The sequence below is a fragment of the Myotis yumanensis genome, unplaced genomic scaffold (assembly GCF_028538775.1).
Source record: "Myotis yumanensis isolate MYYU_CA2020_CCGP unplaced genomic scaffold, mMyoYum1.0.hap1 SCAF_4, whole genome shotgun sequence".
In the NCBI taxonomy this organism is placed as follows: Eukaryota; Metazoa; Chordata; class Mammalia; order Chiroptera; family Vespertilionidae; genus Myotis; species Myotis yumanensis.
Window position 1 is genome coordinate 37,538,207 of NW_027223755.1, and position 144,179 is coordinate 37,682,385.

The 144,179-nt window shown below is 43.0% G+C and overlaps 1 protein-coding gene across 6 annotated transcripts; it reads right to left on the reverse strand.

Moving 5' to 3' along the window:
* Positions 1 to 2,898: 2,898 nt before the first annotated feature.
* Positions 2,899 to 66,393, reverse strand: ZNF366 (zinc finger protein 366). 6 transcript variants are annotated; one of them, XM_070412154.1, is made up of 6 exons: positions 66,310 to 66,393; positions 59,333 to 59,503; positions 21,896 to 23,241; positions 18,220 to 18,411; positions 9,658 to 9,832; positions 2,899 to 6,893 (listed from the first exon to the last, which is right to left on the reverse strand). In XM_070412154.1, the coding sequence occupies exons 2-6, from the start codon at positions 59,478 to 59,480 to the stop codon at positions 6,331 to 6,333; spliced, it is 2,424 nt and encodes an 807-aa protein (XP_070268255.1). In that variant the 5' UTR covers positions 59,481 to 59,503; positions 66,310 to 66,393; the 3' UTR covers positions 2,899 to 6,330. The 6 variants fall into 6 exon arrangements, with proteins under 6 accessions (XP_070268255.1, XP_070268254.1, XP_070268259.1 ...); XM_070412153.1 differs by lacking the exon at positions 66,310 to 66,393 and adding an exon at positions 65,493 to 65,569; XM_070412158.1 differs by lacking the exon at positions 59,333 to 59,503 and having other exon boundaries at positions 66,310 to 66,352.
* Between the last annotated feature and the right edge of the window lie 77,786 nt (positions 66,394 to 144,179).

The window sequence follows — 144,179 nt, forward strand, 5'->3', positions numbered from 1 at the left end:
CTCATTTATTCTGCCTCGTTACAAGATAATGTGCGCACTGGATAAAATTTTCCAGATCACTGGACTGCCACCCTCTGAGCACTGAACAGTTTCAAGTGAAAATGTATTTAGTTAATAAATATGGTAGAGATGAACCGTCCTTTGACCATGCAAGTTCATTATCATGAACATGTATTAGTTCACTGGCTGGACCAGAGATGCCCTTGGCCCTTAGAGATGACAAGGGCTCTGCAGCCTCACCTTAAGGTCTTGGAGTTCTAGCCTCTTTCCATCAGTTTTCTGGTCTCTAAATCTGTGCCCCTTTGTCTTCACTTCTGCCATTTATTCCCAGGACTTGTGTCTTCTTCAGTCTCTACTGTTTACTTCTCTACCAGTTGTACCCCAGGACAAAACTGAGGGACACCAGAGGGACTGAATTATGCTTATATTCCGCCCTTGGTAAATATGCTCTCCTGACAACCGAGTGAAGACTGTGAGTTTTATGGCAGCTATAAAAATCTAATTCGTCCTTTCTGTCATATGAGGAGATAAACCTTATATTATCATTTTCTTTTTGTAGAAAAATATCCATTTATCTTCTTATTAAAATTTGCCTTTGGTAGAACAAGTCAATTGGACCTCCCAAACAGATTTTAAACTGTCCACTTCTAAATTCTTCTATGCTACCTCCTTCCTCCAGGCCAATATTATCTCTCATAGACTCAGAGATAATGGTCCCCCAGCATCATCCTTCCAATCCACCCTCCACACTACAGACAGAACGAGCTTTAGAAAATGTCAATCTATTTCACCCTCTTGCTCAGGGACTCTCCATGCCAGCCTCACCTACATCACTCTCTCCCTCCTGCTGTTCAGCTGATCATGAGGAAGGGGTAGGGCTGTTGTTACAGTGGGTCAGGGAGGAATATGTGAGAACCCAGGTCACTCACTTGGGTTTCTTTTGGTCCTTCTTTCCTCACTTGTGACTGTAGGTGATCAGGAACAACAACCCCATTCTGACAAGGCCATGTGTCTGTTTGGGCTGCTATAACCAAATACCAGAGACTGGATAGCTAAGACAGCACACAGTTATGTCTCAAACAACAAACATTTAGTTCTGGAGGCTGGGAAGTCCAAGATCAAGGTACCAGCAGGTTCTGTGTCCTTCAAGGACCTGCTTCCTGTTTTCAGGTGGATGCCTTCTTGTTGTGTCCTCACGTGGTGGAGAGAGAGGGCGGGGGGGGGGGGGGGGCTTGGTCTCTCTTTTCTTATAAGGACATTGATCCCATTATAAGAGCCTTACCCTCATGATTTCATCTAAACCTAATTACCTCCCAAAGGCCCCACCTCTAAATACTGCCATACTAGGGGTCAGGGCTTCAACCCCTAATTGTTTTTTTGGGGGGGGGGGGCGGGGCGTGGGACAAACATTGAGTCCATAGCAGCGTGATGATCGAGGCTCAGACCACTTGGTGATGAGGTTCTGGTCATGCCACCTGGAAAGGTGAGAGGTGTCTACACAGGCAAGGAAGGAGACAATGAGTATCCGTCTGTCTCTTACACTGATTGCCGCAGTGGGGGCTGAAGTTTGTCCCACTAACTCTGGTCTTTTAAGTTTTCCCTCAGGAAGAGAGGTCTCCTGGAACCCTGGAGGAGACGCTCCATGTGTGTACATGACATGGATGGGCGTGGTGCAAGGGGTGGACTGTGCTAGACACAGAGATGAGTCACTAGTCTCTCTTCAAGGAAGGACTCGCACTGACCTGTGAGGACTGCAATCAGCACACAGCCTCCAGCCACCGGCTCCTGGAGAGCTGGCCCAGCTGAAGTCACACCTGCCTGAGGTCATGCCCTTCTGGTGGAGGTGCAAAGGCCTGGACTCCTGATGGGCAGTCCTTCCCCAGAGCTGCCTGCTGGGGCTTGGTTGGGCCTACCTCACAGTTTGGCTTCTCTCTTTGCTCATCTTCTTTCTTCCCCTTCCTTTTAACTAATGCCAATTCCTAATTAGCACTTTGCACTCACATTTGTCTCAGCATCTACTTCAGAAACTTCAACTGGCTACAGCCTAAATGCTTTGAAGGCAAAGGAGGCACTTACCAGCTAGGTAATTTGAAGCAAGCTGTTTCTGCATCCGTGAAATGGAGATAACTCTTCTCAGAGTTGTGTGAGGCTTGAGATCAAGTGTGTAAATGCTTGGCACAGTGGTCGGCATGTAACTGCTTGTAGTGTTTAAAAAGGGAGCGCCCATAGAAACTGACAGTTTCCCCTGCCCACACTGCTTGGTGAGTTCTCTGATGAGGAGGGAGAGCTGAGTATTCTGTTTTCTGGCCACTTTGTTGGTGATAATAATACCTAATATTATGTAGAATGAACTGTGAGCCAGGCACATAAGTGTCTCACATATATTAACAAACCCACACAACAGCCTGATGAGGAAGGTGCTGTTTTTTTAGTCCCATTTTATAGATGAAGAAACTGAGGCACAGAGCAGTTCACAAATTGGTGTCAGTTCCCAAAGATTGAAAGTGGGAGAGCTGGGCTTTGAACCCAGGTACCTGGCACCAGAAGCTGTGCTCTTGCCCACTAAAGTACATTTCCTCTTGGTTGAACTTTATTCTACAAAGAGCCTGATGCAGAATGGGCAACACAGTCTCTAACCTCTCACTTCCCCATGACACCCTTCCAGAACTAGTTTTTTTGAATAGGAAAGATGGAGAGGATAGGAAGATGTCACCTGCCAGCAGGTGGGCCGAGGGTCAGTAATCCTTTCTGAAGGAGTGAGGGAGAATCCAGCATCTGTGTCCCTGGGCTGAGGTTCCAGCAAAGAGGAGTCCCCCTGGCAGAGGGTATAGGATAGGCATTGACAATGGCAGCTTCCTTGCAAAATGTGGGTGTTTGCAAATAACTAACTCAGCGTTTTCAACATGTCTTTATTTGCTTAAATTAACAAAATATAGGCTACATGCTCTTTTCAGGTAAACTGCTTTTTCACTGAAGCAGAAAGCAATATTCACAACCTGATGCTACTACATACTTGGAGTTTCCATTTTTAAATAGCAAGCCAGAATTCTGTACAAAATCAACATTTGGCGTAATGTTGTCCAAATATGTGAAGGATTTTAAATGTTAGCTCCGTTACATTTTGTTCCAGCAAAGCAGACAAAGATCATGATTCAAAACACGATGTTAATATTTTATTAGATGCCTCAGGGCTTAATAAATACAGTATGCACATTGGGCTTTCTCACGTAGCTACTCAAATGCAAATATACCAGTTATCCTTGCGGGGTTATGAAAGGTCAGCCTCAGTCTCATGGCCAGTGGGGAGTCAAATTTTTTTTAAAAAGAAAGAATAAAAGATTTAAAAGGCAATAAGAGGAGGTAGTGATAGGCCTGAATGGAAAGGATAAAGAAAAATATGCCACTTGGCTGGTCAGTCGTTTGGTTCAGAGTGACAGTGGTCAAAAGCCTGGAAAGCATCTGGCAGTGACCTATTTTCAGAGTGCCGCAATGTGATGAATGTCATGCTGTCCTGGCCCTGGAGTGCTGGTCACCCTGGATGATGTCATCCCTGAGGTTCTCTGAGGATGGACTCTGAGGCTCTCCTACGGGTTTTCATTCTGATTAATTAGCTCCGTTAGGCAGGGTTGGCTAACTCTCTCCTGAGCTCTGCACTAGGCATTGGTGTCCATGGAATTTATTACCCAAACTGGGACAATGTTCAGAGTTTAGGCCACACTACTGGTAATTACCCTGGAACAATAGGTATAAACCAGGGCTGTCTGAGGCAAACCAGGTGCTGGTCACTCAAAAACATACAAAACCAACATTTTAACCTTGGTTCTCAGAAGGTCATTGTATACTAACCATGGGGTTAGATCTAATTAAATATCTATACTCAGAGTCAAGAACTATAACAGGCCTTAGAATACTCTCCATTACAACTTTATACTACTTTCCTTAGACCTCTTTCTCCCTTCAAATGAAATTTTACTGAGAAGTCTAATGTATACAACAGATGAAATCTGAACCACTCTGAGTGACATGGGCCTGAGGGCTGAGAGCCTCTTCTCCCTAGCAGCCCTGGAGGGGCTCCTCAATAGACCACATGAAAACCACTCTCCTGGACCTTACTCTCTCCATCTCAACATTACCTTGTTCCTCAAACATTCCCACGTGACCCATTTTGGTCAGAGAGGACTAGAGCTTGCTATTCTAGATTCCCTGGTTCCTTTTCCAGCTAGCCAGACCCAGAACAAACTGAAAGTCTGCAGCCCTCATAGTAGCTCCTCCACACACAACTGCTGAAAGAGTAAGTATGGACCGGGACCCTAAGAGCTAGGCACCTCACAGACCTCATGGTCCGCCTCCTGGGTGAGTTCATCAGGGCATCGATGAGCCATATTAATAATGAGTGGAAAGCAAGTTGCCCCTCTGAGGACTTGGGACAGGTTCTTGGCCCAGAGTTGTGTTTGTCACTGCAGAAACCACACCATCCGTCAGCATCCCTTTGCAGGTGCTCTGACCTAAGGACATGGGTGGCAGCAGGAAACCTAAGCAGCTTTGGCACTGGGTGGTGGTGGGGCTGAAGGGAGGAGCTTTAGGCACAGTGGCAGGAGAAATGTATCAGGAATTGACAAAGCACCCGGGTAAGTGATGAGAATGAGATGAGGCTGATGGGGAAGCACCGTGGCCAAGAGGAAAAGCTAGCACCCAGCAGTCAGAGATGGGCCAGGTCTTCTAAGGAAATGTATCGGGAACTTTGAGAGGAGAGGAAGCAAAATAATAAACAGTACCTAGCTCTACAAATAAGAGTTGAAACTACCAACCTAGAGGCAGTTTTTACATAAACACAGACACAGTACCAGCAGGTTCCTGCGTATGGTCAGTCACATGTAAGTGACATCCTGTCTGCACTGCGTTACTCGGTGCCGTGCCTAAGGGAAGCCTACCTACGGGCTCAGCCCACACATTCTAATCATGGGCAGTCACTGGAATCATGATTCAAGCATCTAGGAAGACGTGATTAGTCACTATAAGCTGGCTATGTACTTTAAAACATATTAAGTGACCATAAACATCTCAGGCATCATCTTGAAATATAGAAAGTATGTGTTCATACTGTGTGTGTCCCTACTGAACAGGTGAAAAGCCTAAGTCAGCAGTATGATTTCGAGGTCTCCTGCTCTCTCTCTCCTAATGAGTCTGAAGCCAGACACAGAAATATTTATGGAGTCCCTGGGAGGGGGTCCTGGGAGTCACTATTTTAGCCCAGTCAGTGTTTCTCAACCCTGGCTGCACGGAAGAATCATGGGGCAATTTAGAAAATAACCGAAGCAGGGGCTCCACTCAAGCCAATTCAATCAGAGTCTCAGAGGCTGAGGACCCACATGAGGTATTGTTAAAAGGGCTCCCCGAGCTGATTCTAATGTGCAGGCGCATTGAGAACACAGCCCGGACTCTCCCCTACTGGTGATTAGCTGCTGTTTATTCTAATTCTCCAAACAAGTCAGACCTTGGGTTTCACAGAGAAGCCTTCTCCTACTGCCCCGATCTAGGCGCAAGGAGCAGCCAGCTGCTCACAGGGTGACAACTCCTCTTGCAGCTGCCTTAGCAAGGGCTCCAGGAGGGAGCTCCAATCCGGACGCAGGCGTGAGCACTGGGCGTTATCTGCAAATCTGTTCCTAAGGCCGCACCAATGAAGGGGGCTGGAGCCCAGCAAGGCGAACCCAGGCAGGAACCTAAGCATGGCTGGGCTTTCCTTAGTCAAAATTATTCATTTTCTCTTGAAACTTTGTCTTATTTCTGCAATGACTATATGAGAACACTCCTTTTCAATAACTCCTGTGTCATTTCTAGTATTTTTGTTTGTTTTTTTTCTTTAATAAAGGCAACTTTTATATATACAACTACTCATATTTTCATCTATCTGAAAAAATATTGTAACTTTCACACATTCAACTAAACAGTCATTAATTAGGAAACATGTCAAGCACCATAGTTTTGCCACTTGAAAGAAATTTACCTTGTATTGTATATTGGTCAAAGAAAAGTAGGATTTCTATAAGCACCTCAGCATCGGCCTACAATCAGATGCCTAGAAGAATGTGCACAGCGTCTTGCATTGGAGAGGCAGAAATAACACCGGAGAGACGTTAAAAATCAAGGGCCCGGAATGACCCGAGAAGCATTTCCCTGGCTGAGGACGCCCCTGCTCATGGAGTCTGAGCCATCTGTGAAGATGCGAGCCAGTCGCCAGTTGCCAGTCGCCAGCGAATGACAGCTCATGCAGAAAGCTATATTTGAACTGCCTGCTTCTCATTTTCCAAGTGTAATTCTAAAGCTCTCCACTTAGATACCTAAAAGCACTGCTTGTTTTTCCATTTTCCTCTCCAGTAATTCTTTTAAACTCTCATCTCTGTGCTTGAAGTACAAGTAATCGGAAAAGGAGGCCCCCCGCCGCGCGCTCTGCAGCGCCCTGAGGCTGGGACATTCCTCTCTGCGGGCGCCATCTCTCTCCTGGCCGCCCTCTGCCCCATGGCTGTCCTTGCTCTTCTCCTGGCGTCCTTCCTTCTGCACGGCCTCCTCCTCCTCTTCTTCCTCTTCCTCTTCCTCCTCCTCCTCCTTCTCTTCTTCCTCGCAGGCTTCCTGGGGCGCCCGGGGGGCCTGCTCGGGCTTGGTGGAGAGATCCTGGGGCACGCAGCGCTGCCTGCTCCGCGGGGCCGGGCCTGGGCTGTCCCGCTCCACCTCGCAGCAGTGGTCCTCATCCTCCTCTTCCTGGCAGGAGCTGCCCCTGGCGCTCTCCCCGTCAGACTGGAAGGCCCGGCGCTTCTGGGACAGGTCGAAGGGCTCCTCCTGCTCCAGACTCCTCAGGACCCCCGCCTGCGCCAGGGCGAGTCTCCCCCTTCCAAAACCTGTGAGAGCAAAGGCAGCCTTCAGGCCCTGGAAAAGCCTTTGAAAAGAGGTGGCTGGTGGTACCCAGGGCCGTTCAGTGTAGCTTGATTTTACAGTTTAAGAATAGATAAACTCCCAGAAAGAATCTACATGGGGGTGACCCCTCTAAGGTGAATTTGGCAACATGCGCCAAAAGCTAAAAACAAGCCTGGCTCACACTTAGCAATTACTGAGAATTTAAACTATGCAAATTTGCAGGTGAACAAGTCTGTGTGTGAGTGTGCTCATCACCACATTTTAAATAATGAAACTGTGAAGACAATGTATCTATTTAATGGTGGAGGTTTGTTTAAATAAATAATAGTGCATCCACACAATGAACTGTGTGTGGGAGATATAGAGACCTAATAACATAAAGAGGTATTCTCTATATATTTTAAGTATAAAACATATATACTTATTATGTATATTTATAGCGTAGACCCAGTTCACTCATTCCCTCTTCCTGTCTCTGTCTCTTAAATAAAGGATGTCAACAATCTAAAAAATAAGGTGATTTTTGACATTTTTTCTTTTTATTTCTAATGTTTTTATTTTATTATTTTCAGCGAGCATTTATTTTACTATAAGAAAAAATATAAAACAATAATAAAGATATTTCCACCATGAAAAAAAAAAGATATCCCATAAAGAAGTCCCCTGGGGACCCCAGAGCCCTTGTGTCCAACTACAAGTGTCCCTGCTACCAGGTACAGTGATGTGAGAGGGTCTCACTGTTAGTTTAGTTTGAGGACTCTAGACACACACTTTCCAGGAGCCAACAGGCCCGTGGCAGGGCTCCACCTGATTTGATCTTGGCCGTAGTAAGGTCCCGAGGAATAGGTGTGGGTGGCTGGAGAGGTGAACTGGGAGGGATGGGCCTGGGCTGCAGCCAGAGCCTGCGGCACCGCAGGAGGACCAGGCTTCTGGGTGAGGAGACACAAAGGAAGCTGATGTTCAGCGCTGCCAGCCTCGAGATGCCGTCAGGCAAGGAAGCTGTCTATAGCTTTAATCTTGTCGGGGGCAAAGGGAGGGTCTTTTTGATCTGGGCCTTGGTTTTTGAGCCATTTCAAAAACTGGAATGAAAAATTACTGACCCCTTTTGTAGATGAAAACATTAAAATAGTTGCAAGTCTGTTAAAAGTTTTCAAAGCAGCTCTGTGATATATAGTGATGTTCTTTATTTTTCCAGAATGATAGAGTTGTCAGGTGCCTGCTAGGCTTTTGAGTGTCCATAGGGGCAAGCTGTGATGAGCAGGTTGGGTGTTCAGGTGCAGGCCTGTCTCATCATGGCCTTCTATGTCTCCAGCCCCGGCAATTGAACACACTTCACCTGTTCTGGAAAAATCCAGGCCTAACTTGGGAAGCTGCTCAGGCAACTAGAGATGTGAAGAATAATTCAGGTGAAAAACATGGTTAGGGTGGAAAAATTGCTTTTGTTTTTTAACCAGAATTTTTCAGGGCTTTTGCACCAACTCTAGGCCTTGCTTTATGACCACAGTTCCCTGTCGCCCAAGAGTCAGGGCGACATTGTAAAAATCTGAAAACCACAATCATTGTGGTTTATGAATATAAACCTTTGTGTGCTCCTTGTTTATGAATATGTGTGCCTATCTGACCATCTCTTTTGAAAAAGGGTGGGAGGAAGAGCAAACACAAATGAGTCACCTGTGTTTTCATCTAGTGTGGTGAGCACTGGCTTGACTCAGAAATTCTTTAATTGAAACCCCAGTTCTGCCTTCAGACTTGCTGTTTGACCTTGAGCAATTTATATCACACCTCCCGGCCTTGGTCTCCTCTTGTATAACATGAGAACAACACAGTCTACTTTGTGGAATTGTGGGAATGAGCTCTAACATGTCTAGCCCTGTGCTTTGATCATACTAGTGACCAGAAAAGAGTGGCCAGCTAATACGATGTAAGTTACCTCTATGTATGTCTTCTTTCCCTACACGCAGACCTCCCAGAGGACAAAGCTGGTCTCTGTCCCTCACTGCTGCCACGGCTCAGAGCACACACCTAGGACGGACTGCACTTACTGCCTATTGAAAGACTGCCTGGGTAGGTGACGAAGGAGCAACCTGCCAAGTTCAGTAGATCTGGAACATGAACTCTGGGGGCCCTGGGACTGACAAATAAGGCGAGAACTTTCTATCCATTCAGTCAGGACTCCGGGAGGGTGACATAGCTCCCACTGAGCAGGAGAACTGCCCTTGAACCTGTCTGGTCCTGAACAGGTAAGAGGAGGCCTGCCTGCTACAGACACACCTCTGCTGACAACAGAGCTTGCAGACCTGTTTTCCCAAAAGTGCGGGGAAACCGCATGCCCTTTAACAGCCGTTTGGTGAAGTGTACAAAGGACGGCTTTAGAGTCAGAAAGGTCCGTGTTCAAATCCTGGCTCTGCCAGTTTTCAGTTGACCAATTTCTGCCAAATTAATGTTGGGAAGCCTCAGTTCCCCCATCTGTAAAATGGGGATAACAGAAGTCCTTCCAGCCTGAAGCTGGCATCATTACAATGTTCCAGTTGTCTTTCTAGACTTCATTTGTACTTGCTGCCTTCAGATCTTAGCATTTTATTTGTTATCATAACATTGTCAGCTTGCTCCTGCTACCCTGCTGTAGTCTTGAAAGTTACATTCCCTTTTTCGACCATAAGAATAAAGAGAAGTCCCTGTAAACAAGGTCTCCGCCCATTTGTTACTCACTGGCCTCGCAGGCATGGGGGCTTCTTGGGAGATTAATACCTTGAGAATGGAGGCCCCGCTCCATGACACCGTGCTTGACTTTCATGTGGCGCGTCAGGTTCCCCTTCAGCGTGAATTTGCTGGGGCAGTAGAGGCACTTGAAGGGTTTGCTGTCAGAGTGCAGGTGCATGTGGCCCATCAGGTTGTGCATCCGGTTGAACTCCTTCCCGCACAGCTGTCGGAGACAGTGACAAGGAGAACACAGGTTACTTGCAGGCAGGGGACCCCGCCCTGGTGAACCCACAGCCAGGCCGGTGTGAGGCCCTTTGCTTGGATCTGGGCATTTCAAGTGGCTTGCAAATGCCCCCGTGGAAGTCAAGGAGAGGGTGGATTGTGCCCAGGCGCAGAGGTGCAGCAGGTAGGGATGGACTCTTGAGATTTTGTTCCTGTGGTAAAGGATTTAAAACTCAAGGTAAAAATCACAAAGCTATTAAAGCTTCTTTTGCACCTTTTGAAAAGGAGAAAAGCTGATCTGAAAAGCAATTGCTCAAAGCGTGCTTCACTTGAATAATAACGATACAGTTACTTGCTTAATATTTATGGAGCATTTGCAATATGGAAGGCACTATCCCCAGTCTGCCATGGAATGTCACACTTAATTTTCACATCAGTCCTTTGAGGTGCGTACTGTTGTCACCCCCATTTTACAGATGGACAAACTGAGGGATTAAGATTGGCCAAGGCACACAGCTAGTGGGTGCTGGAGTTGGGATAATGAACTCAGGCCATTGGACACCAGAGGCCACGTGGTCAGCCACCACACCATACTTTTCTAATTTTTAAATGTGCTAACTATTGGAATGAATTTCAAAGTCAAAAGGAAGATGGAGACATGTTAAGGAAGGATTGTCTTTTCTCTGGGTAGAGGTTTGAAAATATTATCTCAGGTATTCAAGAAGTAAACAGGTTTTATTCATTTTTTTCTTTGTCATTTCTCTTTATTTCTATTAAAGTGCAAATGCATGATGGACCACAACAGTGGTTCTCCAACTTCTTTCAGAAGAGACACTGTCTCTTCCAAGGCACTGTTTGCAGGTGGGGAGAGTGTGCTTTGCTCGCTCTTGTTGTCCCCAAGCCTGAGCAAGGCAGGGTTTGGAGACTCCAGCCCTTCCTTGGCTGTGCTTGGACACAGTGTCAAGGGAGGAACAGTCCCCGTCCCACCCCAACCTCAGAAGCCAGTACGGAGTGAGAGATGCCGCGGAGAGAGGACTGGGACTACAACGTCCTCTAAAGCTGACATCAGTTTTCCTCTCTTGCTGAGAGGGATTTTCAGGGCCATTGTCGGGGATTCTGGATTCACTTCTTGTTAATGAAGGCAACGTTTTCCTCATGTGGCTATGGAGGTGAGAGTTGAGCTAGCCTTGGCAGAATGGGCAGACCTAACAAATGGTGACCTTGAGAGATTAGCTCAAAAGAATGCTGGATGGTAGGAGGAAGCCAGCCTGGGGTTATAAATTTGTCACAGATAATCCACACATGGATAATGAATGGTTGGTTCTGTATTTTTAAATGATTCATATTTGGGAGTTTTAAGTACTTTTTTCCCTTTTTACTTCCTTACTAGCAAAGATGAATTCCCACACTCAGTACTCAGTGTATGTGCACACCACATTCATTTGGAAATGGTGACCCAAGAAGGGAAAGGCTGAGCGAGTTGGTCTAATTTCAACATCTTCAGGAGCCCTACATGTGGGATGGATATTTGCTTTCTTTTATTTTCAATAGAGACAATGTATTAAGATATTATCAACCTAAGTTTTGCACATGTGTGCAGGTTCTGGAAACCTTTTGTGATCTATTTATTAGCTTAGTTTATGCAGTTCTCCGCTCTGGCTACAGAAAAACAAAAGCTTTGAATCTAAAGATTCTGCATTAGATATTCAAGTCATGGTCATTTTAGAAAAAGTATATTTCATTTGGTTGCTAATTATTTGGCATGATGCTGCAGCAGAAGACTCATAAACAACAAAATTAGCTCTACCTCCTTCCCCCTCCCCCCTGGCCAACAAGAAGACATGCAGGGAGAGAGGAGCTGGAGGCTGGAGGATCAGTTGGGCTACTGCGCTAGTCCAAGCTCGGTCCTACAGGCCAACCGAGAAAACTGAAAGGACACGATGGGTGCCTTCTGCACTTGGATCCCATGAAGGGCGAAATTCCACTGTTAGTTATTATCTATGGTTGCCGAGATATTAGAAGCTGGACTTCTGAAAGGGTCTTATAGAAGAGATGGGATTTTAGCCTAACCTTGAAGAATGTGTAGAGTACCCTTTTGGGGGGTTTGTTTTGCCACAAGAATAGTCTTTTCATTAAACATTTTTAGATACCGCCCTCAATCTTAGGCACAGGCAAGGTCACTGTCACTGTTGTGATAATGATTAATCGCTGTTGCTGCCACAACTGCTATAACTTTGGGGTCAGAGAAGACCCTGCACTTCACCTGCCCCAAGGTCCCACCTCCCTTCCCCTCACCCCTCTCCCCCCACACACAGAGGTGTGCATACATCACAGTGGCTACCACGGGGCATTTCCTAGAATCTTCCTCGGCCTTAGACAAGCAACATTTTATGATCCTTTATCAAAGCCCAGTGTGTGTTTTTCTATTCCAATGTTTCTTTTCTGACTTAATTCATTCACGACTAAACTTCCTGGGACATTTCAATGCTACGTGGGGACACTGGGACATTGGTATTGTCCCCTGAAGTCAAGGCCTATGGCCTCAGGGAAGGTCCACTGTGGGACATGACCGGGAAGCTATATTTTCTGATGTGTGATTGGTAAAGGAGACTGCTTGCTGTGCTATTGGTAAAAATTAATTTTTATTTACCAGAGTTATCCTTCATGGTTTACGTAGCTTACTGGGCCGCCAATGGAGAGCTCTCCCAGGCTGAGTGGAGGTATGTGAACTCTGAAAGATGCTGAAAGCACCTTCAGAAGTGCTAGGGCTACCTTCCTTGTCTTTGTGGCTAACCTCAGTATCCAGCAAAGGGGGACCAGAGAAAGAAGCCTGGGTCCATTAAAGATGGTGCTGTGGTTTAAGATATGAGCTCCAAGCATAGTCCCTGTAGCAGAGGAAGGGAGTTAGACTAGAAGGAAGAAGTCAGGGTGAGAGGGAGCACCATAATCCTAGTTTCTTCTTCTGAGAAAAGCAGCCATCAATGTCAATGCCCCCTTTCATCACAACTGGTGAGGCTAAGAGTCTGCTCAAGGCAATACTTGCTGCATCATCGTCAATACTTGCTGCATCATCTCCCGCCCAGGTCTGCAAAGATTCAGATACGGGCAGGTATTGGTGGGGGACGCTGCTGGAGTGGAGAGGACAGCGGTCCTCTTGCAGGTGGTCATCTCAACCGCCCACCCCTCTTAAACTCCCAGTTCTCTAATGAGGGATATTAGTGAGCCTGATATGAAGTCTCAGCTTTCCCATCGATGCCCACATTTATACCTACTTGTCAAGAAGTAGGTGGACCTCAACATTTAACAGAAAATTGGAACAAATGTTTTGAACTGTCCTTTAATAGTGGGTTGCATGGGTCATTAGGCTTTGAGAGGGCAGAGCAGAGAGGTGATGGTGATACCTCAGAGGGAGAGAGAACGAGCTCTCCATTTTCTCTTCCCTAAAATGTCGACGATAATAACAGTTTTTTTATAAAGATCAAATGAGACAATTCATGTAAAGGGTTTGGCAAATAGAGGTCAATAAATATGAGTTTTTATTACTCTCATTATTGTGTACTATGCTCTGACATTCCAGAAATAGGAAGATCTTTGAAGATGGGGGTGCTGTATTTTTAAACCAAATTATTTGCAGGGAATACTGAAGGAAGTGAGGGATCCTTTGTGTAAATACCTGTCAGGTTACCTGAAGCATAATAGAGAGGGAGGCAGTTGTGCCTGACCCAGCACTGGGAAACGTGGATGGAAAGAGAAGATTCCTCTAAGACTGCAGGTTTTGGGAGAACCCAGTATCTGGCTTCCTGATCCTCAGCCCGCTAAACAGCTGACAGGCGCCCTGTTCCTCATCTTCATAGGAGTTCCGAATTCCAGCTCCCTGGTGCCTCTTCCCTCCCTGATCCAGGGCCTGGAGATGCCTCAGGCAACTTCCCATGAGTCCTAGCGATGATGCTGACAACCAGAGCCACGGAGAAGCCCAGGCGGCTGTGTGCAGCGGGTTAGCAGCTGGGCTGGGGCCAGAGGTCCACGAAGCCAAGAAGGGCCACACTGCTTTGTGCCAACCAGCCTGTGTGAGCCTAGGACTGGGATGCGCCAGGAAGCCTGTGTTTTCCTATTCTGGGAGAAAAGGTCAAAGAGCTGCAGCCTGCAGCCCAGGAGAATGGCCTCCGCTAAGCTGCCCTTCCCTTACATTCTTTTCTCTCTCTCTCTTTTAATAAGAAGGGTGTTCCTTTCCTCAAAGGGAGAGAGAGGGAGGGAGGGAGAGAGAGAGACTGTAAACTGTCCAAAAGGGCCGTGAGAAAACAGGAAGCTTTGAAAAGTACAAGAGAAAGCAAGATGAAATCTATTTGCAGGCGGGCCCCTGGGGACATGTGAGGCATTGTTAAGCAGGCAGTTCATACAGCTATATCCTTCCTTCTGCCGAGGAGGGCTTTGCTGCCAAAAGGCTGCTATCTGGTCACTGCCTTAACCCCCTCAATGCCAGCCTGAGAGCCTTGGTTCCAAGTACTGAGCCCCTAAAAGTCCCCACATGGTTTCTCCCCCACGAGGCATCCAAGAGCTGGAAGGGAAGACGGGGCCTGTTTGGCAGAGGCGGTGGGGACCCTTTTCAAGGAGACCTCATCCTCTTCTAGCGGCTCTGCCCTTGGCCTTCAGGCCTCTGCATCAGACCCGGCTGCAGATGACCTGGTGATTCATAACTTAGGCAGCTCCCGGCTTCACCCATCTCAAAGGAGAATGTGTCCCGGAAATTCTGGATGGCTGCTTTTCCTGGACAGGTTTCCCAAAGACGGCAGCTGGTTCTCTGCTTTTATGGAGTGTGGCCGCTACAAGGATAGCATCCAAGTCGACCCCCGCATGCTTACGCAGAATCTGGGAAGCATCTTTCTGAAACAAGCTTAAGTGCACAGGCGCAGGTCTCTGGACCAGCTCCAGCTGGCTCCAAGAGCTAGGAGTCCAGGAGCCGAGCCAATAGCAAAAGAGCCCAGAAGGGCAGTAATTTCTTTTTATAAGGAAAGAAAAAGAAACAGAATGGAAACCTTTCTTCTCCTCTAATTTTCCATTCTATTGTTACTGCTTAATCCCACCGTGAGCGAACTTTGCTGCTTGCTGAGGACAGCTGTTTCCACTGAGCACAGACTGAAGAGAACCAGTTCATATTGCAACAGGGGGAGGGGTTTATTTTAGGAAGGATTTTTAGTGGGGAGAGTCCCAAGAAATTAGAATCTATTACTTAAAGAATCTCCTTTTTTTTTTTTTGCAAGGTTGGGGTAAAGGAGACAGAGCTACCTCTCAGAATATGGCAGGAGCAAGGCCTGCCCTTCTCCTCCCCTGACCCCCACCCCAGCCATGTAAATCCTGTGAAGGGAATGTCTGCCCTGTTACCATGATCAAGCCTTGGTTTAGTTGTCTGGCCCTGTTCTCCACCATCACTATGTAGCCTGCCAGCCACTCCTCTCTGAAGGCTCTGGATTACACAGCAATGAGCAAATGGCCCTCCATTCCTTTCCCAACTCTCAAATCCCCAACAAGCTCCACCCAGGGCCAGACTTCCAAGAATCCAGCACAACATGGATGGGAATCAAAGTCCGCAGGACACTCTCTCAAGGTGACCCGTTTCACCGTGGCATCTAGAGCTAGTTTTCCAACACACAGAGGCCCGTTACATAGCCTGTGAACTCAGACCGGCTCTGAAATGCCTTTGAAGTGAGGAGGGTGATAGTAGGAAGGGGACACTGAGCAGGGTGGCACTTTGCAGGGAGATGGCAACAAATAGAGGAAGAACCTGTGGTATGTTTCTGGCACTTTCCAGGAGACAGAGAGCTCTTATTCAAGGTGACTGATACCTGTTCTTATTTTAGAAAAGTCTAAGAATGGAGAAGGGCCACCTGCGTTTGATTTTTTTAAAAATTCCCCTTTAACATCCAATTCTTTTTGTTTTAATGATACTAGTATATGCACTCTTCTAGGCCTCCTGACCTACAGCTGCTGAGAGACCTAGGTCCCAGGAAGAAGTGACCCTGAAGATACCATCCCAGTTCCTGCTCCAGGCCCATCTCCCCTTGGAGAGTATAAACTGTGTTTCAGAGCTGGCATTTTAGGCTACAAGTCCCTCTCTCATGGTGTGACCAGATACCCAGAGCCTAATGCACACTCAAGGAGAAGTTGAGTTGAGTTTCTGGACCATAATGTTAGCCATCAGACACCCATGTGTGGTGCCCTATCACTGGGGAAGAGGGAGCAGTTGTTTATGAAGGGAGGCCTGAAACATCAAGCCAGGCTGGCTCACTGCGTCACTGGGCCCTTCTTGTACTTGCATTGTACAGTCTTCTATGAACTGGTACCAGAGAGAACCCTCTAAATCCTCAGATACCACCAGGGCCATGAAATCCTCCAGGTCCCTCTGAGGCCCCTGATATAAAGAAATAGGACTGTCTCTGTGGCCCCAAATCACACAGCCTGCAAGCCCTTCTCCTGTATTGGCTCTGCCCCCTGACATATCCCTCTGTTTCAGAGACGTTTTCTTCCTGGTTTAACCACTACTTCTGGACCTGAATTGATGAGGCAGAGGTAGGAGTTGGGTGGACTGGACAGGTGTGAAATTTTAGGGAACTATGCAATGGCTAACTATGCAATGGCTCCCTTCATATTTTAACAACTTTATGTGCTCTCTACCACCAGTTGATAAGATGAAAAATATAGAGTGTGCTTGAAGTCCAAGAGTAAATTCAACACAGGAATGAAGCGTGGAAAAGAGTTCCTGTTTGCACCTCCATTGTAGGAGACAGGAAACCCTGGCAGGCAGAAACAGCTCTATTAAAAGTGCAGGGGTCAAAGGGCTTAGTGAAGTGGGTAGGAAATCAAAGAAGTGCCTAGAGAGAGAGGAGTTGGTCTATGGTGTCCACTGGCTCACGCAGGAAGGCGTGCAGCCTAGGCTGTCACACAGGACCCCAAACTCAGAAGGGTCCTGAGTTCTGCATAATACTCTGTTTTTACTATCTTAAATTCTTCCTAACATTTGAACAAAGGGCCTCACATGTTCCTTTTGTACCAGGTCCTACATGCAGCTTCCTCCCTGTTCAGCTCAGATGACTCAAGATGGACATAAATTGACTTTCAAACTACTAGAACTTGAAGGAAAGGAGGGGAAACACAAGTGGGTGGCAGGAAAAGGGCTGGAGGGAGAAATCTCCCTCCCCCACCTCCGGAGAATGCCCACACAGGTCTAGGGAAGCTCTGGTTCCTGACCCCTCTCACCCTGTCCAGGAGTGGCCAACACAGGAAAGAAGTTGGCTTCACAGGGGGTTCCTTCAAGTGGGGAGACATGCGGCAGGGGCATGAACGCATGAACAGCCCCTGCAAGCAGAACACCCTACTTCAGAAATAGGAATCGACTGAGAATATCATTTGGACCGCATCAGACATGCAGTAACACAGAAAAGAGAAACTTCCATTTCCAACAGAAACGCTTAGTGTTAGCTGAACGTGGTGATTTCCCTCTTCTTCCCCTCAGCTCCCTCCTCAAGACGTGCATTTAATGACACTTGCCGGTACATTCCTTGGATGAAACTACCCAATCCTGAGCAAGACTCCTTTTCCTCTTAGAAGTGAAGAGCAACAATGTTGGGAGGGGACAGCCTGGGAAGCCCAAGCATTTCTGAGTGACACCACCAGTGCCTTGGGTTTTACAAATCTTCAGCTCACACATTATCTCAACTGATGAAATAAAAATCCAAGCAAGTTAATGTGACACGGAGACTTTAACAAAGGCTCCAGGTCCTTAGAAATAAGTAAGAAATGCTTCAGATGACTGTGCTCACACTCATTCCTCTGCCCAAGCAAGCATTTCTGAGGTCATCTGAGGGCTAGCCTCAGAATACCTGTCATCCTCTCTGGAAGACCTGCCTTCAAGTTATGCCACTTAGCCCAAGTATCAGGAGGGCAGAAGGGGAGGGGTGAGATGGGAGTGGGGGCAGTGCTAGAAGCTTCTCTGACTCCTTTCTGTATTCTACTCATTGGCTTGTACAGGGAAGAGGGCCACACTGGATTGCTCCTTTCTAGAACAGGAGCTCTCCACATCCCTTCATCCTTGAACCACCTCATTCTCCCAGCGGTCCTTCCACCCTCAGATCTTCCTCTACTGGTGCCTCTACCCCCAGGAACTGATTCCGCAGTGAGACAAACAGGGCCCAGCTGAGGGTTGGTGTGAGCAAAGGTGTGGTGGAAAGAGAGAAAGAGCAGCAGATGAGCCTGGGGTTGGCCGTTGACTTACTCTGAGCTTCTGTGGCCCTGATGAAATGGAATAGAGGGTTCCCTGGAGACTCTTCCCCATTGGGCGTTCACACAACCCTCAGAGTCCCCCCTTTCCGCACTCTCCCAGGGCCCCCTGCCCACCTTGCATTTGAAAGGCTTCACGTCAGAGTGGACGATCATGTGTGCCTTGAGGGTCTGTTTCTGCACAAAGCTCTTGTAACAGAGGTGACACTGGTAGGCGCGGATGTTGGTGTGGATCAGCACGTGTCTCTTCATGTTGGCCAACAGAGTGAACTCCCGCCCGCAAATCCCACACTTGTGCTCCTTCACACCCTGCAGGGAGGCAAGAGTCAAAACAACTGTGGTTAGCAGGTAACCTGCTTTCATCTGGGTTGTAGTCTTTGTTTTTCTTTCTGCTGCATAAATCCATGATGAGCTTGTTGGTAGATATTTAGTTCCAAATGGTGTGGCTTTAGCCTTGTTAAATTGCTATTTTCCTGAAAAATGTTGATTACATAATCTTTGTTTTTCTCTCCAAAAACCATAAACTACATAAAATTAGAGAAAAGGAAAGCTAATACTTTTGTTGTTCCTGCTGCTGCTGGGGTTAATTCTACAGTAACAGTTCTTGGGGATTAACGGGATTTTGGCAAGAGCACTGTGGAATGATATTCGAAATGAATCTATAATCCTGCTTTCATGATAATGAGAAAAATACCTCCCAAACTGATATCATTTCCCATATCTTGAGTTCTTATTAATGGACTTGAAAATCCCAGAAGAACAACTTATATCCACACTTCCATAAAGTACAACTTGATAATCACCTCTTGAGATGGTCCCCTGAGTTCCTATAGGCCACAGTGACCTCTGTTTGATTTGGGTATAGAACAGGGGTGGGCAAACTTTTTGATTTGAGGGCCACAATGGGTTCTTAAACTGGACCAGAGGGCCAGAACAAAAGCATGGATGGAGTGTTTGTGTGAACTAATATAAATTCAAAGTAAACATCATTACATAAAAGGGTACGGTCTTTTTTTTTTTTAGTTTTATTCATTTCAAACGAGCCAGATTCGGCCCGCGGGCTGTAGTTTGCCCACGGCTGGTATAGAACCTCCTCTAAACCAGCTTCTGTCCTATAGAGAAATGTGACAGATGATAGCTTTCCGAATTAGAAAAAGAGATTTTCTAGTTTCCTTGCTGTTTGTGGAGAAATGTTTGAAAAACTTAAGCATCAATGCCCTTAGTTGAAAGCATTTCCAGAGACTCATAGCAGGAATAGAATATTAGCTGATCCTGACTAACCAGTGCTTCCCTGAAAAGGCCTTTGCAAGGAATCTTGGTCCAGAATGACTTTTTGGAAGGAAAACTTAGAGAACTCTAGCATTAAAATTAAGGTTAATACAGGTTTAGATCAAGTTGCCTAGTTAACAATTGTACTTTATAAATCCCTTACTGGCTGGTATTTATAGTGACTTATGGAGGAAGGGGTTCCATGCTTAGCTCTGCCTCTCTCTGCCTGTATTTTCAGTTCTTTAATTTGGGACACGGTAAGAAAGTACCATTCCTCCATTTTGATGAGCCCATGGTACTAAAGGATGAGTTCAGATCTCTGCCCAGCCACTTACTGGCTGCATGGCCTAAGGCAAGTCTTGTGGCCTTTCCTGGTGAAGGCTTCCTCATCTCAAGATGAAGAGGTAAGCCATGAGAACCTGGAATGCTCTCTAGTCTAATTATTGCAGAGGAGTATGGACTGATGCTAATGAAGTATCTCAATTTAAAACATGTGTTGCATATTCAAACAGTGAGTTTAGAATTATGAAATTAATGAAAACTATTTTCTTGATGGCTTGTAAAATTTACTTAGGATCTTTCTCCTCGAGATTGTCTCTATACTGGCTATGATCCAGTCGTGCTGGGACCAAGAAGTATCTACTTATCACTGTTTTGGAATTTTCTAAAGAGAAATCTGTGTCCAAAGTAAAATTCACATGTGGGGTGGCCTAGAACCCAAGTGAATGGGTTCTAGAACCCAACTTTGGTGGACACAGGAAGCTACTGTGTCTCTAAAAGGATCAGTAGAATCACAGAGGGGAAGTTTGTGGAGTTGTTAGGGTAAGGGAGGGAAGTGGGTGAAGAAAGGGAAGTCTTGGCAATAGGGTTCAAGAGCTCAGGTACTGGAGTCAGAGATTCTGGGTGGCCGCCCCATGCCTCAGCGTCCAATTGCAATTTTGGAATAATGATACCGACAAGTAGCTCTTAGAATTGCTGAAGCGGATTACATGCAAAGTAAAGCAGCTGCCACACAGACGCATTCAATAAATACTACCCCTCGCTGTTTGCTGACACCCTTTATTAAAATGCATTCTGTTTCTTAATTTAAATGAGACTTATTTCAGATACCAGGCTGTTTTCCCATTTTGACCTACAGAATTTTTATGTTTCAAAATGCACCTTTGATTCCTTATCCACACACGTAGGAGCCCCATAAAATTATCCCTTTGGTGGCTGAAGTGTAGTTTCTTTGTTGATGGTCCCTGCACTCGGCAGGCCCCTCTTCTCCGGATGCTCTCTACCAGTGCCTTGTGTGGGGCAGGAGCTGTCTGCACAGAGTTCATAAGGCAGCCACACATCTCATCACTGCAGTGGAGCTAGAAATGCCCTGTGCTATGTCCTAATGGTAACCTATCAGATAAAACCCATCATGGCAGAATATAAAGGGCATCTTGACTGGGAAGAGTCCTCCATGGACCTTTCAGAACTGAAGAATGTTTTAGGAACTCTGCCTTTCTGGAAGTCTCTCTTGCCAAGAAAAACACTTGAGGTCAAAGGTGTGAGGTAAAGGTCAGTGGAGCAAACCTTCCCTCTCAGAAGCTCAAAGGCCCCAAGTCTGCTCAGCTGGGGAAGATTTTGGGACACCACTGGGGCCTTGTTTTAGTTCACCCTGGATGACTCCAGGGCTCTGGTTACAAACTCGGCTGAACTGAGACCTGTGGGCCTGTATTTCTCCTTGAAGACCCTGCTCAGGGAAGATAAAATCTAATCAGAGAAGGATGCTCTCTCACACCTCCTCCATACAAACCACGGGGCACCACAGTCAACTGCGCAGGTTCTCCACCAGGGAAGCACAGACCCCGCTGGACGCAGCCTCTGTTCCCCCAGAGCCACCTGCACATGAAGCAGGTGTCACAGTTGAGGGAGAAGACGGGGAAAGGAAACCACTGCTTCAGCAGCAAGGAACCAAGAGAGTTCTCTAGAAAAAGGCGCTGATGAATGTACTCAGGCACAGCACTGGTCTCCAGTAGATAAAGCCTGATGACACACTCATGCTGGCACCCTGAATGATGTTTCCAGAAACAGAATTTTAGAAATTCTAGGAAACGAAGAAGCCAGAGCACACAGACCTGCTGTTTCCTTCCTCCTTCCCACCCTCTTCTCCGAACAGTCCACATTATTTATTTCTAGGCCCATCTCAGAGCCTAGAGGAAAGGACTTGATTGCTAGTCTCATCATTCTCCCCTTTGGCAGGTGAGGGAGGACATCAGGCCTCAGGGGAGGGGGGCCTGCTGCCCAGGGCTGCACAGCTCCTCCTGGCAGAGGTGGGGAGCAGCGCGGTGCTAGAATGCTTTTTTATGGGGGTATTATGTTTCTTTTTAACTGTGGTTCCAAACAATTATTTTTGAAATTTTCTAATTCTGTAATAAAATATAATAAAGTCTTTCCACAGCTTTAAACTAAAAAAAAAAGACTTCCAGGACTCCTGGCCCCTGATCCCAGGCGCAGCCAGGTGGCCCGCCCCAAGCTGGGGTCCCGCTACCTTGTGGGTGAGCGAGTGTTGCTTCAGGTGGTGGGGCTGCACGAACTCCATGCCGCACTCGGAGCAGATGTAGGGCCGGATGTCCTTGTGCTTCATCATGTGGTTCTGCAGCTGGCTCGGGTACTGGAAGGTCTTGTCGCACTCGGAGCAGTTGTACTGGATGGGCCCGCGGTGCGTGGTGAGGTGCCGCTTCAGCTGCGCCAGGGTGGGGAAGTCGAGGCCGCACTCCACGCAGATGTTCTCGCGCCCGTTGGCGTGCTTGGCCTCGTGGGCCTTGAGCTCGCTGGGGTAGGCGAAGCCCCGGCCGCACACGCGGCAGTTGTGCGGCTTCACCTCGCTGTGCTGCATCATGTGGCGCTTCAGGTGGCTGGTCTGGGTGAAGGCCTTGTGGCACACCTGGCACTTGTGGGGCCGCGTGCCCTGGTGCGTGAGCATGTGCGTGTGCAGGTGGCTGAGCTGCTTGAAGAGCTTCCCGCAGCGGGTGCACGCGTGCGGCTTGATCCCGCTGTGGCCCAGGATGTGCGTGACCAGGTTGTACTTGGACGTGTAGGACTTCTCGCAGGTGGGGCACTGCCAGCGCTTCTGCGCCCCGCCCACGTCCACGTAGTAGCTGTCGTCGATCTGCACGTTCACGTCCATCCGCTCCACCTTCTGCTTGGCCTCCTCGCCCTCCGGGGGCTCCGCCTTGCGGGGCAGCAGAGGGTCGGGGGGCTGCTTGGGCAGGAAGGCGTGCCGGCTGAAGGGGAATGGGGAGGCTGCGGGCACGAAGAAGGGGAACAGGAGGCCCGGGGGCACCTTGGGGTAGTAGGGGTAGGGCGTGGGCAGGAAGGGCGCGGGCGCGGGCTGGGGCCACACCGCGCTGGGCTTCACCGGCTCCTGCTTGACGCGCTTGCCGCCCAGGGGCTCCAGGCTGCGGTAGAACTGGAAGCCCACGTTGCACAGGTCGATCATCTGCGAGTCGTATTTGGGGCGCTGGGGCTGCGGGAACAGCAGAGGGAAGTTCGGGTGGCCATGGAGTTTGCTCTCCTCGGAGTGGAGGCCCAGGGCGGCTTCCTCGGAGGGGTGGGTGTAGGGCATCTTGGTGGGCACGCTCTTGCGTTTCCGGGACCCTCCTCCTTCAAAGACCCCCGGGAAGCCATCCAGGTCTCCGGGAGGAGGTTCGTACCGGAACTGGGAGAAAGGCCCCCTGAGAGCTTCTGGGAAGGGGTGTCTTTGGGGAGCTTTGCCCCGGGAAACCACTGGCTGCAGGCAGTGGGGGAAAGGGGGGGCCCTCTTCACACCCAGGTTGAAATGCGCATCCTCATCTTTGATCATCTTCATTTCCTTCTGCATCCTTGGCAATGTTCCTTAAAGATAAAGAAAGTTATTGTTTAAAGAACCTTTTTTCCATTAAGGCTTTTGGCTAGATGTCAGTACTAGTTTATGAAGAGTAATGCTTGCTTAATACTGACCCTCATTTATGCTAGGACTGTTCAAAAGATCACTGCCCCCTGCCCCTGGACCCTGCCCCCCCCCCCCCCCGCAACCCCTCCCAAACCTGGTCACAAATGTGGAGAGCACGGGCCTGCTGGAGGGGAACCCTAGGGCTCCAGGACCCCTCAGCCACAGAGCCATGGCTGGGAGGGGGCTGCAGGTGGGCTGGGGCTGTGGGAGTGGACTTCATGGGAAAGAAGAAACCTGACAACTCACTGGGCTATTGGCCCCACTTAAGCTGAGGGTTCAAGGCCCACAGAGATGCAGTGGCATGCTCAAGTCCCACAGTTCCTCCCTGGAGCAGTCAGAGCTGGGACTTTTCAGCCTGAGATGGAATTACGTTCGCTAATGGTGTCTTAAATGTGTTTAAGTTTAGGGTTGTTTTTTCTCTAAAGGAACCACTGCCTCTCTCTCTCTGGGGACCTTTGCTGTTGAGGATGGGATATTCAAGACCACGTGGGAGAGGGGACTTGAACGATTCGCTCAGATCTCAGATTTTCTGAGTATCCACCCTGAGCCAGGTGAGCTGCTGGGGTGTATGGAGTGAATGAGGTCAGTGTGATTAAGAAAAGCATATAACCCAGTGTTACAAAGTCATCTTAGCACGTGTGCATTCTAATCCAACACCTGAAACAACGTCAGCTGGACAATTCCAGGACTGAGAGTCTCTAAAACTGCACTGGCATCTCCCCCTTCACACAGGTGTCAGAGTGAAAAATGCCCTTTGGTGACTCCTGCAGTACCTGACATTCCTCTGCTGAGCCAGTTACTGCGGCCTGGTTGACTGCGTCATGCATGTTGAGGACAGGCCGTGCTAACCAGGGGCCGTGCTCTCTTTCACATCTCCTTGCCATTTTTCCATCCTCCTCATGGACACTGGTGGGATGTTCTAAGTGGCTGATTCCACAATTCCACTGAGAGCCATTTCTACCTAAATCTCTTAAGTTTTAATAGGATTGGTCGTTTTTGCTCCTCAGAGGTTCCCTCAGAGCCAGTCACCCTGGCCAGGTGTAAGGTCTGGCCTCGGGTCACTGGAGACAGGGCTGGGATAGGGTCCTGGACTAACTCAGGGCCCTGGCCCTTGGGAATGGCTGCCTGCCGAGCAGTACAGGTTGAGGGTCCCAGGGGTGAGAAGGCCAACAACTTCGAGTGGTTTTCTGTAGCCCTTGGTAAGACAAATACAGTTTTTACAATACCTAGGTATCCCCATGTCGCATGTGTGCTTATGAGAGGTTTGAGAACTGTAGCACGGTTTTTTAAAAATAGACCTTTTTATATTGTATTCCCATTCCATGTACAGACAATCCAACTGAAGGAAAAATTATGTGCCCTATTAAATGAACATCTGGGCATTATTTACGTTTGTGTTGTGAAAGTGTCAGTGAACTAAAACAATATCCATTAGTCTCTATGTTTGTGTGAGTGGGAAGATAGCCCTGTATTGTCTTCTTTCCATGGGTTCTGGGCTTAGTAATTAAGACGGAGAACTGGCATGTCCAGCGAAAAGAGGCCCACTCCTGTGTCCCACCCTCCTGCTTTTTTCTAAAATTATTAGCTAAATGCTAGGTCTTCTACCACTGCTGCCTCCAGCACCAGGCACTTGTAGGAAGTGATCAGCCTAGCAGAGGATGAGATGGAGAGCTTTATGGGGCTGGGACGGGTGTGGGAAGGGCGGCAAAATGAGGGGAGTGGTGCTGTCACTGTCAAAAGCACCAGGACAGGATGCAGAGGGCAGGGGCTCTCCGGTGGTTTTTCATGTTGACTGGGTTGCTTCTTGGCTTGCAATTCAGTAAGTTCTGAGCCCTAAACTCACATAGAATTATAGAGGTGGTGGCCTGACCCAAGAATTTGTTGCATCAATAGAAATAATTGGCTTTTAAACTAGGCTTATGTGTCCTATTGAAATGGAGGGAAAATGGCAGCTCTTTTCGCTGGAATTTCATTTTGGCCGCTGTTTTATACCTTCTTTGGAAATGAGGTCTTATTTGCAAATGGGCTGCTCAGACCGGAGAGAACTCTTCCACGTTACAAGTGACTATGGCAAACCACAGCAGAGCCCACCCACACTCACAATGGCTCTGTCTGTTTTATTCTGACCTGGTTAAAAGAGTCAGTTGATTCTTACTTTATAATCCAGAGCTTGACTGGAAAACTAAGCTCTCCGATATAAATGTCAGAACACGGGCCAGAACTTATTGAACTTTTTTTTGGTGTATTTTATTGTTACAAAGGTATTTGAAAATGCATGGCTAATGATGTCTAGTATCTTTATATTATATTTTATATCTTATACTGGAAAGCTTCTTAATTGGCAAGTAATATTATTGCTAATTTTGAAACTGAAGATATTTTAGTTTATACACATTATTGTTACCTTTGTTTAATATTTTTGTTTCTAGTTATGACATAGTCTACTAATTGACTCATCTTAATATATTAAGAGTGACATTTATAATATAATGTTCTTTTCAAAAGCATACTGATTTTCAGTATCTGCATTTTTATTTTATCACCACTGACCTAGTTAAAGCAAATAAACATTGTTGAACAGAAGTATGTGTTTTTTAACTTAAAAGGCAGAATTACATTCCCCAAACCCTGAGACTTTACATAGGTACATTTTAATTTCAGTATAATAAAAAATTTTCCCCCAGTTTCTGACTTATGCATATATACACCTCACCCCCCAAATAGTAGTTATTAACTTAGGAGGTTTAAAAAGGCACTGGGATCCATCCATGGACATTTTTCCAGGACTTTGAAAACAGCAGTTCCTTTCTGCATAAAGGTCTTAAGGAGCACTGCCAATTCCTACAGAGGCCAAGGAGGGCTAGATCTGTTTCCCTAAGCCTTCTTTTTAAAAAATATTTTTTATTAATTTCAGAGAGGAGGGGAGAAAGAGAGATAGAAACATCAATGATCTGAAAGAATCATTGATTGGCTGCTCCCCACTCATGGATCGAGCCTGCAACCCAGGCATGTGCCCCAACCAGAACCGAACCATGACCTCCTGGTTTATAGGTCAACGCTCAACCACTGAGCCACGCCAGTTCCTCAGCCTTCTTGGTAGATAATGCTTCTACCTCTTAATATCCCTGTCTTCTGAGCACAGGGTGTAAGGCCAAGCCATAGGGGGTAAAAGAAAAGCACCCGAAAATCAAATCCATATTAAGGACGAGAAGTGTTGAAGGGAAGAGCAGGGGAAAATGTCTTTCTCAGGAGGTAATTTATCTTGAAATCAGTCAATTTAAAATTCTGAGCAGCCTCTGCAAAACTATTAATAGATTCCTAGAAAACCTCATTGTGTGCCACCACGTGCTCCCCACTATTTCTAAAAGCAGGTCCACCGACATCCATGATAGATATGGGATTCCTATGGGAAGCAAAAGAGGTTTGGGTGCAGCAATAATCTGCTTGGACAAGACAGGTCAGGGAGCAGGGGAGTGATCTGGCTGCTCCCAGAAAACTGGCAGGTTGTAGGATAGTTGCCCATCAGGACATGCTGAAACATGTGCAAAAAGAAAGAAGACCTAAAATGATTAGAGTAGACAGCTACAGGATAGTGGAAAGCACGTTGGTTTGGAGCCTGAGGATCTGGGTCTGAGCATTGGCTTTGCATTACAGCTGTGGGGAACTGAACATGTTTTCTGGGAGGTTTGATTTTCTCATCTATGAAATGAGGGTTGAAATATCCCCCAATGGGTTGTTGGAGACTTTAAAATAGAGCGTGTGTGTGAAAGTGTATTTAACACTAGACAATATGGTGTCCTTGAGGGGTAAGAGAGAGTGGACAGGAGAGGGTTGCGCTGATGATCACTGGATTGACGCTGACTGACATCTGTTTCCCAAGCTGTAGCTCTTTTCACCATCGACTGACATCTGGGCCTCTGCTTTGCAAGTTCAAAACCAAGGCTTTGCCCATTTACCCTGAGTTGGTACTATCACAGCAGTGAATGTGAACCACACTCAAAGAGGCCAGTGTGTAAGTTAAAGAATACCTCTCATTCCTTCTCTATGGCTTTCTTTCTTATTAGGGAGATATTTCTGGCCTTCATTAATAACAGATAGCTTTGGTGAGTGGGGACAAAAGGGATGGGGTGGTCTTGTGTGCTATTTTATGGGAAGTGGAAGAATTGCCCCTACTGTAATATTAAAGGTCACCTTCTAGGGACAGGAGGCCCTATTTGTCAAACCCAAAGTCTCAGACACTAGGACAGTGCTGGGTCAACACTAGCTTTTGCAATTCCTGCTAGACCATGGGGACAGGGTCTGTTTTATTCACTGCAGTGTTCCAGTCCTCAGCATGGTGCCTGGCACATAGGATAGATGCTCAGTAAACTGCTTGTGGGAAGAGCAAAATTCCATATGGAGCTTTAAAATGTATAATTTTATCTTACACTTTTTAGACTGCAGATGACTTTTGGGGATATCCCTAATTAGATCATGAGCTCACTCAAATTCTCAGGTAGTTATTATGGGAAGACCTCAATATACACACTTTGTGTGTGCCGCTGCTCACCTTCCTCAGTTTCTAAGGGCATCATTCTTTGAACGGACCCTCAGATTTGGGGTAAGCCCCAGTTTCTGGCTTCACTAATGCTAGGGAGCCATCCTTAAAGTGCCGCAAGGTTCTGCAACCCAGTCATAAAACAGATGCCCAGAAAGTCCAATGGGCAGTAAGAGGTAGAAAGACCCCTGGACTGAGAATGTGAAACATAAACCAAGAGTGGGTAGTCACCCTGCACCCTTCCACCCTTTGTGACATTAGTAGCAGTTTACCCTTTGCACTGACGTGGGGGTGGGGAGGGAGAGGCCTTAGAATAATCAGACATTTTTATTGCCATTGTCAGAGAATGTTCTAAATTCCTGACTTTCTTCCATGTATACTCAATCACCAAACCCAATAGGCTCTACATCAGGAACAAATTGTTGGAGGAGGAAAATATTGGGTTGGTCTGTGTTAGAGACATCTAGGGCTCAGGATGTCTTCTTTAACAGGTATTATCCATGAGAGTTAGTTATGAGGAAATGGGGAATGAATGGATTTTAAAAACAAAAACAAAATCTTCTCTTTGAACCAAAACAACCAATTAAAAATGCAAGGCCTAACCAATATGAAACTACATTTGGGGGAAAAATGCTTCTAATAATGCCCTTTAATTGGGAATTCACCTACTGCACCAAAATATAAATATTCCCCAGATAAAATTACTGGTATTTTGTGGTTCTCATTTGAATTGAAGGTCATTCCAGTAAATGCTAGAAGAGTCACGTGAGTCAGCATGACAGGGGCAGACCTATTTCTCTCCTTTCCGTTCATCCTGAAATTCATGGAACAATATTCTCTCACATTCCTTATTCCTTGACCATTTCCAGTGTTTCATTGGAAAACTTTACAATGAGAGAGAATGGCACTTTAATCATGTGGTCTACTCTCAAGAAAAATGGAAGCAGGAGGAGGTAAAAGTGGAGGAAAAGTTTAAGAATGAGAAACAGTGCTAAGAGAAGCAAAGGGTGGGGAGTTGTGGGAGGATAAGAGGAAGACAGATGGGAAATACATGGATGACTGCCAACCTCTCTGCTCAGACAAAGGGATCCTGTTATAAGACTCCTCTGATGTGGGATTTTATTAGACCACCTGGTTATTTCTGAATTTGTGATAACAGGAGACTTTGAGTCTTAGAATTAAATTTTCTAATGATTCAACATAATTGTCTTAATATATATCTAACTATGCTGCTGAGTTCTTCAGCTGCAGGTGTTTGGCAAATAATCATTTGGTCTTGTATTCCTGCACTGGCAGGAATACAAGGTCTCTGAGTATCTGGATGATAGAGCAATAAATTCTCAAAGAAAAGAAAGGTCTGCCTTGTCACTCCCTGGGTTAGAGGTAGAGCCAAGGAGAGGTGACCAGATCTCAGGGCCCCTCAGGATACCCCTGTGGCTACCATTTAATTTATAAACCAAAATTCCTCCTATTTTATTATAAAAGTAATTTGTCAGCCTATGGCATGGACTGAGTCCCCTAGGTGGTCAGAAATATTAACAAGACCTGTTCATATGTGAAATAATTAATTGAACTCACATAATTTATTTTTTTAAGTTCCTAAATACCATTAAGATATAATATAGTTGAAATCAAGTTTAGTTTTCCATTCTTTAAACTGTCCATAATGAGCATGCATATATACCATTTATCCTATATAATAAAAGCATAGTATGCAAATTGTCCCCTCGACCAGAGTTCTTCTGGGAGTTCGACCAGTGGGTGGGCCAGCCAGGGGAAGGGAGGGAGTACCCAGCCGGCAGCCACTAGGGACACTACCAGTGCACAAATTTCATGCACTGGGCCTCTAGTATATGCATACTTTTAAAGAGCCTTTATTAAAACAACAGCAATAAATTCAGTTACTAACTTGCATAAGTTAAATGGATGCATGTTTTACTTAGGAAAGTTCTTAATGCCTAGACCTAGTTTCTGGAAAGCAGGAGTAGGTATAATTACTTGAGCACTGGAGCAGCTGCTAGTGTGTTGGGGTTATCTCTGTCCTCGTGACTCATTTAAAGGAAGGAAACGAATTGGTGATATGACTTAGCAGTTCTCTTTCCCAACCCTCAGAGCTATTATAGTTCTTGTGGATAGAGTTCCAACTGGAATGTTAGAGTTTTTCTCTTACTTTCTTTGGGGGAAATGTCCTTAGAATATATGTCAATTTTTGTGTGTGTGGTTTTTTTTTTGTAAGTTCACAGATCAAGTAAACTTGATATACCCACTGCTAGCTAAGCAGATATTCATACACATATTAGAAAACCTCATTTTATCCATCTCTGGGAATGACAGCATATTTGTCTGATGGGCTTCATAACTGGTAGATAATGCCAGAAAATTGATCCTCTGCAAACAAAAATGTTAGAACACATAATAGAGGTTAGCCATCTGCAGAAGGAATCTATTTTGAAAATGTAACTCAAGGCAGTATTTTTTTGTGGGGGGGGGGGGGAAGTGAAGAACTGTTTTATATCTTGATTGTGGTGGTAGTTACACAACTCTCTATTTGTCAAAGCTCCTAAAATTCAAAGGGTGAATATTATTATATGTGTATTAAAAATAAGTTGAAAATATAAAGGAAACATACAAAAATGCTACTTTGCACATTACTATAAAAAGAGTAATAGAGGATATTTGGGAAACATACAACAACAGTTAAGGTGACCAGACTCCACCCTCTAATCAGTTCATATCTATGTAATACATCCAATAATATGCATATGGCCTATAAAGAGAGGACCTGGGTTATATGAATTGATAACAAAAGAAGAAACTTTAAATGGCAGAAAACAGCTTTGTTTTGTTTTTCTTGTATATATTCTATTCAGCAAGAATATCATGAGATAAGGATGGTGCATTAAGTTATCTTTCCAGGTTTTCTAATCTTTGGTCCTGATTGCATTCAGTAAACAGTCTTCTATAATTGGTGCAACATTATTTAATGTGTAAAGTAGCGAACAAGATCATTCTGGTCGTTAGAATATATACTCCTACCCATTGTAATAAATAGATTGGCATTGACATTCAGGTTCACAGATCACTCTTGGAATCATTTTCCCTAAGCCCAATTAATCGAGTGCTCTTACAAAAATGGAACTCATGAATCTCCAAACCCACAAGCCAAATTCTGAGTTATGGCAACCATACCAGGCACTGCCTTCCCATGAAGTCTACCTGAGCAGCCAACTGCCTTCTTTCTTTGATACTTTTCATTAGGTATATCAACCAGACTGTCCCAGGAGTCTACAGGGCAGGGAGTGGAGAGAACCTCACCTACTGGAGGCTTTACGGAGACCTAGAGGTGAAACTTTCCTTTCCACCAGAGCTGGAAGAAAATGCCTTACTTCTCTGAAGTCTATCACATTTGTTTGATGTTCCACTCATTGATAGGATCCCATGCTGTTCATCATCTTTCCTTGTGAGTTCGTATCATATATTTCTAACAGGATCTGGTTAGAACATCAGGAACTTGCCTGGCACCTTATACGTTCTTGGAATCCAATCATTACTTGGGAATTTCTTTGACAAATAATCATTTTCTAGCTTGCTCTTGCTCCCTGGTCCCAAGCAGAATTTTGGTATTACAGGGGGGAAACAGTAACTGGTTGACTTGGACTTTTCCAATCTACTTCAAGCGAACTTTACATCAATAAACTGCCAAGAACATCTCCAGTGAGGAAGACAGTTTAGCTAAATTAAGGCATAGCAATGAGTAGGGTAGTGCTCTTTAGAAAGCATCCCCCCATCCCCACCCCTTTGCTTCATCCTGGCTCAGGATCCTTGCCTAGTGTGTGCCATATTCCTTTGACCTGAGAGGTAGAATGTCTTAGTACACTGAAATAATATGAATATATATGGGAGGGTTTTGGGGATCAGATGCCACTAATTCACTGAGGAAGTGTGTCACCATAGGGTAGAACATGCCCACATTATAGCAAACACCACCATTTCTCTCACTCAACAACTGCAAGTTCTCCAATGACCCTCCAGGCAATGTCCATTGGCTTCATGGAAATGCCCACCCTAATGAGCAGATGGATCTATGATCTCACCTTTTTTTTAAAAAATGTAGATAGAATTCCTGCTCTATTTCTGCCTTCTGATGAGTAATCGCTCTTCATCTTGGATACTTTTTCTCCCTTGCACTTTATAGTTTAAGATCTTGATTGACCTACTTTATGTTGATTTTTTTCTATTGATTCTGTTCACTAAAATCATTCTTGGAAAGTACATATACTTATAAAATATATGTACTGAGCTCCTCATGTACATGGGCACATAGCCTATCTCTGGAAAAACAAACACATACAAGAATCTGGTAATATTGGTTGTCTCTGGGCTGGAACACGGTATGACTGAGAGAGGAAGTCTGGGAGCCCAGCAGCCGAGTTACTAACTTCATACTCTATAGGAGGGTGTCCAGTTGCCTGGATGGAGACTTGTAATTTTATACCCTTTCAACTTAGACTTTTGTACACTGGCTGACTTAACTATTCAAATACTTGTGTTTAAAAAAATCTATATTGGCTTTCAAACAGCAAACATTTAGACAAAATTAGTTTAGGTTCTCTTTTTTAAAAGAATTCTCTTGAAGCATTTCTTTGCCAAAGGTCTTTGGTGTCCCTGGCAGAGTTCACTCTAGTGTGTACATTGGGCATGCAGCCTTATGACCCATGCTTATATCATCAGGGGAAAAAGTATAAGTACCTGAAAAGACTCTGACTAGGAGGAGCCTCCACAAAGGCATTCACCTGCCTCCACTTCAGCTGCCTCCTCTGTGCCTACACTGTGCTGGGCATCAGGAAGACAATGTTTAATAAGCCATACATTGGCCTCAAGGAACCCACCAATTGGAAGAAGAAGTGACAAGCAGGTGTGCAGAAAAAGTCCTAAGAGCTGTACTAGAGGAATCTTGAATGGGTATGTTGATTTGCTGAATATGAGAGAACAAGAAGAATGACATTTCTTTCACATAAAATATTTTCTTTCAAGATACTATTTTCCCCCATTTTGTCATTAAAACCTAGATTAGAACAACATAAAACAGGTGAAGCCATAGCTGTGAAAGTGAGACAAGCAAGGGAAACGTCCCCCTCCCCCTACCAGTGTGTTCTGTAGAACAGAGGGAGACTTCGGTGACTTGACAACTGAGTAAACTGAATTAGGAAAGCCAGGTGTGTGTAAGTCAAAAATAAATGACTTTCAACCTTGAAAATTCAGACAATCATGAATCTGATCTGAAGATTCACAGTAATTACAAATTACAGAACACACATGGCAAATACAACTAATCCAGTTTCTCTGTTCTACCCATCCCTGAACTTTTCCTTGACTCCTTCCCCAGTGTTGATGAGAAACTCTGGGATGCTAAGAATGAAACTGTTGGATTTGAGACCATGTCAGGTCTTCCCCTAGGGTCCTAAGGTAGTTGGGTTTTTAAAGGTTTCTTTCTAAAATAAAAGTCCAAACCTACTTGTGACACTGCAGAGTCATAAAATGTCAAAGCACAAAGCCTAAACTTTTCTGTGTCTTTAATGCCATGTACAATGACTTGACACTTCCATTTTTAAGAAGAGTTTTCAAATTATAGTAATTTTTTAGTGTTAAAATGATTTTCTGTTCTTTAACAATAACTAGCAAATAAAACTCCTCCCTTTCTGCTTTCCTTCTAACAAATAGGCAGAATGCTTTTTTGTTTGTTTAGGATTAGTCATCAAAAGGAACATAATTTGTTTTCAGATCCGGTCCATCTTGCTTTTAAACATAGATGTAGTCTACAGGCTATCCTATGTGTTGTGTTTAGAGAATGGCCCTGGAAAGCAATGCTCACATTCCCAAGAAGGAGCATATTCATATTAGTACCCCTAACTTTGCACCTAACTCATCCCTTTTTTGTACCTCAGATGCCTATTATGTTAAAATATAATTATACTCTAGGATTCATTATTGCTTCAATATGTCTCTGATTCTTAGATTGTCCTTTATCAATTTCTTTTTCTAGTATGTTCTCTTCCATTCACTCCAAATGTTAACGTTATGCATAGAAAAACAAAAAAGGACCAGAGTCACTTTGCCAACACCTTCCACCTTGACCATTCATTCTTGGCTGGTTTTTACAAAATCTTGTTCATTGTTTCTTGGAAATGACTATTAGCTTCTCTCCTTCTTCCCATTCCCATATCCAGGTCGCTCATTCAAGTGGCTACTACTTCAGCCCTAGATTATTTTCACCAGTTTCCATCCACTCTTCCAGATCTTTCTTCTCCTTCCTTCCAAATCCCTCAAATACCAATGCCAAGTCCATTTTCTAAAAATTCACCACTCTTTCTAAGACAACTCTATTCAGGAACCTGCAATAATAGTGTGTAGAGACTGCTGCTCCACATAGTGTTAATATTGCTAATTGCTGTTTCAATATTTGTTTCCCCTTCTCCCTTAAGAAACAGAACCCTGATTTATTTGTGGTGAGAATGTCCCAGCAAAAACACTAGCTTTCCCAGACATCCTTTCAGTTAGGGGTTGCACTTTGCCACAGTTCTGGCCAGTGAGGTGCAAGCAGAAGACTGTTAGGGCTTTCTGAGAAAGCTTTTGCATTCCTAATGCAGAAACCACCTGCTTTTCCTTTCCTGTCTTTCTTCTTTCTGCTTGGAATGTGGATATGAGGCTGGGGGTGGCACCATCATATTGGGGCTGGGAAGCAGCACAGTTACTGACAATGCCTCCCACAAGGTATGGTAGAAGGGAAGAGGGAACGTGTCAACATGGAGCTACTGTACCCCCTTGGTACTGTTTTTCTTATTTAAGAAAATGAATCTTTTACTTAAGAATTTGGTTAAGAAAATGTATTCAGAGTTCTGGGGCTTGTAGCTAAACACAAAATCCACCTGAAACACAAAGCAAATCAAGTGTAAACTCCTCGCCCTGACCTTCAAAGTCCCCTTCTCTCTAAAGTCTTCTTAACCCCAAGCTTTCATTATTCAGTTCATGCCTCTTTGCCTCTGTCTAGATTGGCCTACTTTTAGGAATATTCTTTCCATTGATCCATCCCATTCTTTCAAGATGAACTCAAATTCAGCTTCTTCCTGGAAGCCTTCCCTCCCTAGTCTTATGCCCAATTATCTCTCCTTTCTCTCGAATCCTATTGCAGCATCTCACAGAATCCTGGTAAAACACAGTGTTTTCCTCTGTATGCCACTCTGGTTATTTCATGGTTAGGTTGTTTTTCCAACCAGCACATAAGCTCCCTCCATCGTGAGATCCACACTCTTCGATCTCCCATTGCATCTTGCATGATACTGATCACCATCAAGATATTCAGTACAGAGCTGTTGCCTGGTTGGGATTCGGTTGGTATGCACTGCTATATTTGCTTTTAAAAACAGATTTGTCTGTGGCTTTAAGAGCACATGTGAATTTAGGCTGCATTTCCATCTGGTAAGTTAATATAATCATTGGTTGGCAGTTCAGAATCAGTATGAATTAATTTTCCACGGGAAGAAACTTGCAGTAGCAAACACGATCGCTGTGGTTTCTTTATCTCTATGAGCATTATGTTGGATTCACATGTTAATAGAGCATTTCCTGGGATTGGAGATCAACCTCCAACCCATGAGATCTGGGTTTTCAGCATTAAGAGGTTATGAGATTAGGACTCCTTGGTGCCCATTGCTCCCTGTCTCAGAAGGGAGCAAAGGCCAGTGAAAAGGCTCGGCTTTGGCAAGGGGCCACCCATCTGCTGTCAAGCTCCTGCACTGAGCCGGGCAGGACAGCTGCAGAGGCAGATCAGCCCAAAAGCCTCTTTGGAGGGCAGGTTTCTCCTTGGAAGGCAAAGGAAGAAAGGAGAAGGAAGAGGAGAAAATGCCAGTGAGGATTAAACCTCTGAGGTTTTGACTAAAATGGAAGTAATCACAGGACTTTTGTTTAGACAGTTTTATGTTCTTCCATAGGCACTTAACTGAAAATCAACAAGAACATCAGGCAGGGAAGGGATATCCAAATTCATAAATGAAGGTTATGTAACATCTCAATTTCTACATTAACTTCCTTCAGGGGGGTATAACTACATTCATATCCTTGCTTTCTTCCTCTCTGTCTCAAACATAAACACACATACATGCACACACACACTCACAAGTGTTGCTATATTCTTTGTGTGTGTGTGTTATAGTAACAAAATAGAATTACAGACACTCTGGAAAACAGTACAGAGTAGTGATGGCGAACCTATGACACCCGTGTCAGAGGTGACACGTGAACTCATTTTTTTGGTTGATTTTTCTTTGTTAAATGGCATTTAAATATGTAAAATAAATATCAAAAATATAAGTCTTTGTTTTACTGTGGTTGCAAATATCAAAAAATTTCTATATGTGACACGGCACCAGAGTTAAGTTAGGGTTTTTCAAAATGCTGACACGCCGAGCTCAAAAGGTTCGCCATCACTGGTGTAGAGGTTTCTCAAGAAATTGAAAGTAGAACTACCATATGATCTGGTAATCCCACTCTGGGTATACATCCAAAGGAAAAGAAATCATTATCTCAAAGAGATATCTGTGCTCTCATGCTCATTGTAGCATTATTCCACCATAGCCAAGGTATAGAAACAACCTAAGTGTCCATCAATGGATGACTAGATAAAGAAAAGGTGATGGTCTGTGTGTGTGTGTGTGTGTGTGTGTGTGTGTGAATAATATAATAGAATAATATAATGGAATATTATTCAGCCTTAAAAAAGAAGGAAATCCTGTTACTTGCAACAAGATGGATGGACCTTGAGGGCATTTTACTAAGTGAAACAAGCCAAACAGAGAAAGACAAATAATGCATGTATCACTTATATGTGGAATTTTTTCAAAAGTCAAACTCATAGAAACAGAGAGAAGAGAAGTGGTTACCGGGGCGGGGGTGGGGGGGGGGGGGGGAGATAAGAAGGTCGATAAAAGGGTACAAACTCAGTTTAATATGAATAAGGTCTGAGGACCTAATGTATAACATGGTGACTATAGTTGATAACACTACATTGTATAATTGAAATTTGCTAAGATAGAAAAACTTAAATGTTCTCACCAAAAACATGGAGGGGGAATATGTGAGGTGATGGATGTGTTAACTAGATGGGGGCATATTTTCATAATGCATATGTGTATCAAAACATCATGTTGTACACTTTAAATATCTTACAATTTTATTTGTCAATTATACCTCAATAACCCTGAAGAAAAGGGAATTATCTTCAAAGATATAGCCCCTCCTAATACCATAAGTAGCACAACTCTGCCTTATGGAATAATGATCCTTAATCTAGGAATTGCAATGATTTCTTTATTTGCTGTTTTAATCTCAGTTTTTTAAAAAAAGTTAATTAGCAAAACAACCTAACAAAAAGAAGTAACGTGTAAAATAATTGTTCCTTTTGGATTTTCAGTGGGACAGGACTTGGGGCAAATGCCCACAGGAACCATTTATAAATGTCTGTGAGTTACTTTGGGGCCCCTTAGTGGTAAGGACCCCACTGGGCAGTCTTGAATGTGAAGGAAAGGGTGTCCAAGCCTATGAGCAACAACACTGAGGCCTGTGGGCCTTGAAGGCTTCCTTGAAGCCTCAGGTACTCAGGAGTGACAGCCAGGCTGCCTCCACAGCACAGGTGGCTCTCTGATTGGCTTATTACCCATCACAAACAAGGCTTAGGCGGGTGAGGAGAGAAGAGACTCCTGCAAAGATGTATAAGATACAATACCTTTCCTCAGGGAGCTTGCCACCTAGTTGAGGAAATGAGCTAGAGACCACAAAATAACAGATTCTCTGAGTTGGAGAGAACCTAGAAGGTCTAAAAAGGTAAGCCATGTCATAACTCTCTTAACCTTCAGAGGCTTGGTTTCCAATTGATGGGGCTGATAATTCCCCCTTTGCAGTGGATTAAATGAGACAAGGTATCTTGAAGAGTGCCTGTACATATTAAGTATAGTTCAATCCGCTTTTACTATTATCATTATGACAAGTCAGCAAATTGTGTTCAATACACGATGCTGACAATAGGATATCACTTTAGAGTGAGGTGGTCACTGTGGTCAAAGGGAAAGAGGATGGGGGCATTCTTGAATTAGAGCACTGAGGGTAAGGCACGCCATGTGAGGTGGCTTCTGGTTACAGTGGTAATCTGGGCTATCCAATCAGGGAGGGTCTGCCATGTTTCATTAGCCTGTAGAAACTTGGTTTAGGGAACAGTGAACAAAGAGCAGGCATCTGATCACAGCCTGTTGCTAGATCTGAGTGCTAACAGAGCTCATGAGCAAAGAAGGAAAGTATGACCCCACAAAAACGATGGCCTGACCACTCTGTCTGAAGTTATGCAATCTAAAGTTACTAATCTCCCCATCTTCCAGCTCTTTCTTTTACAGCCCCAAGTTTTATTTTCCTGGTAGCACTATCACAACATATCTTGGCCATTCATTTATTTATTCTCTGTCTTGCTCTGCTAGACCATGAACTCTATGTGACCAAGTACCTTGCCTATGCTATTCACTGTTGTACCCACCTAGAAGAATGACACAAATATAGTAGGTCAGTACATTAGAATCACTGGAGAAGTTTTCAACATACCACACTGCCCCACCCTCGACACACACACACACACACACACACACACACACACTGTGATGCCTAGGTGCCTCCCCAGATGTAAATTTCATCAGGATCTCTGGGGATGGAGGCCTAGGAATTGGTGCATTTTAAAAGCTCTGTAGGTGATTATCATGGCCACCCAAGGTTAAGAACTACTTTAGAAAGGTGCTCAGTAAAGCTCTGTTGAATGTAAATGACAGGACCTATACACTAAGGGGAGCATGAATGGGCACGAGATGGAAGAGAAGGGATTCTGATGGAAAAAAAGCCCTGTGACCTGCACTCGCCCCTGCCTTACCCACCAGGCTACTAGTGAGGGGTGTGGGGGTGAGAAGATTCTCCTCCATGCCAAGGCTGAGTTGATGAAGCACAGCCCATGGAAATGGCTATTTTGGGGTCCAGGCAATCCACAAAGGGAAGGTTCCTGGACAGGTCATGCTGTACTCTGGTAGTGGTGGGGGTACCACTGGTGCATCATTTGTGTGCATATGAGTCTTAGACTGGAGACCCTTCCCCCCGCTTTTCCTCCTCCCAAGCCTCCACCCCCCCCACCCAAGACCCTGCCTACAATGCTTAACAATGAGGAAGAGGGTCAAGATGGTTTTCTTCCTGCATGACTATGATACTTCTGAAAGGTTGAGCTGTGGGATTTTTTTTTCTTTTCACTTCTCTCTTGGAAATCACCTCCATATGCTGATTGCACGGTCGTACAAGACTTCTTCTTTACATTGAGAAAGCATTCCCCACTATATTTAGGAGGCAAAGTGGAGCTGCTGTAATTTCAGCTTCCTCAATAGCTTTCAATGCCATCTATCAAGGTTGGTTTTCTTGAAAAAGTTTTTTTTTCCCCAAATAAACAACTAAATGTAAAATCTTCCCTTATACTTTGATTGAAGGTTCACAACTTTTGGAATATCTAGCTCATACTTTTAGAAAGAAGCAGCTGGTTCTTTTCACATTTAATTCCAACACCACGCCGCATTCAATTTTCCACTCTCCCAGACAGGCTACACAAACTATTGGAAAATATTCGATGACACTAATCCAAATGTCTACATTAAGTGTGGGAGAAAGGCAGAGTATACTTATAAAATCCTGGACTCTGAGCCAACGGCATTGAAGTGGCTGACCCTAAGAAAACATGATTGTGGCAGAAAAGGATCTAGCTACTATTGCTATCCACAGGGAGGAACCTTTGAAACTGGGGTTGAACAATCAGGTTTTTGTTCCTGGTTCAGGGTGAGTGTTTTGCCCAAAGGGCTTTGTTAAAAATCAATGGTATTAGTAGTAATTGTGACAGCTATCATTAACTGAGGATTCACCATATGCACGGCTTTTACATGGATTCTCTCTTTCCACTGCTATCATCCCTATTTTATAGATAAGGAATTTGAGGAACAATGGGTATAAATGATTTGTCTAAAGTCACATAGCCTGGAAGTGCCAGCTCTTAGCCAGGGTTTAGCAATCTTTAACTGTGAAGGATCAGAGAGTAAGTATTTTTTGGCTTTGTGAGGCCTACAGTCCCTGCTGCAACGACTCAACCCTGCGATGGAAATGAAAGCAGTCGTAGTAGCCATGTAAACAATGGGAGTGCCTGTGTTTCAATAAAACTTTACTTACAAAAACAGGCTATGGACTGGATTTGGCCTTGTGCCTCTAGTTTGCTAACTCTTAGCCATGACACTAAGCTCTCTTTTGAGGCCTTCTTTCAAGATCTTTTATATTTACATATGAGTTATTGCAAACACTCATTGAGCCTGCGAATACAATAGCCTACTGAGTAAATAACTGAGGTTTTAAAATAACCATATCCCTCAGTGCTAGCAACACTCTGAATGTTGTGATGGGAAAGGGCTTTTGAATGAGTGGGATTATAAACCGCCCAAGGATCCTTCCGAGGAAAGCTTACAGGTGCAGCTCAGCCCTCAGGAGTTTGTAGGTTGGCGGGGTGGAAAAGGAGTTACATTTTTTGCAGTATCTGCTCTGTGCCAGGTCCTGTGCAGGACTCACCATGCTCTCGTATTTCTTCTTTGCCACTCCTTCCACGCACATTTCAAGGAGGCGCTCAAAAGCACACCAACAAAATCAAAGAAGTCAAGAAAATGGAGCATTATCTTCAATCCTTACATCAATCTTGTAAGAAAGGTGCCATTATTCCATTTTAGAGATGAAAAAGAGAAGCTCAGAGGGGAAGTTACTTGCTTGAGGTCAAAGAGCAAATGAGTGGCTGAAGTGGCATTTCACCCCAGATGTGCCCAATTTCTCAGCCTGTACACCTAGAGGACTGCACACCTCACCTTGCTTCATAACTCACTACTAAGTGAGCTTGGAAAGTCAGTTAAATTTGAAATTCTATTTAATTCTACCCTGTAAAAAGGAGAATAAGAAACCTTGGCATATCCTACTTGCTTCACATAGTTGCTGTTAAAAAAAAAAAAAAAGGAAGATGGAGCATGCGAAAGATCCTTGTACTTCCAGGCATGTATGATGGTGGCATCTGTCAGGAACTGGTCATAGCTGTGGCATCTCATTGCCACACTGCTGGCACCTAAAAGGGTTCCCCTGCTCCAGGGGACCCCAGTCACTGAATCATTCAGACTGACCAAGTCTGGGAAGGAATTGACCCCCAGAAATCCCCTGAAATCAGCCCAAAGCTCAGGAACTTGGAAAAGGTTATAGAATAGTCATCCAATTTCTAGTCACATAAATGACTCTTATAAACACACACATAAGTGTCATCGCCATCCCTCTGCACACCACCTTCCTCCCAAGAGACTCTCCTCCTGCTTCTATTCTTCTAGTTTCAGATGGGCTTTTTCTTGTTGGGATGAGTGTGAGTCCTTTCTCCCTGACCTAACCCCAGCCCAGTAGTTTCAACAGTGTGGTGGGGAGCATGGTATCAGCTTCATTCAAAGCCCACAGCTCCAGCTCACTGGCTGTGAGGGCTTTCGTGTAGCTTTGCCTTAAATATGCGACCTTTCAAAACGCTTGGCTAAAAATGAGAAAGTATCAAAGTTGAATAGCTTGATTATATAAGGAAAAAAATCCCCGTGTTTAAAAATTACATAAAATTAAAAATGAAATGGCAAACTGGAGAAATGTTTGCAACATACAGCAAAGAGATAGTATTATTTGATATCTGTGAGCTTCTACAAATCAATCACAAAAGTGACTACTCAAAGTGGAAAAACAGAGCAAAAGCCATCAGAAGGCAAGGCACAAGAACAATTCTAAAGACAAATTTTTAAAAATCCTTTTGGATAGTTTCAAGTAACACCTGACACCCAATTCTCATGTCATTACCAGTAATGGAAATGTTTTGACAAAACATGCAGAATTATATCTGGCATATTTAAGATGTGCATATGTGTGTGGGTGTGTGTAATCTCTCTCTATAAACCTGCACCTGCCTAAGACATTTCAGATGACTGGAGAGAATGATAATGGAGAAAAGGATTGGATTGAATTTCAAATTTAAAGTGTATGAAAACAGCATATACAAATAGAACCAAGATTTCAACTCTGAGAATTTGGACAAAGGGAGAAAGAAATATTTTCAGTTAACCCTCTAACAGCAGACTTGAACTGTAGTGGTCCACTTATAGGTGGATTTTTTTCAATAAATATAGTAAATGTATTTCTTTTCCTTAAGATTTTTTCCATAACATTTTCTCTCCTTTAATTTTCTTTTAATGTAAGAATACAGTATATAATACATATAACATACAAAATATGTGTTGATAGTTTATGTCATTGATAAGGCTTCCAGTCCACAGTAGGCTCTTCGTAGTCAAGTTTTTTGGGGAGTCAAAAGTTATATGAGGGTTTTCAACTGCACAGGGCCAGGGTGCTGGCACCCTTAACCCCCACATCGTTCAAAAGTCAGCTGTATATATATTTAGGGGAAAAGATGGAAGCAGCCTCACAAACTCTTCTTTTGCAACAATGTCCTGAGTGAAGTATACAAGATCTGAGGCTCATCAAAGGCAAATCACGCTGGGGAAAAATCCATTTGATAAACTAAATCATCCTAAGCAAATGACATTTCAGGAATAGAGACCAAAACCAAAGTGTGAGGGACATTTTCCAAATCAATGTAAAAGTGTGCAGAAATAGCAGGCTCTACATTGAATTAGTGTTGTGTGACAAATTGATGAGGTGATAAGGAAAAGCCAATTAAGATATCCATGGGCCTGTTCTGAGAGTCTGAATGCTACAATACTATATCTAGAGGATTCTGAGTAAAGAATATTTCCTTGGAAGGGTTAGAAAAAGTGCTTTTCAATAGCCTATTTTCTACTCCTTTCTCCTTCTCCTTTTCCTTCTCCCCCTCCCCTTCCTTCTCGTCCTCCTCCTCCTCTTCCTCCTCCTCCTCCTCTAACCAGCAACAGGCTGATTGTGTTACATTATTAACTTTCTCTGAGTTTCTTATAAAAGGATACATTTAATAATATTATTTAATGGGGTATTTGGGAAATGGCCTCTTCAAGTTTTCATGTTAATTTGTGCTGAGTGAAGAAATGGTGAGGCTAATTTAAAATGGCTCTAATTAAAATGAGTGAAAAATGGAGTGAATAAATAACAAAACACCTTTCTACTGAGGGTATCACCTGGTAAGAGGTAACTCAGATCCATTTGATAGTAAAAAAAATATGAGATAATTCAATCTAGAGTTTAGGGAATTGTTTATAATTTCTAAAAGTTTTAGGTTTTCAGAGTAAAAAGTTATTCTCTATGGATTAATGGAAAATTCAATGTGAGTAGAGAATGTTCCTGCCCAAGAACTTCTTAGGGAGAATCAAGCAAGTCACACTTTAAGAATGTTGCTTGATATATCTTGTTCTAGAAGTATCAATTCCTGGACCAATTCATGTGAACTTCATGTGAAGAAAGAATGTGTGGGATCACTAAGGAAGGAATGAGCACCATATGTAGACACCCTAAAACTGACAGGTGACTCAGCTCTTTGGGTGCTATCTAGGCTGCTGGCAAATGACAGATGCAATATAAAGCTCACATGGTGTCATGGTTAGCAGAAGAACAAGAAGAAAATCATGAAAGCAGTTGAGAAAAGCTGACTGTTATTGATCAAGAAGTAATTAAAAAGACAAAATTAGTTGGCACCAGGATTAGATTAAGGGGACCTACTCTACACAATTTATTTTTAATGACTTTTAGATAATATAAACATATTACCCTTGAAAATTTAATTCTAAAATGTTTTAAAAAGAAAATGAAAATACTCAATAAAACCCCCAAGAGCAACTGTTAATATTTTGGTTTGTTTCTTTCAAGTGTTTTACATTCATGAATATGTTTTTTTTCATAATACTATTTACCGTACATCTCTATGCAATACACAAATAATATTGCAGTAAACAACTTTATACATAAAACTTGGTTGAGTATTTCCTTAGGTAAGGAAATAGAATTACTAAATCAAAGGATATAAAATTTCAGGTCTTAATACATATTGCTAAATTTATTTCCAGAAAGGTCACCTTAGTTTAGACGTAAACTACTTATTTCTTTAAGTGTATTTTGACCTACTTTTTCCGCCTGAAATTAAATAAGCTCCTAGAGTTGAGCCAACATTTTTGTAATAGGGATAAAAAACAATCCCAGATTTATTGAGAGATTATTTTATGATAGCTGTGGTAACTTACACTGAGATAATTTTCAACGTTTTCAAAAACGTTCATACCCGTTATTACATTTAGTCCCCACACAAACCTCATGAGATGAAGAGAATTAATTGTAAACTGTTTGGAGCATGGGAGAGGATTTCAGACATCACCTTGTTCAGATTTTATTAATGTTTCAATCAGAGAATATGAGAGTTTTAAAGTTCTAGATCTAGACAGTGGTTCTCAACCTTCTGGCCCTTTAAATACAGTTCCTCATGTTGTGACCCAACCATAAAATTATTTTCGTTGCTACTTCATAACTGTAATTTTGCTACTGCTATGAATCGTAATGAAAATATCTGATATGCAGGATGGTCTGAGGCGACTCCTGTGGAAGGGTCGTTCGACCGCCAAAGGGGTCACAACCCACAGGTTGAGAACCACTGTTAGAGGCTAAGTGTCTGGAATCTTATTTCATATATTACTTTCCCACCGGTTACCTTGACTCTATACTGGTCCCTGTATGTGTCATTCACAATTTCCTCCTCCCCCTGCACTGTTTTATCAACCCATTGGAAAGTACACCATTCAATCTCTCCCTGTCATGAGAATTTGCAATAACTAGAAATCTGAACTCAGACCATAAGCAGAGACAGAGTAATCTTGAAACAAGCACTTTATCTGTGATGTGTATGATGACCCAGAAAAGAAACCCAAGAGCATGTGGACAATAATGAGCCAATGAAGTTGAGAGTCAAGTTCAAACTTGGGGTGAACTTGATAAACTGAAGTGGTCAAAGGAAACTTAGTAAGAACAATTCTAGAGCTCCAAGGTCAACATATTTTACTACCGGTGTATTTTGATCATGAAGATGGTAGAAGACTGTAGTATGCTGAGACACAGGGGGAATTGTTTTTGCTAGATAATTCTCACCTGTTCATGTGACTTAGGTAGCAGAGGTGAGTTCTATCAACAAACAGGAAGAGTCCTCAAGGAGAATTGTCAAGTCTTTTGAATATTCTTTGCAGATAATCTAATTAATGCACTATGGAATTACAATATGTTGCCTAGAAATTAAAATAGCATTCTATTGATTTTTGAACATCAACCAACAGTCTACCATGGCCTCTGGTCAGCTATTGCCTCATTTCCCCCCAGGGGTCAAATTTATTTTATTCAGAAACACCTCAGTAGCATTTCCATTTATTTTTTGTGTGTATAATTTTAAATTCAGAGAAATCATTTCTTAAAATGCCTGACATTAAAGAAAACCTGGCACTGTATTGCCACTACTATAGCCAAGTAATATGTATGGAAAGAAGCATGGTTTAACGTGTTGAGTGTGCCAAATTTTCCTTAAAATTAACATTTGTGCCATATGTTGGTACCGCAAACCCAGTACTCCTTACGCAGATGAAAATGCAAAAGGAAAACATTCTCAGGCTGAGCCCTGTTCTCTCTCTTTGTAGACACTATTTTATCTGGATATTAACAATGATCTTCCTTTGGGAGTGAGAATGAGTACCTACTCTCTAATTCTTGGTTAGAGGTCAAACATTCTGATTTAAGAGGTTCTATTTAAAGTATACTTATCTTTTAAATATAGAAGGACCTATATTTCCAGTGCTTTGTACATGGCTACTTTGATGGTTAAGTGGTGTGCTGTCCAATTTAGTACTCACTAGCCACATGTAGCTTTGAGCACCTCAGATATGGCTGATCTGAATTGAGACATGCTGTGCATGTAAAAGGCACACTGGATTTTAAAAAGTTATTTAAAAAGTAAAATACCCCATTAACAATTATTGTATTGATTACACGTTTAAACAATCTTTTTACTTATTGGGTTACATAAAATGGATTATTCAAATTAAGTTCACCAGTTTCTTTTTACGTTTTACTTTTGTAACATAACTACTGGACAACATAAAATTACATTGGTGGCTTGCATTATATTATATTTCTATTGAACAACGCTGGTGTAGAGATTGTTTTTGATGAAGGATTCCATCAATTTATTATACAACCAGGCCATGAGGCTGGAGAGGACTGGGGGAGGTCATCTATCCCACCTCCTGTTTTCAGTAAGGCTGGACTCCAACTAAATAATCCAAGAGTAAATCTTATTTTAAAGATTTGTTGAAAAATAAATTGTCTAACTTCTGTGGCTTGATTGAATATAAATAGTATAAACAAAACCAAGCAATTATTCTTGAACTCATTAACCCTCATGGCCAATCCCAAACCAACTTATAAAGTCCTTTCTCAGAATCTCTACATTCATCCTCACCAACTCTACGGTCCAAGCAACCATGCTCTCACCTGTGCTGCTGTATTTGTCTCATCAGCGGTCTTCCTCATCGCACTCTTACTGCACTGCTGCAATCTTTTCTCTTCAAAGCAGCGTAGTGAGCTTCTCAACAAGCACATGTGACCATGTCATTCCCCTGCCTGAAGGCCTCCAATATTTTCTCAGTGGTGTCAGGGTGAAGTTCAAAATTTAAACATGGCCCACAAGCCCGGCACAGTCTGACTCTCATTCATTTCTCCAGCTGCATCTTGCCAATGTTCCCCAAGCTTTCTGCATTTTACTCATACGGCCTTCTTTCAGTTCCTCATCCATAGTATGCTCCCCCTCCCTTAAGAACCTCCAGACATGCCATTCCCATCCCCTAGAACACTACTCCTGTCCCTCTGCCTTCTGTGCCTGGTTGACACCTATTTATTCAGATCCCTGAGCTCAAGTGTCCCTTCCTCAGCACCGCCTGACCAGGGCAGATATACCAATTTTGACACTCAGTGTGTATTAGAGTGCTCACTTTACATTTATTTGTGTGATTATTTACTGAATGCCTGGCTCCCTTTGTAGACTGTTTGCTCCATGAGGGCAGCAAGTCTGTTAGTTCACATTCACTATTGTCTCCCAGCACAGTGCTTGGCACATAATAGGCCCTCAATTAACAGAAAGGACAAGGGATGAAGTACCAACAAGAATCCTGGCTCTTTTTCCTTTACTACTCTTGAATGGAGAGGGAACACCCCTCAGCACCAGTCCTTCACAGCTCACTTACGTATTCAGCAGAGCACCTGAGTACTCCAGTATATCCACTAGCAATGGGTTCTGTTTCCATTGTCTATCTAGAATCCAACCATTTCTTACCACCTCATTGCCCCTACCTTGGTCCAAGCCACAACAATCTTCTTCCAGGAATTTTGGCTTTTCCTCTGAAATAGGTAGAAAATCACTTCCTAATAGCCTCCTAATTCTTCTCCTTGCTTCCACCCTTGGCTCCTCTTAGCCTACTCAACAGAATAGTCAAATCGATTTCATTAAAATGTAAGTCGCATCTTGTCACTCCCCTGCCTAAAACCCTCCAACAATTTTCTATTTTTGAGTAAAACCAAAGTCCACCCACTAGCCTACAAGGCTTTCCGTGAGATAGTTACCTCTCTGACCTCATACCTGACCACAATCTCCCTTGCTTACTCTACTCCAACCCCTCTGGCCTTTCGTGGTTTCATACACACACCAGGCATTGGGCTCCTCAGGTCCTTTACACCCGCTGTTCTTTCTGCTTGCATAGCTCTTCCCCGAGATACTTACATGGCTCTCTTCTTTGCTTCCTTCAAGTTTTTGCTCAATATCACCTTTTCAGTGGGGCTACCCTAACCCTGCTTCCCCCCACCCTCTCTCCTTCCTACATTGTCTTTTGTTCCCTGATATATTCCCAGTGCTTAACACAGCGCCTGCCAGGAAGTGGTTGCTCGATAACTGTAGAAATATTGAGGCTCAGCTTATGCACCTGAAAAATAGGTGTGCTTGAACCCAGCCATCAAGCGTGAACATGCAGAGTTGGCCTGCGTCCATAGGGGGACAGACTTGGCACCACCTTGGAGCCAGTTCAGGAGACTTGGAGGCTCCCTAAGCCCTGACCAACTGCTTAACCAGGGGTCCTCAAACTACGGCCCGCGGGCCACATGCAAATACAAATATTGTATTTGTTCCCGTTTTGTTTTTTTACTTCAAAATAAGATATGTGCAGTGTGCATAGGAATTTGTTCATAGTTTTTTTTTAAACTATAGTCTGGCCCTCCAACGGTCTGAGGGATGTGAACTGGCCCCCTGTTTAAAAAGTTTGAGGACCACTGGCTTAACCTCTCAGCTCATTTCTGCAACTGTCTGTGAGGCCCCAGGAAGCAGTTCGGTTCCAGAGAGCATCTAAATACTCCTTCCAACATCCTCCCTTTACTCCCTCTTCCATCCCCACCACACACAATATACTACGCAACCCTCTCCCTTTCCAAGGACACAACTCAGGCTATTTCTAAAACTGAGATTCGGATCCAAAACAGTAGCTGACACACAGTGCTTCTGAATGGGCACAGGAAAAGACTGAAGACCTCTGAGCAATTTCCTGGCCCTATATTTTTCCATTCCAGTAAAAGAGGTCTTCTTTAGCTCAGGAATCTCTCTCGGAACCAAGCCAGTGCCTTAATGGTGCATGCCATTTTTTACTGCCTAGGCTTGTTTCTTTGTTCTTTTATTTTCTATTTTAAGTGATCAACACCTGGGTCTCTTCTGTCAAAAACATTTTGACAACCGACTCTACCAGGTGTTGACTGCTAGTTCAGGTACATATAATGCTAATGGAGAGTTCCCATCCTAAGCAGGCATTTTATTTGATGATACATAATACTTAAATCGCACTCTCTACCTTCAAGGAGTTTTGCAGATTTTACCCTCCATTAGGCGGAGCAGGACTTGAGTTCATGTCTGATGGCTGGGAAACAAGCAAGGTTAAACAATTTGCCTAAGGCTATAGCTAGCTGTGCTTCGGACAAAGTACTTTGTGTATTTTAATGGATAGGAAAATATAACTGATTTTTTAAAAAGTACTTCTTTAACAACTGTTTTCATCAGTAAATTAGTTCTGAGTTCTTCCTCCAAGCCTTTTTAAGTCATATTGTGACTTACTGGCTGTACTGGCTCCCCACTGTCTCTGGATACCATTTCCCATTCCTCTTCTCCCTTCTCCCCTCCCCTTTCTCCTCCCCCTCTTCTTTGCCTTTATCTTCTCCAAGTTTCTGGGATACTCTACCTGCTGAGGGGACCAACTATACCCCCAATTTGACAGGAACCCTTACCCTGTCCCTCTAGGATCCACTTTCAGGTGCTAAGCATATTGTTAATGGATGGGGTCAAGTTCCTAAGGATGGTGAAAACCAGAGAATAAGTTGGTGTGTCTTCCTGGTCTATCAATTTTATGTGGTGGTGAGTAACAGAAAACATTCCAAATGCAAATAAACATAGATATGTTCTGCAGCAGAATGCAAGAAATCAGGACTGGTTAAAGTCTGAAATTCCACCTGTGGCAGACCACTCATGATTTCTTTTCCAGATTTTTCTCTCCCATTAGGGGTACTTACTAGTAGATTTAAAAAGTCTGAGAAGAACTGACACAACAGTCTTTCCTCTGGGCTCCAGGGAGATGAGATATTGGGACTGATTTTTCTAGGGCTTATGGAATCAGTCTCTTTTATTGTTCCTGTGAGCAAGAAATTTTTTTTCCTGGAGACTCTTAGCAGTGGAGGGAATCTGGGCCATCCCTTCCCCTGGTCCTTGAACATCCACCAGGCAGCAATCTGACCAAACTAAGAGCCCAGTGGTCTTTATCTCATTACTCCGCAAATAAAAGCAATAATCAAGGAAACCTATTACACTTGAGATTATGATTAAAAAGAAAAATCTGGCCCTAACTGGTTTGGCTCGGTGGAAAGAACATCGGCCTGCGGACTGAAAGGTCCCAGGTTCGATTCCGGTCAAGGGCATGTACCTTGGTTGCGGGCACATCCCCAGTAGGGGGTGTGCAGGAGGCAGCTGATCAATGTTTCTCTCTCATCGATGTTTCTAACTCTCTATCCCTCTCCCTTCCTCTCTGTAAAAAATCAATAAAATTTATTAAAAAAAAGAAAAAAGAAAAATCTGGCATGTGTTCAAAGTTGAAACTTCTATTACATAATGATTTCACACTGAATGTGCTGATCTTTAAAGAAAATGGAATGGGTAAAATAAAACAAAGGCTGAGCCACAATAAGTCTGATTTGGCTTTACCTGCCCACACCCAGGTACACGTGCATATGTATCTCTTTAAGCCCCAAGGACACTTTAGCCTAACATGGCACTTGGAGAGAAGGTACAGCATCATGTATGTAACATGCATGTTGGAGAGCAGAGAGCTCAGGAGACTAAGTCAGAAAACCTGGCTTTGAATCCCAGCTTCACCACCTACTAACTTTCTTAAGCATCCATTTTCTCAGCCATAATAACACCTTATTCATTAAATATTTCTAGCTGTTGTGGGCACATGGTTGGATTGCATATTTCTATTCTCTTTATATGTAGACATGACCATGAGACTTTCTTTGGCCAATAAAATGTGAGCACAAGTGACATGTGTCATTTCCTTGTGGAATCTTTGAAAAGCAATCTACGAGTCCACATAATTTTCGTTCCCTCTGCCATAGCAACATTTCCCTCAAGCATTTCCAACAATAGCTGTTCTATCAGCCAAAAGTTAGGATGACCCAAGTCAAAGCTACCGCTGAGTCATGTAATGGACACGTGATGAAATGGGAAATACATCCTTGATTTCTTTCTTTCTTTTTTTTGGAGTCTGTTTGTTATTAAAGCATAAAACAGTCTATTCTGACAAATATACTATTTTATGGATCTGGAGGAAGATTAAAATGGGATGCCTAATAGGTGATATGCACGGCACACAGCAAGTGCTAAATAAATGTTAGTTCTTTCCTCCCTCACCAATGTCTCTGTGTTGTAATCCTTCCCAGCCCTTTCTTATCAGCCATGAGCTATGCTACTCTTTAGAGAGTTTTTTTAATGAAAGAAAAATGAAAATAAACTTTAATTCAAGAGTTCTTAAAGTAGTTCCTAATACCCTGGTGAAAAGCTGAGAGAGCCCCTGCGTGGAGCCCAGTTGGGAATTCCCAGGATAGGAAGAGAATCTGGTTCTCTGGAATTTACAAAAAAGAAAGGAGCTAACAGCCTTATGAAAGAAATCAGCCAGAAAGTAAAACCAATGGACTCTGAAAATTTCCAACCACAGAGAACACTCCACCCCCCAGCACTGTGCTGCTATCGTGGAGCTGGGATCAGGGCGCCTGGATCTCATGGGGACCCAGTTCTGACTCTCCTTTAGCAGGTTATCTGTCCTGGAGGGAGGTGGGGTCTTTGTTCTACTTAGTACCAGCCTTCATTTCAGTGAGAATGATGAAGATGGTCAGACCTCAGCTTTTAGCTGTTTCCTCACTGGCTCCTTAAGAGGCCCGTTCCTTCCTCCACCTGATGCAGGCTGTGGCTTCATGAGAGGAGAAGCCCACCCAGCCACTGCTGCTGCTTTGAGTAAATACTTAGAGTTAATCACTTAGCAACTTACTCAATTAGGCCACCAGCCTAATACCTTTTTCGGGTGTTTAAGTTTACTCAGGAGGGAAAAAGTTCCTACCTAAAATTACTCTGGAAAGCCATGTCTGAGCTTTGCTCAAAGGGTAAATCCCAATTAATCTATTCAGAAGGCATTCATTACAGCTGTGGGTCTCCAAATGTTGAAAAGTTTGAGAAGAGGAGAAGGAAAAAGGAATGGAATACAGATGAGACAGAGCTGTACAACCTTTGAAGTTGCTTCAACTGTGACAAGTTGCTTTAATCTCTAAGCCCCAATTTCCTCACATGGAACATAGCGATAAAAAATAATAACCCATCTCACAGGGCTATTACAAGATTTATTTTATTATAAAATAAAAATTAGAAGCCTCTGGTATAAAAAAAAGGCATTCAATAAATAGTAAGAATACTAATATTGGGCTTCCTAACAACCCTGGTAAGAAGATATTTTCATGGTTGTAAAAAGGAAGGAGGAAGACCTAAGACAAGATTAGGGATGGGCAGATAGAAAAATAACAAGGCAAATCAATAATTCTCAGTCCAAGTTCCTTACTTTTTACTCCAAGCCTCTTCATCTGGATCTTTTGAGGGAGAATCCCAGCAGCTTCTATAACCCTGTACATGGGCCTCAGAGAGCCTGGCTCTACTGCGCACTGGCCGAACCATTGGGATGGGGAGAGGGGCCATTCTGGGTCAAACATTTGGAGAGGGCCAAACTAGAGAGTTTATAGAGGTGAGGAGACATGAACCCATATCTTACTGAGATGCTGACGAAACCTGGCATGTCATGAAGGAGGTGGGTTGGAGGCCTGGGGCCTTGATAGCGTATGCTTAAATACTTCAAAGAGCTGAGGCTTAAATGGACTGGATTTGTTTCCTGTGATCCCGGTAGGCAGAAACAGGGCCAGTGGATGGAGGTGACAAGGGAAGCATTCATCTCCATAACCTTTAATTTACTGGAAACTTCTGGAAGACTTAAACTGGATCTTATTCCCTTTCGTGTCTATAGCACCAGCACAGAGCCTCATCACATGGGACTGCCGAGAAGCAGTAGCTGCCAGGAGTTTCACTGGCGGGTCTTGGGGAAAAAGCCGATTCTGAGAAGCTGATATCTTTTTATTGACCCATCTGTCTGAGACCTTGTTAAAATAACCATGTCAGCCAGCAGTGAAACTCAGGGCAGGCCATCTTTTAAAATCTAGCAACATGCACTTATCTTCTACCTTCAATACCACATTTTGCAAACACTGAAGAAAAAAAAAGTTTCTTTCCGGCTCCAATGTTATGTAATAAAGCTCAAGACCTGTCAGTGGGATGATCTGGAAGTGAAATTTTAAGCTATGTAAATATTGAGCCTGCTATGAAAGGTCATCCTAACTTCCTTTGACCCTCTTATAACTGTGGTCCTCAGCATTTTGGTTTGTGGCAAGAAAGCATTGCTTCTCTCCACCTAATGGTCTACTGGCCTCATTTCCTCTTGAGGAATAAAGCCTGTACTTGGCACCAGTTCCAAGCCCAGACACTTTCTGCTGATCCCTTAAGTACACGTCTTGATGACTCTAACACATAAAGTCGATAGACGTGGAAAGTTTGCTGGACCAGAAGAAACATTAGCATCTCTCTAGCTTAAACTCACTGAAGCCAATATTCCCAAGTGTAGCATTTGCCTAAACGCACGTGCCCCAACTGCCTGCCTGTGACTAAGGGAATGTAGATGAGGAATTACATATCTAGAATTGCCCTTTATTCCTAATTTACATTTATTCACTAACCAACTCCAAGAATGTCTAGCAAGTCCCGATTATGCGTCGAAAACAGTGAAAAGTGGTGCCTAACACAACAACAACACCAGCAACATGTGCTGCGTGTTTCCACTGCAACAAGAATGTGTTAAAAACGTCAACTCATGTGACTGTCACAGAATCCTGTGAGGTAGGTAGTAGTCTTTTTCCTCATTTTGCCATTGAGGAAACTGGGACACATGTAGGTTAAGCAAATTGCCCAAAGTCACACAGATAATATAGGAAGGAATCAGTTTTTTATAGATAGTTGTTAGAGGGAAGAAATTAAACAATAATGATGTATACTTCCAGAAGCTTTCTAGACTTCTACCAAACATACCAACTTACTCTAGGGAGCAGTTTAAGAATGGAGAAGCTCGTTGCCACCAGAAGACCAGGATTATTCAAAGTACCTCCCTACAATGTATTAGTGAACCCCAGCTTTGGCCTACTGCAGTGGTTTCCAGGCCTTTCAGCATGAGGACTTCCTTTGTAAATTTTAAAAATAAAGTTATTTTTCAAATCCCCAGTAAGTTAGAAAAAGTACAAAATAACCAAAAGCTATCTTGAATTCAGTGTCATCTTTAAATTAATTTATATTTTATTAATTACTACACTATAACCCAGGGGTGGGCAAACTTTTTGACTCGAGGGCCACAATGGGTTCTTAAACTGGACCGGAGGGCTGGAACAAAAGCATGGATGGAGTGTTTGTGTGAACTAATATAAATTCAAAGTAAACATCATTACATAAAAGGGTACGGTCTTTTTTTTTTTTAGTTTTATTCATTTCAAACTGGCCGGATCCGGCCCGCGGGCCGTAGTTTGCCCACGGCTGCTATAACTCGATTGGAAAAACAGAGGTTCACACACTTTCAAAACACTGTTTTAGTCAGTTTGCAAACATTAGACACTTGACATCTAAACACCTCCTCCTCGACTCCTTGCAATAACTCCACAGACAACACCCCCCCCCCCCCCCCCCCCGCAACTCCGCAGAGATCCAAATCCTTTATCTTCTCTGAGCCTCAGTTTCCTCATTTCTAAAGTGAGGACAGCAAGAGGCTTTTCAGAGGATCTCAGAATTAGCGTGGGGCCAGAAAGAATTTAGACAGCTCTTATTCTGGAGAGTAGAAAAATGGCTAATAACCCAGCCCCCGACAAATATTGCTCCAGTGTAGTTAGGGAGAACCGACACACATGAAAGAATTATGTGTGCAAGGCCACCCACTAAACTAAACCATGCCTTTGGGATCTAGTTCTAGAATGTGATCTGATCATCTGTAAAGCAGGATTGCATGCAAAAGGGTACCTTACATACGGGGAATTCAATTCACTTAAGAGCTATCACTAAGAGAAAATAGATATACATACTTTAATAGCTGATAGCTCAATTTTGAAAATGAAATGTATTTTAATAAATACTGCCTTTATAATTATTCCAAGTGTGTGTATACATTTTTGGGGGGGACACTATATATATAAACATTATATATAACACTATATACATAACACTATATGTAGAGAGATATATATAAAGAGAGATCTAGATAGATATAGATATATAGATATAGATATAGATATATAGATATAGATATAGATATAGATATAGATATAGATAGATATTCTGGGGGGAGGGGAGCTGCTGTCTATGGCTGAGAAGCTTGAAGTGACAGGTTGCTGGTGTAGATAGTCCCTTGCTTTGCTGCACTGAGGCTAGAGTTGAGAAAACAGGCATGTGCACCTCATGGTGATAGAAATTTCTGGTTCAGTTTGAAGCTGTAACTCATATTTATTAAATGGCTACCACGGAGAGGGAGTTATACAATGGCACTAATATTAATATTTAATGCTGTTTTGATTCCAGTGTAATTTAAGGCACATTTATTATGCAAATAAAAACTTGCTGCTTAACTGGTTCAACCCCTGCATAATGTCACAGGCTTGCAATTTCACAGCCTGCATTCGTCACATTTTCAGGATATAATTGCCTCCAAGGGATGAAATCTTGGAAGAAGTTTCCCTCAATGACATTGGCTTGGGGGGGGCAGCAGAAATTACTGCAGTCTGTCCTTTTGGTTGTGGATTGAAAAGAAAAAAAATCCATTTCATCACTCCCGGTTCATGGTGTTAATGAGTACACAGCTTGATAACTTCGATGCCGTCAGGAAAGCTCCAGGGTCCATAAGCAGAGGAGTTCAGATTAATAATTTAAAGGGGTAACATTTATTGAATATTGCCAGGCACTGTGCTAAGCAATGACATGAATTCTCACTCTTAATCCTTACAACAAACCCTAAGAGGGTGGTGCGATTTTATACCTGCCATGCAGATGGAGAAATTACAACTACCTGTGGTCACACCATGGCAAATAAGGGCGTGGGGATTTGATGTCAAGCAGTTGCCCCTAAGATGTGGGTTGTAACCTCTCCTCCAGGCTGTCTTGCACATACCTGACTTTCTGGGCTGCCTTCTCACCCTGGTTGGCACCCATATTTTACATGTTGTTAAGAGGACGGGGACCCAATAAAGTGAGAGGTATCTGAGTGAGAAAAGACAAAGCCTTTGGTTGTGGCTTTATATGTGGCAGCGATGGCTTCTGGCGGGGAAAGGACCAGAGGAATGCAGACAGGTGTGAGATGATCGCCCTTAACTAAACTCTCAGAGTATAAAACTCAAAGTCAGAGGTTTCCTTAGGGACCAACTGTCTAACTCCTTCATTTTACAGAGAGGAAATAGAGTCTTAGGCAGTTGCCCATGATCACAGAGCAGATGTGGGACTCAAAACTAACTCTCTAACTCTCTCTCTCTCTCTAATTATTTTTGATCAAGTACAAAAGGACATACAGTGAAAAATTTCCCCTTACACACTTTTTCCCATCTCAGCCATCTCATGCCCTGCCCAAAGACAAATATTCTATGCGTGTCAAAAATAGGCTTCATTTTTACACAAAAATTATAGTGTTCTATACACTGGCAGAATCTTGCTTTTTTAAAACTTAACTATGCAGGTTAGAGATTGCTCCATTATCAGAACATATAGAGCTGCCTCATTCTTTTTATTTTCAACTTTGTTAACAGCTCTATTGAGGTCAATTTATATAATATAAAATTCACACATTGTTAAGTGTCAGTGTGATGAATTTTTGAAAATTTATACACTTGTGAAGTCATTAACAAAATACGATTTTGAAATAATTTTAACACCTCCAAAGAGTTCCATTTTGCTCATTTTCAGTCAATCCCAGTTCCACCTGAGCCCCAGGCAACCACTAATCTTTCTCCATAATTTTGTGCTTTTCAAAATTACATATGGATGAAATAATTCAATATGTATTGTATATCTGGCTCCTTAAGTAGTACTGTGTCTGCTTAGCATGATGTTTTTGAGATTTATCCACAACTTGCATATAACAGGAGTTTATTTTCATTGCTGAGGAGTATTCTGTTGTATAGATATACCACCCTTTGTTTATCCACCCACCAACTGTATGCTAACAAATGTTACATCTTTTGTTTCATTGAGTAGGTAAAGAGTGGCATCTCATCATTTTAATTTGCATTTTCTTATGAAGTAGGATGAGTGTCTTTATTGTTTACACATTTAAGAGTCAAGTATATTTCATTTTATGTGAAATGCGTGCTTCATGTCACTCTCCCATATTCTGTTCATAGTAAGTTCTTAATGATACATATTACAAATGCTTCCCCTAGTTTCTTGTCTGCCTTTTGACCTCATTTATTGAGTTTAGGCCCCATAGGAGATTTTATTTTAATGTAATAAAATGTATAATAAATGCTAAGCCTGGGTTAAACTAGAAAGAATTCCCCTATCCCGAGATTAAAAAAAAAAATACATCTTCCATTTCTTTCTAGTATTTTTGTTTCTAACATTTTAAATTTTTGATCCGGAATTTATTTTAATTTAAGAAATAGGGATATAAGTTTATTTTCCCCCAAATAGCTACACAGGGGTCCCAACATCAATAAATATATAATAACTTTCCTCTTTGAAGTGCAATAATATTTTTTATCATATATTAAATTCTCCATATACATTCGGGTTCACTGATATGCCATATTTTTATGTGTCAACCAGCACATTCAAACCTCTATTCCCTGGATCAAAGTTTAGCCTTCTTTTTTGCAGCCAGGAGGTAAGAACTCTCCATCCCTGGGGACCTTCACAGAGCCAGAGGTGGGTGACTGTGCCAGGATGTGACTCGGGTTCAGGAGGGCTGTGGATAATGTTGGAGGAGACGCCAACTTACTGGCTGCAATCTTTGATGGCCTCTGACGATCAAGACGATGCTCAGAATAGTCCCTCCTTGCCCAGATCTCTTAAAATATCTGGTAGGGGGCAGGGTTCTCGATATACCTAGGAATTACCATATTCCTCACTCCGAGAGTCCAAGTTCTGGCAGCTCAGAAACCCTGTCTTTACGGACTAAGTATAGTGCTCCTTAGCACCTTAAAAGTGTCCAGTATACACAGATTTTAGGATAATGCTGGAAGACCTCTCTTTGTCCATTTTTTTAAACTGAAAAAGTCTGTAGGGTGGGGTGAGGAGAGGAAGTTCCACTAGGCTGTGGGAAAGAAAACTGCGTGAACTAGAGAAACAGCAAGAGACAAAGTGGCGTCGTGTTGTGGTGGGTGTTCCACCAAACAGCGCTGGAGGCCTGCAGCTTTTCCTCTCCTTTTACTTCCCGTGGACAAAGACCAGAGGGACCCCACGAAGGGGGAGATGCTACCATCTCCATCCAGGCAGAGGCCCCGTTGTGTCCAGGCTGAAGCAAACCAGAGGCGATTCCGGTCCTCTCCCTCACTGTCTTCCGGCCCTGCTTCCTCTCCCCACCCCTCCAACAATAGCCCCCTCTTGATTTCTGTTCCAAGAGAGAACGGTGAGTCCCCAGTGCAGAGGAAACTCGAAGGATTCTTTCCGAAGGGTTTGCTAACTGGGGAGAGTGAGGTGTGTGCTCTGGCATCTGCCCCTTGGTGTTGATGCTGGGGACCCGGCCCCCCCTTCTCCCCGAGGACACAAGGCAGTAGCAGGGCTTCTTGTCCCCATTCTCCAGCAAAGGAGAAAGCTGGCAGTCTCTCTCTTTCCTGGAATGACTCTGAGCTACTCTCCCTTGCACCGTTGCTTCTATATATTTTTTTCAAACTGCTGAAAAAGCTGAACGTCCCTTGCCACTGCCTCTGCTGAGACTTTCTTACCCTGGGCCATATTTTTGTGGACTAGATAGAGACTTGGGCCCCTCCCCAGATTCATTAGACCTGGGGAAAGGCCTAGGAATCCGCCGCAGGTGATTCTGAAGTTTGGTGCTCAGAACACACTTGAAAAGCAATATCCCAGACCTTTCCTTTCTGAGATTATCAGGGTCCCACGGGATGGGGTTAACTTGCTGAGTGAGATCACAGAAATCATGCCTAATGCTGCCCAGAGCTGAAGAGACTCAGACTTGTCCAGTAACACCACTATCTGGGAGTTATGTTGTCTCAGACAAGGTCAAAGTTAACCTGGTAACTCTTTGGAACAGGGACCTACACTCCAAAATCAATCTGTGTACACATCAGGGCACAGCTATGAAATAGTGCTGCTCAGACCTGAATCACATGGAGATCGTCCTAACATGCTGATTCTGATGCGGGAGGTCTGGGACGGAGCCTGAGAGTCTAACAAACTCGCCGGTGACGTCATGCTGTAGGGCCTTGGACTACTTTTGAGGAGCACTGCCTTAAGGGATACTTAATTTATATATATATAAATAAATTACAGATGACACCTTCTCCTTAACGAGAAACCGGTAAGCAAGCAAATCAATCTGGTGACCTCGAACATATCACTCACTTGTAGTTTCTCTGTTAAGCAAGGTGGTTGCCTTTCTTCATCTCTACAATGGGGGTAAGAAAGCACCTACTTCTTAGAATGGGAGGATTAAGTGGAAGGATGTCTGTAGAGTTCTCAGCAGGCCCCACACGTGATAGTGACTCCTCCATAAATGCTGCCATTGAAGGTGGTGGTGCTCGTCTGGTTATCTCATTCTCCCACTTACGATCAGCCGCCATCAGAGAATGAGGTTTAAGTGAGCCTTAACGTAGCAAAGGAAAATAGGAGAATGGGTCAGAATTGCCTGTGTGTGCCCTGGTACTTGGCACTAAAGAGACAGGCTTTATCGATGTGAACAGAGAGAGAGAGCTTCTTTTGTTTCTACCACAAATAACAGAAACTTTAGACCCCCCCCCTCAAAGTTATTATTGTATTTATATTTATCACTTTAAATTTGCCAAATAAGTGCAGGACTGCCTCCACCCAGGACCTGGTCATTTGGCTGTCTCCATGGCCTAATTACATAAAGGAAAGGGCATTGTGCTCCACAAGGATGTCACACTTCCCTCCCTGAACTCACCCCCTCGTGTTTGTATAAACTCAGCCCAAGTGGCATCACTTTAACTTGGGTTTACAGCCCTGCCGAAAAAAAACAGGGAGCGCTGAGCATTTCCTACAAGGCTGAATCCTGGCTCATGGCTCTTTTAGCCATGGAAAAACAAATGACCATTCTGTCTCCCGTGCCAAAAAGAATCTGCTAGCCCATCATCTGCCCAGAAAACATATGAAAAATAAAATGCAACCAACAGTCTTTCATGTGTATCTGATAAATGTTTATCTCCACGAGCAAGTGGGTGGCACCCTCCCCAAGCTGGCACAGTATCTGCATGGAGCAGCCCATGCACAGAATGGTGGAACGAGGCACAGTTCCAGTCAGTGTGGAGGAGGGGTCAATATGGCAGGCTGGCATGGCATTGTCCAGACCCCCAAAAAGTCTGACTAACTTTTTCACTTATTAATGCTGCATTTGTCAGTATATAAAGGTAGTATATTGTACTCTACAGCCCACTTACTTATTAAGTCATCTATTCAACAAATATTTCTTGTGCATCTACTATATGTATATGACATGTGTTGTTCGAGGCTCTGGGCATTCAGGAGAACACATGAAGTCCCTGTCCTCATGATACTTGCTTTCTTGTGAGCTTACATATTACACATAACTTTGGATGAAGATGTGTTCTTATCCTTTTCTCTAAAGGTTGTTCTTTCGTCTAGATGTTGCTGGCATTTGGCTAGCTGTTTCTGAAAGTGTACATCAAAATATGTGTTGCCTCTCTGTTCCTGTCAGATGGAGACCTGTGTCTGTTGGTGATTTACTTAATTGGCCGTATAAACATAGGAGGAAAAATATCAAGTGATTTAGGCAGAAATAAAATCAGAAAAATCAAAACAATTTTTTTTCTGTAAGTTACAGATTTTTCTTATAATTAAAACAGACTTAACATGACTTCTGAGTGCTGTTTTTTAAACACTGTTATCAATTTGCCCCTCCAAAGTAGAGACAAAGTAAAACCAAAAGAAACTTATGAGATTGACTCTACCAATATTTTTTAAATAGTGAATAGGAAAATGTAGTATCTGTGTTATCCTTGATCACCGAAAGAAGGCATACTCACTATAAGATATAAATAATACAGAAATGCATAAACCAAAAAAAGCCATTCATATAGAATCACAATATTTATAGATCTCAGTACTTGCTTTTTTACGATTTATATATGTCTGGCTAAAGAGCATTGATCAGTCTCATCAGATTGCTTGACTGACTAGCATATTCCTTACTTTATACGATTTCTAGAATAACTATTGATATATTTAAAACTAATTTCTAGAGAGAACATCCAAAACAGAATAGTAATTCCACTTAAAAGCATGGGTCTTAAAACATATGATCTATTAATTGTCAGTGCAACCCTGAAGAAGACAACAAGACACTGACCATCCGTTTGAGAGAATCGCAGGATGTCAGCGTCAGAATCTCATAAATCTTCTAGTGCAGGAGGCAGGAGAGAAGGGTGTAAACAAGCCCGAAGGTGAGCTCTGGTACAGTCACACACACACACACACACACACACACACACACACACACCACCTTAGGAATCACTGGTTTGGTCCAATCCCATCATTTCATAGGTGAGAAAACTGAGGTCCAAGCAAGTTAAGAAACCTGTCAAGTCTCCCACACAGGAGGTGGCAGAACAGAACTGAAACGTCTGACTCCGTCTGGCCTTTGTCTCCTGCGGTGAGCTGCGGTGGAAGACACCTTCTGCTAGAACAGTGGTTCTCAACCTTCCTAATGCCGCGACCCTTTAATACAGTTCCTCATGTTGTGGTGACCCCCAACCATAAAATTATTTTCGTTGCTACTTCATAACTGTAATTTTGCTACTGTTATATATCACAACGTAAATATCTGATATGCTCTATGTGTTTTCTGATGGTCTTAGGCGACCCCTGTGAAAGGGTCGTTCGACCCCCAAAGGGGTCGCGACCCACAGGTTGAGAACCCCTGTGCTAGAACAACCCAGCTTCCATTTGCTCTCTGAAGGTTAAGTTGTCCACACTAATCTCTATTGTATCAGAGCCTCTAATTCTAACTAAAGAACCTCATGGGTTTGGGTTATTGGTGGTCGATTTGGGTGGGTATTGCAGTTGTATGTTTTGCTTTTGGATAGTGGAGAGGGAAGTTGAACTAAGATCTAAGTTAAAGAACCATTATTACTTGACAAACTAACCAGCATGTTTGTTTTAAAGTTTAGAGTGAGAGAAAAATAGCAGCTGGATAACCCCCCAAACACACACACACACACAATGGTGACACCTGTGTTCTGTTTATGGGTGTGAAGGTAAGTGGCTCAATACTAAAATGTTTGAGGCAGGATCTCTGAGGGCGTTGAACCCTTGGTGGGTGGGGCAACATGTTACTTCAAGTCCTTTTCTCGCTGGTTGTCATGGAACTGCCACGATGGTCTCCAACAAAAGTGTTTGCAACCCTCCCCGGCCAGGTCACCAGTGACACAGAGCTCGAGAGCTTGGGAAGTGGGTGAAAGGGAGAATGAAAGGTCTACAGCATGACTGCAGTCTCTTCCAACATTCATCTGAATTGAAAACTTTTATTCCAAGACAAACTTTCCCCTGCACGGAGCTCTGCTGAACACAGATGGCATTTTAATGAGGCTAAATCTGGCGTTTCCGCCATTATCGAAGGAAACATCAAAACATTTGCCTCTACCTTCCTTTATTTTACAAGAATTTGGGGTTCAGGATAATAATCTTCACTCAATGTGTGCCCAAGTTGAAACCTATGAGGAATAATTTTTGTTCTGATAGACCCTTGGTATAGAATTGATCCAGAAGTATGACACAAATTAAAATAGGTGTATTCTATTCCTACATTGAAAAAATACAATACCCTTAAGTAGTAACACGACTCCTTAAAAGTTACAACTGACATTGACTCCCACTACTTGCCACACATTGTTAAATGCGTTGCATAAATAATCTTACTTCATCTTCACAACAAGTCTATTATGTTGATGCAATTTTACATTTGGGAAAACTGAGGCTTAAGGGGTTAGTAATCACCTGGAATAAGGCCCACAGTCAGTAAGTCACAAAACTGGAACTCACACCCCAATTTGTTTAACAACAGAGCCCATGCTTTAGTTGCTATGAGTCACATCCCAGCACACAGACCTAGAGGACACAGCCTAACATCACATTTATGCGACATATTTGTAATTTAATTAGAGTATGTGTACAATTTTGGCACCAATTAATTAATAACATGTTCTGTGTGTCAAATTCTGGACCATTCCAGGCTGGAGTTCCCCTGATGATATCACAAAAGAGCCTCTGATGACCCCAGTGAAGAATCACACACTGGAAGTTTCCACAAATGCCAGCTCACTCCTTGGAATGGAGTGAACACAGATTGGCACTAACCAGACTAAACTAATCAATGGCTTTTTCTCTGTGAGTAGCTGAATTTGTTTGCCCCATCAAATACTCTCATGGCAAATGACTTAACAAAATGGAAATATTGAATATATTTTTTTCTTTAAGAGAAAAGAAGATCTCCTGAGCTCCATAACCTCAGGCGGCAGTGGAGACCCATGCTAGAAGGGGGGCTGTTGTGGGTGCCAGTGGCATATCACCTTTTGCCTTCCTCATCTTTAGTCAATGCAACTCTGCTGTCACTTTTTAAAAATAGTGTGTTGCATTTTATGTGTTTATCCAGCAACCCAAACTGGAGAGCATTCTGTGATGTTATTTTAATTGGGCACAAAATTAAATACATTATCAAGGAAAAGCGAAACTGAAAGAAGCAAGTCAAGATCGCAGCCCTGAGTTTTCTACTGGGGTCACAATTGCTGATAAAAGATGCAAAGTGCCCAATCCAATCCGTTCCTGCTACCTTCTGACCAGAAGATCTATGAAATGGGAGCCTAAGGTAGGTGGTAGGGGAGCTGGAAACCACTTCCAACTGTGATTAGAATGATTCTGCATCCTCAAGCAGGCACTCACTCAGCACGTCTCTTTTACGTTGCTCATTTTACAGTGCTCCTAAGAAAAGTCTCTTGAAGAAAGGAGAAAAAAAAAAAGTCTGCTAGTGGAACAAGACCTACATAACAATTCAGTTCTATCATATTTTCTCACTCTTATTAAGAGGATGGCTCTTGAATAAAGATTTTGAGTAAAGTTTTTTAAAAAATATATATTTTATTGATTTTTTACAGAGAGGAAGGGAGAGGGATAGAGAGTTAGAAACATCGATGAGAGAGAAACATCGATCAGCTGCCTCCTGCACACTCCCCACTGGGGATGTGCCCAAAACCAAGGTACATGCCCTTGACCAGAATCGAACCCAGGACCCTTGAGTCCACAGGCCGATGCTCTATCCACTGAGCCAAAGCGTTTAGGGCTTGAGTAAAGTTTAGAATAAAGATTAATTACTTGATTGTGGTTAATGTATAGTCTGGCCAAATTAATTTATAAATGAGAGACTGGCTATTTTTATTACACTCTTCACATCCCAGGTGACTTCAACCAGTAAATTTCATGGAAATGAGTATATATATATATATATATATATATATATATATATATATATATATATATAAACTCTGCATGGTTTTTGTCTTTCAACCATTCAACAACTCTGAATTAAATGATTAATATTAGTAAATTTACACAGTCTTTCCGAGGGCCCTTGCTGGCCTATTTTTGACAATGTGATCTTGCTTCCCTCCTGGCTTTTACCCTGATGAGTTCTTGGTAACATTATCCTCTCTGACAAACTTAATTAAAACAATCTAGACTTTAAAAAACAAGGTATATGTTTTTAAGCTTGACTGGCTTGCTATGTCGTCCTATTTGGAGTTTGGAAAACCAGGCTCTGGGTGAATATGTCTCAGTTACATCTATAGCTTAGTTCTTCACTGCTACTGACACAAGCGATCAATCTCAGTCCTCCCATCCCAGTTACCTGGCGTTTTCCAAAACTACAGCCATAGGCCCCCACATCTTTGTCTCCTTTTGTGTGGCAGATGACATCTTCCACTGACAGTGGATAATCAATTTACACCCGTCCCACATGTGGAGCCTGAATACAGAAGCATCCCCCACACACTGTGCAATTCAAGTGGCATCCCCTTCTTTTTTCCCTCCTACCTCGGTGATGCAGAATAACAGACATAAATTAGCATTTCTCTTCTGGAGGGTGCTGAGTGGAAAGAAAAGAACAAGAGGAGGGCACCTCAACCTAGACAACGGGTCACAGAAGCCCCAGAGCAAACCACAATTCTTAGCAGACAGCATGGTAAGGTTCCCAACGCAGAGCACCGAGGAGGAGCTGAATTCTCCAATGAGCCGCCTCGCATGTTCCAGTGGCTCCTGGTTAATCCAGCCACGCTACCTATGCCCAAATTCAGATTTAACACACTGTCCTGCTGAGCCCCAATGCACTTCTCTTTCCAGTTCTGCCAGCCTCCTCTCTGCAATGCATCAGTTTTCTCTTTTTTTAAAAAAATTATATACATATATAAGTTTAAATCCTGGGCCATCCATCAGTCGTCCCCTTTGATTAAGGATCACACCCAGTAAGGTATTTTCTGTGGAGACGCCCACGGCAGTGCCATCCCAGGGACGCTGAAATGGAAGCAGAAACGGTTGCACGGGTAACTTACCAGCTCCTGAGTCTGAGTGGCTGCAGCCGCCCCCGAGCTTTACCTGGTCCCCTGCTCTCTCTGTGCCTCTCCCTCTCTCTCCCTCTTTTTCTCGTGTGCAGACTGCAGGGAACTTAAAGAACTCGCAGGGACAGTGTTTCAAATGACTTAAGAAAGAGAACAGGAACAATACTTCGTTCTCTTTTTCTCAGATGAGTACCTTCGGGAAGAAGGAAGGAAGGGAGGGGAGAGGGAGGAAGTCAACAACCCTTTGCTTTCCTGAAAAAAAATAAGGAAACAGAAGATAGACATCTCATTTTCTCTTAAACAAAATGTTGGAAGGGGCAAAAAAATAAGAAAAAAAAAAAACCTTTGAAAAAAGGAATTCCTCTAAAATGCTCTGGGCCCTGGGAGCTCGAAAGAGATGAAAAGCCTCACAGGCCTGGCCTGTCCAAACAAAGGGGGTTCCAGAAGGAGGCTCTCCTGAGCTTGCCGGTCTGGTCTCTGGTTTGCAGAACTGTCACAGCCAAAGGGGAACAGATCATCCCCGGCGACTTGGAGCAAAGGAAAGCTGGGCCTTCTGTGCTAACTGAGGCAGACCTGCAGCCTGGAAGAGCGGGGCTGCCCGTCAACCAAACGGACGGACGGCCCTTCCCAGGCCCTTGCAAACACCAGCACTGCTGCAAACCCTGCTGCAAACCGCAGCTGACTCGGACTCGCAGCGTTCTCCTGGGACCGAGGAGCACAGTCTGCACCTCACTGAGCTTCATGCCCTGGACCAAGCCAGGCTTCCATCTCTGCTGATAGTTAAAAAAAAAACATTTAAAAAGCAACTTACCACACGGGTGCTGAACATAGTTTTCTCAGAAGTGTTGTTTATGTTGTCCTAGCCTTGACATTCTTAATGCTTCTTGGATTCACAACATACTCTGAAGCAGCATAGGCCTTAGCCCCGCCAGCCTCAAGGGTGGGGAGGCTGGACAGGAGGAGAGAGGAAATGGAGGGAACATCCTTTACCAAGTTAGGGGCACTTGGGAGTTCAGGGGGGCAGGCATGAGCTCCGACTAGGGTTAGGCGCGTAGGAATAAGCTTGGCTTAAAGTTCTCTGACTTGTGCTGTGTGTCTTGTGCCCTTCATTCATTTGCTCAAGACCATTTTCACCGCCAACAGGAACCAGCAGTTATGTGCACCTCTGTGGCAGCAAAAGAAAAACCAGCTTTAAGGTAGTTCCCTATTTCACTCAGTTGTGAAAAAAGGGGGTGGAGAGTTACACCTGATCACAAAATGCAATTAAAGTAATAGCAGGGAGAGAGGGACTCTGATACAGTCTCTCTGTGGGATTTTATTGGGTCCCATGGTCTTATAAGATTATTCTTTTATCACAACAGTTCACTCCCCCCATTAATTATATTCATCTCTCTATCTATCTCTCTATCTCTCTATCTATCTATGCGTTGATTTAGTCTATGTATCAGAGAGAACAGAAAGATATTATGATTCAGTAGGTTAGTAAGAGCCAGGACAGAGTCTTATTCTTTGCATTCCCCATGGCACCTATACTGGCACAACACATGGGTTTCTGGCGTGGGTGACCCAACCCCATCTGCCGATGAGAAAGCTGACGCCCCGAGAAGAGTCTGTAGGGTTTGCCCAAGGTCACACAACAGGGACAAAAACCAAAATGCTCCTCTGTCTCCGGGTGCTGCTCGGCGCTCTTTGCCCTCTGCTGGCCTTTCTCTATATCCTGCCTCTGTAGACATGGAAGGAAAATGAAAATGAAAACCCAAGAAAGCAAGAGAAGAGCAGAGAGAATGGACTGGACTGGGGAAGGGACAGCAAGGAAGCCTTTTTAAAGGAGTAGCAATACTGGGACAACCCGTGGAGTAATTGTGAGGTTAGAGAAGCAAATTCAGGTAAAGGCTGAAATGTAGCATAAAACGTGGAAGTAGGTGAAGTAAGGGAGAGGGAGGGAGAAGCAGGGAGGGGCTGCTCCGGGTGCTGTGGCAGCACCAGCAGCGACAACGAGGGGATGTGGGGACCAAAGATGCTCGGGCTACAAAATCCTTGCAAGACAGAAAAGTCCCTGGTCACCTGAAGAGTCAGGGACAGCAGCATGCAGCCCCTTCCATGTTCTCATTCTTCCTGCAGCCTCAGGGCCGGCCAGGCTGAGCCCCAGGAGCCCGGGCAGAGTCCAGAGGATTCCCTTTTACGTCTGCAGAATGTGGGGGCTGTCACGCTGAGGCGCGTTGTTTTCTCCCAGCCAGCCGACCGCCCAAAGGAGGCCTGACGGGGCCTGTGCCATCTGGGCTGCGCAGCTTCGATGTCACGGAGTGGCGTCCGGTTGGGGCCTGGGGACATCACCTCTGCACACCCTGGAAGGCGACGTCTCATGTTTTCAAAATACCGCTGGGAAGCAGCTCGGGTCTCAGACATTCGGCCACAGTTTTTCCAAAGGGAGCCTCGGCCCTGCCTGTGCCAAGCTGTTCCCTTCATACAGCCTGTCAACCGGTTTCTCCCTCCTTCCCGTTCTGCCATCACATGAACAGTCAGCCCCTCATACTTGTCAGCTCACCCACTGGGTGTCCAGAAGCTAAAATTCCTCCTTGGGTTTCACAGGAGAGGTTTCCATCAGGCTACTCAGGCTGGGCACTTCCTCCGCAGCTACCTCATGGGCATGGATGCAGACAACTGAGGACACCATGGGTAGAAACAGAATATGGCTGCCCCTCTGACCCAGCAGGGAAGCCACACATTGCGTTGGGTATTAGAGATCATTTGAGTGGAGAAAGGGAGCTGCAAGACCCTGGGTCTGGATCGGGGACAAGGAGAAACACCCAGGTGTAAAATTCGGTGCGACTAGAGCAAATGGCCGGACTCAGAACCACAGAAACACGAGCTCTACTCAGCATGGCTCCCCGCTTCCGAAGCATCCCAATTGGTACTGGTCCACTTCTGACTAACCAGAACTCTATCTGTCCACCCAGGACTAAGTTGACCCTGACCATGGCAGGTGGTGGAGCGAGGGTGGATTGAAATATAACATCTGTTCTGAACAGTGTACATGTCAGTGACCTGTCACAAAATGTCCATGTCTGTGTAACAGAAACAGAACAGAATATCCCCTGCAACCCTTTAGCCACTACCTCCCCTCGGGGTCACAGGATCCTAACTCCTACACCTGACCTAGATGTGGATTACCTAGTATTAAATTCACATACAAATGACATCTGACTGTACTTTGTGTTCTGGGTCTCTGCCTCAGTGTTATATTTGTGAGAGTCACCCCTCTTGTTGAGTGTAGTGGGAGTGCATTCACTCCTGTGGCTGGAGAATACTGCATTTTGTGGCAATATCACAGTTTATGCATCTGCTCTACTGAAGATGGGCATTTGGGTTGTTTCTAGTTCAAGGCCGTTTCTAATGGGCTGCCAGGAATATTCCTGTTCCTGCCAGACGTCTTTTTTAAGTCTGATGCAGGGCTCACCTCTCTCCAGGAAGATGCCCACTCCAGCGATTCAAACCTTTTGTTTGATTTCCTTTGGCACATATTTCCTCTCACATTGATGCATGGCATATATGGATTTTTTTTTTTAATTCAAATGGCTTTGGTTTGAGGACATGGCGATGTCAGCAGAGTTGCTGTGGAGCTTTGGAAGGAGTTGGGAGCCACTGCTCTCACCTCCGGCTGCAACCTGGAGATGCTGCTTCTAGTCACCCTCCACCGACTCTCCAGCTCCCTCCCGATGCTGGGGGGAGGGGTTTCTCCCCCTCCTCTAGGCTTCTCACGGACAGGCTACATTTCATTACATTAATGTGCAGAAAAGATGGCCAAGTCTCAGGCCTGAAACTGCTCTGACATTTCCTTTGTTTCTTTGATTTATTCTCTTCACTTTGCCAAACCCCAATATTTTCCAAGTCCCAACCCTCAAAACCTGAGAACATTCATTTCTTTCTTCCTTTGTAGCCTTTTTTTTTTTAGCATGAAAAGATGATATGAAGAATTTACTTAGACAAGTTGTTGAAGAAAGTCTGTTTTATGCATCTAATTTCCTCATTTGGCAAGTGGGGATAACATAACACCTATTTTTCACAGTATTAGGAGTAAGAAGAATGGCTAACATTTCACATACTTGCAATGGGCCAGGCACTGTACTGAACACTCTACGTGTCATACCTTCTTTAATCATCACAACGGCCCTACGAAGCAGCTGTGATATTGTCCTTTACCTCCCCTTCTTTATAGATGAGGAAACTGAGCGTGGAGACGTTATAATACTTCCCCAATGTCACACAATTTAGTAAAATTTCAAACCCACTGTATTCTGGCTTGGAGCCCTAATTGTTAACAGTGAAGCTAATTTGCCCTGCCCTCTAAACAAACACTGCCTGTCACACAGTAAAATCTCAATAAATTGTCCATCAAATTGAAGAACAACATCTTCTATAAAATAAAAGAGAAAAATGTATGGCACAGAGGCTCATTCTGCAACCATTCAGTGCACACGTCTAACGGGCCAGAAAGCCCTATGCTAGGTGTGGTTAACGTGCTTCTGGATTTGATTGCCAGGTAGTGGAGAGACACACTAAACAAATCACACTTGGTTATCTAAGCAATGTGGCCAGTGCTCTGAAGAGGAAATCTGGGAGTTGAGAGAGCTTATAGTCAGGTACAGGATCTGGACAAATGATCAGAAAATATCTTTCTAAGTAAAGGACATGCAAACTGGAACCTGAAGAATGAGTAGGCATGCTCCAGGCAATGAAGGGGAGGCAGCAGTTTACACAAGGGGCAGCCTGGTGAGTCCAAGTTCAGATTCTGAACTTGATCTTAAAATGCATGAGAAATCATTAAATATTTTACACATGAATAGGATATGATCAGATATATATTTCAAAAAGCCGATTTTGATCATTATGTAAAAAATGTATTGTGGAAGGCAAGAGTAGAATCAGATGAAGAGTTGTAAAGTCTAGTCTAGGTTTGATCGTGCCAGTAAGGACTCTTGGGAGATGCAGGTAGACATGTTAGTTGCCTAGAGAGATCATGGGATGATACAGTTTGCGAGCTACTCGGATATGTTGTATGACAAGAGTCTGATGAAGAATGAATATAGGCAGTGCCTGGTACACAAACAGCTAGCTTATGAAAGTTCATACTTTTGAATGGCAACATCTCTACCATGCCCCCACCCCATCCCCAAGTCCCAGAGCCTCCAAAGCTGAGTACTTATCTCCCTTCACCCCAGCCCAACCTCCTGGTCTACTTGCCTTACTATTACTCTCCTAAGATGTATCCCCATGCCTACACTTCTTAACAGTCACCCAACAGAGTTTGCTTCCCTCTATCACATACCCAGTGCTATTACCGAAAAACTGATGGCATCCTCAAAGCTGGCCCAAGAGTGAAGAATTTGCGGGATGGGGTAGAGCTTGAAGGAAATGTACCCTCGGCATTCCATGTTAGAACCCAGGCAGGCAGAGATTTTCTAAGGAAAGTCTCTTAACCATGTTGAACTGGTAGTGTTACAATTTAGTTACAGCATATTATGGGTCTTAAGGACTGTCCTGTGGACTTAATCACCAAGGATTGTGTAATTTCTACAAGAAAATGCTTTCTAAGCTCCAAATATCTCATAGAAGCAAATGAGTATTTTTAAGTTGGGGAATGGCAGTAGTTGCATTAAAAAGCAGCTGGGGGTTTATTACCAGGTCAGAGTTCAGCGAGCATTCTCCTCCAGTATTCACTTTCATAATTCAGTAGAGCTCATCATTTCCACTCTTCCTTTAGAGAGGCTTTTTCTTACAGGCTCTCTCCGAGCATCCTAAGATCGCATGTGTCTGTGGCAAAAAAAAAAAAAGGGTGGGGGGGACAGGAAATAACTTTATTTTATATGATTAAATTCTATTTTATATGATTAAATTCTATATGATTAGAGTTCTCGCTCCTTGGTAAAGTTAGCTAACAGTGACTAGTATATATTATCATTTTTCATGGCTCTCACTGGTTCTTTTCACAGTCCTAGACATTAGCCCTGAGCATTGACCAAGGTCTGCTGATTCATGGTCTCCTCAGAGTGGCTGGTTCTGCTCATGGCTCACCCTCAGTGCCAGCTTCTGTCTTAGGAGCGTCCACCAAATCTTCTAAGACCATGTTGACTAGCGCCCAGACCTCTACCCTTATCCTTGTCATCTCTACAGCCTTATATTGGTGAGACCCAAGGTTACTGCTACGCTATGAAAAAACCACAATTTGTCTCATTTCCCAATCTTTTAGGATCCAGCCCACACAGGGGGTTAGGTTTTCCCTTCTTCAACCCCATTGCCACAACTTTCAGTTTCTTTGTACCTCGACCAGTGGTAAAATTAAATATTAAATGAAGTAGAGCTCAGCGCCCCATGTTTAATAAAGAGGGTATGGTGGGGAACATGGCAAATCAGAGTCCATGTCCCATCTGAAGTGGCTTGTGACCATGTGAGAACATAGGCCGAGGGTGACCAGATTATCTTATTTTTTAAAAAGGCAGAAATCTGGATTTTTATATGAAATCTCTTGATTTTAAAATTTTAGAATTAAAAAAGACTGTTTTTAAAAGATATTAAGGAATTATTAATTTGAAGAGGCATGATAATGGTGTGATGGCTTTGCTCTAAACATACATAGGGGAGTATTACCAGCTGAAATGTGATTTGTTTTACAGTTCTAGAGGAAAAAAATAAATTTTATATGCAAAGGGAATCTAAATTTGATGGTTTAAAAATATATGTACATATTTTAAATTCTTTGCTATTCCTCCCCAATTCCCCATCCCTTGAGATCTAATGACTTAGACTTAGTGATTTATTCCTAAAAATAAAATAAGGTAGGAGTGGGGGGGAATGACTGAGGAGATCAGGTCATAAGGTTCCTCCTCATTCACTCTCTCTCAGATGGCTTGCTCTGGGGGACATTAGCTGCCATGTCATGAGAACACTTCAGCAACCTGTGGAAAGGGCCACGTGAAGCAAAACTGAGCGCTCCTCAATACTTATATCTGACAAAGTACATCTCAAAGTGAAGGCCATAACCAGAGATAAGGAAGGCCACTTCATAATACTAAAGGGATCAATACAACAAGAAGATATAACCCTGGTAAACATATATGCACCCAATGCAGGAGCACCCACATACATAAGAAAACTTCTGGAAGATATCAGGGGAGAGATCGACAACAATACAATCATAGTAGGGGACTTTAATACACCACTGACATCACTGGATAAATCCGCTAGACAAAAACTCAGCAAAGAAACAGCAATCCTAAATGACTCACTAGATCAGATGGACTTAATTGACATCTTCAGAACACTTCACCCCACAGCTGCGGAATATACATTCCTCTCAGGTGCTCATGGGACATATTCAAAAATAGACCACATATTGGGTCACAAGCAAAGTCTCCACAAATTCAAGAAGATTGAAATCATAAAAAGCTTCTTCACAGACCACGATGGCATAATGTTAGAAATAAACTACAATAAAAACAACCCAAAATACTCAAACACTTGGAAGCTGAATAGCATGTTATTAAATATTGATTGGGTTACCGATGACATCAAAGAAGAAATTAAAAACATCCTGGACACTAATGACAATGAAAACACAACAATCCAAAACCTCTGGGACACAATGAAAGCAGTCCTGAGAGGGAAGTTTATAGCTCTACAGGCCTATCTCAAAAAACAAGAAAAAATGGTAGTCAATCATCTAACTCTACAACTCAAAGAATTAGAAAGAGAGCAACAAGAAAACCCCAGAGTGAGCAGAAGGAAGGAGATAATAAAGATTAGAGCAGAAATCAATGAAATAGAGACCAAAAAAACAATACAGAAAATCAATGAAACCAAGAGCTGGTTCTTTGAAAGGATAAACAAGATTGACAAACCCCTAGCCAGGCTCACCAAGAAGCAAAGAGAGAGGTCCCAAATAAACCAAATCAGAAATGATAGAGGCGAAATAACAACAGACCCCACAGAAATACAAATGATTGTTAAACAATACTACGAGCAACTCTACTCCAACAAACTGGACAACCTGGAGGAAATGGACAAATTCCTAGAAAAATACAACATTCCAAAACTCAATCAGGAAGAATCTAAAAACCTCAATAGGCCAATAACTATGGAAGAAATTGAAGCAGTCATCAGAAAGCTTCCAGCAAACAAAAGCCCAGGGCCAGACGGCTTCACAGGGGAGTTCTACCAAACATTCAAGGAAGAACTAAAACCTACCCTCCTCAGACTACTACAAAAAATTCAAGAGGAAGGAACGCTTCCAAGCTCATTCTATGAAGCCAGCATCACCCTAATACCAAAACCAGGTAAAGACATCACAATGAAAGAGAATTACAGGCCAATATCCCTCATGAACATAGATGCCAAAATCCTCAACAAAATCTTAGCAAATCGGATCCAGCAGTACATCAGAAGGATCATACACCATGACCAAGTAGGATTCATCCCAGAGATGCAAGGATGGTACAACATCCGTAAATCAATAAATGTGATACATCACATAAACAAATTGAAAGAAAAAAACCACATGGTCATATCAATTGATGCAGAAAAAGCATTCGACAAAATCCAACACCCATTTTTGATAAAAACTCTCAGAAAGGTGGGAATAGAAGGATCATACCTCAACATAATAAAAGCCATATATGACAGGCCCACTGCCAACATCATACTCAATGGACAAAAACTAACACCATTTCCCCTAAGAACAGGAACAAGACAGGGATGCCCACTCTCACCACTCCTGTTCAACATAGTACTGGAAGTATTAGCCATTGCAATTAGGCAAGAAGAAGGAATAAAAGGCATCCAAATTGGAAAAGAGGAAGTAAAACTGTCCTTATTTGCAGATGACATGATATTATACATACAAAACCCTAGAGACTCCATCAAAAAGCTACTAGACTTAATACATGAATTTGGCAATGTAGCAGGATACAAAATTAACCCCAAGAAATCTGAGGCATTTCTATACACCAACAGTGAACTTTCAGAAAGGGAGATCAGAAAAACAATCCCATTTACCATCGCACCAAAAAAATTAAGATACCTAGGAATAAACTTAACTAAAGAGGTTAAAGACCTCTACTCAGAAAACTACAGGACGTTGAAAAAAGAGATAGAGGAAGACATAAACAGATGGAAGAACATACCATGTTCTTGGATTGGTAGAATCAACATCATTAAAATGTCCATACTACCCAAAGCAATCTATACATTCAACGCACTTCCCATTAAAATACCAATGGCCTTCTTCAAAGATCTAGAACGAACTCTCCAAAAATTCATCTGGAATAAAAAAAGACCCCGAATAGCTGCAACGATCCTGAGAAAGAACAAAGTAGGTGGGATCTCAATGCCAGATATCAAGCTGTATTACAAAGCCACTGTTCTCAAAACTGCCTGGTACTGGCACAAGAACAGACATATAGATCAGTGGAATAGAATAGAGAGTCCAGAAATTAGCCCGAACCAATATGCTCAATTAATTTTTGACAAAGGAGGCATGAACATACAATGGAGCCAAGATAGTCTCTTCAATAAATGGTGTTGGGAAAATTGGACAGACATATGCAAGAAAATGAAACTAGACCACCAACTTACACCATACACAAGAATAAACTCTAAATGGATAAAGGACTTAAATGTACGACAGGAAACCATAAAAATTCTAGAAGAATACAAAGGCAACAAAATCTCAGACATATGCCAAAACAATTTCTTCACTGATACAGCTCCTAGGGCAGTTGAAACTAAAGAGAAACTGAACAAATGGGACTACATCAAAATAAAAAGCTTCTGCACAGCAAAAGAAACCATCAACAAAACAACAAGAAAACCCACCTCGTGGGAAAACATATTTGCCAACGTCATATCGGATAAGGGCTTAATCTCCAAAATTTATAGGGAACTCATACAACTTAACAAAAAGAAGATAAACAATCCAATCAAAAAATGGGCAAAGGATCTAAATAGACACCTTTCAAAAGAGGACATTCAGAAAGCCAAGAGACATATGAAAACATGCTCAAAGTCACTAATCATCCGAGAGATGCAAATCAAAACAACAATGAGGTACCATCTCACACCTGTCAGAATGGCCATCATCAACAAATCAACAAACGACAAGTGCTGGAGAGGATGTGGAGAAAAAGGAACACTTGTGCACTGCTGGTGGGAATGCAGACTGGTGCAGCCACTATGGAAGGCAGTATGGAGGTTCCTCAAAAAATTGGAAATGGAACTCCCATTTGACCCTGTGATCCCACTACTAGGAATATATCCCAAGAAACCAGAAACACCTATCAGAAAGGATATATGCACCCAGATGTTCATAGCAGCACAATTCACCATAGCTAAGATCTGGAAACAGCCTAAGTGCCCATCAGTAGATGAATGGATTAGAAAACTGTGGTACATCTACACGATGGAATACTATGCTGCTGTTAAAAAGAAGGAACTCCTACCATTTGCAACATCATGGATGGAACTGGAGAGCATTATGCTAAGTGAAACAAGCCAGTCAATGAAGGAAAAATACCACATGATCTCACTCATTCATGGATAATAAAGACCATTACAAACTTTTGAACAATAATAGATACAGAGGCAGAGCTGCCTCAAACTGATTGTCAAACTGCAGTGGGAAGGCCAGAGAGAGTTGGGGGGCAGGAGGGAGGGGAGTAAGAGATCAACCGAAGGACTTGTATGCATGCATATAAGCATAACTAATGGACATAAGACACTGGGGGGTAAGGGAGGGTAGTGGTTTGTCAAGGGCGGGGGGGGGGAAAAAGGATACTTATGTAATACCCTTTGTAATACTTTAAGAGGAAAATAAAAAAAAAAAAAAAAAAAAAAAAAAAAAAACTGAGCGCTCCTATACCAGCCCTGTCAGTGCATCCTGGTAATGGATCATCCAGCCCAGTCAAGCCTTCAGATGACTGCAGCCCCTGCCACATCCTGAAGGTAACCTCATGAGAGATCCTGAGCCAAACCACCCAGGTAAGCTGTTCCTGAACTTCTGAACCATAGAAAAGGTGAGATAATAATTTTTTAAGCCACTAGGTTTTGGGGTAGTTTGTTATGCCCCAAAAGATTATGAATACATTAGCACTGGGGAGGCTAATCCACAACTTTTTATCTTAATTTTTCAAATGAAAAATCCCAGGTTGGGGATATTTGCTGGTAGCAATCACAGTTTGACCCTGAAACTCAACAAGGCTGTTAATTGCTATACCCACCTTCACACCACCATCAAACAAAGGGGGTTAACTTTAGAGTATTCCCAAACCTAGCCTCTCTTACCTTGAACACCTGTGAGGAAAATGCATTAGTGACCCCTGGCACATATATACCAGCGTTCAGCTCACCGCCTATACCATCAATTTCTTATTTCTCTCCCACATTTGTCAGTGAGTGAAGGTGATGCTGTCTGGGGCAAGTTCTCTTTTTAGGTATCTTTACTTGATAGATTTTAAATTGCCAAGGATTGGAAGATCAGTAGCTAATCTGCTTAATGTGGTGATAAAATCTCCACTTAGTATTGTGAGTGTTTAATGAATACCAGTTAATCCTTTGAAACCTAAATATTGTATTTTAGTTAAAAGGGAAAAAAAATAACAGAAACCTTTTACCAAAAAAAAAATAATCCTACTTAGAAACTACTACAGACAATAGAATGTAAGTTGCACAGGAAGCTAGACTTAGCTGATTCATTGCTGTATCTCCAGTATCTGAAAGTCACCTAGCACATGGAAGTTGCTCAATAGACATGGTTGAATGAATGAATGAGTGAATGAATGAATGAAAGAATGAAACCAAAGAGAAGAGGCTCCATTGGAGGAGGAGGGTGAAGTACTATTCACTGGGCATCTTCCTTCCTCCTCCGTTCCCCCATCCCTTCTCAAACGTCAACATCTCTGAGGCACCTTCAAGGAGGCGAAGACTCCTTGAGAAACACAGTTTTAAGTGCAAAGACCAGGAAGAACCCTTTGGGGCTAAACAGGAGCAGACCTGGCCCCTGTCCTTCCACTTACTGGCCACAAAGCCTGGCAGTAGGCTTCACAGATCTTCTTTGGTTCTGATTGCTGCTTCTGCGAAATAAGATAGAAGCTTCCAGTCTTAATCCCAGAGGTGTCATGAGCCGTCCAGGCTTCCCCTCCTTTTAATATTCAACCCGAAGGAGGGAAGTCACCATTTGTGAGGCACTTTGAAGCTGACAAACGGGAGGCCTCAGCGAGATGTGACCTGAGGCGCACAGCTTGGCAGATGACCTGTTGTGACTGGTGTTCAAAGCAGCTGTCAGGGAATAGAAGGCGACCTGCACAAAGGAGCCAGCCAAAAATAATGAGGGAGGTGAAAAGAAAGAAAGAAAGAAAAGCCACGCAGGGCAGGGCTCAGGGTCACTTGTGTTTCCTCTGGTCTCACCGCCACCCTCTCCTCCTCCATCCCGTCCTCAAACAACCCCCTCTGGCCTCCTCCAAAAGAAAAGTTAAAAGCTTTCTTTTGGAAAAAGAGTAGTTTGCTTAGACTGCTGCTGTTTATCTTTGGTAGGACAGCCATTGCTGGCAGAGTTCAAACACAGGAAAAGGCCTCTGGTCACAGGAAGAATTGCAGACGGGCTGGAAGACTTGCTGAGATGCTGCGGGCGGTTGTACCTTTTCCCCGCGGGTGAGCAGCCCTGGGACTGACACTGGGCCCTGGCCTCCGCAGCAGGCAACCTGCCCTCAGCTCTCTCTCGGACTGCACTTACTCCTCCCTTCCCTTGAGGATATTAATCCTAAAGCATAAAGATGGTGAGGGATGGAGGGTAAGTCAGGGAAGGGGGAACAAAAAGAGGCAAAGAGACTTACATTAAAAACAAAACCACCATGGCCTCATTTTCAGGCTAGTATAGAAAATATAAATAAAACAAGTAGCAAACTTTGGGTTTACCTTTGGGAATTTTATTTGTTTTCGACCATTAGAATCATCTGCCATCAGCTAAAGAGGCCACATACGCCAAAACAGAGCCACAACTCTGCCCCCAGAAAACCAACTTATTGATAACTGCCCCTAGAACCCTGTGATTTCCTTGTGAAGGGAAAGCATCTGCCTTTGTTTCAAAGCACTTGCTCATGAGGCCTACCCACCCTGATAAGTGTTAGACTAGAATCAGCGGTTCTCAACCTGTGGGTCGCGACCCTTTGGGGGTCGAACGACCCTTTCACAGGGGTCACCTACGACCATCGGAAAACACATATATAATTACATATTGTTTTTGTGATTAATCACTATGCTTTAATTATGTTCAATTTGTAACAATGAAATTGGGGGGGTCACCACAACCTGAGGAACTGTATTAAAGGGTCGCGGCATTAGGAAGGTTGAGAACCACTGGACTAGATGGTGAGAGAAAGGAAAAAAATCGTGCTGAGGAAACAAATGCTGTCAAATAATCAAAATCTTCTGGGTCTTCCCCATTCCTCCCAAATTTCTTCCCTCTAATTCCACTTCAGAAAATCCCCTGGCTCCAAGAAGCACTATACTTTCTGGTCAGGCCATTTTCAAGTTTACCATGAGGATCTCACTTCTCTCTTTCCCTGATTTTAGAGCTATTTGTATCAAAATCTTTCTGCCTTCCTGAAAGCCTACAGCATCTTGTCTCTTCCAGAAGACCTTGCCCAACCGAAATGAAAACAACAGGCTGCTAACCTCCCATCCAGCCACCCACCTCCTTTTACCCAGCACCCACTGTCTCCTTGCATATAGGATGTGCTGTAGAGAAACACAGCAATTTCTCCTCCACTGCAAGATTTCCCCCAATACTTCAAGTTCACTAAACTTTGGCTGCATTATTTTACTTGGTGTGGAATGAGTCTATAAAAAAATCCTTTTGGATTCTTTCAAGATTGTTCTCCCTAGCAGTGATTTTTAGCAGTTGGACTCTAATATGCATGGGCGTGTGTGTGTGTGTGTGTGTGTGTGTGTGTGTGTAAATCTGTGCTGTGTGGGGATTGCTCTCCTTCCTAAATCTGTAAGTTTCTCTCTTTCTCCAAACTTCCTTTTTTCCCAGATATTCTTTCCTGCCCCATTTTTCTCTCTTCTCCTTCAGTCACTCCCATTGAACATTAATGTGAACTTTTGATATTGTCCACAGGTTTCTGAGGATCTCTCTCTCTCTCTCTCTCTCTCTCTCTCTCTCATCTCCCTTCTCTCTGTCCTCCATATTGGATCATTTATATTGACCTATTTTAAAGTTCACTATTTTTTTCCTGTTCTTTCTATTTTACTGTTAAGCCCAACCAGTAAGTTTTTTGATATTATAACTTTCAGTTCTAGAATTTTCATTTAGCTCTTTCTTGTTTTTAAAATAGATTTTTAGAATCACTTTCTAATCTATCACCACACTCAGCTGTGAAACATCCATATGAAGAATGGTGGGCTACTTTTCTTAATCCTATTTTATATCTAAAGAAACCAAGGAAGTGAGAAGTGAAGATGGTTTATCAAGATCAGAGAGGCAGTGATAAATGGATCCAGGATATATAATATATAATATGTAAGGTAGTAGAGGATGTGAAGACAAGGATGGGAGGAAATTAAGAAGTGTGAGAACTAGGGGTAGTTTGCTATTTCAAACAGGATGTTTAGGGAAGGCCTCATTGAGAAGGTGAGAATAGAGAAAACATCTGAAAGAAGCTTTCAGATATTTTCCCAGATATTCTTTCCTGCCCCAAATGAGGCAGAAGTAGTCATGACTTAAAATTATCTTATGAACTATTTCATATCAGACCAGATGGGATCCTTTAAAAGGACTTGATGAAGGCAGAAAGATTTTGATACAAATAGCTCTAAAATCAGGGAAAGAGAGAAGTGAGATCCTCATGGTAAACTTGAAAATGGCCTGACCAGAAAGAAGCTTTCAGAAGGGAAAGAAGCTTTCATTTAGTAGGAAAAGCAAGGGCCCTTAGTAGGATATGATATTATGTATGTAGGTTGTATATGGATTTCAGGATCTTCTATTATATTTTTATAATGGGGTACAAATTTATTATATTGAATCCCTAAAGCCAGAAGTAGTCATGACTTAAAATTATCTTATGAACTATTTCATATCAGACCAGATGGGGTCCTTTAAAAGGACTTGATGATTGTTGCATAATAACTTTTGGTTCTGTGGGATATATTACAACCTTGGCATGTGTAAAGTGCTCTATAGGGACTAACAATTGATAAACAGGAAGTAGAAATAGAAGACTATGAAAAATTCCCTTTCCTCTGATGAATATATAAATTATAACTTTTATTCCCAGTAACTGATGACTAGGAAATTTAGACCAACCCTCCCATTAAGAAAACCTAAAGAACTAGACAAAATACACAAAAACATCTTCTTAAAAGCATCAAAGTGTTAAAAAGGTACTGTCAAGTTTGAAAGCCAAAATGTAGAAGAGGAGAACCCAGAGAAGAAGACTGATATTCAAATCTTTAGGGCATTTGCCAATCCTAAAGAAACAGCTGCAAAACTGAGCTGTACTTTAGACAAATTCCTATGGCCAGGGGGCAGAAGGCAAGACCTGCAACCTATCAGAAGTGGAGATTCTAATAAACCACCTCTACTTCAAACCTACCAGAAGTGGGATCTAAAGAGTTACACCTTCATGTAAGGTGAATCACTAATAAATCAGTCCCTAAAAAAATGTTTCTTCTGCTTTATGTCATTGAGTGGTTCAGGGAACTTCAAGCCTTGAACTTGGTTTGAGATGGATCCAGACTGGTAGCACCTTAGGCATCTAGCAGAGGCAAATAAAAATCCTCCTTGGAAGAAGATACTATCATGCTAAGCCTCAAATTATTCTTAGAAATAGTATTTAAAATACGATGTCCAACATACTGTCAGAAATTGTCAGTCATACAGAGAAACAAAACATAGTAAGCAAGAACCAGCAGAAACAACAGACAATTTAAATAAGGCTGTAAGAAGTGGAGATAATGTATGCTGGAATTATTAGCCACAAATTATAAAACCACCTTTCTATGATTGGAGAAGAGAGAGACTCTTGTTTGAAGAAAAGAGATATCCCAAGGTAATGTTTAATATGTAACAACAGAATATTTAGAACTAATGAAAGACATCAATCCGAAGATTCTATATAGTATGTCTATACAACACTCTCAAACACATCATAGTAAAACCACAAAAACCCAAAGAAATTGAACTGTATATACACCATATATTAAAAGCAACCATAAGGAAAAGTACATATTACCTTCAGAGACGCAAAGTTAGACTGACATCTGATTTCTAAAAATCAATAATGTATGTTAAATGACAGTAAAATATTGTCAGCATGCTGAAAGAAAACAAATGCCTGCTGAGAATTCTATTCCTAGAAATCTATTCCATATATATTATCAATAATAAAGATGAATAAAAACTTTTTTAAATGAGAAAATGTGGGGAATTTTAAAAGATATATTTTAGGATGAAGTAAAATGACACAGGTGGAAAGTCTGAGATGCAAGAAGAAATAAAGAACAAGAAAAAGTACATTGTGGAATTTAAAAGTTACATAGAATTTTAAATTTTGACAACAGTAGCAAATGAGTTGGATAGTGGGTACATGGAATTAAAGTGTTTATGTTTCTGAGTAGTATAGGCCAATGATAAAGATCAGTATTTATATTAGATTTGGATAAGTTAACAATGCAAGGCTAAAAATAAATTAATAGAAAAAATAGTTTGTAAGCTAGCCACTAAAAAAAAGAGAGATAATTAGTATAAATCTTCCAAAATAGGGAAGGTGAAAAGTAACGATAAACAAATCTTAGTCAATCCAAAAGAAGTCAGAAAACAAAAGAAAAAACATCATAGAAGAGGTAGGACATAGAAGAGATTGAAATCATGAAACAAGATGATAGATAAAAACTCAAGTATATCAGTAATTGCATTAAATGGGAATGGATGTTAAGCCTTACCATTGCTTAACACTTGTACATCAGACAGCTGTAAGGAATGTGAGAGAGTGCATGGGCTGAGGGGAGGAGCCCTGAATTCAGGTGTTGGTTTAGTCCTCAGCTAACCATGGAATTCTGAACAATTATCTGCACTTCAGCTCCCCAGGAAATGAGCACATTAAGTTGGATAATGAGTGAGCACGTGAGCTTCATTCAGTCTTCACAGACATAGAGACTGCTCTCGTGACCTCTTTCCATAGGTCCCAGGTCTTAAGATAGTGTCTTGTTGCTAAGGGCTTGTCACATTCCTAGAAGGAAGTGACGCCCTCTGCTGAGATAAAATTGAATTCTGTTAAGCCTGGGTCTGCTACTGGGCAAGATACCTGAGATGGCATATGGAATATGGAAAAGGTAGATATTAGAGGTGGAGAGGACATACTTACACATCGTATACTCACGCCAGAATCTTCAACAATGATTTATTTGAGTTAGCAAATAAAAAATGCAACTCACTGGTCTCTAAAGAAAGATGGGCAGAACTTTCAAAGTTATTTATATGCATCTTCCCCCATAAGAAATTTAGATTTATCAACTTTTAATACACCTAAGGACACTGTTGTCCTCCTTGGTCCATATGTAAGATGGCCACAGGTCACTAACAGAGCTGAAGTTATCCTGAGGGAAAAAGGAGAATTCTACACTGTGAAGTGGTTGACCCTCATACTGTCATTTCTTCATTGGCTCTCATTGTACTGCAATGAAATACAGCTTATATTTTGCCAACTAACAATTTGGACAATTGACTTAAAAAGATTCCTGCCAAAATAACTACAAATTAGAGTATTAATAGTGCAAGCTCAAGCAAAGAACACGAAAATAGCAGACCTGACATTTTTGCTATTCCTTTAACCATATTGCAAAGCAAAAACAATTATAATGTAGTCAGATCTGCAAAGAAGTCTGCTAAAAGTACTAACCACTATCAAGAAGGCTTTTTGATAAATGAATAAACAAAACAGAAACAGACTCATAGAGAACAGACTGGAGGTTGCCAGATAAAAGGCGGGGGAGGTGTTAGGAGCTGAGTGAAAAAGGTGAAGGGATTAAGAAGTACAAATTGGTAATTACAGAATAGTCTCTGGTATATAAAGTACAGCATAGGGAAAATAGTCAGTAACATTGTAATAACTGTGTATGGTGGCAGATGAGTACTGGACTTATGGGAGGATCCCTTCATACCTATGTCTACTACTTAATTCTTCTGTAATTAAGCAATTATACTACTTAATATAATAGTGAGTATCAACTGTAATTGAAAAAAATAAATTCAAGAAAGGTTTTTTTGAAATATAGATTTATACCCTATATCATTAATGAAAACCTCAATACCAGCTGATATTAGCTCATGATAGAACGGGCTCATCGTAATTAGCAGGAAACTTGAAGAATATGGTTTATTACATTTTTTCTATTATTTAAAAAAATTTGTCCTATAATGAACTAATATGATAGCTTGTGTATATAAACAATAAAAAAACAATTAGACAAATATTTTGGAGCTGAAGAACCGGTTTGGCTCAGTGGCTAGAGCGTCGGCCTGCAGACTCAAGGGTCCCGGGTTCGATTCCGGTCAAGGGCATGTACCTTGGTTGCGGGCACATCCCCAGTGCGGGGCGTGCAGGAGGCAGCTGATCAATGTTTCTCTCTCATCGATGTTTCTGGCTCTCTATCCCTCTCCCTTCCTCTCTGTAAAAAATCAATAAAATATATTTTAAAAAAATATATTTTGGAGCTGTTTACTCAAATGACAGCAGGGGGTACATTACACAAACAAAAATATCTGGAGGCCCTAGGCATGCCGTTGAACCAGTGCATTAAAAACCAGATCCCTGGGGTGACTTGAGAGTGGCATGAATCCTAGGCTACCAGGAACTGAGCAGCCGAAGGTCCTTGGACAAGAATGGTTGGGCACTGCGGTGTAGAGGCTCCGAAGGCAGACAGAGGCTCCAGTTCCAGTTCCAGTCCGTGCCTCTCTGGGCAAGTGCAACATGTCTAGTCACCCTTGGTGATCAGGTAGTTATTTCAGTCCCAGTTCCCTGATTGGAGTGCTATCCCAGCTCCCTGCTTAACTCAGAGAACCGGTCTGCCACAGGCGTAGAGTCCACTGGCCTCCATTTCCAAAGGAACTTCGACGGAACTTATTTTCCACATGCCCCATGACTTCAACTTTCCAAATATTTGCTATTTCTAATTGTAAAAAGAGATGTTTTTCCTTCTGATTCTGAGTGTGACATGTATTTTTAATGTTTTATATTCCATAAATATCACCATTCCTGTTTGTATTACAGTAGGGAGATGTATTCATGTGATCACTTTGCCATCTTGACTCAAAATCATTGAACATTCATTTAAATGTTTGTTTTTACTTTTGTTAGCTGGTTAGATGGAACTTAAGCCAGAAAATCTTCCTTTTAAAAGCTGAGGCCCAGGTCAGGCTCCACAGGTGCCAAAACAAGGTGTTAGTAAAGCCCAGTCTCTTGATTGGAATGCAGTGTTCTCTCCATTCCCCACACTGAGATATGAGATTTTATTTGCTTTGGTTGTCTGTTTATGTAAAGTTATTTCTTTATTAAGCTCCAGTAGCCTGGGGATACAAACATATACAGTATGTTTGTGTTTCAAACTAAATCAGTTACAATAGTGGCATGTGGAGTGGCCCTTGCAAGACCTGAGTCTTCTCCCTGAATTGTCCAAGAACATCAGCGGTTATTTGGTCTAAAATAGCCATTCCTCCTATCCTGGTTCTTCTCTCCCTAGCAGATGTCTCACTCCAGATAACGCCAAGCCATTCAGTGTCCAATTACTTAGCCAGTGAGTGGCACAGCATGAACTATGTGAGCCAATTCTGGCCAACTGGACATGAGAGCAGGCGGGATACTTCTGGAAAAGATTTCTCCACTCCTAATGAGAGAGATAATAAAAGGCAACTCCCCTGTTGTTTCTTCTGGACATTGAAAATGTCTGCATGTGACTTTGGGGGCTTCCACAGATATATATCGACCTTGAGCTGAGCCAGGTGAGAGGAGAGTGGAAAAGTGAGACGCACCAGGTCCTAAGGATGCCGTTGAGCCAGCGCGTTAACAAGCCTGATTCTTGCCAGCCTCTGCCGGTTTTCTCTGTGAGATAATACATTTCTTTGTTATTTACACCACGTTGAGTTGCAGTTTCTGTTATCTGAACACGAAAGCATCCTAACTGACAATAACCGCTTCAAAATGGCTCCAGCAGTGAGAACAGGATCACGTAGACCAGCGTTGTCCAATGCAAGCCACAATATAAGCCAAATATGGTATTTAACAATTTTAGTAGCCACATTAAGATGCACTTAATTTTAGTAATATATTTTTAACCTAGTACATGCAAAATATTAATTATCATTTCGACATGCAGCCAACAAAAAAAATTAAGATATTTTACAATTTCTTTTTTGATATGAAATCTTCAAAAATCCATTGTGCAGTTTACACTCACAGCACATATCTCTGTGTAGACAAGCCACATTTCAAGAGCTCAAAAGCCATGTGTGCTAGTGGTTGCAGACCTAGAGGGTTCAACAGCAGGCTGTGTTGGAGACTGCCATTGCCCTTCACTGCTGGGTTCAGGGTTGGAAATGGACCAGGTAGGGCCCCCTGCTGGGGCTCCTGAGATAAGCCTTGTCTTTGAGCCCCTTCTGCCTGAGGTCTTGGGGGTATGGTATTCAAGCCTGCCTGAGCCTCATGCTGAACTGTGCTAGCTCTGCCCACAGGGGCACCCAGGCCTACTGCTCAGCCCAGGCGGGGGCCAGATGCCCTCCCTCCCTGTGGTTATCCTGAGCAGGGCCTCATTCTCTCCCTGCTGCTGTAATTCAGGCAGGACCACAATGAACTTTAAAATATAGACGATCTTATCTCTCTCTTCCCCGAAGGCATCTTCACCTCCCTCCCTATAACTTTTTTTTTAACTCGTTATGGACCACTGCATAATACTTTAATGGACCTCTACCGCTACATAACAAAGGTTAAAGGGATGAGCAGTAAGATCCCCCCCCCCCCGCCCCCCCGCCCCGGCCTTTTTTAGGCCATAAATGCCATTTTAGTTTCCAGGGTATTAGGTATCTACTCACCTTATGTTTGGATAATTGAGAAGGGACACTTGAGTCCCAGAAAGGCAAAGAAGTCAGTAGCAGCTTTTAAAAGGAAGATTTTCTGGCTTAAGTTCCATCTAACCAGCTAACAAAAGTAAAAACAAACTAACAACAACCAAAAAAACCTTTCGTGTTTTCTTCCAGTCAGACATTTGGAAGACTGAATAAATAGACATAGGGGGTGCCTGGGGAGTGTAACTTTATTATTTTTATAATAGCTGAAAAGCTACTGCTGTTGCTTCCAGCAAAGGCATCCACGTAGCAGCAGACAGTGCACGAACACCTACCTTACATAAGGGGCATCAGGTGGCCATAACAGAAGTAATGACAGGAAATGATGGAGGAGTGAACAAATTCCACGTTTCTTTCTCTGTGGGATATTTAAACCAGGACTGGCCCTTTGGGCCGAGTAAACTACGGAGGTCTTCTTGGACAATCCCAAGGTCAGAAAAAGGGGGGAGGTCTACAGAGGAATATGCATTTTCTATGAATTCATGCTGGTTAGGATGGGTGGTCAGATGGGAGGGAGGGCTCCAATGAGTATTTTGTCCAATGAGTAAATTGAGTTTTAACCTTGCTTGTACTCATGGTAGGCCATACCAGTTATGGCAGATAAAAAGCACCAGTTACTGACAGTCTGGAGCTATTGACATTAGCTTCTAATTGCAACCACATTTCTAGTTTTCTTTTCTATGTGAAATGTGTAAAATAATGATGGACTATGATGATGGTTCTCATATTCTCCTGTTTATAGAATTAACTGCAGAGCATTTAAACGTCCCAAGGCTCAGGCTGTGCCCAGACCAATTAAACCAGACTCTGGAGGAGGGGCTCGGCCATCAGCATTTTTTAAAGTTCCCCAGAGGATCTTGACGTGCAGTCAGCCTTGAGAACAAGTGGGTCATGAAATGCATGGTGTCTGTTTTTAACAAAGATTAAAACATATTCATATCTAAATCGGTTTAATAACGAATCTCCAGGTAAAGTTGATGCTGCTGACTGTCTGCTCAATAATTTTTCCCTCTTCTTCTTTTCCAAAAGAGCCCTGTTTCGTTCGGCCTCCTCTGAGTGGCCCTGTGCTTCAAGAAGTAAATCATGATCGCCTTTCCTTTGTCATTGGGATGGAAGGACTGGGCGTTACACGTTGGAAATGGGGATGCCATCCCTCAGTGTACTTCCTGCGGCCTGGCCTTTATTAAAAGACAAATAATACTCTTACAACAGAGGCAAAGGAGAAGGTTGGGAGAAAGAAGTGTCACACTGCTCATTGTGGGTGGAAAGATGCCAATACGGCACTCCGAGTGGGCTCTTCTCAGTCTAATGATATTGGAGATAAGAATCCATCTCAACGCAGCGTACAGGATTCTGAGAACATTAGCTTTGTCCTTCTTTCCCTCTCTGATGTCTGTGATGGCTGGTAACATTCCTTAATCAGGAGAGCTGCTTTGAATTCCTGCCACTTGGAGAGAGTTTGGATGCGTCTGCCAGCAGGGTGAGCCAATCACCAGGCCACAAAAATAGGCCCAGAGAGACAGGCTTCCCGGGGAGCCCCGCTCCCCGCAGCCACTGGAGAGTCCAGCACAGCACACTGGAGAGGCAGCTTTTGGTTCTGCCTCGGGGGACACACTTTCAAAGGACTGCTGTTCTGAAAGGCTGGCTCGGCCTGCCCCGCCCTCGCCTGTGGGAGGAATCTGTGGGCATTCTTCTGTAATTAAGCAAGGAGTCCTGGCAAATGACCTCTGAGAGGAAACTAACTTGTTCAAACGTCTTTAAAAACTAACAGGGAAGCCATTCTAGAGACACACATGTACACGAGTTATCATATGATCTGTAAGAAAGACTAACGTCATGTCTCCTCTCAGACCCTCTGGATTGTTGGAGAAACTGGACATCTCCCACTCCCAGCAATGTCCGAGGAGCTCCAACTGAATCAGCACTCCTGCAAATAACTGCGAACACCAGACAGCATATTAAAAACCCACTACCTGAGGGCACTGAAGAATAAGTAAAGCCCCAGAGAGCTAAGAGAGGGTTTGAAAAAACACAAAATACATGCAATAGCTCTACACTGAAATCTAGAAAACATTGCTGAGAAAAATTAAAAAGCCAGATAAATAGAGCAATATGCCATACCCAATATTGCAAGATTCAACTTTGTTGAAATGTGACTTCCCCTGAATTGATATATAGATTCACTGCAACTCCTATCAAACTCCCAGCAGGCTTTTTTTTTTTTCTTTTTTCTTTTTTTTGTACAAATTGACAAGATGATTCATACAAAGAACCTAGATGAACCAGAACAATTTTGAAAAAGAACACCGCTGGAGGATTTATACTGCCTTATTTTAAGACTCACTGTAAAGCTACAGTAATCAAGTCTGGTATCTGTGAAACAACAGGCATATAGGTCAATACAGAGTCAGGCATAGGCCCACACATAGATGGCAAATAGATTTTTTTAAAGGTGCCATGGCAATTCAATGGGTAAAGGATAATATTTTCAGTAAGTGGTATTAAACCAACTGGATAGGCAAAACATGAACCTCAACCCTAACTTCACATTATACACGAAAATTAACTCAAAAGGAATCATGGATTTAAATAGAAGAGCAAAACCTATAAAACTAGGATAAAACACAAGTGCACCTTTGCAAATTTGGAGTACGCAAAGATTTCTTAGGACACAAAAAAACAAACCATAAGAAAAAAAATTTTTTTAAATAAATTTTATTGTTTTTTACAGAGAGGAAGGGAGAGGAAGAGAGAGGGATAGAGAGTTAGAAACATGGATGAGAGAGACGCATCAATCAGCTGCCTCCTGCACACCCTCTACTGGAGATGTGCCTGCAACCAAGGCACATGCCCTTGACTGGAATCGAACCTGGGACCCTTCAGTTCCCAGGCCAATGCTCTATCCAGTGAGCCAAACCGGCTATGGCAAGAAAAAAATTTATTAAATTGGATTTCATCAACATTAAAACTTCAAGTTATTTTAGGAAATTGCTAAAGAAATTTTACTAAGAAAATGAAAAGACAAGTCACAGACTGGGAGAAAATACTCATTTTACGTATGTCTGATGTAGGACCAGAATAAAGAACTCTTACAGCTCAATAATAAAAAGGCAAGTAATCAGCTAATTATGGGCAGATTTGAGTAATCACTTGACAAAAGAAGACATAAACAGCAAATAAGCACATGAAAAGCTTCTCAACAATGCTGATCTTCAGGGAAATGCAAATTAAAACCATGAGGAAATATAACTACATACCCTCTAGAATGGCTAAAATAAAGATGGAAAAATACTATGTATTGGTAGGGATATGAAGCAACTAAACCTCTCAACCTCTAGTTCGCGACCCCTTTGGGGGTAGAACGACCCTTTTACAGGGGTCGCCTAAAACCATCGGAAAACACATATATAATTACATATTGTTTTTGTGATTAATCACGATGCTTTAATTATGTTCAATTTGTAACAATGAAATTGGGGGTCACCACAACATGAGGAACTGTATTAAAGGGTCGTGGCATTAGGAAGGTTGAGAACCACTGCTCTAATACATTGTGGGTGGGTGTATTTTATTATATGCAAATCATATTCAATAGAACTTTAAAATATGAATTAAGCCAATGAAGTTAAAAACAAACAAACAAACAAAAACAGCGATAGCCCTGGCCGGTTTGGCTCAGTGGATAGAGTGTCGGCCTGCAGACCAAAGGGTCCCAGGTTTGATTCTAGTCAAGGGCAGGTACCTTGGCTGTAGGCTCTTCCCCTGCCTGGGCCCTGGTCGGGGCTTGTGCAGGAGACAACCAATCAATGTGTTTCTCTCATATCGATGCTCCTTTGTCTTTCCCTCTCTCTTCCAATCTCCCTAAAAATCAATGGAAAAACATCCTCAGGTGAGGATTAACAAAATAAAACAAAAAAACAGTGGTAAATGATTTCTAAGAAAAGCAAAAAATAGAGTAATTGCTAATATTTAAAGAGGCACTATAATAAATCTGTGAAATATATATATTTGTTTGTTTTCCTCATTCAATCTTGACAAAGAGCCTATTAGGTTGGTATAATTATTATCTGCATCCATTTTAGGGATTTTTGAAAAAGATGATCCAGTCATAACGTGGACATTTATGGCAGAAAAAAAAAATCAGCCTTGAGTTAATGTCTTCATTTCACCAAATTTTGAAAAATAAACACCTGACAGCAAGGAACTACTAAAGGCGTGGTTGGCAATTAGACAGCCATGAGCAGAGCAAGGACGATGGGCCAGGTTCAGAAGGCCACCAGGGCAGAAAGCCCAGGTGCCTATCTATGCGCAAAACTGAGAAAACAAGGACCTCATCCCTGGGGCACCCTTTCCTCCCCTAGCCGGTCCCTGGTCCTGTGGGTCAGATCCTCCTCCTGAACAAGGGGGCTGGAGAAAAGCCTCATCTGAATCCATACAAGGACGGACATGACCAGACAGGCCCCTATAGGTCAGCTCCAAGAAGAAAGCAGTTACTCCTTCCGAAAGGTTGAAAGAAGCCCTGGCCCACACCCGAGGCAGCTCTTAAAGCTGGCCCCTGGAAACTCCGAGTGTACTTTTGCTTTGCTTGATAAATAAACTTTCTCTTACGAGTTGGAATTTTGGCTTTGAATTCTTTCTTAGCCAGAACTCAAGTACTGAAGCCCATTTTCACCATTACAAAGACTCGGGGTTAAGAAACATTCTGATCCAAAAGTCTCTTGGCCATTTGTATGTCCTCTTTGGAAAAATGTCTATTTAGGTCCTCTGCCCATGTTTTGATTGGATTGTTTGTCTTCCTTTTTGTTGAGTTGTATGAGTACTTTATGTATTTTGGAAATTAACCTCTTATCAGATGTAACATTGGCAAATATGTTCTCCCATGCAGTGAGCTCTCTTTTCCTTTTGTTGGTAATTTCTTTTGCGGTGCAGAAGCTTTTTATTTTGATGTAGTCCCATTTGCTTATTTTCTCCTTCGTTTCCTTTGCCCTAGGAGATGTATCAGTAAACATATTACTATGAGCGATGTCTGAGATTTTGCTGCCTATGGTTTCGTCTAAGATTTTTATAGTTTCACGACTTACATTTAAGTCTTTTATCCTTTTTGAGTTTATTCTTGTGTATGGTGTAAGTTGGTGGTCTAGTTTCATTTCTTTGCATGTACACATCTAAATTTTAGTTCTAAGCTACATGGATGGATGGATGGATGGATGGGTGAGTGGATGAATTCATGGGTGACCTTTTCCTCTGAATAAAGCAAAGTGCTGCACCTTCAATATTTCCCCCCAATGTTTTCTTTGCTCTGCGTCATGTGGCTCTGTCTCAGAAAGGCTGCATTCTTGAATTGTTTGTTTGGTGCCCAGAATCTCTTACACTCCAGGGTAACAATGCTCCATGGTAAGATCCAGGATGGGCGAGAGAGCTGTCTTTCTACGTTTTCAGTGGGAGAAGGGAGAGGGGAGAGACCTGTGCTCTGTCTAGATCCATTTTCTCCACACTTTCTAAAACCATGCACAGTGGTGTTTTAAAGAAGTTGGGTCATCAGACTCAAACGGGAGAAGCGGGATTATCCGGCATCAGTTGGAACCTGAGGGCAGCTTTCTCTCCGAGGTTTGCAGCGGCTGCCGGGGTTCTGAGAAGCAGAGCCTCTGGGAACGGGACTGAGAGCGGCCATAACTGCTCCCTCCGCCCGCCCTGTTGATCCCGCCCCGCCCAAACCCTGCGCACAGCCATTTGCCGATCGCCTCAGGCAAAGGCTGGATTAGCGCCTCCCCAGAAGACAGACGTTTTCCACACAGCTGATTCCTACAGCCAGTCGGCCTGGTGGTCAAATCCCTCTAGTGTTAACTACAACAATTAAGGCTTGGCTAGAACAAGACTGCGCACAAAGACCACAAGGGGGTGCACCAAGAAAGCATAAAAGATGCGGAGACAAAAAAACATGACAGAAATGGAGGATATGGAGCTAAGAATCGCAATTTTGAGGGCTTGCTATAAACTTGAGCAGAGCCTCACGAAAACTAATGAGACCCTCGATGCTACGATAAAGAAATTAGAAAGTAAGCATACGCGGACTGAAATGAAGAATATTATACCAAATAGCAGACCAGAGGAGCACAAGAATCAAACCAAAGATTCGACAAAAAACACCCAACTGGAAAAGCAAAATGAAAAAAGAATCCGAAAGTGTGAAGATAGTGTAAGGAGCCTCTGGGACAGCTTCAAGCACACTAATATCAGAATAATAGGGGTGCCAGAAGATGAGAGACAGCAAGATATTGAAAACCTATTTCAAGAAATAATGGCAGAAAACTTCCCCCACCTGGTGAAAGAAATGGACTTACAGGTCCAAGAAGCGCAGAGAACCCCAAACAAAAGGAATCCAAAGAGGACCACACCAAGACACATCATCATTAAAATGCCAAGAGCAAAAGACAAAGAGAGAATCTTAAAAGCAGCAAGAGAAAGAGACTCAATTACCTACAAGGGAATACCCATACGACTGTCAGCTGATTTCTCAACAGAAACTTTGCAGGCCAGAAGGGAATGGCAAGAAATATTCAAAGTGCTGAATACCAAGAACCTACAACCAAGATTACTTTATCCAGCAAAGCTATCATTCAGAATTGAAGGTCAGATAAAGAGCTTCACAGATAAGGAAAAGCTAAAGGACTTCATCACCACTAAACCAGTATTATACGAAATGCTGAAAGGTTTCCTTTAAGAAGAGGAAGAAGAAAAAGGTAAAGATACAAATTGTGAACAACAAACATGCATCTATCAACAAGTGAATCTAAGAATCAAGTGAATAAATAATCTGATGTACAGAATGAACTGGTGATTATAATGAATCAGGGACATAGAAGGGGAATGGACTGACTATTCTTGAGGGGGGGGAAAGGGGAATGGGAGATGCGGGAAGAGAATGGACAAAAATCGTGCACCTATGGATGAGGACAGTGGATGGGGAGTGACAGCGGAGGGTGGGGCGGGAACTGGGAGAAGGGGAGTTATGGGAAAAAAAGAGGAACAAATGTAATCAGAACAATAAAGATTTAATTAAAAAAAAAAAAAAGAAGTTGGGTCACTTTACTTTCTCATGCTATTAGGCCAACTGTGGTCTTTATTTCAGATGTAAAAGACCCAATGGGAATCTAAAAACTAGACAAATAATAGGTTTTCCAATCTCTCAAGAAAGGGAACTGTAAGAAATTTCCTGATAGGATATTTGCTTACCTGGCATTGGGAAAGTTAAAAACTCTCTCTCTCTGGATTATTCTATTTTGCTTATTTATACTGTGTTCAGGTGTTTTCTTGCTAGTTTTAGGATCAGCACTGTTATCGTTCCTTAATTATCTAACAATATTTATGCTGTTCATCACCTGAGGTCAATTTTTAATTCAAGTTGGCTTTTTCCTGAATTTAGCACAACAAACACCTTGGCTCATTGGCCCCCCACTGCTCAACTAGTTTGAGCTCATGGAATGCAAACTAATTTAAAAATAGGCGAGGGATTCCAAAGGCAAGATTTTACTTCCAAAATAATAATAATAACGCATTAAGAGTCAACTGATATTACTCTGACATCTGGCACATCCTATTCTCCACAACAGCTGCAAACCTGAAAATATCCCCAAAGGCCTCTGGGAGCAAGCTCTCTGGGAAGATTAAAACCGTGAAGGTCACAGAAGACACAAGGCAACCATTTCTTGCCCCAGACAACAGCACACACTCTGAAGGTTATAAAAACCAACCATTGCGAATATCATAACCTGGTAGTCCAGGAGAATTAAGTGGGAGAAAAACAGATAAAAAGTGATGAAAAAATGAGAAGCAAGTGGCAAAAAAAGAGAAGCCAGAGCAAAGCCTAGAAATGTCGATGATTCAGGGAGAAATAGACCCCCTAAGAGTGAGGAGAGGGAACTTGGGAAACGTGGAGAATAACCAAGGAAAGCCAGAGCAGCCCAAAGAGCAGAGCAGATTGGAGACCTGCAGAGTTGGCTCCCTGCCCTGCAGCCCTCGGACCTCTGACGACCTACACACGGTACTCAGTAAGGGTCTTTATTCTGTACCCACCTTTTTTACTTTAAAGAACAGAGATCCACTCACGATCTTGGGGGTGGCAGGGGGGTGGTTGGGGGGGCGGAAGTTACTGAAAGAATCCATGTGTATTGAAACACACATTTTTACTAAATAGGAATAATATCTTTTATCCCATTGAATTGAATGAGTATTAAATAACAACATATGTGTATCACTCAGAGTCCTTCATTGTAAACACAGACTTACCCTGTTGGCTTAAGCACAACAGTAATTTATTAAGGGATGCTGAGGGACCTCAAACCTAGGAAGGCTGGGGAATCGGGCCTGGAGGGAAGGAAGCCAGGAAGGCTTCCCAAATTACACCACCACGTGCTCCTGGGAGATCCTTCTGCTGCAGCAGCTGGCACGGGCCCCAGAGCTGATCCCACCAGTCCTGGGCGGCCATGCCTCATTAGGGCTTCTGCTGCTGCTTCTGAGAGTTAGGCTTCTCAGGACACCACCTTCTCAGCACTGCCGTCGGAACCAAAGTCTCGCACAACCTAGCAGTTCCCTCTGTTATCCTCCCTGTCGGTCTCTCTCTGGTCATGGCAGCCTACCCTTTGACTCATTTTCCTCTATCTTGTTTAATTTATTTGAGACAATTATCTGCCTGTGTTTAAGGTTGATTCCACCCTTGGGTGAAATTTAGCTTTCTAACTCTTCTTTGGGAATAGAACTGTGTGACCTTGGCAGGAATCACCAGCTTTCCCTGCAACCTCACCACTTCACCCCTCACAGCCCCAAGTTAGTACCTTATCCCTCCCTGCTGTAAAGCCTACACTATCTTTAGGCCATTTGGTATATTCCCATGTCTGGTCTGAGTCAAGTTCAGTTACCAGCTGAGCCACCACCTGGATATTCTTTGATTCAATATCCAAATGTTTCCAAGGTCTAGACTACCAGTTCTTGGCTCCTGGCTGCATATTAGAATGAATGGTGGGTAGGAGTCTGATTTAATTGATCTTGAGTGTGTCCAGCTTTAGGCATTTTTAATAGCTCCCCAGTTTAGTTTATCGGAGAAGCTGTCTTTTAAAATCTCAACAAGATTTTAAAGGTTTAAGGAAGAAGCAAAAATTGAAAGCATAATATCAAACAAACATGGAAGAGGGTACTATACCCCAATCTCTAATAACTATCTGAAAATATAAACTTTTAACAGTTTTGCAAGTAGGAATGACAAATTAGATTTTGGTCCATTTTAGCTTCTGAGTTTGAAAGTCATATGAATTTCTCCTAAGTTATTGTATACCTATTAATACTGAATTTAAATAGAAAATGGGTGGGGGGAGACAAGGGATCTTTAAGGGATGTGACAATGCCTTGTTGTTCAGTCTCTAAAATAAGTGAGGAATGACAGATTCTAAATTCTGTTTATCTCAAATGTTTGGTTCACTCAATAACATGAATCATCTCACAATATTGACAGCTGTGAGAAAACCAGGGTGTTTATTACTCATCCCTGAGTCCACATATCTCTTCAATATCTCCATCTATTCACCATTCTGAACTGTCAATTATAGTGATAAGAAAGGAGCAGAAGGAGGCGATCAATATGCCTCAAATGATAAAATAGGTAAAGTGTTACAGAACAATGGAAATAGCATCTCAGCATGACTCACATCATGTACCTGAATCACCAACCTTGAGAGGATGTAGTGTGGGTAACTATGGGAACAATGATAATCCATTGCTGCTGACATTGTTGAAAAATCATGAGAAGACTTACCCCAAACTGCCATTTGGTGCACAACCAGGCAGAAATGCAAGGGTTAAGGGACAGGAGTGTTGGACTTGTCATTCCTTTTGACAAATTAACATTTTGAACCCCTGTCCTATAGGTGGGAATCACTCACTCTCCTCCATAGAAGCTAAGAGTGTCACACACTCATTTAGCCTGTTGCCCTTGTAGCGAGGGCATGGACATTGCTACCTGACCTAGGCTCCACCAACCACAGGTAAGCTCCAGACCTAGAATTAGAAGTTCAGTCAGCAATCAGAAGTGGCATGTGATGACATTCAGCAGTGGTTCTACCAGAGGGCACTGGGGTGTGGGCTACAACACTGAGGGTGTGGTGTTGGCAGTGGAAGGGCATCATGGGGCCAGTTCTACACTATGATGGAGCTGGCTTTCAGATCACTCAGATATTTGATCAGCCACCCAGTATCTGTAATATCCCAGTGTGGCCATTAGTGAGCTTCATACCAACACTTTTAAGATTATTAAATAAAGATCTCCCACCTTACATGTGGGATTGATCTTGAGTGTGTCCAGGTTTAGGCATTTTTAATAGCTCCCCAGTTTAGTTTATCGGAGAAGCTGTCTTTTAAAATCTCAACAAGATTTTAAAGGTTTAAGGAAGAAGCAAAAATTGAAAGCATAATATCAAACAAACATGGAAGAGGATACTATACCCCAATCTCTAATAACTATCTGAAAATATAAACTTTTAACAGTTTTGCAAGTAGGAATGACAAATTAGATTTTGGTCCATTTTAGCTTCTGAGTTTGAAAGTCATATGAATTTCTCCTAAGTTATTGTATACCTATTAATACTGAATTTAAATAGAAAATGGGTGGGGGGAGACAAGGGATCTTTAAGGGATGTGACAATGCCTTGTTGTTCAGTCTCTAAAATAAGTGAGGAATGACAGATTCTAAATTCTGTTTATCTCAAATGTTTGGTTCACTCAATAACATGAATCATCTCACAATATTGACAGCTGTGAGAAAACCAGGGTGTTTATTACTCATCCCTGAGTCCACATATCTCTTCAGTATCTCCATCTATTCACCATTCTGAACTGATTAATATAATAGGAATAATATCTTTTATCCCATTGAATTGAATGAGTATTAAATAACAACATATGTGTATCACTCAGAGTCCTTCATTGTAAACACAGACTTACCCTGTTGGCTTAAGCACAACAGTAATTTATTAAGGGATGCTGAGGGACCTCAAACCTAGGAAGGCTGGGGAATCGGGCCTGGAGGGAAGGAAGCCAGGAAGGCTTCCCAAATTACACCACCACGTGCTCCTGGGAGATCCTTCTGCTGCAGCAGCTGGCACGGGCCCCAGAGCTGATCCCACTAGTCCTGGGCGGCCATGCCTCATTAGGGCTTCTGCTGCTGCTTCTGAGAGTTAGGCTTCTCAGGACACCACCTTCTCAGCACTGCCGTCGGAACCAAAGTCTCGCACAACCTAGCAGTTCCCTCTGTTATCCTCCCTATCCTTACATGTGAAAACCAGTGCGATTTTTTTTTTTTCCTGAGAGAGAGAAAAGAGGGAAAAACTTTGATGAGATCAGATCTAAAATCTTCTGATCTTTCTGAGAGGAGAGGAATTGGGTTCTTTCTTCTCTTTACCATTTTTGTCATTTTGATGTTTAAACTTAAATTGTGCCCTCAGCTTCCAACTGAACCTGTGCCCTGTGTGTCCCCATTCCCCACCCCACCTATGTGATTGAGTACTAGAGTTGGAAAGACTGAAAATAATATTGTCCAATCCTTCCTTTTGTTGACAAGGAGAGAGAAATCCAGGCCACACTGTGAGAGGATCTCAGGACCCTGAAGGGGTCCCAGGACTCTTGACTCTTCAGCTAACTCCTCCATGTTAAATCCAACTCACTTTGTCCCTTCTGGTTCACTAGGGCCCCACCCACTCTTGAGCCCCAGGACAATAGTTCAGGAGGCAGCTAGTCAATATTCCCGTCTGGTCTGAAGACAAGAACAATCCCATAGATGTCAGCCAAGACCTTTCTTTTCTGGCAGCACTAAATGAGCCTTTCTTTCTCCAGTCAGCAAGTCCAGCCAGAATATTTCCAATGAGGGAAATCTTCTATCCCTGAAGACAGTAACTTCACTCCTTAATCAACTGGGTTCATTCCATAAGTCTGACAAGCAGTGGAAATAGGTGTGAGGCTAGGGAAAGCCCCACAGTACACATGCTAATCCTTGGAAAGCTTTGCTTTTCTCTCTCTGAGACTGTCAAGGCCAGACTTTTCTCGTTTCTCTTTTGTTCTATCTTCAACTCCAGAAAGAGAGGGCCCCAAAATGCTTTGGTGGAGAAAGCAATAGGTGTAGGTCCTGAAAGGACATAAGGAGGTTGCAGAAAAACCGTGTCCTCATTCACAGCCAGTCTGGGGCACTGCTTTGGACTTGTATAGACCCTGACGTGTGGGGGACAGAGCTGATTGGATTAGGTCTGCCTCTCCCTCCTCTCTGTCCACCTTCACTGCAGAAACTGAGATGCGCTGAGAAATGCTTTGCTGTGATCCTTTCCTCCCTAGAAACCCTATTCACTTAGCAATAAATTCCATGTACACGCTCATTTTTTCACATGGTTCCATATATTTCTTGTCCTGGTTTCTTCTTTTTTAAAAAAAAATATATATTTTATTGATTTTTTACAGAGAGGAAGGGAGAGGGATAGAGAGTTAGAAACATCGATGAGAGAAACATTGATCAGCTGCCTCCTGCACACCCCCTCCTGGGGATGTGCCCGCAACCAAGGTACATGCCCTTGACCGGAATCAAACCTGGGACCTTTCAGTCCGCAGGCCGATGCTCTATCCACTGAGCCAAACCAGTTACGGCTCCTGGTTTATTCTTGACTTTTATGTTGATTGCTTTGGGATCTCTGGCCAGTGCATGATGGGTAGAAGCAAGTAGGATTTGATATTTTAAGACAAAATATCTCAACCTCATCTCAATTCTAAAATTGTTTTTGAGCTCATTTTCCCTTCACCACTCAGCACATCCACTCATCCACTTGTTTATTGATTTTATTGTTGCTTATGAGTTTTTGTTTTTGGTTTGGTTTGTGAGAAGGTTATTGATTTTAAGATAAGCAGCCCACATTTACCTCTGTCTCTAAAACTTCCTGTGCCTGAGTTATATTCCTCACAACACTCGAATTTAATTTTTCAGTTGCCTTCATGATATCAACATCTTCATGTTCTCTCAATCTGTGAGCTAGATTATCTTCAACTCTTTCCTCTTTTCTCCACTTGGTCGCCCATTCTTCTTAACAGAGTTTCTTGTAAGAACTTAATTTTGATAGCTTCCAGCTTTGTATTAGTCATAAAATTTAGAAATTATTGGCATAAATTCTAGTCAAGATGGTGTTGCAAGTTCAAAATATGAGGCTTTGCTTTGTTCCAAAAGCATTGCTGTGATTTGTAAAAACAGAAAAATCATGGCCTTGTTCACAACAAGACAAATATCTCTATGTACTACAGTAGAAAGAGAAAAACATGGAGAGTGGGACCACTGGGTCTGATCCATAAGTAAGCAGAGGGGGCCAGGCGTTCTAACTCCTGTGGGGCTATGGGAACCAAATGGCCCCATAGAAGGTGGGGACAGAAGTGAAACCGCAGGCTGTTACTCATCCACAGCCCCATCTAATGGGACCGTGGTGGACAGCAATATTTTTGGACCATATCACCCTGTCCTACTTCCTTCAAAACTGCTCACAGGACCAAGGGCCAAGGCATCCAAGTCATGGGGCTCCTAGGAGGGGCCTGGAATGAAAATTTCTACCAAGTGCAAAAGAACTGACCCCAAATGACTCTTGTTCCAATGAAATTAGATCAGGAAATATGTGGAGAAGTAAACAATTTTCTATGTAAACTAAAGCTGAATGATCTGGAGGCAGAGAGGGGCAAAGGTCTCTGATGAATCATCATCAAGACACAGTCATGAGGAAGCAGAAACTCTGAGATCACAAAACGTGTAAGCTTTAGAGTGGAAGATGAAGATACCACTTGACATCTACAAGAGGAAACCAGACCCATAGAGAAATTTGGAGTCACATTAATGTAGACAAGAAATGTGAAATTCTACAACTCCCCCCACTGAGATCCAGAGGAATGCTCCAGATTCCGAAGGTATTTCTGATTTCAGCCTCTGGGAGACTCAGCTCTGCAGTCATTCCTGCTCCTCCTCCCAGAGCTCCTGATTTGGCTCCTCATCAATTATTACTAAGCTTGGTCCTGGGCTTGGACCTCAAGCTCCTTGGTTTCACAGGGATCTTTATAATTGTCTCCCCTCTACAACCCCAATTCTTGAGGCTCTTTGAATGAGACTGTTCTTTACAACCAAGAAAACCCAGCTGAAACATATGTTAACTACGTCACTTAATCCTCCCGACAACTCTAAGAGGTAGGAATAATATTCCCATTTTATAAATGGGGAAACTGAGGCTACAGGACATTAAGAAGCAAGATTACATAGCTCCGGGCTGGTCATTTGCTTATTTGCTCTCACATTTATTTTCCAGCCTTCCTCTGCTTTGCCAGCTGTGCAAACTATATTTCCCAGGCTCCCTTGCCAACTGGCTTCTGACTCACCAAGAGGTTCATTGGAAGGAAATTTAATAGCAGAATAAAGGGAGAGAAGCCCCCCATGCTTCATATCTCTGGAAATAACTGCCTCTTCTTTGTGTCTCAGATCCCACGAGAGTGCCTTTCTCCCGTGTTCCCAGCTACCACCAGGAAGCCCCGTCCTCCCTTGCACCCTCCAGTCCTAGGGGTGAAACAGCTTCCTTCCTTTGCTAGTGTTTGGGTGTTCTCACTGTCTCTTGTGTAGCTTTTTAGCTCTTTCATTCCATTTGTAATTAGTTCTCCATATTAAATTTCACCTAGTAAATGGCTCTGTTTTCTTGAACAGATCCTAACTGACAGAGCATTTACTAAGGGGCTGAGTGAGGATTGGAAGTTCAGTCCATTTGATTCCAGAACCCACACTCTGAAGACCCATTATATTGACAGTTAAGTCACACAGAGATTCTCTGAACTTCAACTACAAATTAGTGATGCTTGTTTCCCCCAGAGCAAGCCCATGAGAATGATTACCACTTCGTGTTGTCACCACCCAGAGTCATGAGTTAACTTTACCATGCCGCCAACCCGCCGATCAAAACGGGATGGAAGAGCTCATTTCTAAGGGCTGCCTCTGGCCATGCAACCCATTACTCTGTTCTGACTCTGCTCCCTGAGCCCCCAGGGCCAATCTAGTAGAACTGGATTTGCTATGAGATGAGAAAATCTATGGCACTGAGTGTACAGGCTGGAATCCCATGTTGCTCAATGGGGTGTCAATGCCTGAGAGCAATACAGTCTCTTCCCAGTGCTCCAGGCCCTTTCAGCTTCAACCTAATCCATTCCACTTACACACAAGGTCTAAGTATTTTGTTTGTGCACTTTCTCTTGCATGCTTGTTCTCTCTCTCCTCTCTCTCTCTCTCTCTCTCTCTCTCTCTCTTGTGCTTTCTCTGCTAGAAAATATTTTTTTAATCAAAGAAAGAAGACTCAAATTTATGGTCTTTAAATAAACCCATAATCGCTTCCCTAATTATGAATGCCTCCTGCACCTGGACTCAATCCTTTAAAACTAAGTTTAGTCCATCCATGTGTGAAGGTAGATAATTTCAGCATTCGTTTAACAAATGTATGATGGGAAATATGCTAAACTCTTGAGGTTTATACTATATAATATCCTATAACTAGTGATGAGTGAATTCTCTGTTTCATAGACCACAGTTGAACAATCTATACAATTATTTGCAAAACTAACCAAGTCTTGTTATAAAAATGGGTGTTATCTTTGGCATCTCCCTCCTCACTGCCTCCAACTATACCTCCCACATCCCAGCTGTCTCCTAATCCTATGAGGGTTTTTGTTTCCCCCAAAAGCTTTAGTGGCTTTTCTGTTCTTTCTTTTTCTCTCTCTAAGGAAATCTCAGTGTTACCAGAGATTAAAATGAATGGCCATATGTCAGAAAATAAAACATCTTTTCTGAATCCTTGTCTTCTGGGTAGACTTATAAGCCCAGAGCCAGTGCACTGAGACAGAAGGATGGACTGCATGGCCTAGGGAAGGCTCCTCACCCTTCTCCACCCCACCAGCAGGTAGCCAGCTACTTCACCACTCAGGTCTCAGCAAAAGAGTGACATCCTTGGGAAAATATTCTCCAACCTCCAGCCAAAGTTGGGGTCATAATAGTAATTATCTCAGCATGTAAATACATCCACAGCTATGTTATCTGGATAATAGCTGTCTACCCCGTGCAGGACTCATAAATATTCATGTCCCAAACTGTATTTCATTAAAGCAGTATGTGTGTGTAGCGGGGGAGGGGAAGGGGTGTTGAGGGAGGGGGGAGTGTCTGTGACAAATAACTTTGGGAAATGCTGGTTTAAGCCAATTAAGCAAATTTCTTTAATGTAGGACTTCTTTGAGCCTTTAAAATACTAATGTGTGTAATAATCACCAGCGTTTTGCAAATCATATTAACAATGGATTCTTTCTTTATAATATATGTTAATATTTGGAGAAACTATGTTGTGTGGAATATGGTTTGAGAAAGGCCAATATAAAAGGAATTACAATTGATAGCAGAATGGTAATAGTCACTAGCACACAGATCTCAAATGACCTTGAAAGCTGCAGTGGAAAACTGTGACAAAACTTTAGAGACAGTTCATCACATAGAAAGAGATAGGTGGGCTAAAGGTAAGTTTGGGGGAAATATCCCCCAAAACGGAGGGCTGATGAGAAAGAAAGCTGGCTTGTAGAGCATGCAATGATGGAGTTCCAATTAAAGTAGAATCCATGCCAACCAGTGGACTGGAAAGACAACTGATAAGATTCTCCTCAGTACTTGATGCTTATGAGTGAGATCCAAAGTGACACCTGCTACACAAGACAATAGGGGAAGGAGGGGCGACCTTGACCTTGGCTGGCTTTCACATAGAACTGAACCATGTGGTCAACTTACTCATGATAATGTGAAGTTCAAAAATTGTGAATTTCAAGTTCTGTGGAGTTATAATATTCAGGAATACAACATTATACAAAATTATACTTGATTATCCTATATAATAAAAGGCTAATATGCAAATCGATGGAACGGCAGAATGACCGGTTGCTATGACACACACTGACCACCAGAGGGCAGATGCTCAACGCAGGAGCTGCTCCCTGGAGGTCAGTGCTCTCCCACAGTGGGAGTGCTGCTCAGCCAGAAGCCCAGAAGCTGGGCTCACAGCTGGCAAGCACAGTGGCAGTGGTGAGAGCCTCTTCCACTTCCGTGGCAGTGCTAAGGATGTCCGACTGAGGGCTTAGGCCCAAGGGCTCCTGAATTGCGAGAGGGCACAGGCTGGGCTGAGGGAACCCCTCCCCCAAGTGCACTAATCTTGTGCACCGGGCCTCTAGTTTTAAATTATTTAAAATGTATAAAAAAGGTAATTTTTTAGCTTTAGATAAAATCACTTAGGTATCTTCTAAATAAAAACATTAGTACCACTGTGAGCTTTGTTCCATGTGTGAGGTGGAGATAGATGTTTATTGATTTTCCAAAGGGCTGCCTCAGATCCGTTATGGAAACAGAGGTATAGATTTAATAAGTGAATACGGAAGCAATTATTCCAAGTTGTGTGGCTAACAAAGTGATGACTAGGAGGCTACCATGGATACATTATCTTTTGGAATTCATCCAGAGAGTAGGAACTCTCTTTTTTAGTTTAATTTCGCAACAAGGCATGTGATCACATACGAGCAATGGTAACCCAGAGTGGAAACCTTGTTTTGGAAATCGACAAACATTTAGTTTTTCACTTCAGTCAATCAACTGAGATGACAGTTTTTATGGTGAGGACTCAAAACAGCATCAAGGAAATTTTCCCTTTTTATTTATGAATAGCAGACAAAAAGTAGAACTTAGTTGTTTGAGAGTCTGAAGACTTTCAGGCATTTGCATTATTGTTCAAAACAAACTTAATTCTTCATTCATGTGGAATATTTCTGGATGATACATAAACAGGTTTATAATGCAAAGGCAAAAAGAAGAGAGTTTTGGAAAGTGCCAAACAGTGAGAATTTGGCTTTCCTGGGGCTATCTTTTATGTCAACACTGGAATCTGTCTTGACTTTAAAAGACTACTATTAAAAGAGGTTTAATTTCAAAGGATGGCTATTCTTTAAAAAGGTTCCTGGGTCCTGACACTTAGAGGCAAAAACAGAACTTGCAAAGTCTGGACACAGAAATGGCTGGTACAGATTGTTTAAGCCCCTGTGTTCCTGAGATCATGCTATTTCACTAAGCTCTGAACCGAGGAACCTGAATGCTCAGTGAGAAGTCAGAGACAGAGTTAGTGTGGAATGGGAAGTAAATGTGTCCCTAAGGGAGAGAGGGTGGGCTGGATCTGGTGACCAAGTGCAAATCCAGTCTGCTTTCTGATACTGCAATCCCCCATCTACTCCTCCTCCCTCTTCCCAGTGTCAGGGAACTCCCCCAGCACAGCCTGTCAGGTCTAGCAACTTCCACCTCACTGACTCCAGACCTACCCTCTCTCACCCTTAACACCGCACCCAGAGGGACTACCCAGTTTAAACTTCAAGGGCCTTTAAAACATGAAAGCTCTTTACTTAGCCTGTGTGTGTGCAGCTGTGTGTGCGTGTGCCTGTGTGCACCTGTGTGTGCCTGTTTGTGTGCCAGTGTGTGTGCCTCAGACTGGCAAGGTTTAGGGCCACAGTGCTTGAACCAGGCTGGATTTCTCCCTCCCACTTTCTGTCTTTTTCACCCAAACCAGGCATCTACCACCAGTTATGGTTTAAGTTGCCCCAGTAGTTTCCCAATAACCCTTTCATAGTCATCTTAGCCTTTAGGTTTGTGTAGGGCATGTCACCATGCAAAGTCCCTTCAGTTCAGGTAACAGTGATTTTACACACACTGCATGTACACAAGCTGTCACAGGATGAAACTGGTATCCCGGCCAGCCCTCCACCTAGGCCAGAGCTGGGCCTGGGCAGCCTCTCTGCCACAAGGGACACTAGGGACAGGGCAGGCAGCCTGTTGCTCCATGTGGGCCCTGGGGCATCCTGAATCTCCCTATTCATCTTCAGGGCCTTTCTTTTGTTCTGGAATAAGCAATAGTGTTTTGTTCAAGGTTCGGTCCTGGAGACATATATCTTTACAACCTATATTCTATTTCATTCAAAGAGATTATGGCTTCATGGATTTCTATGGGACTGTATATTCTTTCAACTTGAGTTTATAGTAATGAATAGAATAAAGCCAAAGAAAAACTGCCATGGCCTTTTAGGCACCAAATGTTAATACCCATTCATCTGAGAAGCAGCGACATGGAGGCAGCTCTCTGGTCTTTTATTCTGAATGGGACTATCGGCACCATGGAAAGGACAGACAGACGGGTCACTTTCTCCCTGCATGCTGCTTATCACTGGTCTGTGCTCAGGGACCATGAGCCTAGATCTAATGTGGTTCCCGGGCCCTTATTCCAGCCTTCTTCCTGCTCCTCCAAACTCCCAAGTCTGAGGCATGCTGGGGTGACTTTGAGGATCAGGTGCAGCCTCTGGAACATCTGGGTTGGGTTCCTTTCATTCTTTGTAAGCACTGAGCGAAGTACCTTCCCTCTGAGCATGTCAGAGGCACAAGGATAGTGCATTACCAGGGAGAGCTTGTCTGCCCTTCTCCCTGGAGGCCCTACTATGCACAAAGGGAAGAGGCCCAGGACTGTGAAAGAGTCCTCCAAACTGAGATCCTGGAGTTTATCTTCCTTTTCTACTTAGAATAATCCCCAAACCATCTTAATACATTTTTCAGTATTTCAATTCATTTCCTTTATCTTCTTAAGAAAAGATGGGGGAAAGTTTTTAAATTGCCTCAAGGCCCTTTGCATCGACTAGATACACGGTGAGGTCTGTAAGAGGTTAATACCTTCTAGCATAATCTTTCTCTGGCATCCACCGGGGCAGCTGTGATCTGTTGAACATCAATAGGATGGCTACAAGTCTTCTGGAAGGAGTTATCAACTAATTTCAGAATGGAGAGATAAGCCTGTGAAATATGCAAGGACTCTCTTCTAATTAAATAATTCGCTGAACAAAATGTGTTAAAATTTAGTTCCCCATCTAGAACAAGTGCTATACAGTACCCTAAGGAGAGGGCAAGGTGGGTGACGACCGAGGCTTTAGGGATCAAATCTGGTGATTATCTGCTCACACATCGTAGGATTATTAAAAGAGGATGTTAGTCATGTTTAGATCATGCTTTGGTCCCTGCCCCATCCATTCCACAGGCCTTTACAAAGAATCTACTCTAAACCACACTAGAGTAGAAGGAGGCTCTCGGTGCTCCTGCACTGGTCCAAGCTGCCCTGCCACTCTCACAGGTTATTGGAATTACCTTTCAAATGGACTGCCTCCTTCTGTCCTTGTCTCCCTACAGTCTATTCTCAACACAGTGATCAGAGTGATTATGTTAAAATGTGAATCAGATCATAGAATCCCTCTGTTCAAAATTCTCCAATAATGCTGTCTCACCAGAAGTAAAAGCCACAGCAACTGACCCCACTCCTCCTCTCTTTGCTCCTTCCTTCCTGCAGATTTCCTTAGAGTCACCTCACTGAGCCCTTCCCTTACCACCTTGTATAGTATCACACCCCTTTGATTTTCTCTATTCTTCTGGCTTTATTTCCCTGAAACACTTTTAACCATGTGGCATAATATATACTTTTCATATTCACTTTGTTTATTTTTATATCTCCCCTCTCCCCCCAACTCCCACCCCGAGACACACACTCTAACCCAGTGGTCGGCAAACCGCGGCTTGCGAGCCACACGAGGCTCGCAAGCCACATGTGGCTCTTTGGCCCCTTGAATGTGGCTCTTCCACAAAATACCACATGCAGGTGCGCATGTACAGTGCGAAGTTGACTTAAAACTTTAAGTAGTTTATTAAGTTAATTTTAGGGAAAGTTGTGGAGTGAAAGAAGATGTAGTGTCGAGGATTGAGAAAGGTATGTTGAGATGGTTTGGACATATAGAGAGGATGAACGAAAGGAGATAGACAAAACAAGTATACAAGATGAGTGTAGATGGGAGAGTTGGAAGGGGGCGACCTCAGCGAACGTACCTCAATCAGATTGAGGACGTTTTTAGCAAAGGCCAGCTTAGGAGTACCCTAATTAAGTTAATAACAATGTACCTACCTATATAGTTTAAGTTTAAAAAATTTGGCTCTCAAAAGAAATTTCAATCGTTGTACTGTTGATATTTGGCTCTGCTGACTAATAAGTTTGCCGACACTGCTCTAACCTAAGCTCTATAAAAACATCTTTGTTGGGTTTCTTCACGGCTTTATCCACAGGGCCTGTCACATATAGGCATTTACTTAGTACTGCTGAATGACTGGTGACTTGGGGCATAAATGATCTGGCCCAACTTGATGATCATAAGTCAGCCACTTGAAGGCCACGTGCAATATGAGCAAGCAGAGGAGGGCAGAGGAGAAGAGAACAGATGTGAGGGTAGGGTGAGGAGGGGAACAAAGAGAGACTGTGAACTCGTGAGAGACAGGAAGGGTAGCCTTGATATTTGATCGAGGAATGGACCTGTTCCCAATTCTGACTCCCATTAGGCCTCTGACAGATAACTTGTTTCCTGTCCTTGTATTGTCCACGTATGTCCACTCTTTCCTTACAACAGCACTCTTTAACGTGAACCAGCCTGAAGGGAGAAGAGAAAGAAACAGCATTAGAAAAGGAATACACAGGCCAGAGCACCTATGGCCTCGCCTCGTGGGCCTTGCCTTAGGGGCCATGTAAATACTTGGCTCTTGTGCTGTTGGAAATGGAAGACTATTGGGCATTTCTTTGACCAGAGGAGTGGCATGCTGGTTGTCATTTTAAGGAGCTCCCTCTGGCTACTGTATGTAGAGAACCGTCATGGGGAGTTGTATTAGCCGAGGTTCTCCAGAGAAACAGAACCCAGAGGCTATATCAAAATCCATATTGCAAGCTATACCACCTCACACCATTTGGATGGCTACTATTAAAAAAAAAGCCAAAAACTCGGAAAAGAAGAAGTGTTGGCAAGGATTGGAACGCTTGCGTGTTTTTAGGAATATAAAAAGGAACAGTCCTGTGAAAACTCTGTGTCTTAATGGTGTTTTCAATATTGAGGATTCTCAAAAGGAAGCATCCCTTTCAAATGTTAAGGACTGATGTTTGGATTTTCTGAGCACAGCCTGCTCTCTCTTACCTTCATCACCGTGCATGTTTGGTTCCCCACAATCCCCCTTCCTGGGTGAAGTCCAGCCAAGTGTCGCCTCTCTCAGGCTCTCCCCAGCCCGTCCCCACACCCTCTGACACTCTGACACTGTAATATAATTCCCACATTTGTTCCCATATCTGTTTCCACTATGAGGCTGTGCACACTTTAGAAGAGGGTCTGCATATATTTTGTGTGCCAGGGCCTGCTACCTGGAAAGCTCTCAGTACATCTTGGTCAAGTGATTGATTGAGCCAATTAGATAGGACAATCCCTATTCTCAAAGATCAGAGATTCTCAATGGAGGGAGAGTGGACCGCCCCTCCTCCCCCATACACACACAGGGACACCTGGCAATGTCTGGAGACATGTGATTGCCACACTAAGGTTGGGGGTTGCTGCTGGCGTCTGGTGGATAGAGGCCAGAGATGCTATTAAATAGCCTACAACTCAGAGGACAGTCCACCTTAACAAAGAATAATCTGGCCCAGATGTCAGCAGTGCTGAGGCTGAGAAACTTTCATAGATTAAAAAAGAAAAATAAAGTCCTGAGATACACACACACACACACACACACACACACACACAAACACACTTCTGTTATTTTGCTCATTCTGATTATGCCTCAGCTAGGATGCGGTGGTATGTATTTCACCAGATTGTGGGCTCCTTCTCCAACAGCTGCAAAACTGAAAGAGTCCCCGAAATCAAAGCGGCACTAGCCCATTACCCTTAGAATTAGGTTACATCTCCCCAAATCCAATGCTGAAAACAGCTCCTAACTTCTTGTCTTTCTACCCTTCCAAATCCTCTCAGGGATTTACATAACATTCAATAATAAATACATCAAGACTATCTTCATACTCATTCTAGAATATATGGGGTCACCACTGCTGGTAATTTCTGCACCAAGTCCCTCCAAAGCCACCATATCCTCAAAATATATAGACAAGAATTTTCCCAAGCTTGCTCCCATCCCCAACTAGAGAAATGGGAAAGAGAGAAGATACGAGAAGATACTCCTTGAATTCAGCTCCCTCCCCAGCAAATACACAGAAACATTGGGTAAATATTTTAGTATTTGTCAAGTTCAAAAACAAGATAAAACTCTAAGTGCCAGAAATGAGGAGGGGCCCCTTGGTGCTGAGTAGAATTGGGGTTTTGTGGCCCAAGGAGTAAGCAAACCTGACCCCAGGTTTTCTCACAGGTTACAGGCTGGGCATGTAGGCAAGGGGGACAAGAGCAGAGGCCATAGTCCCTGCAAGTGGGGGAAATGGAATGGACTCCCTGGACAAAGCTGGAGCTGGGGAAACCTTTGTCTGTAGTGCAAGGACTGGGCTTGGAAGCAAGTGCTAATCCCTGTTATTGGAGTAAGAGTCAGCCTTGAAAAACCAGAACTTCCACGCCGCTCTGCATGCATCTGGGTGGCCAGACGAGAGAGAGAAAGAGAGAGAGAGAGAGAGAGAGAGGAAGTTGAGAAACTGGCAAACCTCTTAGGACCCTGTCAGAAGTAAGCTCAAAACTGAGCTACAGGGCTGTCTCTGCAGCCCAGGCATGCATAGGACACTTGAAGAAGGTAATTTCCACTGCAGATGAGCTGAAAGCAAATAAGGAAATTCACTTTGCTCAGAGATAATCAACTAGTGCAAAAATAAGAGAAATTATACCCAAAGAACTACAAATATTAGGTTAATCTGAAAGTGATTTTAAAATGAATATGTTTAAAATGTTCATCAAGAACATTTGGCATGACTCACAACTCTTTGGTCATGAGGCAGAAATAGAACTCATTGGGCAAAATGGGGCATTTTGAACAAAAAGAGCAGAGAGATTTGTGAGATAACCAAATGGAAAGTCTAATAATGAAAAAAATATTTTTTAAAATAGAATCTCCATGGTGGGGGAAGCAGCAGCTAGCAGCAGTTTCAGAGCCTCCGAAACAAAGCCTTACTGATCACTGATATAACGGGATTACTGAGAACATAAGGAGTATAAACATTTTAAAATTTTTAAGTTTTTCCAATTACTCCTAAATAGACTCTCTGACACCTTCCTTTCCCAGCAGGTAACTGATCTCTAAGTACTTTCAGGGCAGCTTCTGTAACACTTACCACTTCAGGTTATTGGAATCATCTCATTTGGATAGAGTATTCCCCCCTTATCCATGGGGTATACATTCCAAGACCTCTAGTGGGTACATGAAACTGCAAATAGTACCGAACCTTATAGATACTATGTTTTTTTCTATACATACATGCCTATAATAAAATTTAATTTATAAGGCAAGCACTAGTAGTATAACAGAACAATTATAACAACATATTGTAATAAAAGTAATATGAATGTGGTCTTTCTCTGATAACCAATGTGATCACTGAGGTGACTACTAGGTGACTAATGGCGGGTACGCATTCAGAGTGGACATGCTGGACACAGGGATGATTTACGTCCCAGGTGGAAGGGGGCTGGACAGCACAACATTTCAACATGCTACTCAGAAGTAATATTGGAGGAGGAAAAGAATGGAAACTTCAGGAAGAATTTATTTGCCCCATGGATGAATGATTGGCCTGCCTTGAGGGTCACATGTGAAAGAAAGAAAATAGCATTTAATTTAACCCAAAGGGAAAGTTCTCACTCCCCCGCCCCCCCCCAATCCTCAGCTGGCCAGAAAGGGAAACAACACAATTTCATTTAAAGGTGTTTCTAATGAGAAACCAGGCCAGTCACCATTCTAGCCGCTGAGGGCCGTCTATTGAAGGAAATGGGGCATGTTTACCAGGCTCAGACGGATGTGTTATGAGTGGTTATCTAAATGTGACCTCTAGTGTCCAACTTGTGTGGCACGTACAGAGGAAAACCTAGGTGATTTGATGGGCCGGACACCAGAGAACCATGAAATGGTAGCGCTGGAAGGCATTACAGAGCATCCAATCCAGTTTCCTGTTTTACAGATGAGTGATTACGGCCCAGGAGTGACGAAGTGACTCGCCCAGGGTCAGTCACATAAATAGTGGCAGAGGTGGAACTGAACCCAGCTCTTCTAAGCCCCAGTCCAGGACCATTTCCTATACTCTTGAGAATATTTCCCATCAAATGCAGTTGGCTTTATGTAGGTCATTAGAGGACCTCTCTATGGAAGATCATGAAAGCTAAGTGTTTATTTACTGTGGGCTGAATTATAAAGAGGATAGTGACATCATTTATTTGATCTGAAGCAGTGCTGAATCTTAAATTGTTCATGTTAAGAATTGTTAAAAAGATTTCAAACTCTTTCCATATTTTCCCCATTACACACCACACATTTAAGTGACAGATTATGCCATTTCTTCTCAGCCCAAAATTCATAGTGATTTTCAAAGGAATGAAATGACCCCATGTAATGGGAACAATCAGTCGGGGTGAAAATCAGATGGCTCAAGCCTCCTGAGATTCCCCGCCATGGCCATTGTGTGGGCAGCTGTTATTTTCCATTTCCTGTCCCTCCGCTCACAGCCAGCTGAGTGAAGCCAGAGGGCATCATGCCACCATGCATGCTTGTTCTCCAGCACACCCAGACGATTGAACCTCAGCTGGCTCCTCTCTACCATCAGGGGTATTGGGGTCCCTCCCTCTCAAATTGCTTTCAACATCTCTTCCACCTTCCAGTACCTTCTTGAATGCCCAAGGAGTGTCCAAAGTGTATGTGGATGGCATGACAAACAGAGTGTGACCTGGAGATCATGTCCCATGAGAGTTAAATTTCATCATCCTCGCATTCTCCCTTCTTCCTTTTCTTTGTGGTCTGAATATATCTTTGTTGTCATTGCTTCACTTTCCAGGACTATGTAAAAGAACCAAAGTATGGCAGGTGAAGGTGGTATAGCCAAGAACACCATCTTATCTTAAACCTTTAGAAGCTTTCCTTGGAGCAGGAGGGGTTTAAATGCTAGATCCCAAGAAAGCAAACACAGATGCATCATTCCAAGAAGTCAGCAAGGAAGACATAATCCTGTTTCTCAAATAAGTCCACTGGGATTGATGGAAAATTATCTCCTGAGAAGAGAATTGAAGGGCCAAGTGACAATAATGCTTACACGGGTCCTGTATTCGTGGATTCAGCCCTGAGTTCTCCAGAAAAGTTCATGTCATTGTCTGAAAATGTGTCATGTACATTGTTACCCTTACTGTTGTTCTGGTGGTTATTATTTTACTTCTACTAAACCCAACAGCACTGCTGAGGACTTATCCTCTGAGCTAGAAAATCCTAAAAGGTTTGTATTTGATGTCAAACAAGAAAATCCTGCTGAAAATGATTTAAACTGATAGAGGTTCTTCTCCCCAAATAAGAAGGCAACCAGTAGACACGGGGCTTCCTGCTCTGTCCTCCTGCACACATGGCTGCTGCCCTCCAGCCGGAAAGGACAGAAGGGCAAAGGAGCAGAAGAAAGGCAGTCAGGCCACTCACATCTGCCCCTTTTGCAGAGGTTTCCCAGAACCATATCCAGTGATCCCACTCAGATCTCACTGGTCACATGACCATACCTGTAAATGAGTCTATAAGGGTGATTGTGTTTGTTTTGTTGTGGTGTTTTGTTTTGTTTTTGTTTGTTTGTTTGTTTTCCTCTTAAAGAGAGGAAAGAAGGGAGAAGAGTTGTGAGTCAGCTAAAAGAGATCTTGGGTAATTCTATGACTGTCCTTCTGCCTCAAGCTAGATTATTCCCCAAACATAATTGTCTGCATGAAGGCATGGAGTGAATACTGGAATACAGAAAGGGATCTCTTGCCCTGCTTCCCCTTCACAGCAGAACAAAAGAGCAAGATTTGTCTATTAGAAAACACATGCTATGGGAGTTGCTTCACTGGGGTCAAACCTGTACTCTCAGCAGCAAAAGTGATTATTTTTCTTAATTACCAGGGCTTTGCATCTTGTTATGTGAGCTGCCAGCATCTTAATTTAGCTGATGTCTTTCCACAGTCATTTTAGATTTATTTGGTACCTAATTTACTTAACATAGCTTTTGCTGTGAAAGTTAATCAGAAGCCCCAAAACTCTTAATAAGCTCAATATTTTACAGTGAACACCACCCTGAGGAATGCTTTATGAAAATGATGACAAGGCACAGGGTCTGTAGCTTTCAGAATCAATACGTTACCAACTAATGAATTAAGAAGGCCTTGAACTTACACTTCACTACAGGCTTCATGAAGCAGAGGCACAAATGAGCATTTGTAAAAGGAGCTGGTCCTTAGTAGAAAAAGTCCATTAACCCAGCAGCTGAGTATCGGAGAACCTGTGCAGTGTTAGAAATAATGACTAAAGAACATATACTGCCCAGCCAGTGTGGCTCAGAGATTGAGCATCGACCTATGAACCAGGATGTCAAGGTTCAATTCCCGGTCAGGGCACATGCCCAGGTTGCGGGCTCGATCCCCAGTGTGGGGCGTGTGGGAGGCAGCCGATCAATAATTCTCTCTCATCACTGATGTTTCTATCTATCTCTCCCTCTCCCTTCCTCTCTGAAATCAATAAAAATGTTATTTTAAAAGATTACATACTATTCAATAATTAAAATGATCTTGCTTTTCCCACCATTTAGCTATTTCTTTTGAGATGAAACTGTTTTGTTTTCAGGTTTCTACTACTCCTGGCTTTTGATATCAGTGGAAATCACAGAGTCAGACAAAAATGCTCTGTTGAAGTCTCTCTCTTCATGCACCTCCTCGGGGTGAGTTCAAAATGCAGGAAACCATCCTTGTGTAATTTACAATCCAATGCTGAAAATTCCAATGTAGAAAAATAAAGAGTAATCTTAAAAGACATACCACTTAAAAATGAAAATAGCTGCCCCCACCAACTATACTGCTACCTTCACTACTAAGTAACTAAATAGTGCCCTGCAAAAAGCAGAAACTCGAGGAATATTTACTGAATAAACACATGGTTTTCATAGTGATGCTGAGTAAAAGGGAAGAAGGGTGGGAATGGGTAGAATACCTGGGGAAGAGTAGGCACACAATATATCCTCATAGAAAAGCTAGGACTTCTCCTTTTCTCCCAGATAAAGAATTATAGACAACCTGAGATGAAAAGGAACAAGAGAAAACATTTGTCTGTAGGGTGGGGTGGGCAGACCAACCCAAACTTCTAGGCTCTAATCTGGAAGGCACAGAGGATGAAGAAGGATCTGAGAAATTGACATGGGAGCCTTAGGAGAGGCAGAGAGAGAAGCAAGAGAGTTACGAGTTAAAAGATGTGACACATTCCTGGACTCTGAGCCTTGGTTCCTTCATCCCTAAAATAAGAATAATATTTGCTCCACTATTTCAAATAGGTGTTGTGGGAATTAACTGAAATGGTGTGTATGACAGTGTTTTCAAAACTTAAAAACACTATGTTAATGCCGTAGGTCCTTCTGGCCCGGGAACAGGTGAGCAGGTGCTCTCCAGAAAAAACTCCGCACAGAGGCAAGTCACCAAGGGATTGTGACCCTCAGCTATAAATAGCCCGGGGGCATTTTAAAAGGTTGCGGTAGGAGTCTCAGACACCCTATATTTTTAGGGACCCACACTTCCTGAAATGTTTTCACATAAAACGTGTTTATTGCCAGGAAGACTTTATAAGGAATTAGTAGTCTTGGACTCAGGAAGTTAAGGGCTAATTAGGCACATAAGACAGCAGAGCCAGGACGAGGGCTCAAGCCTCCTGGCTCCTAGTCTAACGTTCAGGAAAACCCTCCAGCAGATTTAAACCGTTAGCACAGTTTCCTTTGTTAGTGAACAGGAACACGGAGAGCTATCACTGTCCTGCACTTCTGCTACCTCACCTAAGGACAATTTCACAGGGAAAGTAATGGGCACCATGTTCCATCTAAATTGGTCTCCTTGCTGTAAAGCTGACTCCATCTATTTCCGGGAGGAAAAAAGCTGGGCGCTTGCGGCTCCCCGTGGAGTTCTGCAGGAGGATTGGACCAGAGGGGAGCATCACGATGGGCCAGCCTGCCCCGGGTTCATAATGGAAGAGGCAGACCTGCATTAGATTGTGGATTGAGAGGCTCTCTGCTTGGAGCTAGATTTCTTTATCTGGGAGCTGGGCAGAACACTGATTTAGGTTTTTATGCTAAAGAGTTTGTCTTAATCAGTTCAGACTGCTACACCAAAAATACCATAGACCGTGGTTTAAACAACAAACATTTATTTCTCATAGTTCTGGAAAACTGGGAAGTCCAAGATTAAGGCACCAGCAGGTGCGGTGTCTGCTGAGGATCTAGCTTGTAGGTAAGTTACCTTCTCCCATAGCCTCACATGGCAGAGAGACAGATCACCTCTCTCCTGTCTCTTCCTACAAGGGCACTAATCCCATTCCTGTGGGCTCCACCCCCATGAACTCATTACCCCACCTCCAAATACCATCACATTGGGGATTAGGCTATGACATGTGAATTTCAGTGGGAAACAAACACGCCGTCCATAACACAGTTATGAGTGGTTTTTCTTCCCTACCTTCCTGTTTGACCTGATGTTGATTCTTTCTGATTTATATCCCTCTAAAAAGTGTAAGCAATGGCCCATTTTTTGTTTCAATTACACAGACTATTTTCATTCCTACTGAAATGAGAGTAGAACAAATGTGCAATAAGATAGTTTTGTGACGTAAGCACTGAAACTAATGAAAGCGTATTGGCTGACAGAGGTGACCTCCTTCCCCCTTCATGGTGAAAGTAGCTAGCATTACCAAGGCAAATGTGTATTACAAACTTATTACCAGGGAATGACACGTGCATAATGGATACGTGTACACATATTTGTGGATTTCTATGAACCTTAGAAAACCAACCTGGAAATATCCTTCATTTGCTTTTGTAGTTTATACTGCACAATTACTTAACTATGTAATAATTCTTCCCACAAGTTAATTTCAAAAGCCTTTCGAGTTGAAGATCATGCACTAAACTTCTTTTATGACCCCCCACAAGACCTAACACAATCTTAAGCATGTAGAAGGTGTTCAAGAAATATTTTTACTTGGTTAATTCCAGTAGGTAAAATATTAATTCTTAGGTATTAATACATAGCTGGAGAAGGAGGGTCCAGCTGATGAAGAGCTCTAAGTGCCATGTCAAAGAAGGTGATAACATCTTCAGCTTAGGAAGATGCCTCTGATGGTCGTGTGGCGAGTAGGGCTGGAAGGTGGTGGAGGGGAGTGGAGAGATGATAGCAGCAGGGAGATCTTTTGGAAATTGTTGAATGGTCCAGGTGGGAAAATGTCTAAATCTTGGCAATGACAGGGGATGTGGAACAGACAAGACAGATGCAAGAGATACATAATAAGTACAATTAGTGGGATCTCACTGAAGTGGGAAGGGCAGTGGGCAATGATTCCTAGGTTTCAGGCTTGAACAGTGGTGTCATTATGCAAAGTAGGAAATGCAGCATGATGCAGACGCTGGGAGTGGGAAGAAGTACACTATTTCATGCTGAACATTTTGAGTTTTGAGGCCAGGAGGGAATCCAGGTAAAAATATTTAGTTAGAAGTTGTAAATGGGTGGGCCAGTATCAAAGAGAAGAAGGACGTTTGGACTATGGATTTCAATTGTGGAGTTGTCAGAGAGTGGGTGGTAGTTAAAGGCATGGATGTCAATGAGGGAGTGAATACAGGAGGATGTCAAGAATCAAGGCAGGCCCATAAGAGAACTTGAGAAAGAGCTAGTACAGGCACAGAAGGGACACTGCGTGATGCCTGAGGCCTGTGCAGGTGAGAGTGCAAGATGGTGACTACAGGTAATAAACCCAAAGGCCCACAGTCTCAAAGAGGTCAAAAAGCTGGAGAAAGGGAATCCCCAAAAGAGCAGCATCCAGGGGAAGGGGGAATAGTGTTTGACCGTGTCTTTTTGTACCAATGTCCTTGAAACACTGGTTTAAGCAAATTAGGATCACAACCAGACCTTCTCTAAGCCCATCTAGTGCCCCCTTGTCAGACACGGTTTGTGCCAAGAGGATCACAGTGAGAGCTTTAGGGTCTCGTCCTTGCTGAACTGTAGTTAGGTGTCTAGCAAACTGTTGGAAAATAATCAAGACCAGTGCATATCATGAGCTGATCTGCATGAGGAGGAAGCTTTGAACATGCTCTCTGGAGGAAAGAAAGAGACCTGAGGTGTCTGTCCCTTGCCAGGCCCCAAAGGATGGGCCATTTAAGCCCCGTGGAGAGGACTTCGGGAAAAGGCAGAAGCGCTGTTGTCTTGAAGAGCTCTCTGACTTATAGAGGCTCAAGTAGAGTTGGGGACAGAGTTCAGGAAAGACGCTCCTCTCCATTTGCCCCCAGAGCACAGCAGAGAGATGAGACCAGAGGAAATGTGGGACCATGAGGTCATCTCATGGGGCTCCTGGCTCGGGGGCCCAGTGCCAGTGGCAGAGGGAGCCACCGGCCATGCCCACTGTGCTCACTGACTGTGCTGCAGCAGGCACCCCTCATTGAATGAAGGCTTCAGACCATGATGAGAGGACTGGAGGGAGACATGAGGGAACTCTGGGAGCTCCTATAAATACACCCAGGTGTCCCAGAAGTAACTGGCAGACATTTTTTTCACTGGGGCAGAGAAAGAATTTGGCCTCTTTTATATGAAGGCAGGAGTTAAATTTTCGATTTAAAAATTCCAAATCAAAGGCTGGGAAAACCTGCCTTGGTTTATGGTGGAGAGGCCGATCCAGCCCAGTGCTGCTTGACAGCTGCTGGGAAACCAGAGGTGGGTCGGTGGTCTTCAGGGCCCCAACCTAAGTCAGATCCAGCCCGGGTAGAGCATGCCGCCCCTGGGCATGGACAACGACTTCCGGCCAGAGGACCTACATGTCTCCAAAGGCCAGTTGATCAAACTTTGATTTTAATTGTGTCCAGCTCATCTTCAGGATTTTTAACTATTATTATAAACTTGTTTTAATTTTGCACCTTTATCCTTAGCTATTTTACGCATGGGTGCAAAAGCAACGTGCATATCTAGGATCTTTGTCAGTTTGAGTTAGGGTTGCCAGATTTAGCAGATAAAATACAGGCTATCCAGTTAAATTTGAATTTCAGATAAACAATGAATAATTTTTAGTATAAAAAACTAGCATGCAATATTTGAGACATATTTATACAAAAATTATTCATTATTTATATAAAATTCAAACTTAACTGGGTGTTCTGTATTTTATCTGGCAGCTCTACTCGGACTAGATCTTTCCCTAGAGGGCAGAGCAACAAAACATCTGGACTAAAGGAAAAGTTCTGTGGTCCTATTTCCTGCTGAGTAAAACTGCAGTGGCTGATTGATTTGTCTTTCTTAAAACGTACTCCCCATTTACTTCCCCAAAGGATGAAAATGGCATCAAATAAAAGGCACAAACCATCAGGCCATTAAAACAGAGTTAGAAAATCAAAGGAAACACAAAGGGTTGGGGGAGTTTGAAATCCAAAAGCCTAGACTGATGTGGTCGTGGTTGATCTGTACTTTTGTTAGCCCAAAGCCAAAAGAAGAGACTAGCTAATACAAGGTCACAGGAGATTAAAGCTTTTCTCTGGTCCTAATTGTTAGAGGACTCTTCATACAGAATAGAATCCTCGCCAGTGTGGTCCCCACCGTATGGCAGGTCAAGGATCCCGAACATCTGGAACACCTGGACGGGAGGCTCAGCTCAGCCTCACACCATCACTTCAGATCTCTCACCTCATTTATTTATCTGTAACATGACTTGCCCTGCTGAACACATTACAAATATAAGATATTGTTACTAGAGCTGGGACTAAGGGTATTATTAACACCAGCAACAATAATGTGTCCTGTGAGGGTTTTATAGGAGGCACATAAACATTCTTCAAATGACAGTTATTTCATTAGCCCTTGATTTTAAAAGACTAGGACACACATTAGTAATAACGTAGCAGTTCAGCAAAGCCTTCCTCACAAGGTGGGTCCCAGAACCAACATCATCCTGGCTGACCTCTGTGCTCTTGAATTTGCAGACAAGATGCAGCTCAGAGCTGGCTGTGGGCGCTGCGACTTCTCAGAGCACAGGTACAACAAGTCATTTCTCTTCCGTGTGCTAATAATCTCCCCGGCTTAAGCTGAGAATAAATTGTCTCGACCAAAAAGCAAGCCAAATACAAGGGGGAGCATCAAATAAAAGGCATCAAATAAAAGGTACAAACCATCAGGCCATCCGAACCCAAGGCAGCGCTGCAGGCAGTGCTTCTCTCAAGGAATTGGCAACACTTGGCCAGAGCGATAAGAGAAGGGAAGATACATGTCTGTGGGCTCCACTGGATTTGCAGACAGGCTATGGAATGCAAATGCTTCCTCACTGAGAAATGGCTGCCAGGAGCCCGAGGAATAGCAGTGTCACTCCCACTGGGTCCCTTCTGCATCAGCCACATTTGTAGGGTGCCCTCTTCTCTTTCAAGGGGAGAGCAGAGGACTCCCATCTTGCTCACAGAATTCCTAGAGAAAATATGCTTCATTTTAGAAATAACAATATAATAATAATAATAATAATAATAGCAATCATTAGATACTGTACCGTTTCATATGCCTGACCTCATTAAGTCCCTGTAAGAAGGTTCTATTACTACTCCCATTTTACAAAGACAAAAGAGGCTTGAAGATGATCCTTTCTACCAGGTGGGTATGGAGAAAAAAGACCCCTGGGGTTCAGGAAAGAAGATTGTTCATTTCTGTTCTTATTCGCAAGGCTGGTTTGCTGTAACTGAGAAAGGTGCAAGACCTGAGGGCCAATTATTCACAAAGTTAAATAGCAATTAAGTACCTACTATGAGAATAGCCTTAAACTAATCACAGGAGAATGCTCAGATGGCTGCTATCTACACACCTTACAATCTAGTTGGTCTACAAATTAATGGAGGTAGACTATACCTGCCATCAGAAAGGTACCTAGAAGACCTTGGGTCACACTATATCCCTCTGACCACAGCCTTTCAGAGGTGAATGTGAATATCAAAGGCAGCCAGAGGCGCCTGATGAGGGGACCTTGCTTGGTAACTGCTTCCCCAGGAGGGAGTGGATTGAAGCCAAGTGTAATTCTCGGGGCTTCAGGATAGTTTGGCCCAGCGGGCAGGTCATTATGCTGGCGCCTTCAAATGAGGTCCCTGATTCTCCTGGCTACATGAAGGCCTTGCAAACTTGGGGTGGGGGGGGGAGGGGGAGTCAGGGGCGGAGATGAGAGGGGAGGTTCAGAGTGACCTCATCCCATTGGAGACACTGGCTCACCTTATTTTCCATCAAAAATAGTTACCATCACCCCTTGGATAGAGAGCAGAGGAGAGGGGGTGGGCACTGTAACTCATTCTAAAAATGGACAGCACTGGTCAGTGAGCGGAGGAGTTTGGCCGCAGAGGTAGGGGTGGGTGGCTCTTCTTTCCTTACAAAGAGTACTCCTTAGCTGGAGTCAGAGCCAGGGAGCGCCACCAAGAGCCACGGCTGTGGAGGAAAGACGCGCCGGCCCTCCACAGGACACAGAGCTCCCTGGACAACCTGTGGCTTTCTCAGCAGGCACCTCTGGGTGCTCCGTTTCCCCAGCCAGGGGCCTGCACTACAGCGAGCTCCTGCTTTGCTTTGCGTACTTCTTGCATTTTTAAACAGCAGCTTCTCGGAACAGAGCTCAATTCTCCCTTCCCGGTGGCCTTTCTGCACAAACAGCAGATTGCCCGCTTCTGTCTTCTTAATCAAAGGAAGGAGAAACATGCTAATCGTGTTATTTTTCTCTTCCTTCTGCTGCAATGAGCTGTGGGAGCCAAGGGCCCTCTCTTCTCCTCAGCCTCTCCCCATGCCCACACCCCACATGGGTGATTTCCCTGGGGACATTTCACCACGCCTGCTTCCCTTTGGTGTCTTTTTTAAACAAAACCTTGGTTTGGTGTTTGTTTTGTTTAGATCTCTACTTTTTTTTTACTTCCTGGGAGTCAGGTTGCCATGCAGTCACTGGTAATGTCTTGATTTCTACTTTCCTGTATATTAAAGACCCCAAACCAGGTTGAAATCTATGGAGACCATCAGCATAAAATTGTGCTTGTGCCTCCTTTTCCCAGGGCTGCTGCCCCACACAACTCCAGAGGCCATCACTACACAGGACTGTGTATCTATCAATAGTGACACAACGTGGTGCATAGATGTTATGAAAAACAAACCACCTTAGGGCATAAAAAAAAACACTTTTTTTCTCGTGATCACTTGTTTTGAAATGTCACATATAGGTTCCCTTCCAACACTCTTTGCTTGGTGGCATTTACTCTGAGCAGTCCACCCACTGAACAACCCACTGAGCAGCCCACCACAAGGCTGCTGCCAGCCCACTGCTTTGGCAAGTGCCCCAGGTACCAGAGAACTAGAATGGGTACACTACATCCTGAGAAAGAAAAGAATAAGATGAGCACGAAGACTTGGGCTTCGAGAAGAGAATTAACACCTGAAAGAATCTGAAATCAAAACAGGCCAGATTCAAATGCCTTCCATCAGCCTTGCAGAGTTGTTCGGTGAGGCCATACATAGTGATAATGGGGGTTCCCTGCCCCTGCTAGATTCTCAGTTTACATAATTTGACCCCTGCCTACCTGTTGGGGCTGCTCTGAGGAACAGTGGCCTGGCAGGTCTCTGCCCCTTCCCAGCAGGGTAGAAAGGGGGGGCTATGGCGGGTGTATTAGTTGGCATCTAACCAGAAAACCAAAATCACGCAAGTACTTACAGAAGAGAGAATTTAATGCAGGAAATAGGTTACACAGGTTTCTTGGTTAAGAGCCCCAAAAGACCCAGAGGCAAGGATTTGAATGCAAGTAGTTTAGCTGGGAGGGGATCCCGGAAACTTACAAGTAGAGAAGTAAGATGGGCAAGAGAAAGGCCAATCCAAAGGGTTCATTATCAAGCACATCCTCCATGTGTTTGGGAACCAGTGTGGAACAGCTTCAGGGTGTTTATCTGTCAACACACCTGAGTTGCAGCTGCTTCGGGGAACATCAATTCCCCAGCTCGCTCTAAAAACACACTGAGCCCTAACCGGTTTGGCTCAGTGGATAGAGCGTCGGCCTGCGGATTGAAAGGTCCCAGGTTTGATTCTGGTCAAGGGCATGTACCTTAGTTGCAGGCACATCCCCAGTGGGGGGTGTGCAGGAGGCAGCTGATCTATGTTTCTAACTCTCTATCCCTCTCCCTTCCTCTCTGTAAAAAATCAACAAAATATATTTTTTAAAAATTAAAAATAAAAAATAAAATAAAAACACACTGAGCATGCTCCATGGGTCAGAACCGGACTCGGCCAGCAGGTCTCAGGTGTTCCAGGAAGCAGCCTTTGGCTTGTAAACAAAGAGCAGCTCATGACACATATAAACAAACCACTGAAATTCTCCAGCACATCAAAAAACAATCTTAATTTTGCCTCTCTGACCAAAAAATAGGTATCATTTTGATTCATTCACACTGTACAGCATTTGTTGTGTTGGCTATTGTCATTTTTTTTATTTGACAATCTAAGGGAAAAGAGGTCAATGCCCCTGACTAAATAGTCAGGATCGCATGTTTTAAAAATCCACATGGCTGACCTGCACCACAGTGTCTGTGACAACAGATAAGAGAGCCAAAGCCAAACAATAGAGAGTGAGGCCACCCAGAGAAGAGCAGCAGCAGAAAGTGTCTACCAATTCTAGGCCAGAAAGACAACCTTGGGAAGCCACGTTCCTGGGTTGGGACCACATGGTACGAGCTGGAGCCAAGAAAAAAGGGATGGGCCTACAAGCACAGAACAATGGAGAGGATGCCTCCACTCCAGAGACACTGCCCAAGCAGAAGTGGGGGCAAATACCTCGATTTCTCTTTTCCTCCCTCCCTCAGTCTCTCACCAAAGACCAAACCTGGCTGGGAGCCAGCTAACAGGGGAGCTGGAAAATGGAGCCTTCAGAGGTTAGTGATCTCCTCTCTTCTTGAGCAACCCCCTTCCCACCATAATACAGAGCAAAGCAGAGAAAGGGTAAGGCCTGTGTCTGAAAGCAAACTGGCCGAGGATGGCAAGGGAGGGTGTGAATTAGTCTCCCCGTCACCTCCTCTACACGTGCTCCCCTTATAGTAAGAGGGTGAGGAAGATACAGCGACCTAGGAAGATACAGCGATCAGGGCCTAAGTGCTGGAGGGATAATAAAGGTGATAACCCAAGTGTTCTTTAACCATTTGATCCACATGGGTTGACACCCACATCTCTAAGAGCAGGTCAAGGACCATGGTGTGGAATGAGAATCTCCAGGAGAGGAACCCTAATCTGCCCTGTAGGGACTTGGGGGAGAGGTACAAAGATGGCTGTGGTGACGCTGCCATGTTATCCAAGTCCATTCACAGTGTAGCAGCATTTTCTAAACTATATCCTGCTAAATAAATGTAATAACCAAACATTATACACTCTTCTGGAAGATGCAAAATGTATATTATCGGCTCTGAGAAGTCTTACAGCATTTCTCAAAACTTCTTGGAGTCTAGAACACCACCCTCCCCATTTTTCTTAACGTGGCGTGCCTCTTATATCTCAAATAAAAAATATTTTCTAGCACAAACTTTAAAACCCTAAACTAAAGAATTTGCAATTAGAAGAAGTCCTCTGAACTTATAACTGAATATATTTTATTAAAAACAGAGGTAATAAATATTCAAAACTCATCACTCTGTAATTATTTTGCTATTATCTGTGTTCCGGTGATTGCTGTCTATTGTGTCAGTAAAGTGGAAACACCGTATGGTGCCGGTGCTACTGCGCTTCCCTTCCCAACTCTGTGTTCAGTGATGTTACATTGTTAGCTTGAAATCAGTCATGATGGGAGTATTTACACCATGGAAATCAGAAAATGCTATACCTCAGGGCTTGATATATTATTTTATTGTTTATTTAGACCCGTGGTCGGCAAACTGCGGCTCATGAGCCACATGCGGCTCTTTGGCCCCTTGAATGTGGCTCTTCCTAAGCCTTAGAAGTAACCTAATTAAGTTAATAACAATGTACCTACCTATATAGTTTAAGTTTAAAAAATCTGGCCCTCAAAAGAAATTTCAATCGCTGTACTGTTGATATTTGGCTCTGTTGACTAATGAGTTTGCCGACCACTGATTAAAAGTCTAGATTCTAGACTTTGAAAATATAGAGAAAATGTTAATAATGTAGATTAAGTTGTTGTTTTATAGGCATGGCTCTGTGAATGGCACACACAGGAAAGTTGAGGAGATGTTCTTCCAGTATTCAAAACCTGGGGAGGCACGGGACTTGGTTGGAATCTGTAAGGAGGATTCTCGAAAAGGTCGGGGGCCTCTGAGGGGACCTTGCCTAGGGCGGCAGCCCCTGCCTTGACTTTTCCAAACAAATCCGATCCCCCAGGGTGTTTTGCTAGAATCTCTATGTTTAGTCTTTAAAGACCCGACCTTGTAGAAGCATATACTTTCTCAAGGATACTTACCCTGATAATTTTATCTAGAGGTTAATTCTAGTTCAAGCTGTTATGACAATAAAAACTTGAGGAGGCAGGCGAACAGAGCTACTTGGCGGCGATAGCCACGTAGCGCCTTAGCCCTCTCACAGAAACGTGTGTTAGAGTAATCATTCATCTGTCGCTCAGAGTCTGCCGGTCAGCCCTGGCAAAAAAGCTATATTCAGCAAAGAAATTGCTAACACCATTGGCAAATAAATGAAGTTCTGATATGTATAGTGCCAAAATGAAAGAGGTTTCAAGTTTAATGGATGTCACCTTTACAAGAATAAGAAATAGTGTAACAACAGATTTCATTTCAGAGTAATGATGATAAATTTACTGGGAAAAGAGAAGACTGGGATGCACTCCATTTATGAAATCCTGGCTCAGTTGCAGCATAGCTTGGCTGCAGACACAAGAGTTCAGCAAAAAATGCAGATTTTGGTCTGCAGGTCTTGGGTGGAGATGAGACCACGTTTCCGGCAAGCTCTCGGTTGCACACCACAGACTACATTGTGCAGCAAGGACTTAGCACACAGGCTTGCTGACTGGACAAGACCTGCTCCTGGGACGCAGGCTCACAGAACACACCCCTTCTCTGCTTCCTGGTTCTAGAAAAAGCACTTGACATCATGTGGCACTGGGTCCTCAGCTGAAGGGAGAAAAACTCTGGTAAAAATTCTCCTGGACTAACCCCTTATCTTCAGTGGAAATGCACACCATTGTTGAGTCAGAATGGCAAGCAGGTCCAGATCTTTGGGATGGACAATGAGTACCAGGGCAAAAAAAAAAACAACCAAAAACAATCCTCAATACATTAATGAGTGTCCTTGGTAGGCAGAGGGCCCTTCAATAATTGATGAATGAGACCATTCAGTGTTTGCTGCAGCTCTGGCCAACACTGCTCATTATGGAGATGATTCACTCGGTTTTATGGAACAAATTGTTCCAAGGTCTAACTCCACTTCCATTACCTTTTTTTTTTTTTTCCAAATAAAAGGCATGCACCTGTGGAATTCATGTGCATGCAACTGTGTCCAGAATAGATCAAAGATAATTCATTCATGTCCCAGGGCCCATAACAGAGCAACCTTGAGGACCCTGCCAGGGGGCTTGGCTTTGGAAACAACTTCTTTCCTCAGAGAGGAGGAAGGATATAGATATGTCGAGTCTCTGCAGGCTGCTTAGATTCTAAGAGCAGCATGAACTGAAATAAGATCGTCTTCCCCAATAAGGCTTGTTATTTGTTAGTTTGGCAGAGGGGCCATTGGTATTCAAATTGTATGCCTACAGTTTAGATTGTGCATCTGGTAGCTAATTTAGTGTGTCCAGTTCCTGTCAGCCATGTGTTTCTAAGTGCTTAGGGTTGCCTTGTGAATTGGGTCCGGAGAACAGTTTAATTTAGCTCTCAAACTCTGGTGGTTTAACAAGCACATGTCAAGCTGCTCTAGTTCACCTATAGCCCTGCTCTGTCCCCCAAGTTTGGAAACTTCTCTGTTTCCTCTTTCGATTCATAATTTACATGAAAAGATGCCAATTTGTTCTGTAAAATGAAGTAAAAACAATCGTTTCACTGGCCACATTTCTGCAGTGGTTTCAATGTGTGCAGACTCAGCCCCGATGAAACCCTTGGTGAGAGGGCAAAGTACTGGCCTGAGACACAAGATCTCTTCCTTAGACAACCAGAGAGTCTTCACAACCGAGAGAGCACGGGGTGATCCAGCGGAGCCTAATGGTGCCGAGGCCCGAGTGTGAGCCCTGGAAAACATCATCTATCCTCTTCAAATCCCAAATCCTGCTCCAGTTTGCAGATGCTAATAGGACTCTGCCCAGTCCCCAGAGTATAATCTGGGTTGGGTTGGGCTCAGAAGCTGTACCCAGCTGTGGCTCTTTTCTGTCTCCAACAAGGCCTTGGACTGACTAGGCTCTGGGCCCACTGGACAAGGGACTAGATTTCCCTGCCAGATTGGAACAAACCAACCCCTGAGGAATCCCAGGGACTCGGAATCACACTCCTGGTGGAGCTGGGCCACCAGAAAGAAAGCAGCTTTCCTTCCCCACTTGATTCTAACGGCATCTTAGCACCTCATGAGTCAGTGACCCTTTGCGGGTGGAAGATCTTTGCTTTAGGATCTCTGTTCTACTACTTTCCTGTGAGTTTGTCAATAGTTAGCTAAACTTAGGATCAAGAAATGGCGTGAAAAGGCCTAAAGAGCCTCAGTGTCTCCTCTCTTGTTCTCTGGCTCCTCCTGCATCTACTGCCTATTGTTGAAAGTTGACCTGGCCAGCAAATTCTCTTTCTGGCCTCCAGGTGCTCATTTAGAAGCAGCAGTGTCTGCACGGTATTCCTTTGTCTTCTGGCTGATTCTAGAAACTGAGGATATTGGTCCAGATTCTCACATCTGTCTGCTCTTCCTTCATTCCCACCTCCATTGTTACTTTTGAGTCCAGGTGACCTCAATGTCCAGAGGTGTCCTGCATACCACAGAGATGGTACAGACAAGGAAGAGGTGAGAGCATGTGCTGGGCAAGGTGCCACTCCAGGTAACGCTGAGGGCTGCTCCTCCACAGTCACCTCTCCACTGGGCATCAGCTTGGACCACTGCTGCTGAGGCCCTTGGTGGCCAAAGACAGGGCACTCCGAAAAGTGCATCCCAGATGCCAGTGATAGGGGAGAACCTATGGGTCAGCAAGTCACCACCCACTGGTGTTTGGATCCCGTCTTCACTGTCCTTCCCTAGTAGCCATGCAGGAGGTACTTGAATAGCCTGTGTTAGTTTGGATATTCTGAGAAGTAGATGCCAAGCAAGAATTAATTGGGCAAGGATTTTATTAATGAAAATGCCTGAATAAAAGAAATAGGAAGGGAGCCAGGGAATGCTGGGAAAGCATCACCAAAATGCAATTCTGACTCCAATCTTTTTCTTCTGAAGACCAGAAGGAGCAGATTGGGGTGAAAGCATCCTAGACTGTCATGTAGTTCAAGGGTATTTTACAAAGCCTTCGGGGAGTCCTTGACCCCAGAGTAGGCAAAGGAGTCCTTGTTTACCTGGAATGGGTGGCCACTGACAAGGAGCAGCGCACAGAAACATGCCCTCAGTGCAGATGCTGTGATGGTGCTTGTCCCTCCCCCAGATCTCCATGGGCTCAACAGTCTAAGCTGCCCAGTCTCAGCCTCGCACCCTCCCAGAGCTTGGAGCAAGGACAGCCAGACATCTGAGTGGAGCTAGGCCAGAGCAGAGGAAGAGGCCAAGTCTGGAAAGGAGGAAGCTGCAGAAACCTCAGCCTGCCTCCCATGGGCACTTGGGACAGCCATGTGGCCAGTGATTGCAGTCCATGGATCTCAAGGCTCAGTGTGGCTAGTCCCGGTTGAAAGAGGAAGGCTGTGTACACAATCAATACAAGTGTTCCAAAATTCTTCCCCGAAATCCATTCCCAATATTCACCTAGTCCCAACTGACACGTTTAAATAAAAGCTGATCAAACTTTAGGGGAATGGGTTCCCAATGGGAGGAGATGATTTGAAATGCCCATTAGTTCAAAAACCCATTGTTTCTATCCTTCTTTGTAAAACAGTAGCAGCTTTATAGCAATTGGAAATGACTCTTTTGAAAACCTTGAGGAAATGGCTTAGAAACCACAAAATGGTAGTTTCATAGCAATTCTCAGGGACAGTGTACGTCATCACAGCCATCAGACTCTTCAGTTTACCTGGGAGCTCCTGCATTTAGCTCCCAGCGCCTCTGCCTGGACATCACAGGCCTATCCGTAGTCTCTGACTTACAATGGATTTATGGTGAGTCTAGGGTGTTGCCATGGAAAACATCTCCAGCTGGTGAACCAAAGTCAGGCTGTTTTTAGTTTTGGGACTGGCTGGTGCGTGTTATAGTAGCCAGGCTTCACTATAATCATATTCAGAGATTTACAATACACACACACACACACACACACCATGAAAAGAGAAGTCAAATGGGGAACAGCTTCTGATGAGAATCCATGATTTCCCCCCAACTCAATTCTCATTTGATAACATGTGAGAGCTGAAATTTAGAAATATTTTGAATGTCCTGCTTTCTCTCACATTGCATGTACAGTGTGGCCAACATTACAACTAGAGGAAGTAAGTAAGAAAGGGGAGTTTTAAAGGAGGAAAACTATGTCTTAAAGTGCAGATTCTATTCTAGTAATGAGCCAAGGATCCATACAAGGATGCAGATAATAGATTTATAGGAAAACACAATAATTTTTAAATAGTGTTTTTTGTGACAACATGGATGAATTTCAAAAATATTAAGTTGTGCAAAAGAAGCCACAAACAATACTCTCTGTAGTTCCATTTATATAAAGTTTAAAACTATTCCATGGCAATAAAAGCCAGAATCGTGGCTGTCTAGGGCAGGGTGAAGGTGGATCAACTCAATTGGGGTGATGGTTTCACAATTAAACACATTCAGCACTGGCTCTCATACTCCTGAGAGGCAATTCTTAAATAAATCAGAATAATTTTGTGAGCCAGATGTTAGGCCATTGCTAGTTTGAAATCAGCTATAATGAGAGTATTTAAACTATGAAAATTAACAAATGTTACAAATCAGGCTTTGTTTTTGTGTGTGTGTGTTTTTTTCTAGAGAGCCAGTTTACCAGCACATCCCTGAATATATCTGTCAAACTCCTCCAAAACTTATACTTAAGAATCATAAAGTTTCCTATATATAAATTATGCCTCAAAAAAGCACTAGTAGCAAAAAGGGGGGGTCAAAGGTTAAAATAGTGTCTTCAAGTGGTGATCTAGACCAGTTGTTCATTCATGACTTTCATGTTCTTATGTGCCTTTTCAAGCAAGCCCCTCATGAGTTCTGTTTTCTAAAATTAAGGATCACCATGACTGGTTTGGCACTGGTACTATGGAAGCTGTTGAGCTTATTTAACTACTTTTAATACAACATTCATCCTAACTTTTACTCCCTCTCTTTTTAAAAAAAATATATATATATTTTTATCGATTTCAGAGAGGAAGGGAGAGGGAGAGAGAGACAGAAACATCAATGATGGAGAGAATCATGGATTGGCTGCCTCCTGCACGCCCCCATTGGGGATCGAGCCCACAACCCAGGTATGTGCCCTTGACAGGGACCCTTCAGTCTGCAGGCCTAGGCTCTATCCACTGAACCAAACTGGCTAGGGCTTTACTCCCACTCTTAAAATAGACTTACACACAAAACGTAAACATGCACCCCACTTTATTAAAAAGTTTAATATGTAAAAATCTTAACATGCCAAGCAGAGGAAATATTTTATTACTTAATATTGACTTAGTTCACAAAGTATTCTTTCTAATTGAATAATTCCCCACAGTTTTTGCTTTGTTTTCATTTTCTTTTGTTTTGTGGGGTTTGTTGAAGCCATAAAAAGGGCACGTTGGCTGTGTCAAATGCAGACAACACAAAAAGCAAGAAGGTGCCTCCCTGTAGACTTACCCTGAGTGCCACTCTCTCAGTGGTAAGACTCAGCTGCCCAATCGTTCTCTACACCTGTATGATACAAAAATAACAACATACAAAGACATGCATACACTAGTATACACACAGTTTTTTAAAACGAAAATAGGATTATGCCTAATACCACACAACCTTGTCTGTTTACTCAATATTCCATGGTCACCTTTCCTTTTTCGTATAGGTTAGCTCCACCTTATGCTTTTTAAAAGCTTCATGAGCTATGTACCACTCTTGATTTAATCATTCTCCTCTTACTAAAATTTAGGGTGTTTTTTCAAGCTGCCATCATTTCAAGATGCTATAATGAGCATGCTTGCATTAGATTGAATCATTTGAAATTACTGTTTTTGTATATCAAAATGGTCAAATCACAGTAATTTCATATGGTTCACACTATACATTTGTATTTCTATAGACTACACTTCTTGAAGTGGGATTGGTAAGTCAAAGCATATGTGCATTTTTTTAAAATTTTGTAGCTACCGCTACACTGCTATGTTCATTTCCCCATGCTCCTGACAATAATAAAAGCATTTAATCTCTTTAGCATTTGCTAGCAAATTACACCTCGTTGCTTTGCTTTGCTTTCATTATTACTGAGGAGGATGAACATCATTTTGCAGGCATTTTGCTCCCACGGCATTCAAAATATCATTTGATTCTCCTACAGCTTTCCAGACACACTCTTATTTTTTTAAAAAAGAGAGAATCAAGCTTGTTTTTGAAAGAATTAAAGAATATATGCCTGTCATTAAAAGAACCTTTTTTAAGAAGCTGGAATGAATTCTTTTTTTGCCTTCAAATTTCTATTTGTTTCTGTTGTGGACACACGGAAACAGGATGTATTGTTTTTACCCAGAATGAACCCCTTTGACCTGAGCCAAGGCTGTGGGCTTTGTAGCCTTGTGCCGGGCCTGCCAGCAGGGGGCCTCTGCAGCTCTGCTAGCTCTCCTGTCCTGAGCTCCATTTTCCCTGAAAACAAGCTTCATCCCAACACAGAGGCAATTGCCGGCTTCTGCTTAGGCAGACTAATTTACCGAATTAAAGTCGTTTGGCTCCCACCATAGCAATTAGTATGCAAATTACCGGAATATTACCTGCCAAGTCATAAATTACATTGACAAACTTAATATTCACAGATTCAACATACACAGATTCAACATTCACAGATTCAAAATTACCAGTGTGGGTAATTTTTCTATTTTTCAGTAGTTATAGACCAGGGCGATTCATCGTCTTATTGAACCATTACACATTAAATCAGCAGTTGAAAAATTAAGCATTTTTCAAAGCATTTTGTTATGCATTTATTTCTTTCAGTAAGCAGTAAAGTGGAACCTTAAATATTCAGTGTGTCTAAGTGTCTAAATAGCTGGTGAATACATTTAAGCCTAAAGCAGTTCTTTTGAAACTTTAAAAAAAGAGACTCAACAAAGGAAAATCTATACCATAATACAACCTATTGAATCTTATTCACCATCATTGGAACCAAATATTTCCTTGTCTGGGTTCCTGTAACTGTGAAGACTCATTCAACCCCAATATGTGGTTCAAGTTAATGCTGCTCACAGGTGGGAAGTGGTAGGTCAATCAGATTCGAGCTTCCTAAATTGTCACTAAGGTGTGTAGCTATGGCATAGCTTTTGAACTCTGGGGTCATTAACTCATTAAATTCATTATACCCACATTTTTTCTTTTGAGCAAATAAGTTACTGAGTCTTAAGAAAGGGGTGGGGCAAGTTCAAGTGGAAGTGGACAGGTCAGGCCCGAGCACTATCCTTCCTTCGTTCTGACAAGAAGCAAATGTCAGTGGGATGAATCCCGTCCCCAGTGGGATTGGAGGACTGTTAGAATCAAAGTCCCTTTGCTGAAACCGGTTTGGCTCAGTGGATAGAGCGTCGGCCTGCGGACTGAAGGGTCCCGGGTTCGATTCCGGTCAAGGGCATGTACCTGGGTTGCGGGCACATCCCCAGTAGGAGATGTGCAGGAGGCAGCTGATCGATGTTTCTCTCTCATCGATGTTTCTAGCTCTCTATCTCTCCCCCTTCCTCTCTGTAAAAAATCAATAAAATATATTAAAAAAAAAAAAAGAATCAAAGTCCCTTAGCTCTGCACTTGCTGGTGGAACAGCCTAGTGATCAGGAATCACTGAAGAGTCTCTGGAACCTTCCTGGCACTGAATTCCTTCCCCTAATTCCTCTCTGCACCCCCAACAAAATAAACTACCTTTGCTTTAAGATTCTAACCTTGCTACTAAGGTGAGCAAAGGGTATATTCCTTGATCAATTAAGCAAGGAGAACTGAGAAAGGTTATTGGAGTTAGTTAACAGGAATATACTGAGAGACACCCATTCACAGATGTGTGGATAAGGTCAAATTGTAAATAAACCACATGACTGATATGTTATATTTGGTTATATGTTATATGCTTAATTTTTAAGAGAATTTGGTTTGCCTGGCTGGTGTGGCTCAGCAGTTGAGTGTCCACTCAGGAACCAAGAGGTTGCCAGTTTGATTCCTGGTCAGGGCATATACCCAGGTTGCAGGCTCGATCCCCAGTAAGGGGCATGCAGGAGGCAGCTGATAGATGATGTTCCTCTCTCATTGATGTTTCTATCTCTCTATCCCTCTCCCTTCCTCTCTAAAAATCAAGTTTAAAAACATTTTTTAAAAGAAAAGGATTTCATTTACATAGAGAATTTTTTCTCTGGAGATGGTGTGATGATTAATCTTAAATGTCAGCTTGATTGGGTCCTTAGATGCCCAGAACAGCTGGTTAACCATTCTGTCTGGTGTGTCTGTGAGGGTATTTCAGAAGAGACCAGCATTTGGTTTGGAGGACTGAGTAAAGCAGATTGCCCTCCCCAATGCGGGCACCATCCAATCCACTGAGAGCCTAACTAGAACAAGAGGAAGAGGACAGAGGGATTTACTCTCTGCCTCACCACTTTAGCTGGGACATGAATTTTCTCCTCCCCTCCATGCTCCTGGCTCCCAGGATTTCAGACCTAGACTGGAATCTACACCATCAGCTCTCTGGCTCTCAGGCCTTCGAAGAACTGCACTGCTGGCTTTCCTGGGTCTTCAGCTTGCAGATAGGAATAGGTGGGAAAGACCCTCCTGTATGAGTAGGGAGAAGAGAGGATAATGATATAAGCAAAAATGACAAATATGAACGTGTACGTCTAAGAGCTTCCTGGTCTGTTCCACAATCAATCAAAAACTACAGAGCATAGAGACAGGCATACAAAGAACAGGCTTACCCCAACAGCAAATAATAGTTCTGTGTGTATTGATTGGAAGCTGAGGGAATTTGGGCTGTTACCATATCAAAACCCACCATGAGCTGCAGTTTGTGGCCTGACTTCACCTAGAAGTGAAAGGTGGGGAACTGCCTTCTTTCCTCTTTGCTACCTGCATTGACCCCCGAGACTATCTCAGCCTAGTGTAGCCTGGGGTCATCATCAATGTTTAAACTTTCACTTCAAAGAGGGAAATCCATGTCCTGGCACCTGAGATTCCATTTCCTCAGGAGTTTAGGTCTGTTGCCAAGTGCCCTGGGACTACCTTCAGGCCTTGCCAGTTCTCAAGTGAACTGAGAGGTTGGCAGTTCCAGGATGGAGCCCAGGTCTCCTGCTCCCTCTCAGCTAGAAGTAGACTCCTGGTTCCAGGAGCTGGAACTGACCCCAAATGACAGTGACCCAGACTGTGATAGAGGCAGTGATCCAATAGACCCACAGGGTTAATAATAGTTGTACAGAATAGGAAATTTTTTTTCTATTTCTCTATCTTCACATGTAGACCAAGCACAAATCTCAAAATTTGAAAAGAAATAAATGGAGTTATATATGATATATATATATATATATATATATATATGAATTGTGCTATTATTTTGTGGAGACAAGTTAATTTTATCATCTAGGAGTGTCTCTCCCTCGATCTTGGGCTTGTTTACCCATGGTGTCATTGATGGGAGGACAGAATAGTGAGAGGAATATTCTCACGTTCTCTGTTTGGTCCAGGACTTGAATTACAGTCACATGGTTCTAGAACTGTGGAACCAGCGGATTTATATTTTTAGAGGCAACTGGAAAAGTATATATGGAAAGGAGGTCAAAAGTGATGGGCAAAGCATAGGCAACTTGTAGTCACTTGCTTTCCTAGTGTCATCTTACTTTGCAAGTGTTAACCATGTAAGCATTTCTTGTCTCCCTTTAGACATGGGGAAACAAGGCAGGCAATGATCCACCGACTAGCTTGAGTCAACCCAGAAAGTTACTACCAATGGTTGAGAATTCAGCCCTCCTAACTTCAAATCCATCCTCCTGCCTTGACTCACAGCCATACCCCCTTTACTCAGATGCACCTTGTTGGAGCTTATGGAAGTGAACCTTCAGAATCCAAAATACATTTCCCGAGAGTAGCAGAGCCATTCAAATTTTTATGAAAGCAAAATATAGTGGTTTGTCATCCAAAGAAAAGATACTGGAACTTCCTATTTCCTTGTCTAACAGTAATTATTTCTGTTTACTTTTAAATGAATAAAGACCGTTTTTCCAGAAATGGAAAGAAATACAATCCAAGGGTGTTAGGTGTTTCATTAGAGAGGCCAGATGAAGTCATAGTAAGAAGGCTTTGTGTATTCACCCAAGGGAATAGGCCTTCAAACAAGCTATAATACATATATACACAGTGGCTTAGCAGGAGTATGCCTGGAAAAGACTTGTGATTTTAATTGACTCCAAGTCCAACAGGAGCCAATGATCTGATTGTGGCCTCCAAAAATAACTGATTTAACTCCAGCTGTCTTTAAAGAGCCATAGTAAGCTGAATACATGAAGCAGGAATTCTTGCCAGAATCCACATGGACAGACCACAATGTGGGCCCCATATTCTGCTCCCAATATCTTGCCATTAGAAAAGACCTTTGTTACCTGAAACCCATCCAGCCAGGAGAACCTATGACAACAAGAGCACTTAAAACCATGGCCTACAAAGGGCTGGGCTTGTTTAGCCTGGAGAGAAGAATTCTTAAGGACATCATGACAGCTGTTTCAAATATTTTTAGGACAGTCACATGAGAGAGGAATTGGTGTTGTTCAATGTGGAGCCAAACTGGTATACAACATCTTTCTACACAGGAAATGCCAGGAGTTTGGAAGAGGCATTAATTAATGGAAAATATAAATAATAATAAGGAAATAAGAGGTCTCACTCTATTTTCAAGAAAGTCTAATTCAGCCTTGAGCTCTTTGCTTTTACCATTAAGCATGCGGGACCATCGCTCTGAAAAAGCTCTTTACAGAGATTTTGGTCAGCCTTGTGATTAGGTATACAACGGCACCATCATTTTTTTCAGGGGATGGGAATTAAATAAAGGAAAGGCAATTCAGTAATTTTCCACGTCCCAAGGGAGATTAGAATTCATCCCTCCATTTTTCTCTCTTCACACCTCTGCCTGCTGAAATCAGCAGGCTTCAATGCCTCTTACCTCAATTAGCCATCTCCCCCAAGTTATAAACATGGTGATCGTCTGGGATAACATTCCTCCCCAACACCCGACTCTATATTTTTTATACATATCATATTTTAAATGCAATCCCTAGAAGAGTATCATGAAAACATTTTTGATGGAGAGGTATGAAGCTGGCTACCTGGGAACCCAGGGCAACACATAGTGACTTCAGTTTAAATGTGCGTGATTTCACAAACACCATCTCAAATTCTCAATTATGTTTTGCCCTGATACTCTTTCTGTTTCAAAATAAGCTATATTTCTTAAAGAACCAGAATAAAGTGATTTGTATTCTAGTCACAATACGGGGCTTTGATTGAACAGGCTCAGATTTCTCTCACCTGAACACTGCAACTAAATAAGAAAAAAATGAAGTCCCATTCAAAATGCAAAAGACAGAAAACCAGAAATCGTTCTGCCTTGTAATCAAAAGCAGAAAGCTGTTATTGCAGCCCTCCCCCAGTTCCAGGACTATTAATTCACTGCAGAAACGTGGTCCTAAAATGAAAGTCTGGGCAGAATGACATTGTTTCTGTGGAGAAAAAACAGTTTGTCTCAGTGGCATCATTTCCAAAGTCATGGGTGCAATTGACAGACAATAGCTGATTGATTTGGATACTTTGTTCTATCTAGCCACATATTTGTTTAGGAATAAAAAAAAAATCAACTTCAGTCAGAGCCAGTCTGAAATTAAGTAATTAGGACAATGACTGCTCTGATGACATTTATAAGAGATTGGAAATTATAGTGCTTTCTTGAGTTAATATTATATTTATAATCACTGTGAACTTCTTGAGGTAAATCTGACACCATGACTGTTGATTCTGAGTCTTGAAAATATTGTTTGAAGTTTCCCTCAGGACTTTTTTTTTCTTACATTCTTCCACAAAATGTTATTTGGCAGCAACCTTCAAAGGATCCAACAGTGATTTTCAATTACATTTATTATTAGCTCCATAATCAGCCCATGTATTAAAAAGAGCAAAGGCAGTAACTTGGACCACTGGGAACTGGTATCAAGTTTCAAAGTTCATTTGGCTTACAGAGGGTAACAGATCTGGTGAAAATTTTACCTCAGTTCTGCTTTATTGCATTTTGTTTCATTTTTAATTCTCCACCATGGATTCCCGAATCTCAGACTGCATGGTTGCCTTCACTGAACGGTAAAAATAAAATCAAAATATTTGGGGTTTTTTTCTTTAAGAAAACGTTTTATGGATCTTTATGCTGCCAATCTATTTCTCTTTGTTATTTCCCTTGAATTTTCTTTCTTTGGTTTCAGGATTCATTTTAATCCATTATTGGTTCATTTCTGAAATTATATGAGATTACATGGTCATGAATTTCTATGATGTTGATTGCTACTGATATAGCAAAACAAAAAATGATGTAATAATTATAGATAGATGTTATCACCCTGAATTGAGAGTCCTAAGGAAGTAGGATTAGTGACTCGGTAGATAATACTGTCTTTTCTTGAGGTTTTAAATGATTTCTCAGTATCCTCTCCGACTGTAACTGGAGGCACCACTTTTCACTCCAGTTCTCACACTTCTGTGCTAGGAATCAATTTCCCAGCGAGGGCTTGGGAATTTATTCCACGGAAAAGAGGACGTTGCTTATGCCAACGGCCACATCAACCAAATGCTGTGGAATTCAAAACAACCAAAATGGCTTTATTCGAGACAAAATGTTATGACTTTAAAAACCAAGGCAGTATTGTCAGGTGGGGGGGACCTAAGGCTGGAAGGAAACCAGGGAGAATGAGGTTGAGCCTGAAATGGAGAGGGAAGAACTGATGCTGGTGCCCTACTCTGAATAGGACAGGTTCAGCTCTTGGTATCTGTTTCTCTATGATCTCCAGGCAGAAAAAGGGCTTCAAGAAGCCAGTCTCTGACAGAGGCTCTTTCACAACTTCCCCATGATTCACCACAGCTGGAGTGGTTACTGCTGGACCAGGACCAGCCACCACTCAAACTTGCCCATGTGGTGGCAGCCAAGTTTCGCAGGCTGGTTACAAATTCACGCAGCACAGTGATCATCCATGCGCTTGGAGTGAGCTGAGCATATTGAAAAATACAGACAGTGCTTCAGTTTTCATTTGCCCCAAGGCGAACGCTGCCATAGCCCCAAGGTCAGAGAGCCTCCCTCTGAGGCGGCTGCTGCTTACCATGGTTTTGCAGGCAACTCATGCAGAGTTGTTGGGAGCCTGGAGTGCAGATGGCCTGTCAGGTCCCATTTTTCTCCTGGCCTCTTCATAATGTTGGAATAAAGCCTTAGCTCGTCATCTGATTTAATTCTTGGAATGTGATACTCAACGTACGCTAACGCTGAAATGAGAACATTTTGAACATTCTCAATTATAAAATGGTAGGGGCAAGGCCTTAGCAAAACACAGGCTAACATTTTTTTCCTCCTACTAAAATGGCAAGATATTACAAAGTGTGCTGACAAACAATTCACGGCACACTTCACTTTATAAGATTTACAGGTTACATTTTCAAAGTGTTTTATTGTGCCAGGATAGACAATGATTTTATTTACTACAGACATCCTCAAGTTTAACGAAGACAGCACTATTCAGTTGAAAAAGAAGATGCAGGGCCCTACCTGGTTTGGCTCAGTGGATAGAGTGTCAGCCTGCGGACTAAAAGGGTCCCAGGTTTGATTCCAGTCAAGGGCACATTCCCGGGCTGCAGGCTCAATCCCCAGTAGGGGGCGTGCAGGAGGCAGCTGATCAATGATACTCTCTCATCATTGATGTTTCTATTTCTCTCTCTGTCTCCCTCTCCCTTCCTCTCTGAAATAAATAAAAATATCTTAAAAAGAAGAAGAAGAAGAAGAAGAAGAAGAAGAAGAAGAAGAAGCAGCAGCAGCAGCAGGAGGTTAGCTAGAAGCTGCTGATTTTCCAGTCATAAATCAAAGCCCAGAGGAACCACAAGGAGAAAGCAACCATCTCCTGGGCCTTCGCTCTCTTATTTCATTCATGTTTATGATGAGGGACAAGAGCTTTGGTTTTCATGAAATCGAGACCAAAGGAGGAGAGCAAGTGAAAGTTCTAATAGTTCAAGTAATTTATTATCACACAGAACTATACTTTCAGAAAAGCAGAGGTTGCTGCTAAGAGACCTCTAGTCTTTGTAATACACATGGGAGTGCACACATACACACACACACACACACACACACACCCTCTGTATGACCTTCAGAAAGAAAAATCCTTTGAAGTTGAGTTGCGTTCTGTTAATAAACAGGTCCAATGGCAACATCTCACCACTACCACCTTCATGGAGATCCAAAAGCTGATAGAAAACTATAGTCTGTGAATAAAATTAATTTGAAGATATAAGGACTAATAAATCTGTGAGTACTTAATGTTTCTAGCTCACTGAGTTTTGTGGATAAAAGGTCCAATATAAAAGTGTAACCTTATACTTTTATTACTTATTGTTACAAAATTCAGTTTCTCTCTCTGTATCTCTCTCTCTCCTTCCCTCCCTCTTAAAAATGTCGTTCTTGGGAAACATTTTAAAGCCTTCACTGGTCTTAAACTTCTCCAGAAAACCTGAGGGCCCCCTTTTTCATGGAAACAAAATAGGTTGTCTTTACATTTAATCTGTTGTTTAATTTCAGCTGCTTTAGTTTCCAACGTTAGCAATGCGATTTTAGGGCAGTGCTGAGGGAGGGTCATTCAATGCATTGTTCATTACACCTGAAGGCCATACAGAGTGAACTTGGCCTACCTAATACTATGGTGTTGAAATCTGATAGTTTCCTTGCAGTGAAAGCGAAAATAATTTTTTAATTGCATACAAAGGCTATGACTAATTCCACAATTACCATTGCACAGTGATCTTTCCCTATATGGAGACCATTGCTTTATTTTTAATTCAAGAGGGTTTTCATGTAAAAGTGCCTATTTAAAAAAAACACACAAAATAAACTAAAGATGTCTTTGACCCTAAGAATCACTTCCAAAAACAAATCAAAACAATACAAATTAAAATAGTTCTTAGGTTAAATTTGTTTTTTCAGGATCAGATAAGACTTTGCCAAGCCAGGGAGATGTGAAAGAAAATATTTTAGACCATCATGGGGCTTCCTAGGAATAGAGAAATAATGTTGAGTCCCCACTGTGTGCCTTTGACACTCTTCTCTTGTAGTAGGTCTTTGACTCTTAGGGCCTTGTCACAGACTCACTTATCTCTCCAAAAATTAATGTAACACCAATCCCAGGACAAATACTTTCTGTGGTTGTAGACTTCCAGTCCACAGGGGAGTGCAGATTGGCTGATGCGTCCACCCCGCCATAAATATCACAGACAGTATCCCTTCCCTGACATGCTTACATCCACTTCACTCCATTAGCAAACAAAATGAAAACTTTAAATGGAAACCTCAAACACTAAATGAACAAAATGCTTGCCTGGTATTCATTTACACATACTGCATGCACACACATGAGCAAGATGTGTCCAATCCTGGAAGCACTGTGCTTTATCGTTTGCAAAACACTTTCTGGCCCATCCTAACAATTGTGTGATACATGGGGTGCTGGGAGAGGAGGCAGCTAGTATTATCTCCATTACTTTCAGGTGAACCTAAGGCTCACACAAGTAATGGTGACTTTTTCCATTGTCTCTGAGCTAATAAATGATGGCGTCAGGATTTTAACCCGGATGATCAGGTCCTTATTCCAACTAGTTTAAACCTACAATTCACTTTGCCTCTGTCTCTAATTTTGTTTTTCTCCACAGCCCCTATCCATTTGAGGTTTTTTTCCCCTATAGAAATAATTAAATAGATGTCTGACGGAACCCAGCCTTCTTGAATCTGAGAGAACCCACATTACAAACTGATGTGAATCAGAAAAGATTTGCATCCCACTCCCTGGGCCTAGCTCCACGCCAGGGCCATGGAATCCCCCCTTCTCTCCAAGTTTGAGTTAGCCATGCCCCTTGTGTGCCACAGACTCCATTTTCTTCCTCTGACATAACCATGAAGCAATTCTGCTGGATGCTGAAGAGCTTAAGGAAAGAACTTCTTAGCCACCAAATGTCAATGGGAACCCAATTCTGGTGTGTTGATAAATTCAGTCCCCAGAAGTTCTTCAACCCTATGTTGAATTTCCTATATAAAGGGAAGCGTGACTCTTCCCCAGGAGATAAATTTTGAGGACAGAGAAAATATTAAGGTACAGTCACAGAACCAGCTCTGAAAGTGAAGTCCATTCTGAGGGTGGAGGGCACATGCTGGCCACACAGTGGTGTGTCTGAGAGCAGTAAGCTATTGCATGAATTTCTGAGTGGTAGACTCAGCCAAGAGCTACTATCTGACTCCTTCTTTGGTATTAAATGCCACACAATGAAGACCACTAATGAGGATGTGGGAGCCATGCCTCCCCCTCCCTCACCAGCGGCTCCTTGAGGCACTAGCTTCTTTGTGGGAGCCTCCCCTGCCAGCAGGACTCTCCGTATGGACGCTCTCTGTGCGGAAGGCAGAGGATGGCCATCCCCCGGGCATTTCTCACACTGTTTTTCAAGCTGGCGCTCCAAGGGGAAGATGAAAAATTGATTAGCTCTCCTAAGTAGAGCTGGGAAAATGAGTGATGCCAACAGCTCACAGAGTGGCACCTACTGGTAAGTGACACCTTGATGTGAGGAATCTCCTGGCCTGGCCAGCATGACAGCCCAGATGCCCAACTCCAATGTCGGGGATCCCAAGGCAATGACTTGAAAGCTTCCACAGGACTCATTTGTCATGTTTATGCCTTAAACGACTTCCTTCTTAATGAGAAAAAGCAGGCCAGCAGTGCTGTGCCACTGTGTGCTTTCCAAGGAGCAGGGAGCCAAAAAGATCCTCTCAGAAGCTACATGCTTGCCTATCGTATAGGAGAACCAGCTGAAGTCAGGTATATAATTCATAGTTAATGCATAAAATAAATGACATTTCTATAAAGCTGCTTACATTCCCAAGCACGTTTACATTCATTGTGCAATAACTAGAGCAAGCTTCATTATCCTCATTATGACTGAGGTTAAATAACTTGCCCCCCATTGCAGGACCAGCCAATGGCAAGGCCAGGGCTACAATCCCAGGCTTCTGATTCCCAATTGGAGGCGCTTGCAACATGTGTAATTGTTTCTTAACAACATTCAGCTTATATTTTTATTAACCTGCTAAAGGAATTTTTCTCATCTCTGTTCTCTCTCGCCGACTGTATTACTCCCAGACTCCCACGCATGCAGCTCACAGCAAAATGAAAGGGCACCCTGCTGGGGAGGATGGGGATCAGATGCTGCCACAGTCTCTGCTGGCTACCTTGGGGCCACCCTGCTGGGCCTCCTCTTCCATTTCACATTGGCAAGACCCCAACGTATCAAATGAATCAGCTTGGCTTTTTCTGAGCTTTCTCCTTCTGTCTCCCAGAGTGTGCTGGAGGTTTTAAATGGATTGCATGGGAGTGAATGACTCACATGTGGGATGGTAATGAAATTTTGGAAATGAATATCTACAGAAAAGCAGAAAAACTGCAGGCCCTGCAGGGCTTGAACACGCTGAGAGCTTATTCACTGACGCAAGAGAATTACAAGAATTCTCAATTTAGACTTATTAAATAAGGGGGATAGAAAATAACATAAGATATATGGCACAGTAATTTTGCTTTTTAAAGAGGCTCCCTTTCTCTCTCCCCTTCTTTCCCTGTCTCCCTGTCTGACTAGCTACACACACACACACACACACACACACACACACACACCACATGTATGTGCATGCTCAGTAATTCTATTACTGATACAAGATGAGATCCTCTCCTCTTTACTGTAACCCAGGGGGGATTTTCACATAATGACCAGGGTAACAATTTTTGAATAATTGTTCGTCAGATCTGAAGAGTGTCTTGTTTCCAGATTACAGACTCAAAGCTTTGGCAAACATATCGTCATTATGAAATCCTCTTGACGGTTCCATGGGAGTGAGCCACACAGTCTCCTGGTGCTGCAGTGAGAATCCTGGAGGCAGGCTTGTGTCACGAAGAAGTACTAGCCTCAGAGTCAGGAGGGCGGGGGGCTGGCTCCGCTCTGCTCCTAACCAGATGTGCAATCTTCAGTGAGTCCTCTGACCTCCCTGGGCCTCTGGGGCTCATCTGGCCCCTGAAGAACTCGCTGAGCTGATTGCCCAGCTCTCCTCCAGCTCTAGCAAGTGTGACAAGACATCTGAACTGTTACAATTTACAAAGTCTTTCACATAGATCGACCCAATCTTCCCTACAACCCATCTTATCAGTTGAGGAGACTGGGGCCCAGAGATAACAGGGTTTGCTTGGGGGTCACAGAGCTAATAGAAGAGCCAGGTTTGGGAACCAGGTTTCTGACTCCAAAGCCATATCCCTGGTTCCCAAATGCCAGGCCCTCTGTGTTTTATTACTTATTGTAGAAAAGTGAGATTTTTCAATAATAGTTTTTTAAAAAGTGACTTTTGCAGTTTATCAATCCAAATGTTATAGTCAAGAACAGTATCTTTCCAAGGGCCAGACCATGAGCTGCTCTGGAGAAGGGTGAGCCTTGACCTCACAGGAGTTAAAATCCCCTGGAAAATATAGCTGTAAAGTGCGCACAACCACAGCCCCATAGCCTATGTTCAGCCTTATGTACTGGGGGTGTCCCTGGGAACATTCCCTTTATGAAAATATATTTGGTAAGTTGAGCTATACGTTGAACACATAAAGCTCATCTGCACTTTAAAGTGGTCATCTTAGAAAATTCTTGCATAGCTTAAAAAGAAAGAGAACATTTCCTAATCCAACAGGTCTCTCCTGGGTCACATTTCTAGCTATGGAACAGAGAAACTAGGCAGAGTGGGGAGACTGGCCAAGATGGACAATGGCCA

Excerpts from the sequence above, each read along its gene's own strand:
- ZNF366 (XM_070412154.1), bottom strand. The coding sequence starts at position 59,480 with ATGGCGGCTGATCGTAAGTGGGAGAATGAGATAACCAGACGAGCACCA. Across the intron at positions 18,412-21,895 it reads AACACTCGCTCACCCACAAG|GGTGTGAAGGAGCACAAGTG; the intron begins GTAGCGGGACCC and ends GCCTCCCTGCAG. Across the intron at positions 6,894-9,657 it reads GCGGGGCCTCCATTCTCAAG|GTTTTGGAAGGGGGAGACTC; the intron begins GTATTAATCTCC and ends TTGCTCTCACAG.